Source organism: Thalia democratica, chromosome 6, assembly GCF_965202585.1.
Source record: "Thalia democratica chromosome 6, ktThaDemo2.hap1.1, whole genome shotgun sequence".
Classification (NCBI taxonomy): Eukaryota; Metazoa; Chordata; class Thaliacea; order Salpida; family Salpidae; genus Thalia; species Thalia democratica.
Genome location: NC_139170.1, coordinates 4,853,791 through 4,981,172, shown reverse-complemented (window position 1 = coordinate 4,981,172; position 127,382 = coordinate 4,853,791). Strand labels below are relative to the sequence as shown.

Below are 127,382 nucleotides of genomic sequence, written 5' to 3'. Positions count from 1 at the left end.
AGTGCAAATGTTTATTCACTCAAGCTATTTGTTTCAAAAGACAATAGTTGTTAATATCTTCAGGACTTAATAAAAACAATAAATACAAAAAAATTGTTCGTGTGTGAAAAGAGAAAATAATTTGAAATAAAAAAAGGAGAAAGATATTTCTCTCTTTTTTTACTTTTACAAAATCTATAACGCATTAAAAACAACATATGAATAAAAAAGGTAAAACTTAAACAGTACGCTAACTAACACAATTAAAATTAGAATTTTTTAATCTTAAAACCACCACATAAAGTCGGACTTGATTAAATTTTTACATATTTCATAAAAACCTTCTTTCGAAAAAATAGCGTTCAATGAAAATCCGAACTGCCACGCACGAAGCGCCTCCTCAATTTTCCCGCCCTCCCCATTCTCCGATTTTTCAACCAGGCATTGTTTCGAAGCGGCGAGCCGAAACAGAAACTCGCTTCCGCCTTTCTCCAAATACTCCCCGCACTCCTGGCAGGGCTCCAGCCGATACCAACCCCCGAGCACGACGACTATTTTGTACTTTCCCCTCGTCAGGTTTCCTCTCAACGCTCGTTTGCAACGAAGGTCGGTTTTGTCTGCGACGACTGAGCTGCTCGCCACCTCGCTCGATTCGTCGTCGTTTGTCACAATGAAAAGTTGCGGCGTTACATTCTCACTGGGCTTTGCAATCACGTTTACGAGAATTTCCGTGTCGTCCTCTTCAACCGTCAAATCGTAATCGACAAAAATTATTTCTTCGTCGCTTTCAGGCGCCGGCCAGTTGCTCGTCAGCTCAACGAGAGTTTTCAATTCAGCCATTCCGAAGATTTTACCGTCGAAATAACAAATTTCAAATTCGATTAGGTTTTTGAGAAAAGCGCTTTTCTCAAACGAAAAAACGTCACCGTTGGGATCGTAGAGCTTGACGTCATCGCCGACGTCATCGACCACCGCGTAGGCGTGCAGGTGGTTTCTCCCTGCGCGCGATTTCGTGGTGGCCACCATCGGGCAGTTTGTTTTCAAACCGTGCTCCATGACCGAGCTTATGCTTTTTGAGAAGGCGGGCAAGTCCTCGTAAAAGTCGTTGGACAAGCTCGGCAGGACCAGGCCGACGGAGACGCCTTCCGCCGACTCGTAGTTTCCGTCGAAGTGCAGCTGGACGAGCGCTTTTTCCAGCAGCGGCCCCACCAAGTTGCCGCTCGCGCTGCCGCAGTACACCAACCCGTTTTCGTCGGTCGGCAGGTTCTTGTCGACCTCCACCTCGTGAAGTTTTCCCAGCTTGTGGAGGCGGAACACGACGTTTGACGGCTCGTCTTTGTAAAAATTCTGACCTGCCGGCACGACTCTGTCGAACAGGTGTTTGTTGATTGCCAGCGTCGACATTGAAGATACCATGCCGCAATTTCCCAAATCACCCTGTATGAAGTTGTACACAGTCAATCGGTCGTTGACGTTTTTGTAGTTGACAAAGTTTGTAAAAAATTTGAAAACGTTGACAAGATGTTTGTCGAAATTTACTTTTGCATCAGCAGTTTTACCGTTAGGTTTCTCCAAAACCTTTTCAACGTTAACTCTTGAAAATAGATAAGTGTTTGGTTCAAGATATTTACTTTTCACGGTGCTTTTGTTGTGTTGGCAATATTCAAGGATTTTCAAGCAAAGACACCCAGCAATTACACTTTGACCGATTTTATACATTTTATATTGCACTGTTAAAATTGAATATTTTAAAATTTGTTTTATTGTTTACTTTTTTTCAAAAATAAACAGTTGTTGAGAACAATCTAATAATAAAATAAGTTAAAATAGAAAAATATATTTATCACACTTTAAGATTGGTCACCACTGTTATTTAAGAATAGTCGGGGTAAATAACACACAAAAATAAATATTTTTTTAAATATAACAAACTTTAATATATTTGGTACAATTTCTGAAAAACTTTTTGGTAAATTTTACGTTAAATCCGGATATACTAAAGTTAGTATTAATGTATGTCCTAGACAAGACATTAAAAGTTATCTTTGGTGACTCGACAACCGAAAGGTTTTACGTGAACAACGTCCTAGAACAAACTATTATTAGCGTTTTCTTATTGTTTTAAAAGCTAATAGTTCATTTAAAACTAGTAATATATAATACGAGTGTGAAGTTAGCTTGGTAACTTTTTCAAAAATTTTAAAAATATGCCCAAACTTTAAATCCAATTAATTTCCTTGTCTTAATAGCTAAATAAAAACTTTTTATTTTATTTTAGAGAATGGTCATTTGTCTTTAATATACAAAAAAATCTATTGGATTGGGGCTTGACTTTTAGAGTGGGGCCCCTTAGAAAAAGTGAGTTTTTTTATCAATTTTTACTTAGCTCGAATTTATAAAAAAATAAAAAACGAAACTATTTTTTTTCTTTTAATATTCATATTTATTAGTATATAAGTTCTGTACAACACTTTTTTCTTTCCAACTGTTAATATTTTTTACTATTTAGCTTATTCTAAATTTTTTAATTCCGAAATAAGGCCAAATAAAACAAAATATTAACAACTGAAAAAAAATTGTTTAACATTATTTACATATAAAAATAAAAAAATAATTTAACTCTTTTTTTGTTTTTAATTCGAGCTAAGTAAAAATCGATAACAAAACTCATATTTCGTACTGTTTGGCCTTATTCCGGAATAAGGAATTCTAGAATAAGGCTAAATAGTACAAAATATTAACAGTTAGAAAAAAAAAGTTTTGAAAAGAATTTATTTACTAATAAATATAAATATTAAAAGAAAAAAGATAATTTCGTTTTTTATTTTTTTAAATTCGAGCTAAGTAAAAATTGATAATTCTTAATAAAAAAACTCACTTTTTCTAAGGGGCCCCACCTTAAAAGTCAAACCCCAATCCAATAGATTTTTTTCGTATATTAAAGACAAATGACCATTCTATAAAATAAAATAAAACGTTTTTATTTAGCTATTAAGATAAGGAAAATACGTAGACTTAAAGTTTGGACATTTTTATTTAAACTCTTGAAAAACGTTACCAAGCTAACTTAACACTAGTATATATAATAACTATCCTCGACTTGCTTGAATTAAAGGTCCTTTTCAAAGCAACCTATTTCAAATGCTTTACCTTACATATTCGTTAGTTTTAACATCCTTCTCTGACAATTTCACAGTTGATGTAAAAACCATTGATACTAGTTTAACGGATAACGAGACAAATTCACAGTGGGTTCTTAATTTTATATTTAATCAAACAGGTTTGATAGTAATTTTTTTAACTAAGTTTTTAAATATTTTAGCCAAGGCACAACCAAAATTTCTTAGTATAGCTAATATTTACTACTGTATAACTTTGAAAAGCTTCTATGAAATTATCAGTAAACTCAAATTACAGATGATCAAACCAATGCGGCTTAGTGAGATGATCAATAGATTCTTGTGAAATCAACATATTTGAATCTTACAGATATTTAATTTTATTGTAGTCTAAGGTTCTACCTATTTAATTTTTCAAAACTAAACAAAAAATCCCTGATTAAACAAAAGTTATCAGCATTTAAATAGTAGCTCTTATAAGTTATGCTTTATGCACTTTTTAAGTTAAAATAAAAAAACATTTTTTCAATTATAAAAATATGGCAAATTAAACTTATAATTGATTTTATTTAACTTTTTAAAACATTTTAAGTACTCAGTAGATGCTGAAAACAAAGTTTAAACAGTAAAATAATTCAAAATACTAAAAATACTAGATAAAAGTTTTATGAGTATTTTGTATTGGGATATTTTTGGACAACACTTCAGCTAGTTCTTTCTAGAATGCTCCCTTCTTATTAAAAAACCACAGAAGTGAAACAAGTTTTGTTCGTTTTATTTTAATTTAATAAATCTGAGAATTTTAAAAATGTGTATATATATATATATACTTTTCATTCGTTCTGAAGTTTCTTAATTTAAAAAAAAACACAGAAAGTCTATTGAAAATTAAACAAAAACTAAATATATTTTTTTTGTTAATAAAAAAAAACTTTATTAAAAATACTTAATGGAATTACTAAATTAATCCTAAAAATAAAGTTTTTAAATTATGAAAAAAGTGATGAATACCTTTATGTTAAAGTAAAGGGTTTGTGCGCAAAATTATTTTCTTTTAGCCTGACTGAGACCAATTTTGCCTGACATTTTTTCAAATTAAGGAAAATCCCCTTTAAAAATCATTTAAGTTGTTGGGGGTCTTGATTAGTACTATTGTAGTCTCCGACGTCAACCTGCTTTATCTCAAAAATATTTTGAGCTTTGAAATTCTGCAAAAAGCAACTCATAGCTTAGTTGCAACTCAATAAAATAAGACTTAATTGTGAAAAAGGTGATTTACTCCCCTATGCCCATAACATAACAAATTCAATAATAAGTTTTAAAATAAGTGTTATATTTAATCTATTACCAGTGTAAAAATTTAATAGATATTACTAAACACAATTGTTCAATTTAATTAAGCACTAAGTAAAAACAATATAAACAGAGGTTTTATAATAAAACGAGTGCATTATCGTGCTTTATTAGAATTTTAATTGAAACGCTTACACAGGTATTAAAATAACTGAAAAACGTTTATTATAGTATTTTGACTAAAACTTAAAATTGGTACATAAATTTTATATAAATACAGTGATTGTTGATGTCTGATTAGATTTAAAAGCTTACACTTAAATAAAAAAAACCTTTAATCTTTTGTTGATGTAATGAAAAATGAATTGTACCTAAAATTTGTACTCCCACAAAACTTAATATTTATGTCTTAAAGATAAGTTTTAAAATTGTGAACATCTCTAATAACTTTAAACAAACAGTAAAATTTATGAATAAACTGCAAAGAGTTTAAATCTAAAAGGTATTTGGTATAAAGCCTTTAAACTAGAAATTAAAACAGTTCGACCAATTAAGCTATGAAAAACATAGCTGATGTAAACAAATTCAAACAAACAGCTAAGTTGTTGAACTAAACTGTAGTGTTTAAACTGTTTATTTTTTATAGTATTCATAATTATGACGTATATAATCTACTCAAAACAAAATAATAAAGATTCGTAATTTTTTTTTAGAGATTCAACAAAAGGTTTTGAGCATTTATTTTTACAAATACTGACTGATTTTTTTCTTTAATCACTAAATCTTTATTTAGAAATAAATTCACATCTTAATTTGATCTTAAAAATATTTCTCCATTTTTTTTAATCAAAAATTTTAAGCATTTGAAACACTGAGATTCTCTAATTCTAAATAAAAAAAACTAATTTAGCCTGACCATTTTTTAACTTTTTTCAAGTAACCGATTTAGCCTGACGCGAACAAACCCTGAAAGTAATTTTTACAATTTTTTTAATAGTTGAATTTTTATTATTAAAGACATCAACATTTGAACTAATCGAAATAAATCACCTTGTGCCAGCTGGCATAACTTTTGTTAAAATGAAGTTTTTAAATTGAGTTTGAAACACTAAATGAAATAGAGTCTTGGCTTTCTACCAACAAATTTAAAAAAACTAATTCCAATTTTTTTCGTTATTTTCATTTGCGGGTTTACTGTGGCGGGGGTAGGTGAAACAAACACTTTTTTTTTCAAGCTTAGTTTTATATTTACGTAATAAGAAAAGCTTCTTGTTACTTTTTACCGCTTGTTAAAATTCAAAGTAATATTTGACTTCGAAATAAGCAAGATAAATAGGTTCTTTATGGGAGGAAAAACTAAAAGTGCAAAAATACACTATTTAACTAAAAATCTATCTCCTCTTTTAGTTTTTTTTTTAATTTTCGGAGTAATAATTGATAAATTTAAAGAAACTTGTAGAAACAGATTCTTTAATTTTTGTAAAGAGTTTTTATTTTAAATTTTTGATTTTTTTTGGTCAAAATTCTTTTGTGGCTAACTTTTTCACAAACCTGCTTGTAGTATTGTCAAGTAAAATTTAAAAAAATTGAATCAAGTTGCTTTCAAAATGGAGGAGATAGATTTTTAGTAAATTTTTCAAAATCCCGTGAAAATTGCACTTGAAATTTTAGATTACATACGGTTATATCGGATTTTTTTTACAAAATTTGTTATACATTAAAAGTTAATGTATCTTTTTTGTTGTATAAAAAGTTTCTCAAGTATATACTCTAAGCTTTGAAACAAGAGATAATGTTAATTTGTGTAATAAAAAAATGTTGGGCCTCCCTATGCCCTTGATTATCAAAAAATAATGATTAAATATTAATCTTATAATGTTTTAATTTAAACTGTAATTAAATATAGTACTGCACGCAAATTAACTTTATTCAACTTTATAGATTATGATCTTATCCTTAATACAACTTTATTAAAAACTTAATAATGTTTTTTTTAATGTAGTAAAGCTTACAAAAACCCTATTTTACGCCAAGTTCAGATGTTAAGCCTTTCAAAAAGTTAAGTATAAAAAATTTACAAGATAGGAACTCTAAGCCACTCCTTGAGTCAAAAATACTGCTTCTGGTGAGTTTTATCTGCCCTGAGTCATCCTGAGTTTTGTTAAAAAAAAATGCCTCTGGCCCAAACTACTTATAGCTCATGTTCTATTTTTATAATTAAAAACAAAGTTATATGTATACCAGGGTTGCCACAGATCAAGCTGAGAAACATTTCCTAACTTTTTATTTAAATTTTCCAGACTTTTCTAAATCAAAGTCTTAGTTTACAGTTTATACTTATTTCTAAAGTATAAATCAAACACTTGAAGCTATTAGGGTTTTTTTTATATTTATTTAATTTTATTAGGTTAAAACAATAGTTTTTTTGCTAAATTTCAATTATCTGCACACATAAAATGTATTTGTTATGGTTTTTATGAAATATTTTGTCATTATTTTACGCCTGACTAACCCTTGTTTCTCATTAGCTGATTGGGGTGTTTTAAGAGTTAACTTCCATATGTGGTCATTGTTGTCTTGCTCTACTCATTCAGAGTTTAAAACTAATGAAACAAAAAGTAAAATGCAGTAGATTATTTAAAGGTTGCTTTTACTTATTTTTCAAATTTAAACAACTTTTAAAAAATTATAAAGAGGTTAAGTATACACATAAACTTGTTACATAAAATACTAATCTTAATGCTTAATTATAAACTTTAGCAAAAAATACTTTGATTCGAAAATTATACAAGAACTTTTGTTTATATATCACAGTTTAATTATGGAAGTGTCCTTGCCACAGATCATATATACTAAAAAGCACACAAAATCTTCTTGTTCGAGTAGGGTAGTTGTTTAATATGTTAGAAGAAAAATTTTATAAAGAGTATTTTATTGGATTTTACCAGATGAAAGTATTGGAAATTAAGTTGTTTTCTAAATTTCTACAAAATTTTTGCAATTTTAATCTAACTTTTAAGGATTTTAATCAATTGTTTACTAATTGAAGGTTACAATATAAGGAATTTTGTAATTTTGAACTGAAAAAATCTAACTTATTTTCGAATTTCGTGATTTTTTTCAAGACCCATGTTTTTCCTGACTTTTCTTAACTTTTGTAATTTTTTTGGCTTTTCCTTGATTTTCCTGATTTTTCTGACCTTGTGGCAGACCTCGTATGTGCCTCAGCATTAGAAGGCTAAAATTACTGTACATTAATTAACTAAGTTTTACTGACTAACTCATAGCTTAGTTGGTCGAACTGTTTTAATTTCTAGTTGAAAGGCTTTATACCAAATACCTTTTAGATTTAAACTCTTTGCAGTTTATTCATAAATTTTACTGTTTGTTTAAAGTTATTAGAGATGTTCACAATTTTAAAACTTATCTTTAAGATATAAGTATTAAGTTTTGTGAAAGTACAAATTTTAAGTACAATTAATTTTTCATTACATTAACGAAAGATTAAAAGTTTTTAATTTAAGTGTAAGCTTTTTAAATCTGATCAGACATCAACATTCACTGTATTTATATAAAGTTTAGGATTTATAATTATGTATCAATTTTAAGTTTTAGTCAAAATACTATAATAAACATTTTTAGTTATTTTAATACCAGTGTAAGCGTTTCATTTAAAATTCTAATAAAGCACGATAATGCACTCGTTTTATTATAAAACATTTTGTTTATATTGTTTTTACTTAGTGCTTAATCAAATTGAACAATTGTGTTTAGTAATATCTATTAATTTTTTACACTAGTAATAGATTAAATATAACACTTATTTTAAAACTTATCATTGAATTTGTTATGTTATGGGCATAGGGGAGTAAATCACCTTTTTCACAACTAAGTTTTATTTTATTGAGTTGTAACTAAGCTATGAGTTGCTTTTTGCAGATTTTCAAAGCTCAAAATATTTTTGAGATAAAGCAGGTTGACGTCGGAGACTACGATCGTACTAATCCAGACCCCCCAACACCTTTAATGATTTCTAAAGGGGATTTCCTTAATTTGAAAAAATCTTAGGCCAAATTGGTCTCAGTCAGACTAAATGAAAATAATTTTGCGCACAAACCCTTTACTTTAACATAAAGGTATTCATTACTTTTTTCATAGTTTAAAAATTTAATTTTCGGATTGTTTTAGTAATTCCATTAAGTAATTTTACTAATTTTTTTTTATTAACGAAAAAAAATATATTTAGCCTTTGTATAATTTTCAATAGATTTTCTGTGAATTTTTTTTTAAATTAAAAAACTTCAGAACGCATGAAAAGTATATATATACATATTTTTAAACTTCTCAGATTTATTAAATTAAAATAAAACTAACAAAACTTGTTTCACTTCTGTGGTTTTTTAATAAGAAGGGAGCATTCTAGAAAGAACTAGCCGATGTGTTTTCCGAAAACATCCTATACAAAATACCCATAAAACTTTTATCTAGTATTTTTAGTATTTTGAAATATTTTACTGTTTAAACTTTGTTTTCAGCATCTACTGAGTATGTAAAATGTTTTAAAAAGTTAAATAAAATCAATTATAAGTTTAATTTGCCATATTTTTATAATTGAAAAAATTTATTTATTTTAATTCAAAAAGTGCATAAAGCATAACTTATAAGAGCTACTAGTTAAATTCTGATAACTTTTGTTTAATCAGGGATTTTTTGTTTAGTTTTGAAAAATTAAATAGGTACAACCTTAGACTACAATAAGATTAAATATCTGTAAGATTCAAATATGTTGATTTCACAAGAATCTATTGATCATCTCACTAAGCCGCATTGGTTTGATCATTTGTAATTTGAGTTTACTGATAATTTCAAAGAAGCTTTTCAAAGTTATACAGTAGTAAATATTAGCTATACTAAGAAATTTTGGTTGTGCCTTGGCTAGAATATTTAAAAACTTAGTCAAAAAATTACTATCAAACCTGTTTGATGAAATATAAAATTAAGAACCCACTGTGAATTTGTCTCGTTATCCGTTAAACTAGTATCAATGGTTTTTACATCAACTGTGAAATTGTCAGAGAAGGATGTTAAAATTAACGAATATGTAAGGTGAAGCATTTGAATAGTTTGCTTTGAAAAGGACCTTTAATTCAAGCAAGTCGAGGGTAGTTATTATATATACTAGTGTTAAGTTAGCTTGGTAACGTTTTTCAAGAGTTTAAATAAAAATGTCCAAACTTTAGGTCTACGTATTATCCTTATTTTAATAGCTAAATAAAAACTTTTTATTTTATTTTATAAAATGGTCATTTGTCTTTAATATACGAAAAAAATCTATTGGATTAGGGTTTGACTTTTAGTGTGGGGCCCCTTAGAAAAAGTGAGTTTTGTTATCGATTTTTACTTAGCTCGAATTAAAAACAAAAAAAACGAGTTAAATTAATTTTTTATTTTTATATTTATATGTAAATAATGTTATACAATTTTTTTTTCAATTGTTAATATTTTGTTTTATTTGGCCTTATTTCGGAATTAAAAAATTTAGAATAAGCTAAGTAGTAAAAAATATTAACAGTTGGAAAGAAAAAAGTGTTGTACAGTACTTATTTACTAATAAATATGAATATTAAAAGAAAAAAAAATAGTTTCGTTTTTTATTTTTTTATAAATTCGAGCTAAGTAAAAATTGATAAAAAAACTCACTTTTTCTAAGGGGCCCCACTCTAAAAGTCAAGCCCAAATCCAATAGACTTTTTTTTGTATATTATTGACAAATGACCATTCTCTAAAGTAAAATAAAAAAATTTTATTTAGCTATTAAGATAAGGAAAATAATTGGATTTAAAGTTTGGGCATATTTTTAAAATTTTTGAAAAACGTTACCAAGCTAACTTCACACTCGTATTATATATTACTAGTTTTAAATGAACTATTAGCTTTTAAAACAGTAAGAAAACGCTAATAATAGTTTGTTCTAGGACGTTGTTCACGTAAAACCTTTCGGTTGTCGAGTCACCAAAGATAACTTTTAATGTCTTGTCTAGGACATACATTAATACTAACTTTAGTATATCCGGATTTAACGTAAAATTTACCAAAAAGTTTTTCAGAAATTGTACCAAATATATTAAAGTTTGTAATATTTAAAAAAATATTTATTTTTGTGTGTTATTTACCCCGACTATTCTTAAATAACAGTGGTGACTAATCTTAAAGTGTGATAATATATTTTTCTATTTTAACTTATTTTATTATCAGATTGTTCTCAACAACTGTTTATTTTTGAAAAAAAAGTAAACAATAAAATAAATTTTAAAATATTCAATTTTAACAGTGCAATATAAAATGTATAAAATCGGTCAAAGTGTAATTGCTGGGTCTCTTTGCTTGAAAATCCTTAAATATTGCCAACACAACAAAAGCATCGTGAAAAGTAAATATCTTCAACCAAAAACTTATCTATTTTCAAGAGTTAACGTTGAAAAGGTTTCGGAGAAACCAAACGGTAAAACTGCTGATGCAAAAGTAAATTTCGACAAACATCTTGTCGACGTTTTCAAATTTTTCACAAACTTTGTCAACTACAAAAACGTCAACGACCGATTGACTGTGTACAACTTCATACAGGGTGGATTGGGCAATTGCGGCATGGTATCTTCAATGTCGACGCTGGCAATCAACAAACACCTGTTCGACAAGGTCGTGCCGGCAGGCCAGAATTTTTACAAAGACGAGCCGTCAAACGTCGTGTTCCGCCTCCACAAGCTGGGGAAACTCCACGAGGTGGAGGTCGACAAGAACCTGCCGACCGACGAAAACGGGTTGGTGTACTGCGGCAGCGCTGACGGCAACTTGGTGGGGCCGCTGCTGGAAAAAGCGCTCGTCCAGCTGCACTTCGGCGGAAACTACGAGTCGGCGGAAGGCGTCTCCGTCGGCCTGGTCCTGCCGAGCTTGTCCAACGACTTTTACGAGGACTTGCCCGCCTTCTCGAAAAGCGTAAGTTCGGTCATGGAGCACGGTTTGAAAACAAACTGCCAGATGGTGGCCACCATGAAATCGGGCACAGGGGGAAACCACCTGCACGCCTACGCGGTGGTCGATGACGTCGGCGATGACGTCAAGCTCTACGATCCAAACGGTGACGTTTTTTCGTTCGAGAAAAGCGCTTTTCTCGAAAACCTGATCGAATTTGAAATTTGTTATTTCGACGGTAAAATCTTCGGAATGGCTGAATTGAAAACTCTCGATGAGCTGACGAGCAACTGGCCGGCGCCTGAAAGCGACGAAGAAATGATTTTTGTCGATTACGATTTGACGGTTGAAGAGGACGACACGGAAATTCTCGTAAACGTGATTGCAAAGCCCAGTGAGAATGTAACGCCGCAACTTTTTATTGTGACAAACGACGGCGAATCGAGCGGGGTGGCGAGCAGCTCAGTCGTCGCAGACAAAACCGACCTTCGTTGCAAACGAGCGTTGAGGGAAAACCTGGCGAGGGGAAAGTACAAAATAGTCGTCGTGCTCGGGGGTTGGTATCGGCTGGAGCCCTGCCAGGAGTGCGGGGAGTACTTGGAGAAAGGCGGAAGCGAGTTTCTGTTTCGGCTCGCCGCTTCGAAACAATGCCTGGTTGAAAAATCGGAGAATGGGGGAGGCGGGAAAATTGAGGAGGCGCTTCGTGCGTGGCAGTTCGGATTTTCATTGAACGCTATTTTTTCGAAAGAGGGTTTTTATGAAATATGTAAAAATTTAATCAAGTCCGACTTTATGTGGTGGTTTTAAGATAAAAAAATTCTAATTTTAATTGTGTTAGTTAGCGTGTTGTTTAAGTTTTACCTTATTTATTCATATGTTGTTTATATTGCGTTATAGATTTTTTAAAAGTAAAAAAAGATAGAAATATTGTACTAAATAATAGTCTATATAAACCACAGTTTTTACCTATTTAAATTTATATATATTAAAAAAAGTGTTTTTAGAAAAATCGATATTTCAAAGTTAAAAATTTAAGTGTTTATTAAAGTTCAAAACAGAAACTTTATTGCTCCGTCTTTTAAAATTTTTCAGTAGTTACAGAAATTTATATACGATTTAAAAGGTTGGATTATTTAAAAATTTACAGTGATAGTCATTAATAAAACCTTTAATTTTTAACAAACTCATAGTAAAACAAAAACACTAACTTTCTAACTTGATTGTGCTTAAAAAATATACAAAGTCCTACGAAAAGTATTCCAGCTAATACTCCCAGAACAATTCCTACAATATTAAGTTTGGAATCCGATGTTTTAGATGAAAATTCAGTTAGTGAGAATAAGTACGCTGGTGATTAAAACTAAACGCATTTAAAGCGTTTGAATACGCGTACTTTTTAATTTAAAAGTTTTTACAGATTTTATTTTACCATAAAAAATAATAAACAAAAATACAAAGCAATGTTTGTAATTAGTTTAACTTTTATAATGTTTTTTATCAACCAAACTTTGATGTATTTTTAAAACAGCTGATATTTATTATAATGCTGGTTAAAAATGATAGTGTAAAAGTTTATTAAAAATATATAACTACTGAAATTCTAAGCCTTATTAAATAGTTTCAATTACTTAAGAAAATAAAAAATACTTAATTAATATAATTAAAAATAAACTGAACACAAATAAACTGACTATATAACCTACTAAGAAACAAACATACATGTAACAAAACTATATAAACAGATTTTAAAAATTTCACGAATCTTAGAATTACTCAATATTTTTTTTTCGATATCGAGTTTTTAAACAGATAGTCGAAAATTTACATTTTAAAATTCTAGCTGACTAATCATCTCGTATAATACCAATGTTGTTAATTATATATAATTAAGTAAAAAGCTTTTCATTGAAAAAAAAGCGTTTTTATATAATATATTTTTAAGTAGTTTTTACTTGAATAATATATTCAGAAATTCAAGAAAGATTAAAGCTTTGTAACTTTAATTTCATCATTAAAAGCTAAATACTAAACCGTTAACTTCAAACTTTATCATCGCTAAATGTTTACTTCAAATCAACATTTGGCTAATTAAGAAACTTAATAGTGTTATCTACTCAGGCATAAATTGAAAGATGTACAATGAGTTCCTGATAACTAAACTTTTAATGTCATAAAAAACTACTAATAAACAAAAAAAAATATTTTCAAACGTGCATTAAAAACATTATAACATTTCGTTGCATCAAATCAACTGTAAAGTATAAAAACATTTATTTCATACTTTTGTGCTACTATATTTTATTTAATAACTTAGATAACTAGAATATGATTTCGAATTTTCTAATAAATTAAGGAGCTATGTTACAGATAGAACGATCATTTAAATAAAATAGATCACTAAAACAAAATAAAAGTTAATAACAATATTTAGCTTTCAATAATATCTTTATTAAAATTTCTATTTTTAAGTCCACATTTAAGCATCAAAAAAAGTTTTAAAACATTGAAACTTTTATAAAACCCATGAAAATATTTCAATGCTTATAAAGATAAAGCATTAATCAAGTTAGCCTTTTTAAAAAGTATTTATTTGTATACGATTTTACTATTTTATCAATTAGTTACCTAACAGTAACACAATTGTTTTCTGTTTTTTTTTGCTCAAAAATGTAAAAGATTTTAGTTCAGTTGTGACGTTTAAAAAGGTGAATAAATAGTTACAAAAAACAGTGGACAGATATTATTAAAAACAATTCAACTATGAGTATAGTTTGCTGAATTTTTAAGTTTAAGACAAGCCTACTTTTTGATATTAAAAGTATTAAATTAAAAAGAAATTAGGTAGCTACTACTTTAGTTTAATATAAATTTAGTTGATATAATCTAGGGCTACATTAGAGAAATAACTTTAAAAAGATTTTCAAGTAGGTTTATTTTATACAAAATTTCACTTTCTTTGTCAAGTTTAGCGCAACTTTGAGACTACTGTAAGGTGTCTTAATATCAAAAATTTTTTAAAATCTTTTTTAAAAAAAAAAACTATCAAAAAAATAAATGTAGTTTTTACCTTAAAAATTTATAATAAAAATAAATTACATAGCTTTAATAATTTTTTTTGTCTTGAAACTAATATTTCTTTACAATTGTACACAAGTAAACGTAACACGTTTGATAGGCGTAGTAAAATAATTTGTTTTGATTTATTAATAAAAGACTTATTAATTGACTTTTAAAAACTTCAATATGTGAAACAAGCCGTTTCAATATAAAAAATACTTTTATAGCAAATTTAATCTGAAGTTATTTTTTTAATAAAAAAATATATTATGATATATCAAATATATTACAGATATTAAACGAAACCATTGATTTATGTTAGATAGTACAGTGTAACACTGTTAAGATAAACAATTCTTAATAAAATAGTTACTTTAATACGTCAATTTAAAGGATGTAATTAAAAAGTTAAGAATATCTTTTAAAGCTATCTAAAGTTTGGTTTACATAAACAGTAAATCTTAAAATCATTAGCACAAAAACATCTCTTGAATATCAATTTTAAAACTAAATAAAATAAAAATTTAGTCAAACTTTAAAAAGTTTACTGTTATAGCGTTAGAATTCTATAAGTTTTAACAGTTTTTCTGTTTTAAGTTAGAATTGGTACATATTGCCAAACAACTCAGTTGCTTTAAAAAATTCTGATTTAAAAGCTTACATATCCATATTACTTATAATTAAAATTTTTATTAAATATTGCGATAACTGTATAATGCCTAGTTTTTTTTTTTTTGATGTTTTATAAGTTTTGGTAATTGGCTACTTTAAACACCATTTTCAAAAATAAACATTCATAAAAAGACTCATTGCTATTGGTTTTAGTTCACATTACACACTAATTGTTTGTGAACTATGTTCACACTTAAATTAGCAGCTTTAAACTCATGACTTTCTAGCTAATTAGTTTTTAATGTATTGTATTGTTATGAAAAACAATAATGAGCACAATCACACTCCTTTTTTTATACTTTTTCAAATAAAACACTGAAAAATACTTTTTTCACTTCATTCAAAGTAACTTCTTATACTTATTGCCAAAAGTTTGAAACTTGAATTTTTTGGAAGTAAGTTTTTAATTTAAAGGTTTTTACAGATTTTAATTTACCATAAAAAATAATAAACAAAAACACAAAGCAATGCTTATAATTAATTTAACTTTAATAATGTTTTTTATCGACCCAACTTTGATGTATTTTTTCAAAAACAGCTGATACTTATTATAATACTGGTTAAAGTTTAAAATGATAGTGTAAAAGTTTATTTAAAAAAAAATATAGCTACAGCAATTTGAAGCCTTATTAAATGATTTCATTTACTTGAGAAAATAAAAATACTTGATTAAATGATTAAAAACAAACTGACTATATGACCTACCAAGAAACAAACATACATGTAACAAAACTATATAAACAGATTTTCAAAATTTCACGAATCTTAAAATTACTCAATGTTTTTTTTCGATATCGAGTTTTTAAACAGATAGTCGAAAATTTAAATTTTAACATTCTAGCTGACTAATCATCTCGTACAATACCAATGTTGTTAATTATATATAATTAAGTAAAAAGCTTTTCATTAAAACAAAAAAAGCGTTTTTATTTAATATATTTTGAAGTATTTTTTACTTGAATAATATATTCAGAAACTCAAGAAAAAGTAAAGCTTTGTAATTTTATTTTCATCATTCAAAGCTTAATACTAAACTGTTAACTTTAAACTTTATCATCGCTAATTTTTTACTTCAAATCAACGTTTGACTAATTAAGAAACTTGATAGTGTTTATCTACTAAGGCATAAATTGAAAGATATACAATGAGTTCCTGATAACTAAACTTTTAATGTCATAAAAAACTACTAATAAAGAAAAAAAAAATTTAACCGTGCATTAAAAACATTATAACATGTCGTTACATCAAATCAACTGTAAAATAAAAAAAATTATTTCATACTTTTGTGCTACTATAAATTATTTAATAACTTAAATAACTAGAACATGATTTCGAATTTTCTAATAAATCAAGGAGCTATGTCACAGATAGAACGATCATTCAAATAAACACGTTTGATAGGCGTAGTAAAATAATTTGTTTTGATTTATTAATAAAAGACTTATTAATTGACTTTTAAAAACTTCAATATGTGAAACAAGCCGTTTCAATATAAAAAATACTTTTATAGCAAATTTAATCTGAAGTTATTTTTTTAATAAAAAAATATATTATGATATATCAAATATATTACAGATATTAAACGAAACCATTGATTTATGTTAGATAGTACAGTGTAACACTGTTAAGATAAACAATTCTTAATAAAATAGTTACTTTAATACGTCAATTTAAAGGATGTAATTAAAAAGTTAAGAATATCTTAAAAAGCTATCTAAAGTTTGGTTTACATGATCAGTAAATCTTAAAATCATTTGCACAAAAACATCTCTTGAATATCAATCTTACAAATAATAAACACTAAAATCTACTTAAACTTAAAAAAAAGTTTATTGTTATAGAGTTAGATTTCTATAAGTTTTAAAAGTTTTTCTGTAAAACGTTAGAATTGGTACATATTGCCAAACCACTCACTTGCTTTAAACAATTCTAATTTAAAAGCTTACATATCTTTATTTTGTATAATTAAAATTTTTATTAAACGTTGCGATAACTGTTCTGATCCCTAGTTTTATTTTTTTATTAGAGTTTTATAGTTTTTGGTAATTGGCTACTTTATACACCTTTTTCCAAAATAAACATTTATAAAAAGACTCGTCGCTATTAGTTTTAATTCACATTGCACACTAATTGTTTGTGAACTATGTACAGACTTAAACTAGCAGCTGTAAACTCATGACTTTCTAGCTAATTAGTTTTTAATGTAATTTAAATATGTACAGACTTTTAATTAACTGTATTGTATTGTTTTATGAAACAATAATGAGCACAATCACACTCCTTTTCTTTTTACTTTTTCATATAAAACACTGAAAAATATTTTGTTCACTTCATTTAAAGTAACTTTTTGTACTAAGTGCCAAAAATTTGAAACTTGAGTATTTTAGAAGTAAGTTTTAGCTTAAAGTATTTATGTTTTGTTAATATTTAAATTTATCGACTATCTGTTTGAAAACTCGATATCGAAAAAATATATTGAGTAATTTTAACCTTCGTAAACTTTTAAAAATATGTTTATAAAGTTTTGTTACATGTATGTTTGTTTCTAAGTAGGTTTTATAGTTAGTTTACTTGTGTTAAGTTTATTTTTATTTTCGTGAGTAATTAAAATCATTTTATAAGGCTTCAAACTGAAATAGTTATAATTTTTTTCTTATATACTTTTACACTATCATTTTTCAAGTAATAAATTTAAAGCCTAAATAACTTATGCTGAAAAAAGAATTATGGGAATTTTATATTTATTTAAAAGGGGAAATTTTTAAAAGTACACATAAGTTGCGAAACGCGAGGATTAATAGAGGGTGCGGAGCAACATAAATTGCATTGCATTCTGTTAACTCTCATAATTCAAATTTTAATTGCTTGTTTAAGATTTAACATGCTATATATTCCTTTTTTCGAAAGAAAACATTATCCTAGCCAGTTTAAACTGCTCTTTGCTCCCCAAGAAATCATCACGCATTTGTGTTTCGTTGTGTATTCTATTTTAATTATTTTGCAGCTCTGTAACTTGACACATCCCTCCAACGAAATGATGATAAAATCAATTTTAATTCTTCTGGTGGCAATTCATTTTTCACGGGCTGGAAGCATTAGAGGTTTTTTTAACTTTTTGTTGTTTAACGCTTGACTAAGGTATCTAAATCGGACCAAAAAATATTTATTTAAAGGTTTTTTATGTAATCTTTGTTGTATTAAGTATGTATAATCAACTAGTTAATTACAAAACTTACTTAAACTGCTATTCAAAACAAACTTGGGGTTTTATGCTAATTTACTTTATATTTCTATCTTTAAATGTTTAAATATCGATCAAATAATTACATATTAAAAAAACCGTAAAAAATATCTTAACACTAAAGTTTAGTAGATACTTGAAAAGTTTTTTTTTATGATGTTTTTATAAGTTTTATAACTTTTTTTTTGAAAAAGCTTATTTTAAGTCATCAGTAAAACTATTTTAAATTCATTTTTTTTAAAATAATAGATCTTTATATGGATTAAAACAACTATTCTGTAGTTAAAAAGAGCGAGAAAATAAACATATTTTGTTACTGAAATAAACGAAAAAAAATTTTGAAAAAATTGATTTAATATATATAATATAGTTCCGTGAGCACAATATTTTTTAAACTCGTATTTGAGTTGTTGTGACGTTTTTATCGAAAGTGTATAAACGTAAACTTTTATTTTTTTTTTGTATTCAAAAAAAAATTTTTTAACATAACCAAACAACTTTGAAAATTATATTAAGTTGTTCGTGTTTTGTTCTACTTACTTTACCTTTGAAACTTTATATATACGTTTCATATTAGTTAAATATTTAAATTAGATTTTATAATACTTTTATTTCAGTTTTGTCAAGTACGAAAAAGTTTTTATATTTTAGAAATAAGAAGTATATTTTCTAAATAAAAAATAAATTCTTACCATAGCATTATTACTTTTAGCAAACTACTTTACTTTACATATTTTATACTTTCAATTTTCCGTTAATTACTAAAGCTTTGATATAAAGTTTCTAAATAATTGTGCCATTAGAATAGTCAAATAAGCTAATTACATTATAATTGACATGACTTTACAGTTACTTTGAATTGTTTTTATATACAAAAAATCATTATATAAATTTTGAAATATTAAAAGTAATTCGTTTACAAATATTTTCTTGTTATTAAGCATTAGTTTGTGTAAAAGAACAGTTCAAAACAAAGTAACTGTAGCGTTATGTTAATTATAATGTAATTATTTTAATTGACTAATCTAACCGCACAAGTATTTAAAAACTTTATATAAATGTTAACTTTAAATCGCGTTTTATTTAAAAAAATGTATGTTTTTTTTAACGTTTTTGAGTTTTTAAAATAGGTTTTACATCAACGAAATATTGTTGATTTTCTAAACTAGTACACTCTATGCATATAGCACTAAAGTCTACGTAATATATATTAAAATGAAATAACGACAAATATCTTTAAAGAATAAATGTTTCTCATAAAATTAAATAAAAAAATTAAATCAAGTTAAGCCGTATTCGGGGTCGAAAATAAGTTCTATTATCTCCCGTTACTTCTTGGTTTATGCAAACAAATAACTGTTAACATTTATTGAACAAAAGAAGCAGGCAAGGACACCTGTGCTCTTTCCTCATGTATTAGAGGAGATTGTAAGACAACAGAGAATGATGGATTTGTGTGTGAGTGCCCACCTGGGTACAGTGGTGAACTTTGCAGCGACTGTAAGTTCTTAATTTTGAATTTTTTTTAATTTATAAAGTACATACATACAATTGCAAGTTTTAGAACTTACAAAATTTGCATTAAGAGTTTTTAAAGAGTTTGATTTAAAGCTAATGTCTTTTTAAAACCTAAGCATTTGAAGCAAATAAACTTTTGTTTTTTTATTTTTACATCTATGCATAAGTTTGCATTTAAAGCTCAGCTCAAAAGTTTGAATACAGCATTTGAAATTAATTTATTCTCGTTTTATTTACCATAAATATATAAGTTTTGATCAAAAAAAAGAAATGAAAATTTAAAGGTCTACTTCAGTTTAAACAACAAGTACAAATGTCTTGATTAGCCGACAGTAACGTTGTTTTTAAAATTATATAATTTGGAACTAAGTATCAAAATACTTTAACACAAAAAAGTAGTTTTGTCTTTCAAATGATTTCAAACTATAAAGTCTTATGTAACTTGAGTACAACATAAAATATATAATTAAAATATCAAAAAACTAAAAAGTGTTATAAACAATTTAAAAAAAAAAGCTGTTTTTAGACAAGGAAACGTGCTACAATTGTCATGGGTTCGACCGGTACTGTAGATGGTTCCTGGACACCACACAGAAGACCTGCGCAGTAGCTAACTTTGAAGGTAACTGAAAGTTGGCTCGACTTTCTTAATTGCAGCTTTGGCTTTGTGAGCAAGTCAAGCTGTTTTTGAAGCTAGAAGTTTAAGCAAGCTATTTAGATTAGTTCTAAAGCTAAAATTCAAGCTTATTTTAACAGCCTCTAAAGGACGTGCACTTTAAATGATTCAGTGCTTTTGCGTTGTTATATTTTATACTTATGTGACTAATTTGATACCAAAAAACAAAAAAAAAATTTACAGTAAATTATCAAAAATTTGTTTTAGTTGTGCTTATAAAAAAATACAGTGATGCATTTTTTTTCTGTTAAGTGTAGCTTTGACCCTAGAACTAATTATTATAACATTTTTTTCTTTAAAGACTCACTAGTAATAAAAAGTTTATCAAACAGGCGAATGCACAAAACAGTGCGAAACAAACCAACGTTGCGTAAGTGTCAAGTACATAAACTTCGTTGGTATGAATATCAATTATAACGTTTGTGCCAGGGTAAAAGAAGAATTGGCTGTATGTAAGTCAATTTAAAAAGTATATACATACAACTAATATTTAATAATAAGTTGGGGTAAAATTTTATTTTTAATAAACGTTTTAGTAATCTGTTTTTTTTTTTTTTTGTAAGTTTATCTGGTAATTAATACAGTAAAATTATAACTAAATCAATTATAATATAAATTAACGCATACTTTTTAACATACTTTTAAGGTAAACGGATATTTTAGTGTTTACACCTTTAAAACTGTGTTGTTTAATGGTGCATCATGAACAGTAAAATTTGTTCAAACACAGAAATTTGAAGTGTTTTTTGTTCTCAGTTTTTGTTAAGTTAATTTTATATTTTAACTTTCGTTTTTTAGATAAAACAAATCAAAATTTCTTGCAGTAAAAGTATAACAAATAGGTATTTTATTGAACAACTAATAAGCTAAAAATATGTTAATATAAACAAAGAAGTCTATTATTAAAACTGTTAAAACAACAGTTTTTAATTATTTTTAACATTTGGTGTTTTTTTTTAATTTAAGTTTAAAAGTTTTCATAGTTTTTTTCAATGATTAAAAAATAAATTATTTTTTCAGTCTTTTTTTTTTTTTGAAGTTAATGTCAAAATAAGTGCATGAATATTTAATTTAAAATTTGGTCCAGTTGTAACTACCTTAAATCAGTGTTTACAGATATTTACAGGTTTGGCCGATGACACTAAATAGAAGTATGTAGAACTCTTAAAAAAAAGGTTTAGTATGTATTTTTTTCGCTAGACATACTGTGCAAGGAAGGCAGTGTGGAGTGCGACAAGAACACTCATGATTGCATCCGGTCTACGTTCCAGTTGTCCAACCAGGAAATTGTGGACTTCAAGTGTGTCATGAAGGATCAGCCGAAGCGTGAGTGAAAAATAGTGTTTAAAAAAAATCAAAAGTAGACTGAACTTTATATTGTATAAAAAAATTATAGTTATACAATTGTTAATTAATTGATAAGTATTAGTTATTGTTCCTTTTTTTATTTGAATACAAAGTTAGTATAGAGAGATTACCCTTAATAATTATATAAATTAACAAAAAGCATTCAGCATTATAAGAAGTATCAGCTGTGCTGAGGGCTAAGACGGTAAGTATAAGTTGTGAAATAATGTAAGTTGCGTGACGTCATGGTAAGCAGTGACGTAAGCACGCAGTGGCGCGTGGTGACGTCATGGTAACTAAAACTGCGTTGAATGCTATTGGTTTACACTTGAAAACGTTTAGTTGCTCTATAGCTTCAGAAGCAAAATGGAGCGTACAAGTTAGTATGTGAGCTTTTAAGACTAACTCCCTTATGACGTCATCACGTGTCGTTGTTGTGAGAAACTAAGTGTAACTTACTTATTTGAATCCTGAGCTTTGTTTTTAATTTAGGCTTAAGCAAGATAATGGTAATAAAATAAAAAAAACCTAATGTAATAACTGTTGCTGTATGTGCACCTACCTTAATTAATAAATTGAAATGCAGTTATTATTTTCATTGTTTTGATCTATAAAATAACAGATTCAAGCAAACCAGTTGCTACAGCAAACGAAAGTAGCACCGACAAAAACCATGGAACCAACGGAGGTAAGGGAACAAGCGGAGATGAAGGAAATGATGGAGATAAAGGAAATAGTGGAGTTGAAGGAAATAATGGAAAAGATGGAAACGGCGGAAACGGTGGAAATGGTGATGGTGGTGATAAGCCTGACAACGCTCCAGACAACACTAACTTTTGATTTATATTTTCTGCAGATTTCTTTTTTTGCTTCAGTTCTATAAGGTGCCTACAGAACAAAACTTTAGCTTCTTTTTAAAGGTCACATGTGCTAATAAAACGTATAGAAATTAAGTCGATAGTTTTATAATTTTGTGACTTTATACTTCATAAGCTGGACGATTTCACTAACGCTGATTAAATTACAAAAAAAATCCAAAGCCTTAACAGTTTAAAGGCTAGCTAAAGTTTTTAGAATTTTTTTTGTTAAATTAAAAGAATTTATTCTTTTGATGACTAGTATGTTAACTATATTTTTGAAATGTTAAGTTATTCTATGGAAAGTCTTCAACTACAAAATTTCTACTTGCATTATTTATATTTCATTGTTAAACTACAATTGTAATTATATATAGCAGACGTTTTTTTAGGTCTTTAGGATACTTAAAAAAATCAGCAAAAGATTTGTAATAATTTTTAAACTATTTCAGTTTAAAGCCTTATAAAATGTTTCAATTACTTACGAAAATAAAAATACTTAATTAATATAAAATTAAGATAAACTGAATACAAATAAATTGACTATAAAACCTACTTAGAAACAAACATACATGTAGCAAAAAATAGTTATATTTTTAGAACATCTTTGTTCTAAAAAGACTTGTTTCCAAACGATATACTTGTAGGTTGTTCTAGTGTACGTTAAACGATCATTTCATTGTAGTAATTCTTTTGAAAATTCATTCTTTACTTATACTACAGCATTTTTAGTAAATTATGCGCCCTAAATAAGGTTACATGACAATTCAAATTCCGACAACTCAAATTCTTAAAGAAAAATGAAAAGGGCATGACTAAAAAAGTGTTATATGTTATAAAAAATGAAAAAAATAAGTATGTGGGTTGTATTAATATCAGCAAGCCATTTTTTCTTTTTGTAAAATTCTAAATATTTTTGAAGATTTTTAAAAGTTACTAGAAATAACTGCAATTTTAAACTTATTTTAATCATATCTCAAAAAAAGTTATAAGTTAAAAAAAATTGCTTAAGCATGTTAATAAGACCTAAATACTTATTTAATTTCGATAATATGTATTACTGCTTGAGTTTTACCCCGTTAATTTTTTCTTTATAATTAGAATTGTCGTAATTTTAACTGTCTTGCACCCCCTATATAACACAACTGTAAACATTTAGGCCCAGACCTGCGAAAGGATTTTTCAAGTAAATTTTGTTTTCTGTATAAAAAGTATGCTCATTCTTAGACTAAAATAAAACTTTTGTCTACTTTTGTAAAAGTTAGTAGCCATAACTTTACTAAAAGCACTTTAAAGTAAATTATATACAGAAAAAAGTTTATGTTTTCAAAAACATTTATAAATATAAGTTCAAATTCATAACTTACTGGTAGTTCAAGGAATTTTTTAAAATATTTCATAACTAATTAGTAAATTTTTTTTATTGGAGAAACTAAAAATTAAATGTCACTGTTGATAAATAACATATGTTCTTCTTATGAGTGGTCAGCATTCTTTTATTAGTAGTGGGCAGCAGTTGTTTACAATAACTGTTGCAATCACCATTGAAAGTTAGTTTAAATCTAAAGTATGATAAGATAACCAATATTAAAGCCTTAATAACTGTTTAAATAATAATTTAAAAGTGTTCTAGTAAGTTTAGACCTACAACAATTGTTTATAATATTTATAAAGAAGTGTTTTTAGCTGACAAGTACATAGCAGGCTCTCAATTTTCTACAGTTTTAAAGCAATGATTTTGCAGTTTTTATTCTAAATGTTATAGTTTTCTTATAAAAGTTTCTTTAGTAAATCAAATAAATTTTTACATTTTTATAAAATTCTGCTTTTTTAGTTCAAGAGACTCCATAACTAACTATCCATGAACTATAAAAGAAAAATTTAAAAAACTTTAAAGCTAATATAGATCAGACCTATTAAAATCATAGTATTTAATAATCTAAAAACTTGAACAATTTTCAATGAAATACAACACTATTCTTGCTGTTTGTAGTTACCAACTTTCAGCAGAGTACGCACTTTCGGGCTATAATTAAACTGAGCAAAAAAAGGGAGATTTTTTGTGTTGTTTTTTTCACTTTAAAAGAAGTTTTTTTAATTTGCTTTCTCTATTCTTGTACTTATTTTTTTTTACTTTTTTTTTCAGTATTATTAGAGCTCTCTTTAAAAAAGTTTAAAGGGTACATGTAGGCTTTTGAAATATCATGAAATATAGTGCTTTTTTTTAAACTCTTATTACCTTTTATCCGACACTAAATAATATTTTAACTTATCATTTGCATGTGAAATACTCTTGTGGTTTTTAACATTTTTAAATTATAATAATTAAAAGAAAAATTAATTAAATTTTTACTTAAAAACAAATTAAACTTGTTCAGTTGATATTTTGAATTACAAAAATTTTCATTTCTTAACTTTCATTTAAATTTAACATTGCAAAAAATACATTCAATTAAAAAAGATAATAGTTATAAACAAATTTTAGTAATCTATGTAGTTTAATGAAATAAAATTTGACTATAAGCATGCGCTTTAGGTCCAATTTAAACTGACAGGTTTTATACTTTTAAAAATCTACATTTACTATTATCAAAAAAAACTTGTCACCATTTTAAAGTTAAAAAACACGAGTTTTTGTAGTGTTCAGTGATCATTTGGCATAGCAACGCTTTATTTCAGGCAACACTTACTTATATACATACTTTTAGGATGTGTCGGAAGTTACAAACTAAGTTAATTGTGTAAATTAGCAACTTTTTTTATAATGTCTATTTAATAAGTTTTACATAAAGTTGCTTTATTTTCAAAACTAAAGTTAATGTAATAACTGTTTTAAATAGCTTATATTTTATCCTATACTAAACTTTTCTATTTTTTAAAAGTCAGTGTTCATTCGGCTGTTATTAAAAAAGTTAAGATTTAGATGAGACTATTTCTGCCCAAGGAGTCCTAATAAGGACGAAGGGTTGTCTCGGTAATATCTCACACTAAAATAATATGCCTTTTACAAATTTACAACTAGAAACTAAAACTAAACAAGTTTTTAAAGTTTATTTTGACCAGCGGTATTATAAAAAAGTAAACTATAAGCTACTAGTAGACATAAAGGTACATAATCGAAAGGTGATTAAATTAGTTAATATATTTCTGTAACATTAATTTTCAATACAATTAGTCTACATTGTTGAAAATTTCTTAACTAAACTTATTTAAAGCCTTTATTAACTTTTTTTAGCAATAAAATATTTATAAAAGTTAAAAAAAAAAACTTAAAATCAATAAATAAAAAAAAAAAGATCTTACGAACTAGTTTGTAACCAGTTAATTATAGAATAACTGGTTAAATGTTGTTAGAAGTACATTTTACTAACCTGTGTCAATAAAAAAATTTAAAGCCTTACCAAGTTCTAAAGATGATAAGTACGAAATCTTAACATACACTTAAATAAAAGTATGTTTAAAAAACAAAATACAATCCTTTTTAAATATGCAAAGTATATTAGAACAATCAACTCAATAAGCTGCTGAACTTCATCAAAAGAAAATCAAGTTAATTGAAAACTGCAGTTAATTTCTATAAATCTCTACCGCTAGTAGTGATTTAAAAAGTAAATAGTTACATTTAAAGTTAGCTTATAATTTTTTTTGGAAACATCTAAAACAACCAATGAAAAACAACAACGTTCAGTAGTAGTCGGCATCCTCGTAGTGAAACTTGTTTATGGGAACGAACGGGCCCCTACCTGCGCTCTCAGGAGCCATCCGGATCCTGCAACCCTCCTCGCTCCCACGCTTCTCCTCATCACTCCTCTCCAGCTTGGAGCACTCGTACAGGACGAACACGGAGACCACCAGCAGCGCCACCGCCGCCACCATCAGGATGGATATGAGGCCCCACCAGGAGGGCAGCTGGTCGGGTCGCAGGAGGAAGTAGGCGAGCTCGCCCGCGAAGCCCAGGAAGACCAGGAGGACGCCGATGAAGGACCACACGAGCACGCTCAGCTTGAACAGCCGGTCCGATTTGAACTTGAGGGCGGCGTGCATCAACCCGAGCTTGGACATTTTGTTTCGTTTTGGGGGGTTTTTGATAAAAGTCTGAAAGTTTGTTTGTTTTGTGAGAATTTTTTAGCGTTTTCGCAGGTTTGTTAAACACAGGCTAATTTATACAATTTATTTATGGTCAACATTCGTTTTTAAATAGAGGAAAGACACTTTTTACAAAAAAAAATTGGAAAAATCAGAACTTGGACATGGTTTTTGTTAAACTTTGTTTAGAAAAGTCTGAAAGCTTGTAAATTTTAGAAGATTTTTTAGCATTTAGTTTATTCTTTGAAAACTTTAATCAGTAGACCAAGTTTCGTTCAAAAACCTTTCTACTTGAATAAGGTTTTAAAGCAAGTACTGATGAGTTTTGGACCAAAATTTAGTTTACTGATTTTACTTTTAAAAAATAAAGCTACAAAAATTCAACTCTAAAAGAAGATATACCTGCATTTTTAAAAAAATCAAAACAAGTTTGTTTAACATACACTAAATTATAATTGCTGTTGTCAATATTCGTCACAACACTTCTGTAAAACAATTAATTGCTAAGTTTAACTTAAAGTCAGTTTACATATACGAAAACAAAACTTATATTTTACTTAGTATGTTGAGTTAAAGTTTTAAAACAAATTGGATTTGTAGGTAATATTTATACATAAAATAACCTCTACTAATGTTTTTTTTTAACTTTTGTTATACTTTTTGTTCTGCTTATAGTTATACTAAACTTAAAAGTGTAACTTATGTATTATAAACCAGGTAGCAGTGTACAGAAATAGCACATCTAACAGTTTCAAATACTAATTAACTGATTACTTTTACATTATAACTTTGCAGTCTAACAAAAAAAGCAAACTAATTAAAATTTGTTAGTACAAATTACAAAACAGAAACTTTTAAGCAAGTAAATAGTTATAAGTCACTACACATCTTTTAATTTACTTTTATTTAAGCCTTTTTTTACGCTAACTAATAAAATGTTAAACATAAATGTATGTTACATTACTGTGAAAATAATTCTTAAGTTAAATTAAAATTGAAAAACTATCTATATTTTATTATTTCTTTTCTATCACGGAAGTTGAAAATATTTTTCTATTAACTGGTAGTTTTTAACTGTTTCTACTGTTAAAAAAAGGAAGCTTTGAACTTAATGTTTTATTACAGGCGCGTACATAATATAATAACTAATTTTTTATATGTTCACTTATACAAATTTGTACATATTTAAAACAAAAAAACTGAATACACTACTATTATTGTAACGAAAACTTGGCATAATGTAAAAGAAACTTGGTAGAACTATTCATCAAAAGATAAAAAAATATGAATGATATCATAAAAAGCTAAGATTGATCGAAAATATGAATTATTTTCATTTTGATAAGAATTAGATGACGGTCTTAATATTTGAACCATCGTAATTAACTTTAGTACAAGTTAACCTAAAATAAAACTAAAAATTCATTAGTTTAAACCAAATTTACCAAAAATAACAAGCACAACTAAAATAAAAGTTGGTAAGTTTAAGCACTTAATGTAAAATAAATGTCCGTACAATGCATAAAGCGTTCTTCTTCTTTTAAGTTTGAAGTATCCGTAGTAAGTGTAAGAGAAGTTTTTCAACAAAGTGCTTGCCGCTAAGAAAGAAAGTAAAAAATAATGAATTTTTTGCGGTAATTGGGACACAAGCAAGATCAACTCATATTCAAGTAGTGACCACAGTGGCAATAAGACAAATGTGGTTACAGCCAATACTGCCGTTTGCTGTCGAGACAAACGAGCATATTATTATGGATATTCAAAGATCTGAAGATATCATAAAAAAGTATGTCCAACATAATAAAAAGAAAGTTTTGATGTTACTTTTTGAGTTATTATGTGAATTTGTATGCTTGTTAATTTATTTTTAACTTTAAAATCATGACAATTTAGATATTTAAGTTTGCCTTTTTTGCCGATAACTTCTCTGCAGTAAAAAGTTTGCGCTTAAGTTAAAACGTCAACTTAAATCAAAATGTTTTGTAGCTTTTACTTTCTTATCTCCTACTTCAAAATAAAAATACCAGTCTAATTTTATACAACTAATTTCTACAAATTAATAAGCTTTTTTCTTTTGTTCTATTATATAGTAAGGTATATGTTCTATTCATTTCATATACACACTGTAGTAAAAAATGTTATCCTTTATAATAAAAAACTAAATTGATAAGAATAAGTTCAAGATGGCACTATTAAAGTTTTGTTATTAGTTTAGTAATTGATAAAAACTATTTAAAGCTCTACTATAATCAGTAAAAAGTTATGTTAATCAAAAAAACTAATTAAAAATGGTTATTGCAAATTATACGACAGCAAAATTAAAATTATGCTAAGTAGCTATTTAAAAACTACAACAAAACTCTGATTAGTTAATTCACTTTTAATTTTAAGTTTAACAATTTATAAACTACTTTACAAATACGCCGGCTGTATTTTAATTAACTTATAATCTTGGTTGTAAAAAAATAGTTAGTAAACTACTAAGTGCAGTCTTGGCTACGAAATTAAATACGACGAACTTAAACCGTGATGAAACTTTATATACAATATTTAATTTTATAACTGTACAGACTTAAAAAGACTATATAAAAAAAGAAACTTTAAATATAAGGAGATACAGAGTTTGATAAGGCACAATTTTTTTTAACTTTAAAGTTGTTATTAAATTATTAATTGTTAATATTAAATTTTAGTAAATAATTTGGACAAAACAAATTTGTTGGAATATATATTTTTTAAAGAACGACAAAAAAACGCTCAAAATGTTTAGTTCTAAGACCTGGTGCACAAAAAAAAAACATTTCATCTATTGAATGGCACACCACTTGGATACCTTTTAACGTCTTGACCAGAACTGTATGATAATAACAACTTTAATTTATCAAAACTAACGACGTTTTAAATGCAATAAGTTAGTAAAATAGTCCAACAAAGTTTAAGCAAACTGTGTCTCATTAATCTGGATACGTTAAGTAACTTTACAACTTATTTTCAAACTATCTTTAACTTAGTTTAAACTATATTAAAGGCAAGTAACTTAAGTATAAAACTTTATTCAATGTGTTTAATTGAATATTTTAAATTTATTTTTAACTAGCTAGATAATCTAGTTTCCCCAAAAAACTTATTCGCGTTATAAACTTTACATAATATTTAACAAATGTTCAATAGGTAAACTTTGTAGATAACTTTGTTAAAAATATTTGATCGTGTAAAATATTTAAAACATTTAGATATAAAACAAAGATTCTATGTTTTTATTCATTAACAAGATAAAATGCTTATAAAGAGTTTATACTAAACCTATAAACACTAAAGTAAAAATTATCATCAACACTTCCTTTATAATAGTTTTGTTTATTAGGCAATTCAATGTTTATAGGTTTTTTATACTTTTTTAGCAGCTACATTTAAAATCGTCGCAAACAAAAATAACTATAAAACTCAGATGTTTCAGTGAAAATTTCTAAGTTTAATATTTGTTTCTTCAAAAAAAAAATCAATCACGAATACAATGAAAGAAAATAGTTTACAAATTTATACGTTTTAACCTTAATGTCCATTATAAATAACGTCATTCAATCAAATATGAAACAATATAGTAGAACAAATAAATAAATATTTGTGCATAGTTTCAGTTATACATAAATCTATTCTTTTGAAAAAACACTTATGGTTGGATAATATGCTTGTTATACAATTATAAAAGGTTAAATTCGTATTTTTACTACTACTACAACAAAAAAATAACTTTAGATACTAGATTAAATTTAATCTATTTCTTTTTTTTTAATGAATTTACAATTCTTTTTGTGCATTTCGCAACTGATTGCTTTTAAAAGTTTAGTTGTAAAAACTCAAGTGGTATATGCCTGTTTTAGTAATAATTTTTAACACTGCCATTCACAAATGTATGGAACATCATCTATTTAAAAGTTCAGTGTTGTCGTTTAAACTTTAAAAAGATCTTTTAACTAATCGTTCGGAAGAACGTTCTAGACTTTCTATCCGCTAATATGACGTCATAATGTGCAGCTGTCTGGCTTTTAAGTGTTGGAATATATTAGAAGCGAAGCAGAAGCTGTTACTCGCATACTGTTGAGTATACTGTTGCATGGCTAAATATTATTATCTTACTTTTTAGTTTAAAGAAGTAAGGTTTTGTATAGAAATAAAATTAAGTATTTTAGTTTCAAGAGACAAAATGTGTACTAAAAACTTGTTATAGCGAAGTTTTAGGTATTTATAAAAGAATTTTTTTTTTCATACTAAAGAATAAGATAAGTTATCCAGATTCAAAAAGAACTTTACTATTTTATTCAGAATATATGAATTTAAACAAATTTAATACAGTTAAAGAATTTACTTAGACTTAAAAGCGTAACAAGTTTTGAACAAACAATTTTAGTTTTTTTTTATAATTGCTTTTTAGTATTGTAAAAATAACACTTAAAACTTTTTTACAAAAATAGTTATAATTGGTTTTTAGGTTTATTTAATATTGTTATAAGTCTGCTATATTTTTTATACTTTAAGTACAGCTAAATCTAAGACTTTTTTGATAGTGTTTGTAATTTTTTATTTAAACTACCGAATATTTTATTAAACACAGTTTGCGCTAAAAAATCTAATTGAACAGAACTAACTGATTTATATAATTTTCATAGTAGCAGATTTATGTTATATTCTAAATCTAAATGCTTTGTAAGAAAATATTATTTTTGTTTTACATTTTTATCAATGTTTTTAAACTTTGTTATACTTATTTTGTAATGTTGATTTCTATAAAATTAAACAAAATTAGTTTTAGTGAGAATAGTTAAGGGACAAGTCTTATATTACATTAAATCTATAAACTTTTTGTTTTAGATCAAAAGTGATATTATAATAAAATAAAAACATTAAAGTAAACTTAATAACAATTATTGAAATTTATTTAGAAGTAAACAGTAGAATAATTACGATGGCTACAGCCGTAGGAATCGATTTGGGAACAACTTATTCTTGTGTTGGGGTTTTCCAACACGGAAAGGTTAGTATTTTTGTTAAAGTTTATAGTTAAGTAGTTAAAGTATACTGAAGTTGATATTTAGTTTGTTTGAAAAAGCTGATTACTAAATTGATGCGCGTTGTTTTTTTAGACGTTTTTACTGTTTTTGTGAAACATTTATTAGTGCTTAAAAGCGACAACTTAATTTGAAAAATTTCATTCACTCTAAAGCAAAAACTTAAATTGAACATAGTAAAAAGTTATCTAAATTAGAATTCAAAAACGGTGTTTGAAGAGAAACAAGTAACGATTGTAAAACATATTAAATGTTAGTTTTAAAGTTTTAGATTTAAATTATATGCAAAGTCTACAAGTTTATAATACTTCATATTTTTGTCGCTCATTTTAGAGTATCAGCCTTTTTACCAACCTTATACGTAACCAAAGCTTTTTGGTGTGTATTAGTTTAATAACTTAGTTGACAATAAGTATATATGAACTGCGCTTTATTAAGTATATTTAATGCAATGACGATTATAATTGAACTATACAAATATTCTTACAATAAAAACGCGTTTAAAATATAAACAAGCGTTTTTTTAACAAGAAGCTTAATTAATCTCTCGCTTTGTAAACATTAAATAATAAATCTAAACAACTTCCACGCTATTTAGGACTCCAAACTAAAACTTTTTCCGCTTTTATATATTATAATTACAGTTTACGTATACACATGCGAAAGTTTAATATATGAAAGTTCATCTATTGAAATTTATATGTTATGTAGGTTGAAATCATTGCTAACGACCAAGGTAACAGAACAACACCCAGCTACGTCGCTTTCACCGATACTGAGAGACTGATCGGAGATGCTGCTAAAAACCAGGTGGCTATGAACCCCGTCAACACCATATTTGGTGAGTTGAGAGTTTTAAGTTAAACTGAACTTATTAAAACTTTTTGTTTTGATACCGCATTTCTAATCTTATAAGTGTACCTTAACAGCCGTAAAAATATATATTAGTGTTTATATAACAAAGAATGTGTGTCAGTTAATAACTTCTATAATCTATGTTTTGTTATAAATGTTCTAATTCTAATTTGAGTTTTTAAAATGACAAACTTTAAATGAAAAGACGCAAAGAGGCTGATTGGAAGAAGCTACTCTGATCAAACAATACAAGACGACATGAAACACTGGCCATTTAAAGTCGTCAACGAAAGTTCAAAACCAAAAGTTCAAGTTGAATTCAAAGTGGGTTGCTTTGTAATTAAATACCTTTTAAAATTTATTTGTAGTAATCTAAATACAGGTTAAATGCAAAAAGTTTATAGTAACTCCATTAGATTGTAAAAAATGTCTGTTAAATCATAAAAAAATTATAGCAACAAGTTTAATAATTAATAGCAACAAAAAAGTCTTTGTAAGAGTACTGTATAAAGTATTATGAGTTTGAGATAAAGCCCATAACAGTAGCACCACAAGCTTGAATACCTTACTTAGACTGTAAAACATTTAGTTTAAAGTCAATTTTTTCAATATTTAAAAAATGTTCACGACTGTCCATCACATTGAAGGGAGAGAACAAGAAGTTCTTCCCGGAGGAGATCAGCTCCATGGTGCTGTTGAAGATGAAGGAGACCGCCGAGGCGTACCTTGGCAAGCAGATCAACGACGCCGTGGTCACCGTGCCCGCCTACTTCAACGACTCGCAGCGGCAGGCCACCAAGGACGCGGGAACCATATCAGGTTTCCGTTGTTGCGTCAAAATACGTTTTATACTGTTGTTCATGTAGCGCTGAAGTTGATAAGCTTAAACAGTAATGCATATGTTGTCTCTTCTTCTTCTCTAATCGAGAATTGACAACTCTAACGTATATGTTTCAATCAAAATAATGTTATACCAAGCAATGTTTAAACTTAATCTTGAAAATTTGTATTATAATTTTAATTAAAATAGTTCATTGAGAATATCACATTCAGTAAACTTAAATTAATTGTATATAATTTAAATGTTTTGATTTAATTTTTTTATATTTTATCAGGTCTGAACATTCTGAGGATCATAAATGAGCCAACTGCAGCCGCAATCGCCTACGGACTCGATAAAAAGGTGATTTGTTTTTTTTTTTAGTTGTTCTTAAATTTTTTCTACGATTTTTTATATAGAAAGTTAGCGCAACTGTTTCAATAACAAGGACACTTTGATATATTTTTCAATAACGCTTAAAGTTTTTTTCAAGTATTTCTTGTAGATATAATTTATCTGGCTTACAATTTGTTTTAGTTTAGTTATCTTTTATTGTTATGAAGGTATCAATAAATATAAATATAGTTGAACAACCTTAACTTTTTATGACTCAAAAATAAAACATAAATCACTAAGGAAAATTTTAATTAAAACAAACAGGTGGGTCAAGAGAAAAACGTGTTGATATTCGACTTGGGAGGTGGCACCTTTGACGTTTCAATTCTGACAATTGAAGACGGAATATTCGAAGTTAAATCGACTTCGGGTAATACCCATCTTGGAGGTTTGTATTTTAATCTTAAGCAAAATTTAAAACTCGTTTACGTCGATATTTACGTAGCTAAAGCAAATTTTTCTTATACTTTTTGCAAAATCGTTTTCAAAAAAAAATAAATACATTTTAAGTTATGTTAAAAAAAAACTTTTCTTGCAGCTGTTTTCAGTATATCTTAAATTAGTAATATATAATTCTATCTCATTAATAGTTATTTTTTGCTAAAAACCAACCAGTTAAGGTTTTTTAATCATGTATTAGCACTTACTTTTATTAACTCTGCAACCGGCTTTGCATATACTTGTTTTAATTATAAAAACCTATTGCTTAAAACGCTTTAATATTTTTTCTTGTTTATCATAACGCATTATAAAAATGTTAGAAAGAGCTAACATAATGACGTAACACAAGCAAGGATAATCAATGATTGATAAAACAACAATAAAATACCATGAAAGTATTATAAGTAGCTGGTTAGCTCGTTACCACGTTATGACGTAACACAGGCGAGGATTTCGACAACCGGCTGGTGGCGCACTTCATCAAGGAGTTCAAGAGGAAGCACAAGAAGGACATCTCGAACAACAAGAGGGCGCTGAGGAGGCTGAGGACGGCTTGCGAGAGAGCGAAGAGGACCGTTTCCTCCTCCGCGCAAGCCGCCATCGAGATCGACTCGCTCTTTGAAGGTTTGAAATTTTATTGAGTGTGAAATGTATTAATACCTATTTTTAAAAACTGATGAGGTAATTATTTAAGCGATTGTGTTTTTAGAACTTTTTTTTTTGTAAATTTTTGTAAAGCTGTCATGCAACCAACAAAGAAGTCCATGTCAACTCGTATGTTATGCTTGATAACAAGAAAGTTTTGAAATTTTATTCTGACAATTTTGTTGAACACAATATGCATTTCTGTTATATTGTACATAACAAAGCTTGCTAAGTTAAAAAGCTTAAGTACACAATGTGTTTTGTTTTGTTCATTTTTCATTTTTTAAAGTGGCTATTAAATTATTAACTTTACGCTCTTTTATTTTTCAAAGGTATCGATTTTTACACTTCAATCACTCGCGCAAGATTCGAAGAGCTCTGTGGAGACTTGTTCAAGACGACCATGGATCCGGTGGAAACCGCTCTCAAGGATGCCAAGTACAGCAAAGACCAGGTACAGTTTGTAGTTACTGTTTTATAATTTGTAAACATTTTTTTACTGCAAATTTTTCATTAGTCAAACCAAAATTTTTAAAGAAACAATTTTAAAAGCAGTACTTCAAAATAACTTTTTAATTTTAGTTGTAAGTACAGTTTTTTTAAGAAAACGTGTTCATTACAAACTTAAATCAGTGAGTACATGATTAAGCGAGCTAAGTAATCCTTCATATTTCTTGATTGCGGCCTACTTGAATATCTTAAATTTAATTTTAAATTAAAAAATTATAAAACACTAATAGAGACTATTTCCTTGTTGCGGACGACTTGAATTTGCCATACTAAAGTTTAGTCAAAATTTATAAAACTTTAGTATCACCCTCGTGCTATTCCTTTACAAAGAAACAAACCAACATCAATTCCAACAGATCAACGAAGTCGTGCTGGTCGGGGGCTCCACCCGCATCCCGAAGATCCAGTCCCTGCTTAGGGACTTTTTCAACGGCAAGGAGCTGAACAAGTCCATCAACCCGGATGAGGCGGTCGCGTACGGGGCTGCGGTCCAGGCGGCGATATTGTCGGGAAACACCGACGCTGCAGGTGGTGAAGTGCACAGAAGTTGCACAGAATTGTTTTAATTTTAAAGATTAAAAGGCAAAGAAAAGTTGCCATTAAAACATAGCTGTTCAACTGTTTGAAACAGTGGTCACTCACTATAATGTTTCCATATTTTTTTGGTGTTTTTATATAAAAAAATTGTTTTATATGAAAGTAAATAAGTTCATGCTTGCCAATTAATAAAAACACTTTAAAAGTTGTAACTGTATACGTAATCTTTGCTGTATCACCCACTCTTAAACACCCGTGAACATACTCTTGTACATACTTTTTTACTAGTAGTTCATTTAATGCTTGCATTTTTTTAGTTTCAGTATTTGCGCCACGTTTAAGTTTCACGCATTTTTAAACTTATAACAACTCGAAGTTCACTACAGCAAACTCTAATTTAAATCGAAAGCAATGTTATGATTTTGAGAAACAGCTTATTTTAAGCAAATACTTTTAAAAGTTTATTTAATATTTTTTCTTCAGTCGAAAGCCTCCTCCTTCTCGACGTGGCGCCCCTCTCGCTGGGAATCGAAACGGCGGGCGGGGTGATGACCGCCCTGATCAACAGGAACACCACCGTGCCCACCAAACAGTCCAGGACCTTCACCACCTACTCCGACAACCAGCCTGGTGTACTCATACAGGTTCGTTTCGTTTTATATTAAATAAAAGTGCCTTTTAGCTGTAAATATATTATATATATATTATATATATGTATGTTATTGTTATATATATTTGTTATAGTTATACTTATTATTATTTTATTTTCCAAGTTTTCAGTTATTTTAGCTGTGTGCCGATATTTTTAAAGTTTATGAATTTTACCAAACTTGTTTAGCCTTGGTATAATCATGAACGTTGAACAACTCATTTAAAAACTGGAAAATGTATCATTGTTTGTTCTTGCCTATTTTTTCTCTTAATTATTCAAACGGCATGTTTGTCAATAGCTGGCATGTATAAGAGGGCTTTACAAAAAATTTGTAACTAAAATCAATTTTTTAATAACAAACTATATTTTTAAATGGTAAATAAACACAAACGCTTGAATATTATTTTCCGAAGGTGTTTGAAGGAGAAAGGGCGATGACGAAGGACAACAACCACCTGGGAAAGTTCGAACTTTCGGGAATTCCCCCGGCTCCGAGGGGAGTCCCCCAAATCGACGTCACTTTCGACATCGACGCAAACGGAATACTGAACGTCACTGCAGCGGACAAGTCGACCGGAAAAGAAAACAAAATAACAATCACCAACGACAAAGGTATAAAAGTTTATAGTTAGATAAATCTGTAAACATTAACAAGTTTTTAATATATACACAACGATGTAATAATTGTTCTACAATCTGATAAACATAAACACTTTTTTTTAATAAAAAATTAATTCTAAATTACAAGAGTTAGGATATGCTTTTATGCTTTAAAAGAAAGGTGAAGTTTAACAAAACTTTTTTTATTAGGTAGAAAAAATCGGTTTTTTCAATAAAAAAGTATATTTTGTGGAATAACTTTATATTTAAAACGAATTTCACCACGTTATAGTGATTAAATGTTCAGTTCTAATGATTTGTTCTTAATGTCTATATTGTTTTACTTAATCTCATTCTGTACACTTTTACAAACATGTAAGGCTTTATCCATCGACAACAATCACGTGTAGTTTTTGCACAAAAATTTGAATAATAATCAGAAAAAATTTTTGCACCTGATCAACAATTTACTAAATAAATTCATTTTCAGGTCGATTGTCGAAGGACGACATCGAGCGGATGGTGAACGACGCGGAGAAGTACAAGGAGCAGGACGACAAGGAGCGGGAGCGGATCGGGAGCAAGAACGAGCTGGAGAGCTACGCGTTCAACCTGAAGCAATCGGTGGACGATGAACAGGTGAAGGACAAGATCAGCAATGAGGACAAGATGACAATCACCAACAAGGCTAAAGAGGTTTGATTGGATGTATTCGTTTTGCGTGTATATTTTAGCAATGAGGACAAGTTGACAATCACCAACAAGGCTAAAGAGGTTTGATTGGATGTATTTGTTTTGTGTGTATATTTTAGCAATGAGGACAAGCCGACAATCACCAACAAGGCTAAAGAGGTTTGATTGGATGTATTTGTTTTGTGTGTGGATTTTAGCAATGAGGACAAGCTGACAATCACCAACAAGGCTAAAGAGGTTTGATTGGATGTATTTGTTTTGTGTGCATATTTTAGCAATGAGGACAAGTTGACAATCACCAACAAGGCTAAAGAGGTTTGATTGGATGTATTTGTTTTGTGTGTATATTTTAGCAATGAGGACAAGCCGACAATCACCAACAAGGCTAAAGAGGTTTGATTGGATGTATTTGTTTTGTGTGCATATTTTAGCAATGAGGACAAGTTGACAATCACCAACAAGGCTAAAGAGGTTTGATTGGATGTATTTGTTTTGTGTGTATATTTTAGCAATGAGGACAAGCCGACAATCACCAACAAGGCTAAAGAGGTTTGATTGGATGTATTTGTTTTGTGTGTGGATTTTAGCAATGAGGGCAAGCTGGCAATCACCAACAAGGCTAAAGAGGTTTGATTGGATGTATTTGTTTTGTGTGTATATTTCAGCAATGAGGGCAAGCTGGCAATCACCAACAAGGCTAAAGAGGTTTGATTGGATGTATTTGTTTTGTGTGTATATTTTAGCAATGAGGACAAGCCGACAATCACCAACAAGGCTAAAGAGGTTTGATTGGATGTATTTGTTTTGTGTGCATATTTTAGCAATGAGGACAAGTTGACAATCACCAACAAGGCTAAAGAGGTTTGATTGGATGTATTTGTTTTGTGTGTATATTTTAGCAATGAGGACAAGCCGACAATCACCAACAAGGCTAAAGAGGTTTGATTGGATGTATTTGTTTTGTGTGTGGATTTTAGCAATGAGGGCAAGCTGGCAATCACCAACAAGGCTAAAGAGGTTTGATTGGATGTATTTGTTTTGTGTGTATATTTCAGCAATGAGGGCAAGCTGGCAATCACCAACAAGGCTAAAGAGGTTTGATTGGATGTATTTGTTTTGTGTGTATATTTCAGCAATGAGGACAAGCTGACAATCACCAACAAGGCTAAAGAGGTTTGATTGGATGTATTTGTTTTGTGTGCATATTTTAGCAATGAGGACAAGTTGACAATCACCAACAAGGCTAAAGAGGTTTGATTGGATGTATTTGTTTTGTGTGTATATTTTAGCAATGAGGACAAGCCGACAATCACCAACAAGGCTAAAGAGGTTTGATTGGATGTATTTGTTTTGTGTGTGGATTTTAGCAATGAGGGCAAGCTGGCAATCACCAACAAGGCTAAAGAGGTTTGATTGGATGTATTTGTTTTGTGTGTATATTTCAGCAATGAGGGCAAGCTGGCAATCACCAACAAGGCTAAAGAGGTTTGATTGGATGTATTTGTTTTGTGTGTATATTTTAGCAATGAGGACAAGCCGACAATCACCAACAAGGCTAAAGAGGTTTGATTGGATGTATTTGTTTTGTGTGTATATTTTAGCAATGAGGGCAAGCTGACAATCACCAACAAGGCCAAAGAGGTTTGATTGGATGTATTTGTTTTGTGTGTGTATTTCAGCAATGAGGACGAGCTGACAATCACCAACAAGGCTAAAGAGGTTTGATTGGATGTATTTGTTTTGTGTGCATATTTTAGCAATGAGGACAAGCCGACAATCACCAACAAGGCTAAAGAGGTTTGATTGAATGTATTTGTTTTGTGTGTATATTTCAGCAATGAGGACAAGCTGACAATCACCAACAAGGCTAAAGAGGTTTGATTGGATGTATTTGTTTTGTGTGTATATTTCAGCAATGAGGGCAAGCTGACAATCACCAACAAGGCTAAAGAGGTTTGATTGGATGTATTTGTTTTGTGTGTATATTTCAGCAATGAGGGCAAGCTGACAATCACCAACAAGGCTAAAGAGGTTTGATTGGATGTATTTGTTTTGTGTGTATATTTTAGCAATGAAGGCAAGCTGGCAATCACCAACAAGGCTAAAGAGGTTTGATTGGATGTATTTGTTTTGTGCATATATTTCAGCAATGAGGGCAAGCTGACAATCACCAACAAGGCTAAAGAGGTTTGATTGGATGTATTTGTTTTGTGCATATATTTTAGCAATGAGGACAAGCTGACAATCACCAACAAGGCTAAAGAGGTTTGATTGGATGTATTTGTTTAGTGTGTATATTTCAGCAATGTGGGCAAGCTGACAATCACCAACAAGGCTAAAGAGGTTTGATTGGATGTGTTTGTTTTGTGTGCATATTTTAGCAATGAGGAAAAGCTGGCAATCACCAACAAGGCTAAAGAGGTTTGATTGGATGTATTTGTTTAGTGTGTATATTTCAGCAATGTGGGCAAGCTGACAATCACCAACAAGGCTAAAGAGGTTTGATTGGATGTATTTGTTTAGTGTGTATATTTTAGCAATGAGGGCAAGCTGACAATCACCAACAAGGCTAAAGAGGTTTGATTGGATGTGTTTGTTTTGTGTGCATATTTTAGCAATGAGGAAAAGCTGGCAATCACCAACAAGGCTAAAGAGGTTTGATTGGATGTATTTGTTTTGTGTGCATATTTTAGCAATGAGGAAAAGCTGGCAATCACCAACAAGGCTAAAGAGGTTTGATTGGATGTATTTGTTTTGTGTGTATATTTTAACAATGAGGACAAGCTGGCAATCACCAACAAGGCCAAAGAGGTTTGATTGGATGTATTTGTTTTGTGTGTATATTTCAGCAATGAGGACAAGCTGACAATCACCAACAAGGCTAAAGAGGTTTGATTGGATGTATTTGTTTTGTGTGTATATTTTAGCAATGAGGGCAAGCTGACAATCACCAACAAGGCCAAAGAGGTTTGATTGGATGTATTTATTTATGTGCATAATTTAGCAATGAGGACAAGCTGACAATCACCAACAAGGCTAAAGAGGTTTGATTGGATGTATTTGTTTTGTGTGTATATTTTAGCAATGAGGGCAAGCTGACAATCACCAACAAGGCCAAAGAGGTTTGATTGGATGTATTTATTTATGTGCATAATTTAGCAATGAGGACAAGCTGACAATCACCAACAAGGCTAAAGAGGTTTGATTGGATGTATTTGTTTTGTGTGTATATTTTAGCAATGAGGGCAAGCTGACAATCACCAACAAGGCCAAAGAGGTTTGATTGGATGTATTTATTTATGTGCATAATTTAGCAATGAGGACAAGCTGGCAATCACCAACAAGGCTAAAGAGGTTTTATTGGATGTATTTGTTTTGTGTGCATATTTTAGCAATGAGGACAAGCTGACAATCACCAACAAGGCTAAAGAGGTTTGATTTGGTGTATTTGTTTTGTGTGTATATTTTAGCAATGAGGACAAGCTGACAATCACCAACAAGGCTAAAGAGGTTTGATTGGATGTATTTATTTATGTGCATAATTTAGCAATGAGGACAAGCTGACAATCACCAACAAGGCTAAAGAGGTTTGATTGGATGTATTTGTTTTGTGTGTATATTTTAGCAATGAGGGCAAGCTGACAATCACCAACAAGGCTAAAGAGGTTTGATTGGATGTATTTATTTATGTGCATAATTTAGCAATGAGGACAAGCTGACAATCACCAACAAGGCTAAAGAGGTTTGATTGGATGTATTTGTTTATGTGCATAATTTAGCAATGAGGACAAGCTGACAATCACCAACAAGGCTAAAGAGGTTTGATTGGATGTATTTGTTTTGTGTGTATATTTCAGCAATGAGGACAAGCTGACAATCACCAACAAGGCTAAAGAGGTTTGATTGGATGTATTTGTTTTGTGTGTATATTTTAGCAATGAGGAAAAGCTGGCAATCACCAACAAGGCTAAAGAGGTTTGATTGAATGTATTTGTTTTGTGTGTGTATTTCAGCAATGAGGACAAGCTGACAATCACCAACAAGGCTAAAGAGGTTTGATTGGATGTATTTGTTTTGTGTGCATAATTTAGCAATGAGGACAAGCTGACAATCACCAACAAGGCTAAAGAGGTTTGATTGGATGTATTTGTTTTGTGTGTATGTTTTAGCAATGAGGACAAGCTAACAATCACCAACAAGGCTAAAGAGGTTTGATTGGATGTATTTGTTTTGTGTGTATATTTCAGCAATGAGGGCAAGCTGACAATCACCAACAAGGCTAAAGAGGTTTGATTGGATGTATTTGTTTTGTGTGTATGTTTCAGCAATGAGGACAAGCTGGCAATCACCAACAAGGCTAAAGAGGTTTTTGTTATGAAAGACTTGTTTTAACTTATAATTGAAAGTTGTGTGTTTTTTTAAAGTTTTTACTAATAACTGCGAAGGTAAAGTAGTTCTTGCACATAAAATTCTGTTTATTTTGTTTTTTAAGTAAAGTTAACAATCACTAACAAGCTAAAAAGGTATGTTAAGATGTATTAAAGTTTTTATCTGTTTCGCTTCAAAACTTACTTACAAATTTCTACCGTTGTTTGACTCTAGAATGTTTTGAATCATATAAATATAAAAAGATTTACGGTATTTGAGGTTATTTACTTTTGAAGGTAAAGGTATTTTAACATCAAATGTTTGTTTAAACTTTTTTTTAATTGATTTGCATCACTAATAAGACTTAAGAGGTTTGATTCGATCATTGATGACGTATTTAGTTCATAATTTGTTAAGTTTTGTGGCTCAATTGCAAGCTTTAACCTTTTCCTGACCGTTCTGATTTGTTTTAATTTTTTTTAGAAATCAATTGACTTTTATCTATATTGTTTTAAACAACCGCTGCTAAGGCTAACGAGTATTTGTTTTGTGTGTATGTTTTACTTAAGTTTTTATTTAATCTGTTGTTTTTTAAATAAGCTTTTAGTTACAAAAGGTTAAAAAAAATTTACATCACAAATTTTAAATAATCTTATTTATCTTGTTGTTTGATTACACAGCTCTGAAGAAACTCTGTTTCAATTATCATTAGTTTTTGGTTAAAATAGCAAAAGCTGAAAAACGGTTTTATGTTGTGCAATTTGCTTTGATAAGTTGCAATGGTGACTGTATAATTTTAGTTACACCATGCCCATGCAAAAACTTATTGCAGCTTCCAAGAGACGTTTAAACTACTTTTAAACTCAGAAATCAAAAAGCTTCAGTTACAAACACACTTTCCCATGGTTTTAAACGTAATACAATTTCTAAAGATAATCGATTGGTTGGATGAGAACCAGCAAGCGGAGAAGGACGAGTACGAGGACAAGAGGAAGGAGCTGGAGCAGGTGGCGATGCCGATCATGTCGAAGCTCCATCAGGGAGCGAATCCGCCATCAGGAGGAGCGGGAGGTCAGCAATCGGCAGGTTGAAATATTATTTTCTCTTCAATGGTTTTTCTTAAAACGAATAAACTTTATTTTGTTTAACTTGTTACGGACTTTACATGCAACAGCAAAAGTTTTTAATTAGGCGCAAGCTTTGCTTAATTGAACTAAACTAAATCAATCAGCAGAACAAAAATTATAAAAAAGTGTTAATTTTTTAAACATTTTTTTGAAACTTTTTTTTTTTTATTTAACTGAAAATTTATTTTCTCTTTAATGGTCTTTCTTTGAACAAATAAACTTGATTTTTTTTGATTTGTTACGGACTTTACATGCAACAGCAAAAGTTTTTAATTAGGCGCAAGCTTTGCTTAATTTAACTAAATAAAATCAACCAGTAGGTTAGAAAAAAGTGAAAATTTTTGAAACTTTTTTTTTTGAAACTGTTAATACTTTATTTAACTTACTAACTTTAAATGTTCATAATTTTATTGAAAAAAACAAATGTAGCTACTCTTTTAGAGAAAATATCTTTGGTGTTTTTGATTTACTATTATCTTAATTTTCTTGTATATTTTGATTTATAGACTCTTATCTAAAAAGAGTTTCGGTTTTATTAAAAATTTATAACTAAAATCAATTAATATCTTTTACAAATAATAATTATTTTTTTCGTAAAACATTTTACTTGTCGTTAATATTCAAATGTTACTTACATACATTTATTAATTTCAGGTGGACCGACAATTGAAGAAGTCGACTAAATTTTGAAAATTGATTAAAATTAGTTACCTTAATTTAAATTTCAAGTTGCTCTTTATAAGTGTAAATATTTTAGTCGTTTAAATGTCTTTCATGTTTGAAAAATTTAATGTTATAAAGTTTATTTAAATTCTAACTAACTGCAAAAATTTTATCAAGTCAAACGCTTTTATTTACCTAAAGTTATAGTCAAGTGTTTTATTTTTGTAATAGTATAGCTTAAGTTTTCAAAGCAAAACACATATGCTTGTTTATCATTAAAAACGCTATAGTTTATATTAATAATTTTAAAGTGCACTGTTTTTAAAATAATAAACTTAAGAAGCTTGTATTGTTTGTAAACAGTTGTTTAAATAAAGTCTTGGTCAAGTTTATAACTAAATATATTTAATTTAAAATGTCAGAAAGTATTTACCTGTTAATACTCATTGCTTCTTCTGAAACAAAACTGTATAGGTATATGTGGTGCATTGTTTTATTTGATAAACACAAAATACAAACTTTTTATTTTTATGAAAGTTAGTGCAATAGTCTAATATTTTTCTTCAAAACTAAAAGTTTTCAAATTGATTTAAACTAAACAAAAATTTAGACAAACTAAAGTGTTTTTGAGGTTTTAATTAAACGAAGAGTATTTAAAACAACAAGCCACTTTCAAGATAAAGAAACACAAAACATTTTAAATCTATTTTAAAGCTCACTAAAAATTTTATTCTAATTTAATGATTAACAAAGAAAAACAAACTCATTCACATAAAATTTTTGAATATGTAATCTTTCACAAGGTTTTGCAACTTATTGGAAGATAAAAATCAAAGTTAAACAGCAAAATTGGTTTTCAAATCATGAATTTGTAGTTAATTTTAAAGGCTGTAGATGAATAATAATATATTTTTTATTAAGACCATCATCAAAACAATCGTAAAAACTTTTGAACTAAGTCAATTAATTAACAAATTTAAAAAAAAATGTTTCAATTATATACAACCTGCTACTTTACAACTTAGATTATTTTCATAAAAGCTTATGTAGCAATATTTTGAGAAAAATTAAACATTAATTTAGTTTTAAGTAATTATTTAACATTGAAAGTCATAGTCAGGTATTATTATCTGACTAAGCTACAGGGTGACACAAAATAAAAAACAGTCGTAACTTAAAGTTTCACAACTTCCAAAGTTAATCAATATTTTAACAAAAGTTCAGTGACGTCAGCTACTTCCTGTGTTGCAAACAGCTCGAGATTTTAAAGTACACAAAACTTCTTTGTTTCAGTGGCACTCACAAAATGTACTTGAATTTAGTTTTTCCGCAATGCAAGCATTTAGATCCGATAGACAAGCATTTCGGCAATTTCATCCGATTTTCTTCCGAGGATCTCACCTATTTCTGTTGTAACTGTAGCTCTTACATCAGAGACACTTTAGGGGTCGTTAGTATAGTCCAGGTTAAGGTAGCCCTACATATAAGACTCTTCAGCATAAAATGCTGGTAAGTACGGTGACCACAACTAATCAGTCTGTCAATAAAATTTATTAATTTGATGTTTGGGGGTCGCATAGTCCTGCTTAAACAGCTAACTACCTTTCTTTATTGACAATATGCTATTCGGAAATTGCTAAGCACATAACAAACACAACATACCGTTCGTTATTGATTGTCACTAGTCAAAGCTAATTTTTGTCATTGAACCAAAAAGATTAAATTATCTTATGGACTTTGCAAGAAGTTTTTCCCAAGAGTATGTTGTTTAATTTAACCAGACCAAAAAAATGTAAGTAGACTTCTGCCAACATGTGTCTTAAATTTTCCAATAGGTCATGCCATCTTAGAAGTCAAATCGTACCACTTTTTTGGCGTTTATACTTGTTTGACTGAATGTTAGAGCTGATTTACTAGTTGGAGCGTTATTCAACTTAAGCTGATGAATGTTTTTTTGGTGTCACCCTGTACCTTTTTACTTGCTGACTTTTCAATTATAGTTATTGAATTTATTTTGATTGTATCCAATAGGTACCTAAAACAATTGTTTAAAGTTTACTAATATGCTTATTTGTTATGAACTCAAAACTGCTTTAAACCAATATCTATTTTTAAATGGTTTTTAAGAGAATAATAGGATAAAATGATTATAATTTTTCTAGTTTTGTACATAAAAATACCTTTGTACCATAAAAACAAAACATTAAAAAAGTATAACAAGGCAGCATGCAGAGTATGTTTTTTGAGACAGTGTTTTTTATAAACGCAAGCTTGAAGCACCAACACAGTTTCTTAAATCGGAAAAGAGCCAAAAATAAAACTACTCATATAGAATTTTCTATTTTTTTTTTGTTACTGCTTTAAAACTTTCTTTTTTTTAACTCTGCCCGCTTTTCGAAACTGTCGAGTTGTCGCTTTTAACCGACTTGCTGTTAATCGACAGGGTAATAACCGGCGGCGAGTTCGCCCTCTTGTGGCTCTTATGCCTGAACCTGGCCGTCTTGGCCCTGCTGCAGCTGCCTTGCTCGACCCTACTTCTATCGTCCTTGTCACAGTCTACGTAAACCATGTTCAAAGATTTTCTGGTACTTACGCGCGATTGGTCCATCCTGGTGGGCGGCGCCGGCTGCGGAATGTTCCTCAGAAACTGACCTTGCAGTGGGGACGCGTTCTTGTTCTCGTATCCTCCGATGCTGGGCAGGCACTGCTGACCACTCTGGTCCATGTTCTTGCCCGGGTCCCCGTACGAAGGCGAGGGAAGGAGGAAATTGGACTGCAGTTGGTTGGCCGGCATCTGGACGTTCTGGTGGTAAATCTGCTTGCCGTGCAGGTAGTTCATCTGGTCCTGGCCGCCCCTGAACCTCTGATGCGGGTACTGGTTCACGGGTATGCTGGGCAGGTGCTGGCCGTAGGAGTTGTTCGCCCGCTGCTGGTTGAAGTACCCCTCGTGCTGGCTCGTCTGAAACGGTTCCTCCTTCCGGTGGTTCCCCTGGGTGAAGGTGCCCGTGGCGGGGTCGAAGGTGATGTGGGGGGCCTGGGCGGGCGGGTCTTCGTGCTTGAGCAGCTGGGAGTTGATGGACAGCAGGACCGGGTCGTTGGCCGCCTGCTGCTGGTTCTTGAACTTGCCCAGGTTCCTCTCCATCTGCTTGATCTGAGTCTCCAAGAACCTGCGAGAGGTTGTTTGTAAAAAACTTCCGGATAATTAAACATATTGAGATAATTGAGTCTCCAAGAACCTGCGAGAGATTATTGAGTTTACCTTACAACCCTGATTTCACAACTTTTTCATGTAATTTTAAATAATTTTCTTTGAGAAAAAATTTAAATATTTATAAATATTACAGCTAATATGTACACAACGTTTTTCGTTTATTCGTTTTACAAATATACTAACATTTGTCTAAAAGAGTTACTTTACTTAATTTTTAAAAGTAGCTTAATTCATTTTTGTTATGCTCTTACTTTAAGTATTTAGTTGCTTAACGTATGTTTTTAATTTGTTTGCGTTTTATAAGCATAATAATAGTGCTAAGTTATTTAAAGTTTGGTCAATATTTACGAAATGTTATAAACACAAGAACTTTTATTTATTAATTGTTATGAATTCTAAAAATTGTATACAATTAATCCACATCCAATTTCTATCTGTTCACTTTTGATGTAAAAAATCGTAGAACGGCGTTTATAATATATCAAGCTTAAAAAAAGCTTACTACTTATGCTTAGCTAGAGTAATCATAACTTGGATAAAAGTTAAAAAAAATGTATATTAATGATACGTTTGGGCTAGTAGATTTAAAGGTCAGTCTTATTTGCATATTTGCTGATTCAATAAAAAAGAAATCTTTTTTTTCATATTATTTTTAATTTTTATTCTTAAAATATATTTTTTGATTATTTTCTAACATTGGTGGGTACGGTGGGTTATAAAAAGTGGGTTTTAAAATAAAGGTATAAAAAAAAAGTTTTGAAAAAATATTGCTGACTTAGCAAATGTGTAAATCCAAGTGACCTTAAAGTATACTTTTTATATATTTGCACATATGATCTTTATAAAAACTAAGCTTTTGTTTAATTTAAAACTTTTAAATAAACACTTAATTAAGCAATGCAATTTGCATCTAATAAAAAATTGTTCAAAAATATTCAATATCAAAAAAAAAGTATAAAAGAAATAAAAGCTGAGTGGATGCTGTAAAAAATTTCAACACCTACGGCTAAGTATTAACATCATCGCTTAAAGTTGCATTCAAATAAAAATGCATTTTGTTCAATTTTTGTGATTTTTGTTATTAAACATTCTTTTTTAATAGTTCTTCAAAAAAGTCACTATTGTAACTTGAAATAATACTTTAATTGTTTAATAATTTAATTCAAATCATGAACCTAAGACTAATGTAAGTTTAAAAACTTAAGTACATATTTTTTTTTTGGTTTTACTGTGTTAGTTTTTTTCGAGAGGCTATTTATACAGAACTTAATTTACTTTGTAATAAAAGAACTATTAAGATTTTACACATAACTGTTTTTAAATCACTATCCGAATTTATTTTTATAAATTAATTAGCGTGCAAATTTTTTTTGTCAATAACATGAAAACTTTAATTCTTGTAAACTTATGAACCTTCTTACAATGAAGTTTTGTGCGACTGCAAAAAACCTTACAACAAACAACAAAACAACATTTATAAACTTCTTTTAATCAAAATAAATATTGTTCTCCTAATATGTAAAAAATTTATAATATGCACAAAAAACACCAGAAAAAGTTCACTAAAAAATCGCAGGAATTATTTCAGCAATGAGGACAAGCTGACAATCACCAACAAGGCTAAAGAGGTTTGATTGGATGTATTTGTTTTGTGTGCATATTTCAGCAATGAGGACAAGCTGACAATCACCAACAAGGCTAAAGAGGTTTGATTGGATGTATTTGTTTTGTGTGTATATTTTAGCAATGAGGACAAGCTGACAATCATCAACAAGGCTAAAGTGGTTTTATTGGATGTATTTGTTTTGTGTGTATATTTTAGCAATGAGGACAAGCTGACAATCACCAACAGGGGTAAAGGTGTTTTTGTTATGAAAGAATTGTATATTTTTAACTTATAATTGAAAGTTCTGTTTTGTTTTTATTAAGTTTTTGCAAATAACTGCGGAGGTAAAGAGGTTCTTACACATAAAACTCTATTTGTTTTGTTTTTTAAATAAAGTTAACAATCACTAACAAGCTAAAAAGGTATGGTTAGATGTATTAAAGTTTTATCTGTTTCGCTATAAAACTTACCTGCAAAATTCAACCGTTGTTTGACTCTAGAATGTTTTGAATTAAATAAAAAGGTTTACAGTATTTTAGGTTATTTACTGTTGAAGGTAAAGATATTTTAACATCAAATGTTCGTTTAAACTATTTTTTTAATTGATTTGCAATCACTAATAAGACTAAAGAGGTTTGTTTCGATCATTGATATCGTATTTATTTTATAATCTGTTTAGTTTTGTGGCTCAATTGCAAGCTTTAACCTTTGCCTGACCGTTCTGATTTGTTTTAATTTTTTTTAGAAATTAATTTGTACTTATCTATATTGTTTTAAACAACCTCTGCTAAGGATAAAGAGTTTTTGTTTTTTGTGTATGTTTTACTAAAGTTTTTTTTTAATCTGTTGTTATTTAAATAATCCTTTAGTTACAAAAGGTTTTAAAAATTTTACATCACATATTCAAAATAATCTTATTTATCTTGTTGTTAGATTATACAGCTGTAAAGAAGTCATGTTTCAATTTTAATTAGTTTTTGGTAGAATTATCAAAAGCTAAAAAACCATTTCAAGTTGTGCAGTTTGCTTTGATAAGTAGCCTTGGTGACTGTTTAATTTTAGTTACACCATTCCCATGCAAAAAGCTTCGATTAAACAACATTCTCTTCAACACAACAAATTCTTTAAAACTTACTTACATTTATACAAGGTCAGAAAATATTCTTAGCTCATAACAGACGTTTAAGTTACTTTCTAACTTACCACTTCAGTTATAAATAATTTTTTATAATTTTAAATTTTTAAAGATAATTGATTGGTTGGATGAGAACCAGCAAGCGGAGAAGGACGAGTACGAAGACAAGAGGAAGGAGCTGGAGCAGGTGGCGATGCCGATCATGTCGAAGCTTCATCAGGGAGCGAATCCACCAACAGGAGGAGGAGGTTCGAGTGGTCAACAGCAACAATCGGCAGGTTGTTAATTGTTTTCTCTTTAATGGTTTTTCTTTAAACGAATAAACTAGATTTTGATTGATTTGTTACGGACTTTACATGCAGCAGCAAAAGTTTTTAATTAGGCGCAAGCTTTGCTTATTTTGAATTAATTAAATCAATCAGCAGGTCGAAAACTATAAAAAAGTGGTAATTTTCTAAACATTTTTTTGAAACTTTTTTTTTTTTTTTTAACTTGTTACGAACATTTAACGTTCATAATTTTATAAAAAAAAATTAATGTAGCTACTCTTTTAGAGAAAACATCTTTGGTGTTTTTTGGTTTACTATTATCTTAGTTTTCTTGTGTTTTTTGATTTATATACTCTTATCTAAAAAGATTTTCGGTTTTATTCAATATTTATAATTAAGATAGGTTAGTATCTTTTAGAAATAATAATTAACTTTGTTGTAAAACATTTTACTTGTTGTTAATATTTAAATGTTACTTACATAAATTTATTAATTTCAGGTGGACCGACAATTGAAGAAGTCGACTAAATTTTAAGTATTGATTTGAATCAATTAAAATATTGATTAAAATCGTTAATTAAAGTTTCAAGTTGTTCTTTATAAGTTTAAATATTTTAGTTGTTTAAATGTCTTTCATATTTGAAAACTTTAATTTTATAAAGTTTATTTAAACTCTAACTAACTGCAAAAAATTTATCAAGTCAAACGCTTTTATTTACTTAAAGTTACAGTCAAGTGTTTTATTTTTGTAATAGTATAGCTTAAGTTTTCAAAACAAAACACATATGCTTAAAGTTTATCATTAAAAACTTTATAGTTTATGAATGATTTTAAAGAGCACTATTTTAAAACTAATAAACTTAAGAAGCTTGTACTTTTTGTAAACATTTGTTTAAATAAAGTCTTGGTCTAGTTTAAACTTATATATATTTAACTTAAAATGTCAGAAAGTATTTACCTGTTAACACTCAACTTGAAACAAAACTGTATACGCAAATGTGGTACATTTTTTTATTTAATTAACACAAAATACAAACTTTTTATTTTTATGAAATTTAGTACAATAGTCAAATTTTTTTTTTAAATTTAAAGTTTTCAAGTTGATACAAACTAAACAAAAATTTAGACAAACTAAAGTATTTTTGAGGTTTTAATTAAACGAAGAGTATTTTAAACAACAAGCCACTTTCAAGATAAAGAAACACAAAATATTCGAAATCTATCCAAAGCTCAACTAGAAATTGTATTTTCAATTAATGATTAACAAACAAAAATAAACTAATTTACATAAAGTTTTTGAATATGTAATTTTTCACAAGGTTTTGCAACTTATTGGAAGATAAAAGTCAAAGTTAAAATTGGTTTTCAAATCATAAATTTCTAGTTAATTTTAAAGGCTGCAGATAAATAAGAATATGTTTTTTATTAAGACCATCATCAAAACAATCGTAAAAACTTTTGAACTAAATCAATTAATTAACTAATTATAAAAAAAATGTTAAATTATATACAACCAGCTACTTTATAACTTAAATTGTTTTAATTATTTTCATAAAAACTTATGTAGCAATATTTTTAAAAAAATTATACATTGATTTAGTTTTAAGTATTTCGTAGAACATTGAAAATCATAGTCAGGTATTATTAACTGACTAAGCTACAGAGTGACACAAAATAAAAAAACAGTCGTAACTTAAAGTTTCACAACTTCCAAAGTTAATCAATATTTTAACAAAAGTTCAGTGACGTCAGCTACTTCCTGTGTTGCAAACAGCTCGAGATTTTAAAGTACACAAAACTTATTTGTTTCAGTGGCACTCACAAAATGTACTTGAATTTAGTTTTTCCGCAATGCAAGCATTTAGATCCGATAGACAAGCATTTCGGCAATTTCATCCGATTTTCTTCCTAGGATCACACCTATTTCTGTTGTAATTGTAGCTCTTACATCAGAGATACTTTAGGGGTCGTTAGTATAGTCCAGGTTAAGGTAGCCCTACATATAAGACTCTTCAGCATAAAATGCTGGTAAGTACGGTGACCACAACTAATCAGTCTGTCAATAAAATTTATTAATTTGATGTTTGGGGGTCGCGTAGTCCTGCTTAAACAGCTAACTACCTTTCTTTATTGACAATATGCTATTCGGAAATTGCTAAGCACATAACAAACACAACAAACCGTTCGTTATTGATTGTCACTAGTCAAAGCTAATTTTTGTCATTTAACCAAAAAGATTAAATTATCTTATGGACTTTGCAAGAAGTTTTTCCCAAGAGTATGTTGTTTAATTTAACCAGACCAAAAAAATGTAAGTAGACTTCTGCCAACAAGTTTCTTAAGTTTTCCAATAGGCCATGCCATCTCAGAAGCCAAATCATATCATTTTTATGGCGTTTATACTTGTTTGACTAGAACAGATTTACTATTTGGAGCGTTATTCAACTTTAGGTTATGAATTTTTATTTTTGTGTCACTCTGTACTTTTTTTACTTGCTGACTTTTCAATTATAGTTATTGAATTTATTTTGATTGTATCCAATAGGTACCTAAAACAATTGATTAAAATTTACTAATATATATAACTTTCATGAGCTCAAAACTGCTTTAAACTAATATCTGTTTTAAAATTTTTTTAAGACAAAAACATAATAAAATGATTATAATTGTTCTAGTAGCGAACATAAAAAACTTTTGTACCATAAAAACATAAAATTTAAAAATATAACAAGGCAGCATGCAGAGTATGTTTTTAGAGACAGTGTTTTTTATAAACGCAAGCTTGAAGCACCAACACAGTTTATTAAATCGGAAAAGAGCTAAAAATTAAACTACTCATATAAAATTTTCTATTTTTTTTTTGTTACTGCTTTAAAACTTTCTTTTTTTTTTAGCTTTGCCCGCTTTTCGAAACTGTCGAGTTGTCGCTTTTAACCGACTTGCTGTTAATCGAGAGGGTAATAACCGGGGGCGAGTTCGCCCTCTTGTGGCTCGTATGCCTGAACCTGGCCGTCTTGGCCCTGCTGCAGCTGCCTTGCTCGACCCTACCCGGATCGTCCTTGTCACAGTCTACGTAAACCATGTTCAAAGACTTTCTGGTACTTACGCGCGATTGGTCCATCCTGGTGGGCGGCGCCGGCTGCGGAATGTTCCTCAGAAACTGACCGTTCATGTGAGGCGGGGACGCGTTCTTGTTCTCGTACCCGATACTGGGCAGGCACTGCTGGTTGCTCTGGTCCATGTTCTTGCCCGGGTCCCCGTACGAATGCGAGGGCAGCAAGAAGTTGGACTGCAAGTGGTTGGCCGGCAACTGGACGTTGTGGTTGTAAAGCTGCTTGCCGTGCAGGTAGTTCAGCTGGTCCTGGCCGCCCCTGAACCTCTGATGCGGGTACTGGTTCACGGGTATGCTGGGCAGGTGCTGGCCGTAGGAGTTGTTCGCCCGCTGCTGGTTGAAGTAGCCCTCGTGCTGGCTCGTCTGAAACGGCTCCTCCTTGCGGTGGTTCCCCTGGGTGAAGGTGCCCGTGGCGGGGTCGAAGGTGATGTGGGGCGCTTGGGCGGGCGGGTCTTCGTGCTTGAGCAGCTGAGAGTTGATGGACAGCAGGACCGGGTCGTTGGCGGCCTGCTGCTGGTTCTTGAACTTGCCCAGGTTCCTCTCCATCTGCTTGATCTGAGTCTCCAAAAACCTGTCAGAGATATTATTTGTAAAAAATTACCGGTTAGATAATTAAACATATTGATTTTAATTTAGTCATATTGAAATGTGAGAGATTGTTGAGTTTACCATCCTGCTTTCACAACTTTTGCAGAGTTTTGCATACAGCTTTAAATAATGTTCTTTGAAAAAATTTTGATATTTATAATAATTACAGCAAATAACCTATGTAATGTACACAACGTTTTTTTAAAAGAATAGTTTTGCTTAATTTTTAAAAGTAGTTTAATTTAAAAGTTTTTGTTGTGATCTTACTTTAAGTATTTAGTTGCTTAACGTAGGTTTTTAATTTGTTTGTGCTTTACAAGCATTTTCATAATGCTATGTCATTTAAAGATTTGTCAATATTTACGAAATAATATAATCACAAGATTCCTTTTTAGTAGTTGTTATAAATTCTAAGAGTTGTATACAATTAATTTATTTCTAATTTTTAACTGTGCACTTTTGATGTAAAAAATCGTTTAATTGAGTTTAAAATATATCAAGCTTAAAAAAATACACTACATAAGCTAAAGTAATCATGACTTAGCTAAAAACATATGTTAGTATTATTTATATGTTATATAATATCTATTACGTTAATAATACGTTTGGGCTAGTATGTTTAAAGGTCATTCTTATTTGCATATTTGCTGATTCAGTAAAAAGAAAGCCTTTTTTCATGTTGTTTTTAATTTTAGTTCTTAAAATTTGTTTTTTAATTATTTTTTAATATTTGTGGGTAAGATGGGTTATAAAAAAAGGGTATAAAAAAATCTTTAAAGAAAAAAGCTAAATTAGCAAATGTGTAAATCCGACTGACCTTAAAGTATACTTTTTATACGTTTGTACATAGATCTTTATAAAAACTATGCCTTTGTTTAAGTTAAAAATTCAAATAAACACTTAGTTTAGCAATTTGCATCTAACAAAAAATTGTTAAAAATATTCAATATCAAGAAAGTTTATAAAAGAAATAAAAGCTGTGTGCATGCTGTAAACAATTTCAACACCTAAGACTAAGTATTAACATGATCGCTTAAAGTTGCATCTAAATAAAAATGCATTTTGTTCAACTTTCGTGATTTTTGTTATCAAACGTTCTTTTTTAATAGTTCTTCAAAAAATTCACAATTGTAACTTGATATCTAAAGCATGAACCTACAACTAATGTAAGTTTAAAAACTTAAGTACATAAACTTCTTTTTTGTTTTACTGTATTAGTTTTTTTCCAGAGGCTATTTATACAGAGCTTAATTTACGTTGCAATAAAAGAACTATTAAGGGTTTACACATAACTGTATTTAAATAACTATTCAAATTTATTTTTATAAATGAAGTAACTATATACTTTTTGTCAATAACATGAAAACTTTATTTTTGTAAGCTTATAAACCTTCTTACAACGAAGTTTTGTGCGACTACAAAACTTTACAACAAACAACAACAAAACAACATCTTTATATTTTTTTCTTCAAAATAAATATTGCTCTGCTAATATGTAAAAAATATTTTATGCACAAAAAACACCAGAGAAAGTTCACTAAAAACCTGCAGCAGATTGAAACGACGCTCTTGATCAGCAGGAACTTGGAGGCCTTGAGCACCTCCTGCAGAGTGTTGGGTTCCAGCTCGAGCCGGGACGTGTACATGAAGTCCAGGATGGCCTTGAAGCTCTCCGCCGACACGTGCCGCAGGAAGATGCCGTCGTTGTCCGTCAACAGCAGGTTCCTGAAGTAGGTGGAGTTGGCCGACAGGACGCACTTGTGCGCCTGAAACCGCCTGTGCTCGACGAGAACTGTGACGTCACAAAGCTTGCCTTCCAGCCGTTGTTTGTTCAGCTCCTACGTCAAAAAATGTTTTCAACATTATAAAGTATTTGGAATATAATATGAATGACAGAAGTTCTAACAAGTTTATGGCATTGTGTTTAAACTTTTCTATTTGAAACAAATTTACAATTAAAACTTATTTTTAAAAGCTTCATACCAGTAGACTAATACAAGATAGCAAGACATATGACAACAAAGTTATGTTTTTAACATCTAGTTATACTACTTTTGTTTTAGTTTGAAACATTAAGAAAAAAACAGACTTGTTCAAGAAATACTGCAGACACTGAATATTTCCTAAGTTTATCTGATGATATGAATATGGTACTTTTAATGTTATTAGGAATTTTATAATTAATTAACCATGCACACTCTTAAGCTAAAAATTAATGATATTTGTTTGCAGTAACTTACTAACAATTCAACTTTGAATGATCGCAAATCGACCCCTTGCTAATCGTTTAAGCACCCAAAATATCAAAGAATTATTGGATTTTTGTGACACCTAGTACTACTTAAAAATTTAGCATTGGGGTCAATTTTCGGTTACTTGAAGTTTGAAAAGAATCGATTTACGCCTACTTAAAACTATAATTAAATTAGTTGAAATTTTGAAAAAAACATGTTTGTGATGTTTTGCACGTATACAATTTTGTAATATTAAAAGTTCAAAAATTTTTTTTTATTAAACAAATTAAATTTAAAGAGAACTAGTTGGCAGACTATATAAAAATACCAACGATTTTTAATGTTCATATAACAACAACTTTATTTAAAAAGTGTGATGTAAAGGTATATATATATAGATATAAAATACCACAGGAAGCAATCACTTTATATCAATTGCACCAACTAAAAATAGTATTAATTGACGACAATAAAAATAATTTTAGGCCATAAAACTTATGAAATTTGCAAATTAAAAGCATAAATAATTTTTTTATATAAGATCCAAAAATCTACCTTATTCAAAAATTAAATAGCTAATATAACTGTAGCCAAAAATTTATCCCAACTTTAAACAATGCTGTAAAATTTTCTAGTCAGAACATAAACTGTCTTTTATTTTAATTTGTCTAAAGTATTTTTTTACAAGTTTTTTATTCAAAAACTGTTAATCTTGTTACATAATTTTTCTTTTTAGTTTTTTAATTAAGTTAGTATGAACAATTGATTATTTTAAACTTTAATTTTAATCAGAAAGGCTATAATATAGCTCATAAATAACTGTCTATTTTTAAAACACAAAGTTTAAAAAAAAAAGGTAAAACTACTAAATATACAAAAATAAAATAAAATAAGCTTTACCTATTAACACAAACAAAAAAAATTCAATATTAAACAACAAAAATTTCACTTAATACTTAAAATAATTTAATTTAGCTTATAAAAAATAATAAAAGTACTAATGTACATACAATAAAATTTATATAAATTTGATAAACTACAAAAAATGCATCATCTTACAAAATTTGTTTGGTTGATAAGTAAGGCTAAACTTATTTAATTTTAAAATTTGTATTGTATTTTTAACAGCTGTTTATTGCATTGAAAATGTCAAATAAATTGATGAAAATTTTGTAAATAGATAGTTTGGTTTATATTTCACTTGACAGTTATTTATGAGCTGTATTATAGCCTTTGTGATTTAAATTAAAGATTTATAAATAATTCGCAAATCAGTCCAGGACACAAGTCAATTGTTTTTAATAGTGATTTTTTCCCTGCATCAGTAGTTACAAAAAATAAATAAACGATGGTTTAAAAATCTACCAGTTTATTGCAACATTTTGTTCAAATTAATTTATACATTGATTTATATTTAAAGATGTATAAGTGTCTTAAGTAGTAGTAAATTGGCTTTTTTTCTGACCCCGGATACGGCTTACTTGATTTCCTAAACTTTAATTTAGAAATACTTTTCAAAATAAACCCTTTGAGTAGCTAAGTATTACGAAACTATAAAAATAGAACTTAATAAATATTTATTTAACGTTTTTCTTTATTTATACATCAGAACTACTTGAATTGTTTTCCATTTATGCTAAAATTATAAGAATTAAAAAGTGTATGAAAAATATTTTTTGAAATAAACCGTTTAGAAATAACAATAAGTGTTAAATAAATAACACATTTAACAAACTAGTACTACAAAAGAGTTTGTTTTTGCTTAAAACATTTGAAAAAAACTCAAATTTTGACAGCTTTAGCGATTACTTTATATAAGTGTATTCAGAAACATGTTTAATTATCTAACCGGAAATTTATAGATTGTTTTAAACTATATAACAGGTTTTGTTTAAATACTGAGCTCTGGTTGAAAAAAACTATATTAAAATAAAAGTATAAGCATTTTTTGTTCCAACGTTTGTTATTCGTAAGCTACAGCAGATTTTGTTGTCTTTTATAATCAAAAACTAAAACGCATAAAAAACTCTGAAAAAAGTCAGGATTATTATGTAAAATAAAATACAGTGGCACTCAAAATGTTTAGTTGCAGTTGGTTGTCTGATATATGCTTAGTTGCCTATCATGAAACTTTGAAAAAATTAAATGTTAACAAAAGCATTGTATAAAATTTTAATTTATTTTAAGTAAATTTTCTAACCTTTCACATTTAAAAAAAAATATTTTTTTATTTAACTATCATATTTTCTTTTGTTCAAAATTTGTATTTTACAGTTTGTCATCTTTTTAATACAGCTTTTTTTTAAATTGGTTGATATTAGTTTATCTAAATAATTTTGCAAAGTACTATAAAATATTTGCAAAAGTTTTCTAAAAAATTACCACAACTTTACGACTTGTTCAATTTTAAAATAATTCTATGTTTATCAAGACTTAACTCTGAAGCATAATTTAATCAAACACTTGTATTTTTATTTTATGTATGCTACACTCCTTTCTGGCTGTTTTACTTTTAGACTTTTGATAAATAGCTAGTTTAGTATCAGGTTGAAAAGTTACCAACTTTAATAAAAAACAATCTATTTTTCAATAATGCCTTAACAGAACTGTTTTTACTGGTGCACAAACAATAGGATTTTTTTCTACTGTTTAATAATTAAAAAATTATGCATTTACCTAAAAAACTTAACATATAAGCTCTTATATTTTAAAAATAAAAGCTTACTATTAAAAGATTTTTTACGAGTACTGATATTTTATATTTAAACAAATGTAATCAAGCTGCTTTAAGTAAATATTTAAATAAGTTTTTTTTCGTTCTTACTACTATGAAGCGATGTACAGTAAGTTTAATATAATTATTGTTGATAAAGCATAAAATAAACTTTAGTTTTGTAAATAATTGCAACTGATCGATAGTATTCTCTTAATAAACAGTTTTACTTAACTGAAATTACTTAAAGAAGGTTGTTTTCACAAGATGTTTTAATTTTGATACAAAAATTTGCTATGAATAATCTTACATACCTAAATAAGTATAATATTGTTATTTGTCTTTGTCGCTTTACACTAAAATATTTTAACACTGTATGTGTGCTTATAGTATAATTTCAACCAAAATTTGCTTTCACATTAGATTAATTTATAAAAACTTATGTGTCAAAAATCTTTATAAGTTCTCTTTTTTCAATCAAACTACAAATAACCTTTAAAACTCCATCAGCGTGAGAAGGTATTCTGAAAACTTTTTTGTTTTGAAGAGTTGATTTCAGCGAATTGGCACAATTTCCACTTTCCTTGCCGTTACTCGAGCTTTTCTTCGATTTGAAATTCTTACTCATTTTAGTTGTTACTGCATTGAAATACTATAAAACTGATTGGAAGTTGTGAAGTAAACACAAGCTAACGAGTGTTTTTCAATTATCGATTAATTTTCGAGTGCTTTCGATCAAAAACCAGCGAAGCCTAAAACTATTTCGTCACTAAAAAATTTTTTTGTGCAGAAATTTTTGTGCTTAATTTGCAACTTTCGTTTTTATAGCATCATCTAATTTAAACTTGCTCAGATGAGTAAACTAAAAATAAAAATAATTAATGTTAATGAACAAAACTGAAATAAGTATCTAAAATAAATATTTTTATGCAAAATTACCATTGATCCAGTATTTTTTCAAGTTCAGTTTGTGCGAGAAAAGCTTATTGAGTGGTAAATTGGTCTTGTTCTTTAAGTAATTTGTGTTTTTTATATACTTAAACTGTAAGAGTTTATTAGAACGCATTTTGTCCGCTAAAAAGGTGAAAAATAATTTTTACTGAAGTTTTTGTAGTTTTTATCTTCAAAAAAAGTTCATAAAGCAGTAACATAGTAATATATCATAATCTAATAACTTTTTTATTTACTTAGTTAAACGAAGCAAAGTAACAGCGTTTGCAACAAGTGCTAAATCACTTTTAATAATGAAACAACTTTTATTTTTAACATTTACAAATGTCACTTCCGAGATAAACTAGAAAAAAGCTATAAAAAAGAAAAGAATTAAGGTTGAATATCCAAAATAATACGCTTAAGGTACTAACAACATATGTTTGTAAATAAAAAAAAATCTAAATCTTTTTTAATAGTCCTGTTCGACAACCATCTCTTAAATTTTAGTAAATTGTACAAAACGTACAAAAAAGTAGCTAATAAAATATTGTTTTCCACACTATATCACTTAAAATATTTTTATCTTAATACGGCTGCACGACTTTTCAGATTCGGACAATTCAAGTTCCGACAATTCAAATTCTTGAAATAAATTGAAAAGGCCACTACTAAAACAGTAACGTATTTTTGTCAAATGTAAAAAATACATATGTAGGTCCTATTAATATCTACAAGCCATTTTTTTATTTATGCAAAACATTAAATGTATTTTGACATATGGCTTAAACAAAGTAAAAAAATAGTTATTTTTAGTAATTTTAAAATAGCTTGAAAAATATTTAAGATTTTGCAAAAATTAAAAAAGTGACTTGTAGATGACATTAAGATCTACGTATGTATTTTTATTTTTTTAAAGTTTTTATTACTTATTGAGATACAGTCTTTTAAATATTTTCTTAAGAATCTAAATTGTCGGAGTTTGAGTTGTCCGAATTTGAATTGTCATCTGACCCTTAATAAAACTACTAAATCATGTTTCTTGTCTGTTTAAATACAAAATACAATACAGCTTAGTTAGTTTCACAACAATTATATATTAAACGATAAAAGCGCTAAAAAGTTTGGTCCAATGACCTAATGTACAAAAAAACTTTCTGGCTGTCAAGTCGTACACCATGGGCACAGTTTAATGATCTTTCCAAGACCAATAGTTGCGAACAAAAACACATAGAGTAAAAATTAAATGTTTAAAGTTATTTCTCGCAAAAAAAAAAATCGATGCACAGTAAAGTGAATTCTATGTGGCTAACTGTGCACAGGTGCACATTAGGGTGCATCCGTTGCCCCAACCTTAGAGTTAAGCTTAGTTTAACTTTTTGTGAGTGGCAAATCACATAAAAAGCAACAGTAAAAAGTAGCTTTCTAGCTTTTACCATCGTTGCGCTAATTACATTTTTCTGAAAACAACCCCTATACAAATTGTATGGGACATTAAAAACTTGACCTTTTAGTTTTTGGTTAAAGTTTTTTTACATGTAGCAACCATCACAAAAACACATTCTACGCGTTTTAAGACGCTTTTAAGAAAATTTGATTGAGTAATTTCTTGATTTTTTGTGCTTTTTAATAATTTTTTGTAAAATTAAAGTGTTTTTTTAAAAAATCAAGAAGTTACTTCATAAAACTTTCTTAAAATCGTCTGAAAACGGGTAGAATATGTTTTTATGATGATTGGTACATGTACAAAAATTCAACCAAAAACTCCAAGGTCAAAGTTTTAATTTCCCATACAATTTACATACGGGTTTTTTTCAGAAAAAATGTAATTAGCGCGACGATGGTAAAAGCTAGGAAGCTAATTTTTCTCTGCAGTCTTTTTATGTGATTTGCCACGCACAAATAGTTAATTTAAGCTCTAATATGTTTTTTTTTTATTTATTAAGGGGCAACAGATGCACCCTAGTGCACAAACTTAGCCAATAATTTATTTCTATCGGCTAGTTTTAATTTCTAAATTATAAAACAACATATAAAAAAATCATTATAAAGCTTTAGAAGTAAATTATCGTTTGTAACTGCATTTATTTTAGCCTTGCTTTAACACTAAGTTCCTTTTAATTTTATCAGTTTAACATTTACTCAATTTAAGAAAAATTTATTTTTAGTTAAAACTGTTTGGTCTTTTTTCAAAAGAAAACATGTACACGTTTAGATTAAAAACTAAAAATAGAAAAATTTTTACTGAGATTGTATGTTTTTTGACTGCATAATTTCACAAAACACTCCTGCTTTACTGACTTTTTGTGGCTAATTTACTACTTACTTCAAATACAATAACTTCTTTGTCTGTCATCTGTTTATATTAAAATATATTTAAAATTTTATAAACCGTTAGTTCATTGGCAACGTAAACAACCTGCAGTTATAACTTTTTATTATAAAACTTTATAAGTTTGCAGCTTTTTAAATTTAGAATACAAATTGTAGAAGTAGAAAATACATCAACTCAATTATCTTCAAGTACAAAACAACAGAAGTTTGTAAAAGTTTTAATGTTGGATTAGCGAAAAATTTTACAGTTTTCTTGAGATAAAAATATATTATTATAGTTTATTGAACGACAAAATAAAAACACTCAAAATATTTGGTCCTACGAACTGGTGCACAAAGAACCTTTCGGTTAACACTTTTAAATATGTTTTGCTTGAAAACTAAACACGAAGACTATAGTGTCAAAAAGTATTTACCAAATACTTATTAAGAGTAGTGTTTATTGAAAGAAAATAAAAAAGTCGTTCAAAATATATAGTCCTAGGACTTGGTCACAAAGAACCTTTCGGTTATCAAGTCACACACAACTTGTATACCTTTTATTATCTTGTCCAGGACAATAGCACCGAATAAAAGATTATCTTATCACTAAAACTACTCAGCTGTTATAAGTTTTTGACATAAAAACAATTTGCTATCGTTTAATACAAATAAACATTTTACTTAGTCACTAGTTACAAGTTTTGTCTTACTTTTAAAATTTCCAATAACCTAAAAACAACTATTTTTCAATTTCTTTACAGCAAATAATATTATGAGATAACTAAACGTTCTAAAAAACTAGTTATTTGAATAAAAAAATAAACAAAAAAAAAGCTTGATTCAAATGCTTTGAAGTACTAAAAAAAATTTTTGTTAATAAATCTATTGATAGTTATTATGGAAAAAGCTCACAAAACAAAAATCTGCTGCTCGTACTTTTAGCTTAACACATACTTTTTAAAACAACTTAAAAAAGTTTTTGTGGTGAAAATTTATTAAAAGGCTCTTAATGTAATAACTAGTATTTAATAATGCTATAAAATACCAAATTTATAACTTTCTTTTGTCTAAAAAGTATAGATTATTGATAAATACAATAATTTAAAATAACTGCAACACATGGGAAGAGTTTTTTTATTGCAAGTGCGGCCCGCGAGCAACTGTTTTCAGGAAAAATGTCTTCCGGGAATATAAGATTCAGGAAAAACTGTCTTCCGGGAATATAAAATTCAGGAAAAATGTCTTCCGGAAATATAAAAGGTTTCCGGAACTTCCTACCATTGCAAAAGATAGATGTTAGACTGGTAAGGTATAAAAACCATTTATTAGCTTTATATGCATAATGATGAAAAACCAGTTCGATTTTTTCAACCAATATGTTTTGATTAAAAAACAAACTTTAAGCTATATTTGAAATTTTAAATGAGAACAGGTGTGAGCAACAAGCAGAAGGCATGCGATGTCTTTTACGCTTGAAAGCAACTTGTCCAAAGAAAATAAAACTGATTTTTTTATGTTGGTTTTAAATTATCTCCAGCTTTTTTTTCGTACAAATTAATGCTAATTAACCTACCATTTCATAAAAATTCTGATCTTCAAGAATTTTTTAATATTTCTATATAATAGTTTCCCAAAACTAATTTCAAAAAAGTCCGGTCCTCCAACTGAAAAGCTATCACAACTAAGTTTGTAAATTGTATTGAATTATCTGGTTTCGTACTAATATACAAAAACACAATTTATAGAAAGTTATAAAATAATATAAGTTTTATGTTTGTAATGAGCAATCAACTAATAACGTTATAGAAGTACTAAATATTTTTACTAAAAGATGTAAAATAGATATAAAAATCTAAATTAAACCAATATGTTCTTAAATTAACGAGCATAAAGTTAATTTTATAGACAAATTTATAAATTTTTCAAAAAACATAAAACTTTAAAGTCAATTATTTTTCTTATCTTAAAAGCTGTCTAAAAATTTTTTTTTTATCTTAGAGAACGCACCTTTGTCTTTAATTTAAGAAAAAAAAATTTGGTTTAGGGTTTGAATTATTTCATGGGGTCCCTCCAAAAATAAAGGGTTTTTTTTCTTTTTTTTTCATTCAAATTGCATTATAACCAAAAATAAATTCTTTTTTTAAATATTTTTTTTTGATTTCCCTTAGTTTGCATGTTATTTAAACTCTTAAATAGTTATTTTATAAATAATGTTAATGTCTTTTACGATTTGGCCCCAAAACAAAATGATGTATATTACACTATCATTTGCCTTGGCCGTTTCCTAGATAAAAAATTGATAAAAGGAAAAAAACGATAAATAAGAATGTAAATTACAACAAATTTAAATAAACTATAATAATTTAATTAAATTTGTTGTAATTCACATTCTTATTAATCGTTTTTTTCCTTTTATCAATTTTTTATCTAGGAAACGGCCAAGGCAAATGATAGTGTAATATACATCATTTTGTTTTGGGGCCAAATCGTAAAAGATATTAACATTATTTATAAAATAACTATTTAAGAGTTTAAATAACATGCAAACTAAGGGAAATCAAAAAAAAGATATTTAAAAAAAAAAATTATTTTTGGTTATAATGCAATTTGAATAAAAAAAAAGAAAAAAAACCCTTTATTTTTGAAGGGACCCCATGAAATAATTCAAACCCTAAACCAAAATTTTTTTTTCTTAAATTAAAGACAAAGGTGCGTTCTCTAAGATAAAAAAAAATTTTTTAGATAGCTTTTAAGATAAGGAAAATAATTGACATTAAAGTTTTATGTTTTTTGAAAAATTTATAAATTTGTCTATAAAATTAACTTTATGCTCGTCTTAAATTATTGTAAATTCTTAAATAACTTAGTTATCAACAGTAGTGCTAAATTAAAACTGTCATTTAGTAAAATACAAAATTTCAAGTTATTTCTAAAATATTAGCATATGCTATTAGTGTAAGAACTTTTGAAAAGTTTATTATATAAATGTAAACATTTTACTTTTTTTAACCCAAAATAGAACAGTATTTTTTTTTTTTTAAATAAACAAAAAGCTAGTGCGGAATTTTATTTGATAATTTCACTTAGAATTTTAGAAAGTTCAGTTAAAATAATATATACACCATTAAACCACTAAAGTAATCACCAAAAGGTAAACCATTTACTAGTATTTAATTATTTTTTCTTTTTATCTAGATGTTAAAAAAAAAACATAGTTCTTTTTTTCAAAGTGTAAAAAACTAAATGTTTAAAATTGTTTAATGATGACAGAAAAAATACCATTATATTTAAATCAGAATTATTCTTTTTACAATGGAATAAAATACGTTTGCAGTTTCAAGTTTTTCTCATTCAGTAGTAAAGTACTACTCATATTGAAAGTTAAAACTTAATTATTGAAGAAAGATAAGAAGTGTTTACATTTAAAGTATTATGTATGTATTTTTATAAGATGTTTCTAAGTTATAATTTTGTTTAAAAACTTTACAGTTTTAAATACTCTTAAAAATAGCTAATATTAAAATGTTGAGACCTTAGCTTAGCACAAAACATCATCAACATTTTGTTTATTAAACGACAAATAAACGCTCAAAGTGTTTGGTCCCAGGACCTGGTGCACGAAAAACTTTTTGGTTATCGAGTGCCACACCACTTAAATAACTTTATTATTATATCACGGGACATAATTTAACTTATTGTTTGTTTTAAAACTGTATTTAATCTGAAACTTTGTCAGCAAAGCTAAACTTATTTTTTCAAATTAATTTTAGAAAAAAGTGATTCAAAACCAGTAAAATGCATCTTTTTATTAAAAAAAAGTGTTTCATAGGCTATAAATGAGATAAACTTCTGTTTTATTAGTTTTATTTAATAGTAAATTCCATAAACAGACAAAGAACACAAAAAGTAAAAATTAAGTTAACCTTATAGACAATTTTTATGGAAACTTTTACCTTTATCAAGTTTCCAAACTATCATAATGTACTGGAAATAATTGTTTAAAAATGTGGATTACAAGTGTAATATACACCTATAGAGAATTAGAACTAATTGGCTGAGAGTCTTGATGTATTACTTACTTTTCATGCATGTATAATATCATTTACAAGTTATTAAGAAACATATTTTAATACTTTTCGCTGTATTGCACTTAAGTAAAACAGTTTAACAAATTTTTGTAAAGAATTATAACTATATTAATAAAAAGCAAACAAAATACTAATTAAATTAGTTAAAAAAAATTAAGAATAAAGCTACTTTTTTCTTATATATTTTTAAAAAATAAATATATTTTGCGAAACTTATAAAAATAATTACTGCTAATTCAATTAGACAGTTATAAGCAGCACTTTCAAATTTTAAGATTATATTTGAAAATAAAGTTTAAATACACTAGTTTAATTTGAAGGGAAAACAAGATTTATCAATTTAGTTCCATTTAAGTTAAATAGGTAGATAAAAAAAATTTTTTAATATAAAATGTTCTATTGTTTTAAGTAGTTTTATAACTTTAATCTAAAAGTAAAACACTTTTCTTGAGCTCTTGAAAAAAAAACGCCCACTAAAATACTTAAGTAACAGTCTAATAAGGCTTATAAGTTTAATTGTTATTACTGAAGTTGTCTACAAGTAAATTGATAAAGATTGTTAGCTTCAAAATTGAAACTATTGTATAGATGATTCTGTTCATGTAGTTTATTTATTTTTGAATTGTGTCTATAATTACTAAAAAAACTTTAGCACATATTCAATTTTTTAACTATTACTGATTATTTTCTTGGTTTTTTTCTTAAAGGATGCTAAATAGTTATTGTGTTATTTTTAGAAAGCCGATTAACATAAAAGACACATTAAAGAACTTTTAATGAACTAAGTATTTTGAAGTATGTATACACAATTTTTTTATTGAAAAAGTAAAACTATTTATTTATATATTTTTTTGATTAATAAGCGTGTAGAAGTCAATGTGTTTGTTTTTCTCCTGTAAAACCTGTAAAAAATAGAAAGTATTTCTATGCACTAATTTTATTTTTATTAGTGTGCGGTCAGTGGTGTATATATTCAAAGTAAATATTGTACGCGGAAAAATATTTCGCTTTGAGTATGAAAAAACTAAAACACTTTTAGAAATGTTATTGTTGTAGTTTGCTTTCACAATAGAAATTGAAATTTCAAAAAAAAGTTAATGCAAACTTTATATGTATGTGTAAACTACAACTAAATAGGTTGTAATGAATTAATAAAAATTTATTTTAGATTGTTAAAATATCTTTTCAACTAATATTGTATATTTTAACTAGAATTAAAGAATGGAACTACAGCTTACAAACGTGACTGGCCAGTGGCCATATACTTATAAATTTTATTTACTGTTTTTTCAACTTTTTTGATATCATTCATGGAAAAGTTTTGTGTTTGTTATATTTTTTTATAATATAGCTGTTCTACATAAACGTATCATTTATTTCTTAATGTTAAAATTGTAGTGCTTTGTAATCAGTTTTATGACTTAATTGTTTGTAAATGTAATTTTAGAAGTACCTTATTTAAAATCTCAAGTTTTTAAATCGCAGCTACAAGCTTAAATGCCTTTCTCAACAACTTGTAACTTGATCATGCTCTATGATGCGATGCGAGCATTGTCTCATTTCCTTTTCTTTTTAGACTGCTGTTTCAAAACAAGCAGAACTAACAAAGCTACAAATTCGCCCAATGACATTTATTTATTATTTTTCTACAATAAATTTTATAATTATTATAAAAGACTGTATAAAAAATAAGAAATATACAAACTCTTTGTAATATAGATAATTAACATATCATACTCAAAATTTATGAAGTGTTTTACTAACTTTCTGTACCACCTGAGCTCTTCTATAGACCTTAAACCAAAATAATTTTGGCGCCTGTGTTTGGTTTAGGTAAGTTAACAAAATTTTTGCTACCAATAAAAACTGAGTAAAACTATAAGTAACCAAAAAAAAAAATCCCAACCTATACTACTTAAAAATTTTAAAGTTAAAATTATTTAATTTTTAACTTATTTTTTCTTAATGGTTTTATACATTTTATTGTATTAAATTTATTGTAGTTTAAGATTGTTCACTTTCATTATATTTGAATATATGGTTTTGAAAACTATCTTAGTGAAACACTGCAAGATAAAAACCCATGGCTGACACATATACAAAAAGCTTTTGTAAAAATTTTCTATAGCAGTTTGTAATTTAATTCACAGGTATTAAAAAAATTAGTATTTAATGGATCAAATATATATAGACATTTTTTAAACTTTTTCAAACAACTATGGTATTTTTTAAAGTTAATAATCAATATGTGCATTAAATGTTAAAGATAAACTTGCAAAAAAAAAAAAAACTCATACTTAAGGTATCTAACTTTAACAAGTCTTTGTGTCTTTAAGACTTTTAAAGTTTACTAACTTTGAATTAAAAGTTATAGTTTGTTTTAAAAATTCTGGTATTTAAAAATTGTATTAAAATTATTGGGTTGAAGATCTTGCCTGAAATGAATATTTTGACCTGAAAACATTTTTATTAAAATTTGGATTCTAGTGCATAGTAAAGATTAATAAATGACTCTTACATTACAATTTACTCTAAAAAAGTTATTTTATACTCATTATATTATATACTCATATAAGTGAATTTTTAGAAACTATCTTTGCCTGCATAGACTTTATTTGTAAACCTTACCAGCATGAATACAATATTCCCACCCCTATATATTCAGATAAAAACAGATCATATCATTTCAACAAATTATGCTATATTGGCCACATCATTTTGTGTTTACATTACAAATTTTTCATTCAACTAAAAGTTTTAATTTTTTTTTAATTTAAATTATATTAGTTATTAAAAGAGTGTAATTTAGGGATGCCAAAAAACCTGGAATCCTGAAAAGCCTGGAATTTGACAATTTAGGCAAAAAAACTTGGAAAATCCTGAAATTTTGAACAAAAATAACCAAAAAAAAAACCTGGAATTTTTAAAGATTTTAATATGTTCAGTAGTAAAATTTCAATTTCACCCAAAAAAATCTATCATATAGATAAAAAAAAATTTGTCATCATCAAAAATTTTTTATTAAATAACACATTTAAAGTAGCTTTATAGTATATTTTGAATGTTTTTATACCATTTAACACAGTTTCTTATCTTAAACTTAACTATAAAAAAAATCTAAAAATGTTTACTTTTAAAAACCTGGAGGAAATTTTGAAACCCTGGAGAAAATTAAAAAAAGACATTTGGCAACCCTGATTAGTCTTACATTTAGATATAAATTTCAATTACAAAAGTTGAAATGACTCTATGATAATATCAAAGGCCTAACATTATTAGAGTATCTTTAAAACATATGATGAATGTATGTTAACTTTTAGTTAATATGACAATTTTTTAAAGGCACTTAATGGATTATTGTTAATAGTTGAAATGGTATGACTTATAATTAATTTCTTAAGTATAAAAACTGGAAACAGGGTATATTTGAATAAAAACAGATCATAGCATTCCAACTAATTAAGTTTCAACTATTAACCACATCAATTTAGGTTTAAATTCAGGGTTGCCAAAAATATGGAATCCTGGAAAACTTGATATTTGACAATTCAGACTAAAAAACCTGGTATTTGAGAAAATTTGAAAAAAAATCACAAAAAAACCTGGAATTATGAACAAAAATTGCTAAAATACCTGAAAAAACCTGGGATTTTAAACAACTTTTACATATTAAATTGTAAAATTTCAATTTGAAAAAAAAATTTATTGAATAGAAAAAGTTTATTGAAATTATCAAAAATTAAATTTATTAAAAAACACATATAAAGAAATTTAATATTTCTTTTCAATGTTGTTATACTATTTAACATAGTTTTTACCTTAAACCTAAACTAAAAATAGACCCTAAAACATATAACTTTAAAAACCTGGAAGGAATTTTGAAAACTTAAAGAAAAATTGCGAAAAATGTTTGGCAACCTTGTTACATTACAAATTTTTCATTAAACTAAAACCTTCAATTTTTTATATTTAAATGAATTTAGTTATTGAATAAGTGTTAGTAATAGTCTTAAATTTAATTGTAATTTAAATTACAAAAGTTGAAATGGCACTCTAAGAGTATTCAAGGATTTTAGTCTAGTAGTATTAGAGTATCTTTAAAATATAAAATGAAAATATATTACCTTTTAATTAATATGACAAGTTTTTAACAGCACTAAAGTGCTGTGGTTGATTCTTTATACTTGAAATGGTATGATTTATAATCAAGTATGAAAACTGGAAACAAAGTTGCCACACACTCAGGGCTACTTAAGATATTTTAAAATATCTGAAAAACTCAGGTTGATCAAGGCTAGGTCTTTTTTTGCAAAATCAGGCTGGTTAAGTTGTTATCCTATATCTCAGGCTAATTTTATGTCTTAAATTTTTTTTTATAAAAAATTCTTTTTTAAGGGCATTAGGAAAGTCCTACACTTTTTTTTACACAAATTGCTATTGATAGCAAGTATGAACTTTAAGTGAGTTTTTTACAATATTAAAGTTTTCATCATTTACTGAAATATGTTTTTGTAAAAATCTTTTTAAAAACTTACAATTTTACTAAATATTTCAAGCTAGAGACCTCAAGATTTTAGAAAGTGTTCCATGCAACATTTAAATACAAATAAAATACAAACTTTATGACCACAAAAAGAAATAAGGTTTATTTTTTGTAAAAAAATGGTTGAAAATTCCAACAGATTGATCTAAATTTTATAAAGATTATATTGTGAAATTTTTAAGAAATTGTTCAAAAATTACAGATGTAATACATATTTTTAGTGAAATTCACTTTTATGCCTTCTATAAAGGACCTATGAAACTCTCAAACTTAATTTGGTTATATCTTTAAGTTATTTTAAATTTAAAAAATGATATAATTAACTGGTATTTTTTTTATATGTGTCAACCTCAGGGCTTTGGTCTTGCCATATTCAACTCAGAGTTTTCAAAGCCATCATTAGGATCGCTACGCAATCAGGCCCCATTATTTATGTAAGAAAAAAGAGTAAAAAAGGATCAATTTTCCCTTATGTGACCTTTAGTATTTCTGTTACACTTATGCAGTGTTTTTTAAAGAATTAAAAAAATATATTTTAATGTATTTTTATATAACTATTCAAAATATAAATTTAAGCGTTTTTGTTGTTGTCCTGTTTAATAAACTTTAGCTTGAAGTTTACTTCCATCTTTAAAATAAAAACAGTAATATTTTAGTATATATTTAGTTTATCTAATAAAAAGATTAAGTTGCGTATCTTTAAGTAAACATTTTTATTGCATTACTTGCATAACTTGCAAAATTTAAACTCATGTGTTCTCAATTTAATCCAATCAGAAGTTTGAACTGTTTGTATAGTAAATATTTACGTTGAGTCTTGTGTGCCCTTGTGCTTTATGATGCACAAATTGTAGAGAGAAGGGTTAAAATAAACAGTATAGTGTTATTCATATTTATTATAAGAAAATCTGTGGAGCATGTGGTGTACATAATTAGTATAAGGATACAAAAAGTATTTTTTTCCACAAATTAAATGTTACAAATGATAAAGTTTATTTTAACTTTAAAACTTTTCTCATGCATTTTATGTGTTAAAATTATAATTTTATGTAGTATAAAGATTTTTATAAAACACAGGTGTATTAGAAATAATTGTAATAGAAATTAAAATAGGTTAGCTCTTTTTTTGTTTTACAAATATTTTTTCTCTAAACAAAGTTTGTAGCTGAAGCCTATTTATTCCAATTTTTTTAAACCTTGTATAAAGTACTTTAAATCCAGGTCAATTGGTTACAGGATGACTCAGGCTGATTTCTATCCAGAATCTCAGGCTAGTTTTTCAAACTTTAAGTATTTATTTTTTATTCAATTTGAAGTTTTTTTGTTGTTATATTTTTAAATATTTTAAGTCATCAAGTTTGTTTAACAGCATTTTTTTAGTTTCTGGCTTTTTTTTCATAAAACAAGACATTCTTAAGATTTGTTTAATTCTGGCTGGTTTTTTATCTCAAAGAGTGGCAACTCTGAAGTTAAAAAATCAAGGCAATAGGGTGTAAGTGAGGATAACATTTTTTTTTGTAATAATTGACATTGGTTCTTACATAAAAGCTTAAAAATGAACTAAAAATAGATATTTATAGAAAAATTGTTTTGAAGTTAGTTCAATTTTATTATATGTTATTATTACAATTGTCTATTCTATTATTTTTAATTTTTCTCAAAAACTTAGAAATCCTAAAAAATATCTATATACTCTCTTTTTTTGAGATAAGGACCTCAAATTTCCAATAAATTAAAAAAAGTTTAAAAAACAATTTCAGACTAAAAATGCAATAAAATAAATTTTTTCCTTATTTTTTTTCCTGTTGAAATAATTAGTTATTAACAATGAACTAACTGTAAAAGTTTGAAATAAGGTACTAAAACTATAAAAACTTAAATCAACTTGTAAAAAAGGTTGACCCTCATGACCTTAATCAATATCAGGCACATACACCTAATAATTTTTATTTATTTGCCTTATGTTTTATTTTTAAGAAGCTTTTATAGGGTTGCCTAACAGGTCAGTTTAGCCACTATTCAAAAAGTCTAAATTAGTTCTAAAATTTCTAAATTTTAATTTCTATAAATCTCTAAGCTGATGATTTTTATTTTGAAAGTCATCAGTTGAGTTAAAAAACTGCTGATATATATTTTAGCTTCTCTTAATTTGTATTTTATATGGATTAATGCAGGGTTGCCACTTTACCTGGAAAAACCTTGAAAAACCTGGAATTTGTTAATAAAAAAAAAACCTGGAAAAACCTGGAATTTGAGAAATTTAAAAAAAAACTGGAAAAACCTGAAATTTTGAACAGAAATCACTAAAAAAAAAATGGAAAAACCTGGAATTTTTCACGTGTTCAGTTGTAAAATTTTGATTTGACTCAAAAAATCTATTATATAAATAAAAAATTTTTGTCATCATCAAATATTTTTCTTAGTAAAAATCATATTTTAATTAGCTTTACAGTATCTTTTCAATGTTTTTATATTATTTAACACAGTTTCTTATCTAAACTTCAATTTCTTCCAAAACTGTTAAGTACAATTTTATGAGGTTAACAAAGTGTGTTAACAACAAATGGATCTTTCTGGATTTATTAAAATTTTTCCTTACAAAACTATTTATTTACACCAAACTTAATAGTTGCTTAATAGAAGCATGAGTTGAAAGTGGCAGTTTGTCAAAAAAAAAACGTAACAACGTTATTTTCTTCTTAACATTTTGATTTGAATTTGTGATATTTGATATTTGTGTGGGTGTTACTTAAGATATTTGCTAACCATAATAAACCAGTTGTATAGTAAATTGGTTTAGTGATTGTATAGTAATTGCAAGATCTATTTTTAGTATCTGGTTATAGCTTGTTTTGATGGTACACTTTTGCACTTCAAGTTTAAGAAAATTTTCCTCAATGACCAACAATCTAAAGTTGCAATGTATCGAGTTTATTATGTTTAAAGTATAGTATTTATTAAAAATATAGTTTATGTTGATACTGTATATATTTAGTCTTGTAAATTTTTAATAAATTAAAAAAAAACACATTGTGATTTTTTATATAATATCTCTTTTTAGCAAATACGTTTATCTTTTCTATCTTTTGAATATAATAGTTGACAATTTTTAAGCACATTTTTAAATTGGAGTAAAATTTTTGTAAACAATTAATAAACTTTTATTCTTACTATTTGTTAGTTTTCTGAAATGTTAGTCTTTATACTAAAAAGAAAACCTTTTCCTGATTTTGTTTAATAAGCTGAAAAATTTAGTGATAATTTGTTCTAAAGCTTAAACAATGTTTGCAATTTCAATAATTGGTGTAGAAAAATTAAACTTTGACTGTATTTTGAAAAGTTTTAAGCAAATTCTACTAAAATCAGGGTTGCCACTTTACCTGTAAACCTGGTAAAACCTGGAATTCAACAATTTATGAAAAAATAACCTGGAAAAACCTGGAATTGGAGAAATTTTGGAAAAAATATGAAAAAACCTAGAATTTTTAATAATATAAACATTTTGAGTAGAAAAATTTCGATTTGACACTAGAAATCTATCATATAGGTAAGATTTTTTGTCATCATCAAAAATTTTTTTTATTACTAAACACGTTTAAAGTAACTCTTAAGTATCTTTTCAATGTTTTTATACTATTTAACACAGTTTCTTATAAAGAAATAAACTTAAAACTAAAAATAGACCCAAAAATGTGTACTTTTGAAAACCTAGAAAAAAATTTGAAAAAATGAGTGGCAACCCTGTAAAATATATTATTCTAATAACTTTGCATGTGTTTTACAAAATTTTATAAACTCAAGTTGCCTTTGTTTATAAGTCTAAAAGTCACATTTTCTTTACTAGTTGTTTTTCAATTTATACAACTACTAAATGTCAAAGCTAAACATTTTTAACAGAGTTATAGATGTACGTTTTTAGAAGTGTGTTTATTACAAGCTGATTAGTGTTGTGAAATTGATTTTTGTTGTTGGATAGTTTTAACTGTTTTATAAAGTTAAAGAAATTAATAGTAAACAACAGTTGTACAAAATTTAGTTAAGAACGCTAAAAACTTACTACAATTAAATAAAATATTAAAGATAAGTTTTGTAGTAGATAAACAATAACAAACTGATTAATTAATATAAAGCTGGCATGTTTAATTTGTGTTTTCAAATTTATGTTAGTTTATAAACAGTGTAACACTAGTGTTTGTAAGTGTTCTTGATTAGTTATAATTCATTAGTTTTAACTGTTTTAAGTTTGCTACCATTTAAAAACAATTGTTTATATATTAAATAAAGTATTGCTTTATAAAAAACAGAACTCTTTAAATTGTTTTTAAATTGTTTTTTTTTTAAAGTGCATGTGTTTAGTTTTTTTATTTTTTTTGTTATTTTTTTAACTGAAGTTAAATGTTGCTTTTTAAATAATGCTCAAAAATTATACAAAATTGTTTGTATGATTTAGTTTGTGTGCACAAAAACTATTTTACTGTGCATTAAATTTTCAATTAGTAATAAACATATTTTTTACAAGCTAAATTTCAAGTTTTTTTAATTTTTGAAGGCTATTCTATCCAAATTTCTAAAGAAGTTCTGTACAATTTTTGAAATATGCTATATTAACACAGAAATAAAACCAAATAAAAAGTAGATTTTACAAGAAAAGAATTTTAATAAATTTTTTAATAGTCTAAGGGCACAAATTATTAAATTTTAGAAACAACTGTTATGAAAAAGTATCCTTTTTAGTTGAAAGAAATATTTATTGATTATAATTAAGCTATAAAAATAATCAAAAGTTATTTTAAAGAACATAAAAGCTTTTAATTATCAGAGAATAAGAATAGGAAGTATACTTATGATTGGAATGATAATTATGCAAAAAAATGTTAAATTTTTTTTTATGTAATCTATTGATTTTTTTTTTCCACTAATGTCGTCCATATTAATCGTAAGAGAAAAGTTTTATTTGTTTTAGTTAACAAAGGCAACTTTAAATAAATCTTATATTATGTTTTTAAATTAATGTCCCAAATTTTTGTGTGTGTTTTATTAAAGTTTTCTTGTATTGAATTTCTAATATAGGTCACATTCATTTACAATTTTTTATAAAAAAAAAGTTTCATTTAAACATTTGTTGATACAAGCTTCTGTTCAAAATTTGTTTTATTTCTATTGACAATTTTAAGCATGCTTTCAAATTGAAGAATAACTTTTATATTTTATGTGAACTTTTTTAGTTTTTTGAAATATTAGTCTTATATTTTGCAAAGTCAAAGTATTTAAAATAAAGTATATATAAGCTAATATAAAAATTCACAGACGAAAATTTAAGTAGTTGCATGTTGAAAATAGCTGATTTTTAAAATAAAAGTAAATTAAAATGTTATTTAATATTTCCTTAACAGTAATTTGATATGTTTTTAATTTTTTAAACCTTGCAGACATTAAACAAAGTATTGTTTTATTTTCAAGCACTTAAAGCTTCTGTATTGTTTAATTCAAAAGTTTACAGTTCTATAGCTATTTGTTTCGTTTAATAATGTTCAGTTTCAACCCAACTAAATTAAATATACCTTGTTCACATTTATCGAATACCAATAATGAAATTAGTTTTTCAACGTTTTCAAAAGTGAATGCTTCAAAGGTTTCGAGATATAGTCGTTCATTAAAATTTAAACTCAGTGTGCAGTTCTTAAAGTTTTATTAAATATTTCTCTAAAAATTAAGATAATAAACTACCATTGTCTGTATTATCTAAAATTAAAAACAGTTGAAAGTAGTTAAGAACAATTAAGTAATTTGATTATGTTCAGTTAGGTGTTTTATGCTGTACTCTCTACTGCTCGCAGCGGCACGATACTTCAAGTAGAAGAGAAGTTATGACTGCAAGCGAGTGGTATGATGCTGAAGTTGTTTTAGGCGTTCTATTCTCTTGCTTTTATCTTTGAACAGAAAAAGGCATTTTTTCCCTCTCTCAAATTCCAATTTCCTTTACAGACACTACTTTTTTAGACACGTTGAAAACCTCCAAAAGTTATCAAACATTAACTGCTTTTCGATTGATTTTAGTTTTTGTTCATATTTTTTTTTGTGTTAAGCTTTCTCTTATTTGTTTTGCATTTGTATAATGTTAATTTCATTTTTTTCAACTCGAATAAAGGTTATAATGTACAAATCACTAAAATGCTATAAAGCTTCGTAAATTTTTAGCATTGTTATGTTGAAGCTGTAAAAGTTTGCTTGATAAAAAATTAATGATATTGTTTTGTTCTTACACAGCTTTATCTTATAATTGACTATTTGATTATATTTTTCATCTATTACGCTTGAAGTTTTTTTTTTTAATTTAGTTTTTCTACATGTTTTTTTTTTATGGATAGAAAGATGTTGTTGATTAATGTTTATATAAAACTGTTTGTAAATAAAAAAGATGAACTATAAAAATTTACGTGTCTTACTTTAATCGAGTATAAATTTAAACAGTTAGCATAATTATAAAACGTTGATATGAAAACAGTTTGCAGTGTCAAAGTATACACTTTAAACAAAGTTGTTAAGACCATCCCTAATTCCCACAATTTCTTGCAGTTTTAATTAAAGTAATTCAAAATGGAACTAGAGACGACAGTAGAAGATTATTTCGACACGCTCGACCACAGCACGCCGGGCGGACACACGCCGATGTCGCCAATGCTGAGTACCGATGACCACTTGGACCCGAAGATGGTTTCAGATCACTGCATGCCCTCACTCTCAACCAGCATGGGCGAACAGAACAAGTTCTGGGGCTCGATGGGCGACGACATGGACTCTATAGGGTTCTCCTCGTTGCCATCTTCCAACGACATATTCAGCCCCTTCGACGACCCGATTAAAGAAGTGAGTATAAATTTGTATGCATTGAACATTTTATCTTAAAATTTAGGTTTTGTATACTTTTTAATTTGAAGTTGTGCTTGTTTGAACAACCATAATGTCAAAGATATTAGTTAGTTTGAATTTTAGTTTTGTATTTTTCTGTTTTTTTTTCAAATGCTCTAATTTTTTACGAGTTTCGAGTGAATTTTCTTTTACTCTAAGTATTTCCAACATATGCGTGATGGTAAATAATTTTTACGAAAATTATCAATATATATTTTTTCCATTAAAACATACGAAAGGTTGTGTATTGATTTAAAGTGTTTTGATTGATTTTGTTCTAAATTATTATTAATTTAATAAAACTAATTGTTTTGCAAATTTCTCAGTAACTATATGCTCATCATATCTTGTATTTCCAAGAACTTTGCTTATTTTGTTTAGTACAACTATCAAAAAATCATTTTCAACAAGGACCCTCTCATCTCCATGTGGAACCACGACGACGCTTACTGCCTGTGGAACATGCAAGCCTCGCAGGGGGCGTCCCCCGCCTCGCTAGGTACTTCCCCCGAATCGAACGAACCGTTGAGCTCATCACCTTCAACCAGCACCGATTCGGCTTTCAACGACGTCAGGGAAACTGAGGTTTCATTGTTTTTTTATTTTATTTACTTATTAACAACTTTTTGTGAGAGAATACATTTGATTTTTATTGTGTAAATATATAACAGAGATTTTCATACTTTTTGGTAGCTATTGTTATAATACTTAATAAAACTGATTTTAGTCTTGCTTTGTTTTTTATAATATGCTGAATCATTAGTTTTAAAGTTAAGTTTTTCTTATCATTCTTATCTGTAGTTATCTGATAATCAACTTCATATTTAAAATTTCTCACATATACTTACTAATAATTTAAATTTTTCATTTCAATTCTGATTAGTTATGTTCCATAACTATAAACAAATTTAAACACATATATACATATGTATAGTTGTACTGGTGTAACGCTTCAATTATTTTACAGCTCGCCAAGCAACTTACCAAACAAAAAACTTCATGGAAATCTTCAAAGTCCACAAAGGTTAGTTTTTCAACACAGGAAGTGTTATTGAAACAGACTCACACTGTCTTTATATACGTTGTTTAATAATAGAAATTATTATATTTAATGCTGTAAAAGATCAATAAAAAGTTTTAAAACTTGGTTATTATAATTTTAGAAGATATCCTACTAAAGTAGCTAAAAAGCAGATTATTTATTTCAATTATACAGTAATATGAGTTTTAATAATACATACTTTTCATTTTAACATTTATAAGGTTTAATCGTTAAAAACCGAACAGGCAAAGAAAAGCAAAACCGTGCGAGTGCGCAACAAAGAAGATTCTTCAGCGAAGAAGAGCCTCAAGTGCTTGGCGAAGCAGAACGACGCTTCTAAGGGGCAGGAACTGCAGAAACACCTGAAAAAAGCCAGCAAAACAATAACAAATAACAAGTTTGTTTATGCTGCACACTTTAACAAATATTTTTGTTTCAAACTAGATACTTAACAACAGCTTGTATAACTTGAGAAAAAACTAACACTTTTTTATACAGCTAAAATTTTAGAATTTTTTATAGTTTAATCTTTAGATATTGTAATGTATTACCAGCTATATTTTTTTTTATAAAAGCACATGAATGTTTGTTTTTAGTCGAACTCCGGTGGAGTTTTGTAGAGATGAGTAGATTTTTGTCTATATTTTTATAGCAATTCTTTTACAAAAGTGTAATAAATAATTAATTAAACTTATCATCTTAGCAACCATTTAAATAATAAAGTGATATTCATTAGGTCCACACAACGAAACACTGTAAATGCTTCCAGCCAGGAAAAAGACAGCAAAATAAAAGCATTTACAGTTAAATTCGGTAAGTTCAGTGATACGTGATGGTTTGTAACAGTAAAACTATTTTTAATATCATTAAACTTGCAGCTTATTTGTAAGTTTTAAAGTTTTAAATTATTTTGAGTAAAGCAACGTTTTTCAAAAAGTTTTTAAAAAAATCAATAGCTTTCATTTATTCTACTAACTTATCATGAGTTGTAATCATAAGACATCTATCAAAAAGGATTAAATAACTTTTCAGTGTGCGTATTGTTTGTAAAATCGTTTTATTTGTTAACTAGCTTCACTGTAAACATAAAAAAAAGTTTAAAAACCTCTGTCTGACTTCTAAGAAAAACTGAACATATTCTACCAGGTCAGAAAAACCCCAACCCCAGGAAAACGATACTTTTGGAGCACGTCCCGCCGACGACCGCCTTCTGCAAGAGCCCCTCCAAATCGAACAAAAACGCCAGGTCCTCGTCCCTCAACCTGGAAAAACCCCAAACCGCGACCACCAAAGTCAAAACGGAAAACGACCAGAAGGGCAGCAGGAACCCGCCGCAGGACCACGACTACTGCAAGCGGAACCTGTCGGACATCATAGAGAAGGACTACAAGGAGGCCGACAAGCAGCAGGTGTGCAAGAAGAAGGCGAAGGCGCCGAAGAAGCGCAAGATGACGCTGTCCGAGTACCTGCAGGACAAGAACATGGCCAAGTCGGCGCCCGTCACCCCGCAGCACGGCAGCCCCCGGGCGCAGAAGAACAACTACATGCTCAAGTCGGCGCTGACCATGGAGCCCAACGAGCTCTTCCTCAACCAGAAGGTCGCCAAGAAGCCGTCCGCCGCCAACTCCAAGTTCATCCAACTGCAGATGCCCAGCATCCAGAACCACCTGTCGAAGCTGAAACAGTTCGCCAGCGCCTCCCAGCAGAAGCAGGCGGGCAAGTTTGCGCGCGTGGTGCAGTGCAAGAACGTGAGCGGAGCAAACCAGAGGGTCATGATGAACAACAAGCCGCTGAAAGTGTTGAAGCCCTCGTCGAACTGCAACCAGCAGATAGTCCTGGTACCCGCCACCAACGGCGTGCCGGACAAGACCAGGAAGTTGATCTTGTCAGTAAACGACGAAGGCAAGACGGACTTGAAGGACTACCAGAAGGTGGGCCACAAGGGCAAGATAGTGGAGACGGTGAACAAGGGCAACATCCGAATCCCCCAGAACCTGAGGAAGATAATTCCGGCGCAGCAGAGGAAGAAGTACGTGCAGGGCCAGGTCAAGCAGCAGGTACCTGCCACGCGGTGCAGGCCGATATCGAAGGAGCTGACGTTGCAGCACGAGATACAGCAGACCAACAGGAGGATCGTCAGCGGCAGGAAGCTGACTCAGATCAGCAGAGCACCGGTCGCCTTCAGCAAGAAGCCCGGCTTGGCGATCCGTTCTTCGAGCGGCCAGCTTCAGAGGGTGATATCCTCGCAAGGCGCTTACAACTTGAAGGTGCAAGGCGCTAAGATCACAAAGGCGGGCGCGAGGAACAAGACCATAATAAACACCAACAACCTGAAGATAATGTCGGTCAAGAGCCTGGCCAACCTGGTGCCCCTGAAGGACCTCAACCTGTCCATAAAAACTTCCAACAAGATAAAAACGTCGAGCATCGTGAAGCAGCCTTCCGTGTTCGACCGGCAGCGGCAGATCAACCCGCAGAAGAAGCAGATAAAAATCGTGAAGCTGTCGGCGCAGGGGGGCGTGCTCAACCACAACGCCAAGATCCTGGTGCCGGCCAACTTCATCAAGGAGGAGCCGCGGGAGGAGCCGAGCGGCTTCCAGCCCAACCTCAACGTGCCCGAGGTGACCCGAGAGGCGTCGGAGGAGGTGAAGGAGGAGCCGCACGACCCGTCGTTCTGCCCGGCCGACCTGAAGGACTTCATGGAGCCGATGATGCTGGGCGAGCACGACCCGCTCAACATGATCAACCCGTTCTGCGACGACGAGATCTCGAAGCTGCTCGACGAGGACACGCTCATCGGTTCGCGCACGGAAGTTCACACCCCGGCTGAAAAAGGTTTGGTATTTGTATATTTATTTATATAAAGTTTTTTGCAGAAATAAGTTTTAGATTGTAATTTTATTTAGCTTTAAATGCAAACTAAGTATAAAGTAAAAAAAAATATTAACAAACTCACTATAAAAATAAACCAGCAAAAAATAATTTTTCTGTTTTAGTAGATTGATAGAAAAAAGGTTTGGTATTTACAATTTTATATATTTATGTGTGAGTTGTTATTTGTTGTTAAGTTTAATTATTTAGAAAAAGTTGAATTTGTATATGAATTTATTGTACACACTTCATATGTAAATTTTAAAGTAGCTCATTACAAAAAAAAATTATTCACAGACGCAGCCAATTTGTACTTTTCTATGCCCGGAAACAGTTCTGCAGTAACGTAAGTGAATTTTTTATTGTCACCAATAATTAGCTTTATTAATAAATAAGAAAATTAAGACTAAATATTTTAAATGCTGAAAAAAAGGAGCTTCATTTGAACAAATATTTAAGTCACTAATACAGTTTAAAAATAAAAATAATTTACACCACTATGCCTTAAGCACTTGTTGCAACTTTAATTCCTCGTGATGCTTGTAACCTCAGAATAATTCAACAGTTTGCAAAAGAAACTTGTATTACCTGCGAAACATGCTGTAAATTATTTATTTTATTACCAAACTGCAAAGTACCGCGTGTTACTTCAGCTACTGAAATATTTTACTTGTATTTTAAATATTTTTTAATAACACTGTTACATCGATAATTTATAAGTTGTTTTTGTTTTTCTCTCAAAAACATACCCTTAATTACTAATAAATTACAACAAAGGAAGTTATTAGAAATTATATTTTGTTATGATACAGCTAAACGCTTGTAAAATTTTCAAACAAGTAGACTAATAAACTTAATTTGTTACCTTTTAAACTTTAAAAAGCAAATTAGAGATTGTTTTGTTCCATACTACTTACTTATTTAATTTTAGAAGATACGATTTGAGAGATAAATAAAGTTTTGTTGTCGGTTCTTATTAAGTTTAATGAAAATCTAATAAATAATGAGCATAAACGTTTTTGTGCATAGTAAAGTTAAATATTAACTAGTTCCGAGAATTTAATTAATTTCGTTACAGTTTCGAAATTTCAGTCTGCTAGCAATCGATGCTTTAAACCCGTGATATTTTAAAAATTAATATTTGTAATATTGTTTTATATTATATCGCTTTTTTTTTATACTTGTCAAAATACTCCGTTTAAAATGTTTTACATAAATGTTTAACAAGAGTTTTCGCGCGTCACATAAATATTGTTTTTATAAAATGTTAAACTTTAATAAACAAAAAAAATTAATATTTGTTTCCGTTTCTACTAGATAAGTATTTTTACGTAAAAATAAACTATGTAAATATCAAAGTTTTAATGTTCTTTTAAAATTATTTTTTTTAAGTGTTAATGTTTTTGCCAAACTGCTGTAGTAAAGCTTGATTTTTATAAAAAACACATAAAGTCATTAATTTTATTTGTTTCATAATTTAGAAGCCCGAATTGGATAAAAAAACTATTAAATATTTTTTGTATTGCACAGTAAAACATCAAACTGTTGTTAACTTTTACAAACACGACTTCAAATGACTGAGTTGATAAAAATTATTAGAAAAATTAAGGTCTTAACTGAGGATTATAAAAAAGAAGGAAGAAATTATCATGATTCCAATTTAATAATAAACAAATTATACCAAACTGATTTTTTACAGCGCCGGCGGTAAACAATTAAGTAAATAAATTCATAAAAAAGACTTATGCAACGAGTTATAAAAAAATTTTAATATAAAAAATCAGGTCGTTTTTAATCAACTTTATTATTCCACAACTTTCATAACAAAAAGTATACGTAATAAAAAGTAGGTAAAAAAAGCTATATATATTTAAATTTTATTATTCCACAGCGTTATAATAAAAATTAAACATTATAAAATATATTTTTTAATCAATTTTATTATTCCACAGCGCGAAATTATCATGATTCTGAATTTAATAAATAAAATATCAATTATGCAAATAAATATCAAAATAAATTATTAATATAAAATAAAACAAACAGCGCCGGCAAGCCCCACTTTGATCAGGAGGAGTTGAACGACAAACTGATGGTGATCAAACAGGAGAAAGAGGACGCGCACCCGGATGCGAAATCCTCCTCGGAAGACGAGGACGCGAGGGTGAGGAGAAACAAGGCCGCCAGGGGGCGCAGCAACATCCGGAGTAGGAGGACGCCCTCAAGCGACGAGTCCTCCAGCCGCTCCAGGTTTTTATTATATATATATATATATAATTTTGACCCCACGAAGCAGTTTTTTGTTAAATTTTATTTATTTTAATTGAAGCTTGAACTTTAAGATAACTTTTTTGTAAACTCCCTTTAAATAACAAGCTTCAAAGGTTGAACTAACTGCTATTAAACTCATCTTTTCATAAGGTATAGGTTCCTTGATCTTCAATGCCTTGATTCAATAGTATTTCACGTTTGTAATTTTGAAATACTGAGATATAACAATAAAAGTGTGCATAGATTTTGTTACGTTCTATCAAAATATTAAAATGAGTGTGCATAGATTTATAAACATTCAGGTCTCCCATCAGGCGCGCCAGTCCATCCTACTCTCCCTACAAGGAAGAGAGGAACTCACCTGCCCCAACCAGGTTAGAAAAAAATTAGATTATTTTTTTCACATCTAAAAAGTACAACAAATTAACTTGATTGTTATTTCTAAACAAAATAATGTTTTCAGTCACACTTGACTTGTTTTAAAATTTTACTGTAAGTCATATTACCTGATATTGTTTCCGATTTTTCACACTTTGCTCTTCCCTGCTTACCACACACGAACACACAGGTGATTAAGCAGTAGAGAGACTTGTTAGAGGGTCGTGAAATTAAAAGGTTTCACGCGCTTGAGGCGCTGGTCTCTGCCCACGCGTTTTTAATAAAACGCAAACAACTGAGACTTAACACTGTGATAATTAAACGCGAGAGATACCAGAAGGCTGCTCGATGCAATGTGCTGCTCATTTCTGTTCTCAATTTCGCTTATATCTCGCTTTACTCTGTGATCTTTTACAACAAGGTCGGTTGCTCAGAAGCAAGTGTGAAACGTTTTGCTTTTTGAAAACCGACCGTAACTGGTCACACACCTTGCTCCAGCTACCTACTTGCTCTGTTCATAAACGTTCGGTTTCACCTGAAAAAGTTTAGTTCAGCAGTTCAGCGATTCAAATTTGAAATCCCAATCGACGTTTTGTGGCGGCTTGAAATCACACGCTTGTTTAAAAAGTGTTTAAAAAACTAATATTCTTTTTTAGAAACTTTAGGTCTTAAATTTTCTTTTGAATCATGTGTTATCTTTTTGACCTAAAGTAAAATTTAAAGTTTAATTTAGTTTTTGTTTCACAATTACAAACATTTAAGAGTTAAATGAAATTTTATCACATTTGAGTCTTTGCACCAATCCTTGATAAGTTTTTTTGATATCTAAGTATTTCAAGTTAACATTTAATGTTTTATTTTTTGCTGCAAAACGTCGATGTCCAGCCACTTTGCGATTTTAAACGCGGTTTTGCCAATGACGAGAAATCATAAAAATTCGGAGGCACAAGCCGACAAACCGCTTCCAAAGTGTTAAAGCTGCCAAAGTAGTCAAAGTAGCTCGCGAGCCCCGTTATGATATAAAGTCGTGAAACCTCATCATATATATTTGTACTTGTTCCAAAACGCAGGAGTGGATATTCTTCGTACGAAACATCTTCTTACCGCTCCAGAGGCTCCAGGTCCAGAAGCTCACTTAACTTCCACCGCAGGTAATTTGAAAAAAGAGTTTTTTTTTATGTGTAACAGGTATATATCAATGTTTGTTAAGTGTTTTTTGTTTTCCCCAAACGTTGCTGTATTGTGCAAAAAAAAGAAATCCGACAAAAACTTTACTGTGCTACTTAATCAAGTTTTTAAAGTTAAGTCAATTCTTAAAGTATGACTTCAATCAGAACTCAAGCTGTTAGATAAAATAATTATAAATTTATGTGCGGAAAGTTTTGGAATGGCATTGTGTATAACTAGCATAAATTAGTATTAAACTTATATAAATTAAGTATCATAAGTAGTTTAAACCTTTAAAAATTGGTTTTACGCTATCAACCTCAAAAAATGTAAATTTTTACGTAACTAAATGTTTTTCCAGAAATGATTAATCAATTATGTTCTTAAAGTAAAAACAAATTAGTAAAAACTAGGTCATAGTTTACACTTAAAAGTTATAACATGTTTAATACGGTCTCAAGATTACCCTTAAATCGATATTTTCAAGCTAAAGTTTCGAGGTCATTCTATCATATTTCATAAATAGTAAAGTTTTGTAGCAATTTAGTTTTCAAGTTGATACATCACGGTTTTGAACTGTTTGAAATATTTGCTAATAAAGAATGGTAATTTTTAAGCGGTTAAAAAACAAGGTGGGCGATTTTGTGTAATGTGGCGATATGGCCCGTGGGCTAACTAATGACAAGCATTAAATATAAACCAACCAGTCTGTCATAGTTTAGTGTTTTTATTAGTTTTGAAACACTTGATATAAAATAATATTTTTAAAATGCTCGTATAATTAAAACTAAGTGGCTTAACAAAAACTTTTATTAGTACTTTAACAGCTTTTAGATTTTAAGAGCCTTTTTTAACTTTCTTAACTACTGTATCTTTTAAAGATAACTTAATTTATATATATATATATATATATCATTTGTTTTTTAACATGTAATACTAGGTAAATGATAATGTATAAGAAGTATAAGTTTTATTTATTCTAGTAACGTTGTTTTAAACGTTCTCGTTACTAATTAGTAGTAAATTATTTGTAGAATATTGTTTTGTAGTAAACTTTATTTACAGCTTTTTGTTTTTCTCCTTGGAAAGCTCCTTTGTTTACGGTAGTAATTATTGATTCATAACGGCAAGATTTTATGCACTTAATTTTAAGCTAGACGTTTTGCACAGATATGTTTTTTGTGTTTAATAATTTAGAGCAGTTTCATAACACACATATGTTCCGTTTGAATTTAAACACAAACCTTTTTTTATTTTTAAAATAGTAAAGAAGCTGAAATGTAAATTTTAACAGTCCTAATTTTCATGGTTACGTAAAAAAAGTTTACATAACTTCCTGTTTAATCAATAACAGACCATTATTTATACCTGGTAAAATATACATTCTCATCCTTCTTTAAAAAAACCAATAAACAATAATAAAGTTATATTTAAAGTTTTTTTTTATTAAGCACTCGCCCGAAGCTTTCTACCGTTCCGCTTCACCACGCACGCTGCTAACTGCTCAACTTTTCTACCATAAAGCAATTAAACGCTGAATTCATTTTTTCTCAATCGCTTTCAAACGTTTGTTATTTTTGTTACGCAACGCCACAATGAGAGCAAAGTTTCCCAACTGCTGACTTGCGCGTTTTAAACTTAAAGAGTACATTTTTACCCGCGCTCTCAATAATTCTCTTCAATTATCCGAACTTGTGTGCTTACTGGGTGGCTGTGCGATGCGCGGTTTCCAATTCGTTCCTGTTTTATTAATTTTTCTACAAAAAATTAAAAAAATATACAAATTTCAACAGCGGTGGCAGAAAGCTATCGGGTCACTCGACCAGCGAAGGCCGCCGTCACGTCAACTTCGACCTGCCCAAGGAAATGGAGGTGAGTTCTAATGAGTAAAAATAATATTTAATAAATAAATGTAAAATACAATAAATGTAAGATATTCACACACACCATCACACTTGTGACCATTTGAACAGAGTGGCTTTTCGCTTAACGCTGGTGCTGTGAGATAAAAAGGCGGTTTTCGTGCGAGAGAGAAAAAGAGAGCAGAGCGTTGGCGTTGGACTTTGTAGAGTTTTTGTGCTGAAAAGCCTTTTAACTATTTTGTATGACTGTATGATGTTAGTTGGCTATGAGTTTGCGTGTACGGTTATTTAGTAAACTGTTGAGTGTTGGGGTGTTATGTAAAATTATTCTTACTTATGTAATATATTTTGGTTTTTTCAGTATTATGATAGCTTTAACAGATTTCTTACTTGGTCATATTAGGTAATTGAAAATAATTTGCAAATGTTGTTAATTATCCCAAACAACGTATTATTGTTGTTTTTTATTGTTAATAATTGGTATGAGCAGTAAAGTATATGTATTTAGCTAATTAATCTTTATTTTAATTTTTCTTAGTTGTAAAAGCTCTCAAAGCTTATTTCTTAATTAGATAAGCTGCAAAGCTTCTTTCTTTCATAAACTTCTTTATAATTTTTTCAATACAAGTTAATTCTTCCTTATAATTACTTTATAGATTATAATTAGTTATACTTCAGCTATAATTAAGTACCTGTGTGTGTTTGTGTGGATTATAACACTCAACTTATTGCAACAAGTTTTTGTAACGTTTGTAGGTTACGGATTAGCAATCAACAACTTGTTGTTTTAGTGTTGCCTATATATTTAAATAAACTATACTACGTATAACAACTATCAAACAGTGCCAACAAAAAAGTGAATAAATGTACTTGAATTTTTTTGCTTGCTTATAAAATTTTATTCTTGTTTGAATATTAATATTTGGCAGCAGTATAAAAATGTTAGTATTTGAGGTATTTATGTTCTACTCCCATAAGGCGTTACAAGTGCTTGAGAAAACCACTTTTCTGTCAAGTTTGATTAAAATACTTAGTGATATCTAATAAAATGTTTCACTAGCAGTTGAATAAAGTCTGGATATATGCTTGTTTGTTTAAATCTTGATTAATAACTACTAAACTAGTTTGCGCCTTTTTAGATCTTCAAAACACAGTATTTTCTTTATTTATATATATATATATATATATATATATTAAACAGTGTTTATTATGATTGATTCTCTTGTCATGGCTGAAAATTTTTTTTTGTTATAAAGTAAATATCAACACCAGCTATTAAAAATTTCAGCACACTGACTACGTTGCTTTTTGATGTTAAGTATCAAAACAATTAACATCAACCTATGCTTTTTTATTAAGTCAAGTTTCCTATTATTAATGATTCAGCATACACTAAGCAAAAACACAAAGTAGTGAGCCCCTGCAGCTTCTTCAAAGCACAATATCAATGTTATGGAAAAAGAAACATTATTGTTTAAATTTTGGTATGGAAAATAATAATTATTATTATTCGCAGGACTCAGCGCAGATAGAACGTCGCATATTGCACGTGTCAGGGTTCACTCCCATGTATTACGAATACAACAATTACGACTACTTGATGAAAAGGTTCTCCAAGTTCGGCAAGGTGGAACACATCAAAGTGTTCAACAGGCCTTCGTGAGTTATTGTTAAATTGAAATTAGTATTGATCTTTCTTCGAATAAACTGAATAGACATCAAATTTTAAAAAAATACCATAGTCTTTTGCTCATCTGAAATTTCAAAGCTCTTCAGTTTTTGTATGCACACCTTTAAAGGTACGCAATGATTCCGCAAGTATTTTGCTCTTATTAAATGCACTTGTCCAAAAATTTTTTGAAAGCTTTTAACACCAAACAAGTTATAACTTATACTTTTCACTTTTACTTGAACCAGTGGTTGGCACGCTACTTCGAATCCTAAAACCCTAAATCACAAAAATAAAATTAAAAAAAACACAAATTATCATTTAAATTTTACACTAAAACTTGTACTTCCAAATCCATCAGCCGAATCCACAATAACTTTTGTAAAATAATATTTCAAAATAGTCAACGTGTCAGCACTAAATGAATTTTTACATTGTATTTAGTTATAATATGATAATTTAAATTTACACTAAAATGCCTGTACTCCCAACATATACAGGCAGCCCGACAACAAGAACTTTTCGTTCGTCTACTTCGAGAAGAAGGCGGAAGCCAACAGGGCGCTGGACGAAGGCAACGAGGGGGAAATCCCCGTGCTGAGCCTCAACTTCGGCGGGAGGAGGGACTTCTGCAAGAGGCGATACGAAGACCTCGGTTAGAATTTTATTTTAGTGTGTGTTGGTAAGGTTGAAAAATAAGGTATTAAAGTTTTTTGGCTATTTGTATGTTTGGTAGGCTTATAAAAGTATATTTGGTAAGATAAGAGATAGACAATGATGTAAAAATTACATTTTTTAGTTTTGGTAAACTTACGAGAGCATATAAAGACTTCGAGTTAGTTAAGTTTTTGAAGTGCGTTTTTGGGGAGATTGTGTGTTATTTAAGGATGATTTTTTAGGATAAAAATTTTAAGCTTTTGTTTGTGAAATTTTAGCAAGCTTGTTGAAATTGCATAGTGGTCTTTGAACCTTGGTGAGATTACTTGTGGCTGTTCATTAAGCGTTTAATTTAAAGGTACTTTGAATTAAAATTTCTCAACACTATCTTTTTACACACATTTTCAACACCTTGGAAAACACTAATCTAAACTATTTTTATTTTAAATAATTAATATTATTTCTAACTGAATCTGCAGTGTTAAGTTTTGGTATTTAAAGTAACTAAATAAATATTAAAGTTATTTGTTCATTAACGAGACTAGTTATTTATGAAAAGTCATAATTATGTTTTGCTACCTAAACATACAACAAGATGGGTGGCTTGAGAATTGTGGAAATCATTCGCATAAAAGTAGCAAATAATATTTGCTGAGTCAGCAAAAAAGCTTTTTATAATGTTCTTTTAATTTTAACCATTAAAACTTTATATTTTAAATTTTTTTTGCTGACTCAGCAAATATGCAAACGGTTTGCTGCTTTATGCGAATATTCGCATAATTACGAAGCCACCCTGCCAAGGAGCAAATTAGTTTTTCAAAGTTGGTTATTCCCCGCACAGACGAGGAGCACCTTCACGACGCCACCCCCCGCCCCGACAACCCGGAAGAAGATTTCGACTACTGCCTGCAGCAGATGCAGAAATCCCACCACAAGAAGAAGGCGACGTCAGAGAGGGAGCTGACGCAGTACAACATGAGCGACGTGGAAGACCTCGATTTGTTCTGAGTACTTCTCAACAGCGCCGCAAAGTGTTCGAACACGCATCATTTATCCCTCTTGCCTGTGGTTTTCCTCGCGTTCAACCTTTTAACCATTAATTTACGACCCTCTCTAACAAGTCTCCGACTGCTTTTTTTTTTCCTTTTAGAGTTTTGACGCCTAGACACTTTCGTTTTTTTGGTTGTTTTTTTTTCACGATTACTCTCTTGATAGACGAATCTCTCTCACTTGTTTATTTTTGTTAGCTAATATTTTTGTGGGCAAGAATTTTGCTTTTTTCTCGTGTCATAGAAACTTGATTGCTTCGTAGTGAAAAGTTGCGACTTGCTAGTTGAATTACGTTGCAACCAGTAGAATTGTAATAGGAAATATTAATTTCGGTGACTATTTTGATATACATGAAATAGATTTAATTGTGCTATAATTTTTCATTAGGACTTTTTTATTTGTTTTTCATCGATGTGTTTATTTTACGTACCCCTAGAAGTATTGATGATCCAATACAAAAAAAGTTGAATATTTTTTTGCGACATTTAGAAAAAAATGCTGCATCAGCAAAAAAAAAAAAGTGCGCGAAATACGTAAATTCGTGTTTACCTAAAAAAAAAAGTTTTACAGCTAAAAGTTAATCACTAAATGAAAAGTTGCTAGTCAATTATCACTGCCTACTAGGATTTCAATTGGCTTGTGTTAAAACTTTTCAAATAAAAACTTTTAGGGGTAATTTTAAGGTCCAAAGTTGAACAGCTTTGGAATGAGAGCATGACGTTTTAGTTGTAATTATGAGTTGGTGATTGTAAGCTCGAGTGGAAATTTTCCACAAAATTTTTTCATTCAATTGTTCTCATTTTTGTTTTCGCAACTAATTGCTAGACTAATGTCGTTAGTTTATTTTGTAGGTTTTGCGCATGTAATTAAAAAAAGTAGAACATTAATGAAGTTGTGTATGAAATATAGTGTTGCTTAGTTGTAATTCGTTATTGTAATTTTAATTAGCTGAATGGGAGTAAATGAATTTGGTAGATCGTATGTACATAAAACGCGAAGTTATCTAATAATTCTGCATTAGACAAGTTGTGATCTATCATGTGTAGGTCTATTTCGTTCATTAGGTATTAATTGTACATATGTGTTCAAAATAAAGTTTCATTTGTTTCGTTTTTTTTTTGGTAATTTAGCACGTTCTAAGGTTGTATATTGGTATTAATTACTTTTTTGAAGTTTTTATTATTTCTTTGAAAATTAAGTTGTTACTTTTATTTTTTTAAGGTTTTCAGAGTCTGCAAAATAATGTAATTACTAACAGTTGCGACTTTATTATTGATTATTTTGATTATGTTATGCTATATTATTAAGAAAAAAGCTACTTTTTTTGTTAGAAAACTTCTGGTTTATTTTTCGTTCGATTATAAATAATAAACGTTAGAGCAATGCAAACAGTCTTATTATTCAATATAACATTTAAAAATTGTGTTAATATCAGGCTTGCCAAAAAATCTGGAGTTTTACAATTTAGGCTAGAAAAATCTGGAATTTGAGAAATTTTTTAAAAAACCTGGAATTTTGAACAAAAATCACTAAAAAACCTGGAAGTTTAAACAACTTCTACATTTATAATAGTTTAATTTCGATTTGACTCAAAAACTAAATCATAAAGATAAAAAAAAAATCCTCATCAAAATTCTGTTTTATAAAAAATAATATTTAAAGAAGTTTTATAATATCTTTGCAACGTCATTATACTATTTAATTAACACAGCTTTTTACCTTAAACTTCATTTTAAACAAAAAATAGGCCTTAAAACGTTAATTTTAAAAACCTGGAAGAAATTTTTAAAATCTGCAAATTGCCAAAAACATTTGGAAATCCTGTAAAAGACACATTTAAATAATAATTTCAAGTAACCTGTAGAGGTTGGAAATAAACTATTTTTTAGGAAGTTTAGTATTATTAAAATTCGGTATGAACGTGTGACATTAAAGTTCAACATTTGTCTTAATTTAGTTAAAAAACGCAAGTCATAGTTACATATACCATTGTTGAAACTTATATAAAAAACCTGGTTAGTTATATACATTTGTACACAAAAATGAGGCTGATTTTAAATGGAACTTCAATACATATTTTGGCTAAAAATAGTTAAGTTGACATTTTTAAATGTTTTATTGAAGCAACTAACAGTAAAAACTAAGTTGTGAAACGTTGTTAATAAAATTTTTGTGGTATGTATATTTTTACGAACGGTGTACAGTTTTAAGAGCTCAAACGGGTTTTATTACATTAAGTACATCAAAAATATGTACACTTTTACGTATGTCTTTTGACTTTTTCAAAGGAAAGTTAATGGACACAGTAATATGTTTTACTACATTGCTTCATTGATTGAGTTGTAACAAATATGTATTCACAAATGTTTTGGGTAAAAAAGTTTTGACTATCAAGTAATAATAGGCTTTGTTAAATAACTCGGTTATAGTCTACGACAGTTTTAGATTTGAACTTATGTGTACTAAAAATATTTTTAAATTTACGCTTTTATAAAAAAATCTTAATGTTTGTTTTAGAGATACTCAGTTTCTAAAAGAAATATGCAAAAATTTATTTTCTAGACATTAACCGAAAAACTGTTGGCCTAAAAATAAGGTTTAAAACAAATCTCTTCGATGAAACTTTTTTCGTATCTTAAAAAGAGGAACATTAATTAAATTATTTTATTTTGTTAACTGCTGAACCATAAGAAAATTTTAAGTCAAATTTTTAATCAACTAAAATTGAATTAAGAATATTTGTCACAAATTAATTATTAACCTAGAAAAAATGCTTCATAATTTTTTATGTTAAAAATTTCTTATATGTGTTAAACATGTTTATTCAGATAATTAACTTTTTACAAAATATCTTTGCAAAACAGTTAAAATGTATTAAATAAAAATAATCAAAGTAAATAAATACCTATGTTGAAGAGAATAACATTACATTTATAAGTCCTTGAAAAATTAGTTTAGTGTAGAATGTTAATGTTTCCTTCAACTATAAAAAGATTACTGTAAAATTTTTTAGATACTTTTTTAAAGAGTTCACTATAAGTTATTGAGAGTCACAAAATTGGCTTGTGACAAAAAACTACTGAAAAAATTCACGTCTAAAATTATTAACAAGCAGTGTTTAAACTCAAGTAATTACTAAATATTTTTTATTTATTTTAATGAATGCTCTACACAATCTAAAAGACTAAAACCATTTTATAGATATCTTTAGTCTTTTAGGAAGGTTTAAGTAAAATTGTTTAAAATCAATGCGGTATATACATAATGCACACTAACAAAAAAACTTTGAAAACTAAGTTGTTCAAAAATGCATCGAAATCAAGTTGAAAACAGTAACAGTATTAAAACTAACATTTAAATTTTAATATAAAGGTATGATCAAACATTTTTGTTTACTTGAGCCCACGCACAAATAAATGCAGGCTTAGTTCTTATAGAATTTCGCCAAAATTTTCTTTTGTTTAATTATATTTGGTATAAATACAACATAATACTTTATTAAGTTACGTTTTTGTGAGGAAAGAATACAGTTTGTAAAATCTAGTTTTTTAGGCCTATAAAATTTGCGTTCTTGACTGTATTGAAAGCCATAGGAGCTTTAATTTTTTTAAAAGAAAGTTTTTGGAAAAATAGATAGATTCCTTGTTATTCTAAAAACAATACAATGTTTTTTTTTTGTGTGATATGTAAATAAATAGCAGTTAAAACTTTTTAACTTTTTATTAGCATTTTTTTTTAAATAATAAGTGTAGCATGTATATTTAAAAAAAGTTGTTATTTTTAAACTAGCTTACAATTAAAAAACATAAAAGAATAGCTTAAGAAAGTTAAAAATATGTCAAAAAGAAGTGTTGTACTTATAAAAACTTTCTTATATGGATTTTAAAACTAATGTTTTAAGATCTTTTTTTATACTGTTTTGTTGGTCTAATTTCAGTTGTGTTTTTAAAAAACTACCAGAAAAGCTTTAAGTATGCATTAAAGCTGTGGTTCCCAAATTTTATGTTTGTGCACAATACTTTTTTATTGTGCTAATTGAATTGATTGATTAACAAAAAAATGACTTTTAGGGTTTTATTATGCTCAAAATTTGTTCTATGTTTATGTTTACTCTTTAACAAGACAAAATATTTTTATATCTATCAAACCATAATGTCGTTTTTTTACAGTATACAATTTTTTAAAATACTTTTATGCACAGTGAATTTTTTATTTGAAAACATACTGAGCACAGTTTTTATAAGGTAAAAAATTATATGTTTCTTTCGAAACAGAACTTGAGTATTTGTCTTAAATAAAACTATTGTAGAAAAGTATTATTATTAGACCAAGAAGCAATTACTTTACTTAAGAAGAGTTTCTTACACTTTTATACTGTTTTTTCAAGATTGTTGGAAATTTTGTTTGTATAAAGAATTAAATGCGCAATATTGAACAAATGGTCTGGTATCAAAGGTTGAAAATACTTTTCATTAAAACAGTTGTTCTGCATTGAGTATATTTAAAACAACTGAGATATTGCAACATGTATACTTATAAAAGGATTTTTTTATAAGCATTCACATACCTCATTGACAAAGTTTAATACAGTTTATACAAATTTTTATGCAATACATTGTTTTGGATATTGTGGTAAAAAACAACCGCAAATATTTTATCAGCAGTTTAAAGTTCCAATATTGGTGTTTTTTCTCCTTAACTTTGTAAGGAAGGCTTATCGGTGTGTTTACTAAAGAGGCAGCAGTAAACATTTTTGTGGCTTTGAACTGGCTTTGAATGTTAAAATTAAGTAGTTGTAGAAATAAAGAAAAGTATTAAAATTTCATAAATATCACTTTATAATAACATTAATAATATATAGTAAATGGTTTTACATCATGTAAAGACGACAATAATAAAACGTTTCACAGTTAACACTTATACCGACTTTACCAATTGTATCATTAGATTTTGTTTTACAGAAAATGAAAATGATAAGAAATAGAAAACACATAAAAAACTAATTCTTATTGTTTTTTTAAAGTTCTCAAGTGTAAAGTAAGCAAAGTGAAACAATTTGCTAGAAATTAAAAAACTAAAAAAAAAACATGCTTTAAATGAAAATTTTGTTGTTAAGATTTCGCGAGAATATTAATCTAAAAAGTAATACTTTTATATTTTCAGATTAACAATGATGAAAACATTTATTTGTTCTTTATAACAAAGTTAATGTTCTAAAAACTTACTTTAAATCCATATGGACAAAAAATCTCACCTTTCAATCTTGTACATTTTCTGTTTTTAAATCCTTTATTTTTAGTTCAAGTACCCTTAATTTGTTAGCAAAAGAGGTTTTAAATTACAAAACTACTTCTATTTATCTCTAATCAAAAATAATAAGATAAATACTTTCTCCAATTACTGATATCAAACAAAAATTTACTTTGTTTTTGAAAACAACCAAATAACTTATTTTAGAATGACCGTATACCAAAAATTGTCTTATATAGTATACAAAAAAATTGTTTGTTTAAAAAAGTACCAGAACTAGTTTACAACTTTGAGTTATTATAACTGCTGAGAAAAGACTTAAAAATCTCTTTTTTTTTTTCTTCAATTAACTTACACGCTGGTTTTTGATTCAAAAAAAAAGACTTAGACGAGCACAGATGAAATACCGGATTAATAATTTATCCAAGTTCACTTTTAAACATCATTGCTACATCATTTATTCATATTGTTTATTGAACGACAAAAAAAAAACGCTCAAAAATTTTGGTCAAAGGAGCTGGTGTACGAAAAACTTTTCGGTTATCGGGTCGTATACCACTTGGATACAGTTTTGCGTCTTTTCTAGGACATTGAGAAGGTTTTTTAACCATATTCGCTTATTATTAGCATAATAAAACGGGTAATTCTTATAATAAAGTATACAAACTTAGTTATCTAACATAATATTATACCTTTTTCAATTTAAAATTTCATTTATAATAATTAATGACTCAACTCCAAGTTCTATTAATAATGGGTAATGTAAAACTAAAAAAGGTTACTGCTGCAAAAGGTGTAGGAAAAAGCTCTTGAACGGCTATTCGTATTAATGAAGTCAGTGGTTATAAAAACGATTTATTAAAAACTTGTTATTGAAACAGACACAAAAAATGCTTCTTAATGTTTTTATGTAAAACTTAGTGAAACGTCATCAAGTAATTTAACTAAGAAATAAATATCCCTAATTTGTGCTTTTAGTTTTTGCAAACCGATATAAGTTAATATTCATTAAGTCTACTAATATTTTCAGAAGTCAGTTCTACCTGATTGTGCAATTGAAAAATAGATAATAAAATATTCGATAGTTATTGTCATTTCAAAATTATCTTTCAACTACATCTTAATTTGAAACTACTAAATTCTTTTTACCAAATATTAAAACAAAGGGAAAATTTAAAAAGAATTAACATCTTTGATTATTAAATTAGTCTATAATATCCAGTGAGATAAACATATAGTCTACTTAAACAAACTACTTAACTTTAGCATGATAAATAGGAAATACTGTAACTGTTTGATTAGAAACTTAGAGCAAATGTAAGTCAAAAGTTTCAAGTTAAATGTATTTCAAAGTTAAATGATGTCCGTTAATCCAAAGATAAATATTTAAGTAAGGCAGTCTATGATGTGAGACTAGTTTGCATGGATTATATAGTTCTGCTTTTCAGAATTTCAAAATTAGATAGTTCTGCAATCTAATTGTTTAACAAAAGTTCCGTTTAACGCCTTCTAAATTTAAACTAAAAGCTTTTTACTTTTTTTTTTTTAATATTTGGTTTTTTAAAGAAGTAAAAGCTGTACAGTTTTTAAAACAAAATTTTTAACAGAAAATGAAATGTTTTTAAAGTTTTTAAAACACAATTTTATTTGTCTACTTTTTTTGAGATATTTTAAAAAATACTTTAAAAATATAGTTTTAAAAACTATCCTAGAAAAGATCATTAATATATTATTTTAAATGACTCTTGCTTACTAAATGTTTTAACATACAATGGTTATCAAAAAGAAAGTATCAGTTGTTTTATTAAGTTACTTTAGCATTAACATTTACAAAGTAGTTTTATACCAACCGACTTAGGAGATGATTAACTATATTAATATCTAAAATTCTTACTTCAAAAACAAATTATTACATACACTATCATACAAGCATTTTTAATTAACTTGTATTTACTAGAAAAAACGTTTATTTTTTTCGTTTACAGCTTTTATAAAACTTAAAAAATGATAATGATTGTTAAAGACCTAAATTAATATTAAAACAATTTACTCTTTAGTTTAAAAGCTCATTAAACTCTAAAAGGCTTTTAAATGTATAAAGCACAGGTAATATTTTTATATAATAATTCTCTGTACTTTATAGGATTTACTTAAGTTTCATGTTTTAACTTGATTGTAAATAAAAAGCTATATTGCTCCTTATTTACATTGTGTTATGCAATTAATACTAATAACTTGAAACAGTCAAAAGACTAAATTTAGCTTATTATTGAACTTCTTTGTACAGTGACGTAATTAAACAAATGTTTATTCTTTTGCGTTGTTTCATCTTTTTTACTGTATTGTTCTTATAAAATTAAAAGAGTACACATTAAAAAAGTTGAACAAGTAGTTTATTACTTTTCAAAATTTGAGCTACTTGTTTAGTTGTTACCATAAACGATAGAACGATATTTTATATTTGAAAAACAAGTTGTACAACCTTTAATATAAAAATATTTAAGTTAAGTAACTTTTTGTTCTTTTAAAGTTTAAAGCTATTTTCTTAGCTTAAAAAAAACTTTTAGTGATTGTTTCTTTTTTGCATACAATTCAAGTAAAATGTACTTTTATATTAAATCTCTACAAATCTTTATGTATGCATAAATCAGGAAAAAAAAGAAAGCATAAAATAAGTATAAAAACAAAAATTAATTTTTGAAAAAATTGTTTCTTTAGTTTAAACACAATACACTAATCAGAGCTACAGGTCGCTAAAAACGAAACTTTTGAATGTCAGTAAACAATAATTAGAGCTTGTTTCAATCAATGAAAAAATTAAATAAATAAAATTGACTAAATTCAACAGGTTTCTTTGTTGATAAATGCTGTTGGAAATTTCACTCAGGTGTTTCATTGGACTGTCTGTAAAGAAAATAGTATTTGTAGTTAGCATTAACGTTTGAAACAGTTTTTAAATTGTAGTAGCTAAAATTGTATGTACACTAAGTTTTAATTTTTTAAATAAAAGTTTCATAATATATACACTAAGTTCTTTAAAAGAAATATTTTGACTACAAAACGACTAACATTGAACTAAAAAGATAGGTAAACAATAAACACTCTATGAAAAAATTAAGAAGATTTTAGCATTAGATAAAGTTGAATATGGTAATATTCTTCCAGTTTTTTAATATACTTAAAGTTTATCTTTAGGTTATTGGTTTATAACTTTAAAAATTTATAAAAGCATCAGACAAACAGATAACTTTAAATATATTATTGATAAAAGTTGTAATAATAAAAATAAAAAATCGTTTACACTTGATTTTTGATGTAATTTAAATCGTATATACAGTATTACTGTGAAAAAAAACGGAGAATAATTCAATAAATAGTTAGAGAAACAATTGACAACAAACACTTATTTAAGATGTATACCATGAAGAAACTAGTATTTTAAAAACTTTATAAATAGTTTCAAAGTTATTATGCAGAATATTTTTTAAACAGACTCTTTTTATTAATAAAAAAAAACAATCATTTTTCTTTTAAAAATATGTTTTACTTATCTGTTTAAAGAACTGCAACTTAGTTCTTTGCAACTTAGTTCAGAGTTTTATTTTAAATCTAAAATTTATAAAAAACGTTTCGACTAAAACTTTTTAGAAGAAATTTAACTTTGTGTACACCTACATAGTTTATAAAATGTTTTAAATTTGTTAACAAAATCAATGAAATTGGTAAATATAATTTTTACTATCAGAATTTATTCAGTTAAACATTTTACAGTAATGTTTCTTTAAGCCGTTTTTATCTTTAGATTTTAAAAATTGTAGTCATACTTGTACGCTATAAATATAACAAGGATGATAGAAATATTTTTTTTGTAAACTTTACAAAGTAAATTTCATTGTTTAAACTTTTAGGTTGTTAATTTAAATATTAAAAAAAACGTAAGTAAGTTACTGCTATATTTTTCAAGTTTAGAATTATTAACAGTTTCTTTTTTTTTTAATTTTTGTTTTAATTAAACAAACATTTTAACATAAACTTTTAACATAAATTTTAACTAGTATAAAACAAGTACAAAATAAGGCGTGCCTTAAGTTTTTTATTACTTGCGTTTGACTGTTTTGGTTTTCAAAAACAAAGTTTACGATGTTTTATCACCACAACGTAAAAATTTTCAATGTTTAACTTTCTCAACGTTAAAATTAAACGTAGAAAATCAATTAAAAGTGTAACTTATAAAAAAAAAAGCGAAACATATAAAATAAATATTATAATAGTTACTGCCATAATTACACGAAGAAAATAAGAAGTTTTCTTTAAATGTCTAATAAGTTAACTGTTTCAAGTAAAAAGAGTTAACCAAAAAAATTAATACTTAAAAGTACATACCACTAAAAGGTTTCCGTTTTTCGCCTTTTTAATGCTGGAAACAGGTCCATGGGCGAATTCAATTTGACCGTCTTTACTGCTGTCCACTTTGTGAACGATTCTGTACATGGAAATAAAAATTAAAAAAATTATCAAAAACATTGGTCTGAAAAAATTAAAAAAATTTCATGAATGCAAAAATTGTTACTGGCATTTAACTGGTTGAATTAAACTGGTTGAATTAAAAAACAAGCAATAACAAACAAAACTATTACAACATTGGTTTTCTTACCTGTCATTGTTCGAAATTATCTTGACTTTCTCCACCGCATTCGCTTCCATGGCAACCTTCGTGATGCTCTCGATGCACATCGTGCTCGCAACTATGACGTCACCTTTGCTGTTCTTGTCCTCATTGTCGAAGTTCCGGTGCAGGACGAACAAATTGTCGCTCAAGTTACTGCACGAAACGCCAGTTAGTTCGGAGTGCGGAATGTGGTCCTTCACTTTGTTGGCTTTGGAATCGAACAAATAGGTGGCGGATTTCGTCACCGCTAGGGTGCGCTCGCGCTCCTTGTAGCCGTGTCGGTCGTACTTGGTGACGAGGCACGCGTATGAAGGCTTTTCTCCGTTGAGCAGAGAAGCGATCTGCCTGCCGTCGACTAATTTGTCTGCGCAGACAGAAAAGTGGTTTTAGTGATTTAGAAAAAAGAGAACTTTCTCACTGACTGTGATATGATGATAAGATAGCATTAAATTAGCTTTATATGAGAAACTTAAAAAATATGCGCGTAATTACTAGTTAAAAAAAAGCATCAAAATAAGTTTGTTAAGTAAAAAAAAAGTCGTAAGTTACTTTCTAAAAAATAAAAAAGTTACGCAGAAAAAAAAATAATTAGCTGCTTAGCACAAATTTCAAGCAACGCGCACACGTGTTTACGTTTTTAAAAAAATAAGAAAAAGTTTCCATAAAAGGAGCGCGAATTGTTTGCACGCATCGCGCATGGGTGTGTCGTAATATACTCGAGCTTGAAATGAAAAAAACACAAGTTAATGTTTAAACAGCATTCAGCATCTTCCTACCGGAACCGCTCATGAAGGGTTTTGAAACGGAGCTTTCGTAGCTTTCCTTCCTTCCCTTGAATATCTGGCTGGCGGTGAACTTCTCTTCCATCTCGAACTTTTTCTTGGCGGTCATTTTTTTCACGTATTTCAACGTGAGGTTTTTCATGTTGAGATTCATCAGTAGGCTCTTGGTCTGAAATAATTTATATTGCCAGTTTATTAAAAGTTATTTATTAAAAGTATTATACTATTTGTATCTAAAGATCAAAATAAAAGGTTATTTAAAATTGAAACGTTAAAATTTTTGTTTACAAAAAGTTTACGCTTGTAAAGGTTGTTTACGATGACAACAAAAATTTAAACCTTAATGTTCTTTTTCTGCAAACGAAAAACGAGCAGCTATTAACTTTTGAAAGCATTTTGATAAGAAAACAGTTCTGACAGTTAAAAAAGCTTTTATTTGTAATAAGTACAAACTTAAAAAAACACAGTATTAAAAAAAACTTGTATAAAAATTCGATAAAATAATAAATACAATATAGTACAGAGATGTTAAATTTTGCATAATTTTCATAATTTAAAGTCAACTCACTTCTTCCAACGATGGGGGCGCCTGTGGCCACGATTTATCGAGGACACTGGTCGGCAGGACTTCCCTGCACCTGTTCAAATACTTGAATCGAACGAAATCGAGAAATTGCGCGTTCAACTCCGACCTCGGTTGGTTGCGGTGCTGGAAGCCGACTATGAACCTGAAAATTAAATTCAAGAAAGTTTACTTTTTGTTAACCTTATATATTTAAGTTGATGAAAATACTTTGGTCAACGTTTTTCAGATTGACTTTAACTTCTATAAAAGTTTATCCAGCGTAAAATTAAAATTTTTGTGTCATAAATTTTTAGCAAAATGTTTTATTTGTAAACCTTTAACTTATTTAACAGTACTTTACTAAATAAAAGCGTGCAAAATATGAATTTACTTTCTGATGTCGAGGGCGGCTTTTTTGCGCCTCGCTTTCAACCTGATGGCCAGCACTCGCCTCCAGTGGGCGCTTATGACGGTCACTGCTGCCCTCATTTTCTGATACTTTACCCTTGTGACGTAACCTTTGTAAACAGACTGGATCGAAGTGGCAAGCTCGTGCTTCCTTTGCTGTTAATACAATGTTTGTTAAAATTTTGTTTTTTTTTGAAACATTAATATTGTTGTTGTCAAAAATTCATACTTTAGAGTTGGGTAGTAATTTTGTGAGTCTTGTAGATTTTTAAAAGCTGAAACATATTTTTTTTTGATATAAAAGTATGAAGCTTGTGAAAACTTTTTTTTAAGTTTTGCAGTTGATTATTATGTTAGTTTTTATGTTAACAAATCATTCCGTTCAAACTAGTTTATAAAAAATGTTTTATAAGTTCAACTTTTTCATGATATAAAAGTTTTCAAAATACGTAAAATAGTTTGCAAAATTATAAAATTAGTAAGGTAAAAACTTTGGAATGTGTAAACTAATTTAACAACTATTTTATACATTTTCTTCCAGACAAATAATAAAAACGAATTTAATAACAGTATAATAGATATACTAAAACATTATAAATCTTTAATTTGCTATAGAAACTTTTTTATGAAAAACTTAAACAGCTATTCTTTAAGGTATTAAGCTAAGATAAGCCAAATACAAGTACAAAGTCTAAGCATAGAAAATCTTGTACAAAAACATTGATGTTAAGCATCTACTTACACAAACTTATCTATGCAAATTTTCAAATGCTCTTTTTTATCTTGTTAGTAATTTCTTGTATGTACTTGTAGTATTTTAAACATTTTTTCTCACGCTTATCGAAATTTAAACATTTTTTCTTACGTTTATCGAATTTTAAACATTTTTTCGAAAGTTAAGAAAAACTTGAAATAAAAAAAGCAAACGTGAAAGATTAACTCAGTGCGGAAGTTAATAAATATAATTTTTTTCTTGCGTTTATTAAATTACTTACATTTTTACCCAAAAGTTCCATACAAGTGTTTTTACAACGCAAGTTAAAACTTTATTCTTTTCTATTCAAAACGGCTTAACGAAAACTTATATAATAAAACGCAAAATTACCTGAAACAGTTCTTCGGTGCGGAAAAGTGTCTGGGGCCTCCTGATGAAGATCTTGGTGACTCCCAACCTGTAGTCTTCTTCTCCGTACTCCAGGTGATCACACAACTTCTCCACCGCCTCCTTCGCGCCTCCTCCCTCGTAATGAGGCCATGTGGCGTGGCACAAACTTTTGTATCTGAAAAATTTTATTGATGATGTTGAAAATCTACATAAAATTTTATTTTCATATAACAACGGTGTTGGTTTTGTAATTTTCGTTTTGTTTTTATTGACTTCGATTGGATAACTAACTCCCGCAGACCCGTTCCTTAGACTTGTCTGATACTACTCTTAACTTAAGCCATTAGAGTTGTGTCAAATAGTTTTTACAAACATTATGTTCTTTCAATTGTTGGTCTTTTGTTTCGTTGTTATTTATTGTTAATCAATTTACTTTTTAATAACTTTGTTTTTAAAGGTGAAATCAAAAAAAAAGTATTAAAAAAGTAAAGCAGCGCATAAACGATTATGTTATTTAAATCGAGCCTGGTAAACTGCAGCTCTAAGCTTTTGTTTTAAAACGCTGACATATATTGATGAATAGGTACTTTTCGTGAGTAAAAGTTCCTATCGTTTACAATTACAATGTTTAAATAATTAAACAAAAGCTTTCACAAAGTCGCGGAATTTAAAGTTCTTTGTGCACGAAGCATTACGTGTATAAATCATGAAAAACTTAGTTTAATATTTACAAAAACAACAAAAATTAAAAGCTATTGTTCAATGCTAAGCAGTCTAGTTTCAACTAAAACCGTTTAACCCTTTAAATATTATAGTTATATGTAAGTTGTTAATTAAATTGTGAATACTTTTTGTGTCATTGAATTTTTTTATCAGTAGGTGAAATTCTATACAAATGCATTAAAGAGAACTACTTTGTGTGTTTTGTATCAATGGAAAGATAATTTTGTTATGAGAAAAGTAGCTTATTTTGAATTTTAAGACTGGTTGCAGCCAGTGTTTTTATAATATCTTATAAGTAAATAGAAACAGAAAACACCACTTTGTATTACTAACTAATAAATTCAAGTTTTCAAGTTTTATTAACAAAACAATGTTTCACTCGTTTGAACTAAATCAAACGTGATCATCAGTTGAAAAAATCTCATTCAAATAGAATGAAAATTAATGGTTCAATTGACTTAATCATTTATTTTCATTTTTTTTGAATGAGATTTTTTCAACTGATGATCATGTTAGATTTAGTTCAAACGAGTGAAACATTATTTTGTTAATAAAATTAAAAAAATTGAACTGATCATACTCCTTAACATTTACTAGATAACTATTATTGTGATCTATGGAGGTAAAGTAAAAAGTGAACTAACTAATAAATAACAAAAGAAGAATCAAAAGTGTATTGTTAGAATGAGAAACTAATTAAACATTTATGCATTTTAAAATTAAAAATACCTCTTGTAAAAATTTTCATAAACCCTCCTATACGCGAAACCAGCCCTTCTGACGCGAAGATTTTCCATCAAACCCAAATATTTCACTTGGTGTTGCACCAGTTTGTCGTCGAAAAATCCTGAAAATAAAATAAAATAAATATGAATTAAACTCAAATAAATATGTGTATACTTTTTGAAAATTTTGTAACAAAAACCGTTGATGAATTTAATTTGAGGCGTGCTAATGTTAAAAACTTGAGTTTAAATTTCATGAAAATAATTTGAAAGAAATTTAATACTTTTTTTTAAATTTAGACTTGTCACTTAAACGATTTTAAAGATCAAAAGCGTGGATAAAGCATGATTAAACAGCAGATGAAAAGTTGAAGTAAGTTATTAATAGTTAGGTGTTTTTGTTTTAAATTTAATCTACATGTTTCTGTACTTAATAAAAATCTTTAAAGGAAAATAAATGACACAAATTAAAATGAAAAAAATGTGTAACATTCGTTTTATGTTGTATAAACTACTTTAAAATTTTTATAGTTGTAATAAAAAAGAACCAAATTAAAAAAAGTAAAAGGTTTATTAATGTAAAACAACTTTTGAAAAGTACATTTTGAATTTTGTTTGAAGATATAAAATTAAGTTCCAGTTTATTATACTTGGTTTTATTATTAGGTCGAAAATACATAAGTAGTCATGAAGTTTCTGTTTATATTTAACTTTATAAAGCTAAACAGCAATTGGAAAGGTGAAACAATAATCAAACTTTAATAAATTTTACAATTAAGTTAAAATAAAACATAAATAATACTTTAACAATAATCAAAAAGAGAACTATGTTAAACTTAAACTTAAAAACACTTTATAAGTAATATTACTTAATTAAGTAAAATGACAATTTCCTGCTGCTTGAAAAAACAGTTTAAAGGTAAAATGAGTTTATAATTAGTTCACTAAATTTATATTTTTTAAGTATTATAAAAAAATTAAACTAGTTTAATAACATAATTTTGTCTTACATGTATTGTTATAGAAATAAAGTTGAGTTCTTTAAAAACAAATGAGTAACATTTTTTTATTTTAAACAGCTTAGAAATAAATGTTTTGTTTAAAAAAATAAAGTGGTACACTATTTTTTTTATAAATAGTTTGATAATCTGTTTGTGCTTACTTGTAATCGTTTTTACATAAAATTACGATTTCTTATAAATTATTTATAGTTTTATCAACAGCTTTGCCGCGTAAAGCTGTACTCTTTAGTCATTTACAAAAAGTTGTTTTAGAATAAAAACATTTGAATAAAATAAAAAAATATCAAGTTTTTAATATGAAATTTAACAGTACGTTAAACACATTTTTAAACAATTAAAGTTTCGTTGTATCTTAAGTAAAAGTATAAGTTGTATATAAATAAATCATATTACTTAAAATTAGTGTGAGAACACTTTTTTAGGCACTTATAATAATTATGAAACTCGACACATTTGAATCCTTTTAAATATCAAATGAAATAATTATGTTAGGAGTATTGTGTAAGCTTTTTTTTCAAGTTTAATGTATGCCTTTTCAATACAATATTTTATAAGAATAAAATTATTCAAAAATTAACGTTTAAAGTATACAGTTGCAAGTAACTTTAACAAAAAGAAAGTCTGTTTTTTTACATATCATGAAAGAAAAACAAAACAACTAGATATCATTTTTGACATACCAATGTTTTTAGTAGTAAAACTCTATATTATTTTACTTTAAACAATAAAAAAACTTAGAATTTAGTTTGTCAGACGAAATTTTTAAATTTATTATAAACTGTTTTTAATTAATTACTTGTTAATTTTCAGCAGTAAGCAGTTTTTTATTACACTCAGTAAAAATTGTTTAAACAAACAGTTTTAATTTTAAAAAATGTTTATTAAACATAAAATGATTAATCATACAATTGCAATATTGCATTTGTATGCTTTACTTCTGAACCTTTAGCTAGAATAACGGTATTTTGCATAGTAATGTAGTTTTCATTGTATTCATACAAAGTATTACATCAAACAACATCTCACTTGAAGATTTTGTGTTGTTAGGTTTTATGCATCTCACATAAGAAGGCTCCTTGGACATCAGTATCTTCATCAGATCGTTCAGGGATCTTCTGAACTGGGTTCCCACCGTCTCTGGCCTCTTCTTTCTGAAAATACATTCTTTATTTTATACATGTTATACTTAACTATACGCTTTAAAAACATTAAAAAAACGTCATAGCTTTAATGACAATAAAATCCTTTAAACATGCTTAGAAAAAACATAATGTAATTTAAATTTTTTCTCTTTTTTCTGTTAGTTTAAATTAAAAAATAAAAAAATCAAACAGTGTATTTAAAAAAACTTTATTGGTAGTTATATTCTTAAAATATGCATAAAAATGCTTAATTTAAATAATACGATAAATGCTGCATTTTATAATTGCAATGCCACTTGTGGTTTTTGCAGCCGGTACTCTTACCTTTGAAGTTCTTCCAAAGTGAACATTTCGTTGACAATTTTGTTGTTGGATTTCGTCAGCATTTCTTTCAAATTTCTGTACAGCAAGTCGTTGTTTTTGTCGAGAAATTCTGTTAAATAAATGTTTTTAGATTGAATGAAATTAACACTTTTTAATGCACAAAAATGTTGTTGAAATTCTTAATAAACGTATTGTAACATTTTAACTAGTTATGTATAAAGTTATTTTAGCTTTATTAACAATAAAAAAAGGTTAGTTTTAAAATTTATATTGATTTTTTAATTATCATTATTTTATTTAAATACAAGCAACAGAATCAAAATTTTTATCAATTAAAAAAAAAGCTGTGTTTTAAAACTATTTCGCTTATGCTAAAGCAAGTTAAAACTTTTAAATTTCAACAGTATTTACACTTCTTATTTTTTACATTAAGCTATAAATATAATTTAAATACGAACAGTAATTTTACACTTTATACCGTATGTTTCAAATGATGAAAAAAGCAAACTTAGGTTTTAGAAAACTTTTTAGTAATCATTAATATTTAATTCTGACGCCTAACTGTATATCTTACTATGACAGTAAAAAAAAATTAAGTAAAAAATGTTTATAAATATATTTATACGGTATTTCATCATAGTTTAAAAATCAAAAAGTATTTATAAACAAAGCTTTGCTTAAAAAAGATTGCAGATGTTTCAGCTTTTTTTATGTTTTCATAACAAACAAAAAGATTTTAAACATGTTTAAAGTAATTAGCTTAAAAAATATTGTTTTAAACAAACTTTTAAAGTTCAAAAAGTCAAGAACATATAAAAATGTAAAGCCAAAGTTTGGCTCAAATCAACTTTAAATAAGTGAGCAAAGTGTGAAATTTTATTCATAAAAACTTCGAAGCGCTCGACCACTTATGACGTAACAATCGACTTACTAGTTACGTTGTACGTCACGTTTCCCGCGTAATGCTGCAGCCTGAACTCGTCGTATTTGAGAGTTTTGCGAACTTTCGCGTCCGCAAGTTTATGGCTGTGGAATAAATTTAATGTTATTAAATTCTTACAAAATATATTACCAACTATTCGTTAAAGTTTTTTGTTATAAAATTTTACAGAACGAAAGTTGCTTCCATTCAAATTAACCTTTTTTAATACTAATACTTGTTGCAAGTTTTAATGTACAAGAAAAAATTAAATAAATTATAAAAAAACTACCTTATATTTTATTTTTATCTCATTTTTGTAATTTAAAACACTTTAATCGTTACACCAAAAAAACAAACTTATCTAAATTTTTGGTTGATTTTTGAGACCAATATTTTAATTATCTTTAAACTTAACACACAAGTTTCAAACTAACGACAGTGTAAACAAACAAAAAAAAAATAACAAACATCTTTCAACAAACCAACAAGAATTTTCTAATAAATTTTTACTCACGTGACAAATCTACATGAATTTTTACTCACGTGACAAATCTACATAAATTTTACTAACGTGACAAATCTCTCGTTGGCGCCGATGGTGGCTGAGAGCTTGTTGAGAAAAGTGGAGTCTGTCGCGTCACCGGGACGCAAGCACTCCTCATCCAGGATGTCGATTATCCCCTTGTGACGTTGCTCGATCAGGTCGCATATCACCTTGTTGTTGAAGTACTTCACTGGCTCCCACTGAAATTCATTTGTTATTATTTAAATGGCTGTGGAATGTATAATGGAAAAATAATTTTTTTAATTTCATTCTTGAATTAAATCTAATTTCTAGTATTTTAAGAGTTTTTTTCAAAACAATGCTTAATTAAAAAAGAGATCTTCAGTTAACAACAAAATGCTTTAAAAACTATACAAGTTTTTGATTTGAAAATTATATATGAGAAGAAAAAATTAGATAAAAAAATTGTCAAATAAAAAAATATCAAAAAATTAAATTATAACTTTAAAACACATCAACTAATATAAAATCAATCACAAACTTGTATGTTTTCGTTGAAGTATTCCTCTTGTTCCTGCTTGAGTGTCAATTCTATGAAGAGTTGCTGCAACTTTTCATTGCAGTAGTTGATGCTCAGCTGCTCGAAACTGTTCGTGTCGAATATTTCGAATCCGTAGATGTCCAGTAACCCGATCAAGTTGCTCCTTGGACCTTTTTTCTATTAATAAATAAAAGTTAGTTCCTGGGAAAAAGTTACTCGGTTGTTTTTAAAGTATTATATGATTCATTTAAAACTCAAATAACCACACAAGTTAGCTTAATCAAAACTTTAAGATGAATTAAGTACATGGTTTAGTAATTCTATTTTAGGCTTATAACTACATAAAAACCAATTGTTCAACATCTTATATGTTTTTTACTGCATTTTTCCACAAATATGAAATGAAAAATAACTTACCTTCTTCGCGAAATTAATAAATAAAAGTTAGTCTGAGAAAAATTTACTCGGTTGTACTTGAAAAACTATGGGATTCATTTAAAACTCAAATAACCACACAAGTTAGCCTAATAGAAAACTTCAAAATGAATTAAGTCATGGTCTAGTAATTCTATTTTATGCTTCTAACTACATAAAATCCAACTGTTTAACATCTTACATGTTTTTTACAACACTATTTCACAAATATGAAATAAACAACTCACCTTCTTCGCGAAACCCTTGTTGAGCTGCACGACCAGCCAATCGAACAGCCTCCCGTAGATGGCCTTCGAGAGCGCGTCCCTCGCGTACAGGGCCTGCTCCCTGCTCAGCGGGGAGCTCACCGTCTCGTTCCTCGTCACTATGGACCGGTGCGTGACCGACTGGGGCAGCTCGTCCGCGTGACAGCCGATGAGCTGTGATGTTCGTAAAAAAAATAACTTCAGAAACGCACGAACAGTTATGAGACACAAAAGATTTTTTTTTTACATAAAGTTTTATTTTCGTTTGCAAAATTTTACATACAAATTAAAATGTATTAAAAGTTGTCTAAACTACTTTGGAAAGATCTTCGGCCTGGTTTGCGTCTTCGACTTGCACGGATCCGTTTTCGTCTTCAACAAAGTTGATGTTTCCCAGACGTAAGATGAATGCGAGAACGGTGAATAAATCCTTTAAATGTAAGTACTTTTTAAACAAATATTCAAAATAAAAAAACAAGTATTCAAAAATAAAAAAACAAGTATTCAAAAATAAAAGGCAAGTATTCAAAAATAAAAAAACAAGTACTCAAAAATAAAAAAACAAGTATTCAAAAATAAAAAAACAAGTATTCAAAAATAAAAAAATAGTAAGTATTAAAAAATAAAGAAACAAGTATTCAAAAATAAAAAAAAAAGTATTCAAAAATAAAGAGTACTAGGTTACTCACTTTCATTGTGTCGCTTTCGAATTTGAACACCTTCAACGCTTTTTTGATGGCTTTGAAATCTTTTGCGTCGTTTGAAGAATTCTCTTGTGCGCACTTACCCTTGAAAATAAAAAAATAGATAACTTTATTTATTCTTACATGTAATTTTTTATTATAATTTTAGTTTATTTGATGAGTCCGTAAATAACGAAACACTTATGTACAGTAACAACCTTTAATTGAATAGTTATATATATGTTTATTTAAAATACAAATTTTTAATACTTGCGAGGTGTAGTAGTAATAGTCGCAGTCGCGGGTAAGCCCCAAACTAGATAACACGGAGTCCTCCGCGCCCTGGAGGAACTGGTAGAAGATGTGGAAGTTTCTTTCTCCCTTCGCTTGATGCACCTAGAAAAGAACGAAAATTGTAAAATAAATTTAAACTAGCAGAGATAGTCCAATTTTTGTAGTTAGAGCGAGAGAAAAGTTAAAATATCAATCCAACAAAAGATCATTAGAAATTTTAAAATATTCTTTCAACTTATGTTTGTACATGTATTTTAAGGTATAAGTGCAAAGTTTTGTAGTTTTGGTTTCGTATAGTAAACATTAAGATGAAAAACAAATAAATCGATGATTTCGGTCAATTTAAACGCAAAGCAAAGAAAATAAAAGTGTAAGTTGTTCTACTAACCACTCTTGATTTTTCAAGCAAATAGTTGAGTATGTTGCCACCGATAGGAGAACCTTTAAAATCGAATCTGACGTCCATATACTTTCCAAACCTTGACGAATTGTCATTACGGTGTGTTTTTGCGTTTCCAAATGCCTTTGAAAATATAAACTGATTAAAAAATCTGAATGTTGTTACTTAAGATAAAACTTTTTTATAGCAAAGTTAAATTTTACAGCAAGTTTTAAAAAATTATAAAAGTGTTTAATAAAACTTATTTCTTGTACTTAACAAACTTAATTTTTTAAGTTAGTCGTTTTAAAAAATAAAACTAGGTTATTTTAATAAACGATTACTATCTCAAGTGTTATGTTCAATTTTAAACAAATAGTAAAGATAAAAGCTATGATTGAGTTTAAAGTATGCATGCAACACACAAGAAATAAAACGAAAGTTTTTTATAGTAAAAAAAATTCTCGGTAGTTTTACTCACAACTTCAAGTTTTCAATGAATAAATTTCAAACCAAACTCTAGTATGGGAGACGGTTATAATTAAAAAAAAGAAACCATTTCAGTTTAATTATACTTTTAAACAAATGAAATGCTATTTTTAAGGTTGTTTAAATTAAAAAAAAAAGTTAGTAGTTAGTTTTTTAATAAATCGAAACCTCGAGTATACATTCACAATATATATAAAAATATATAAAAATATTAAAATAATGTTTATATAAAACTATATAAAACAATATAAAACTAATAAAAGTTATATCAAAAAAAAATATATGTATGAAATTTTTTTCATGTTATTTTTAGAAATATTTTCAAACCTCGAGTATGGGGTTCGACTGGACGAGCTGCTGGTTGATGACGCGGGACTCGTCACCGGAGGTCGCGCTCGAGCAGGCCGACAGGTGGCGCAGTATGTACTTGGAAGCCTCGGTCTTCCCGGATCCGGACTCCCCCGAGATGAGGATGCAGTGATCCCGGTTCTCGTCCTGCATCGCCCTGAACACCGTGTCCGATATCGCGAAGCTGTTGGGGGATTTTAAAATAAAATGAAAATTGAATTAAATAAAAATTAAAAAAACGCCAGAATCGTTGTTTTGTTCAAAACATTTTTACAACTACTGGTTAGGCTTTACGCAAAAAGTATACAGAAGTAGTTGAAATTGAAGTATACCAAATTTTTTGGAAGTCGCAAAACTATTTAGTAAATAAAATGAAAACGCCTGAATTGCCACTTTGCCGAAAGCTTTTTTATAACCGCCAGTAAGACTTTACAAAAACGTTACAGGATAAAATGTATTCGTTTAAACCAAAAGTTGCTAGTTTTTTAGGAGTTTGAAAATTGTTAAGTCATTTTTCTAAAACACTGTGTCCGATATCGCGAAGCTGTTGGGGGATTTTAAATAAAAAAAACGCCAGAATTGCCACTTTTATAACCGCCAGTAAGACTTTTCGAAAAAGTAAACAGAATGAATTAAAATTTAAGAAAATCGGTCGAGTTTGAAAGCTGCTACATATTTTTTTAAGTTGGAAAATTATCAAATCGTTCTTATGATGCACCGTGTCCGAAATCGCGAAGATGTCGTAAAAGTTTGCGAGAGATTTTTTTTAACTATATTTACAACCACTGCTAAAACTGTACACAAAAGTATGCAGAAATGGTTGAGTTTGAAACATACCAAATGTTTTAAAAGTTGCAAAACTGTTTAATATTTTTCGAAAATTTAAACAAGATTGTTAATTTTTCACTAATTGAAACCTAAAAGAATACTGGTTTTGAAAACTGTTAAACCACTAATAAATAAAGAGTGGCGTTGAAACTAGTGACATTTTGAAAGCGTTTAATATCATGTATATGAGATAATTTCAAAATATTGATTTTTAACACCATGGACTTGAATTAAACAAACATGAAATAGATTAGAAACTGTCAAGCTCGAGTAATTTTATTCAAAAAACAAACAAAAAATTGTCATAATGTAGAAGATACTAAGTTGCCATTAAAACAAACAACTCACACATGGGGTGGATTTTCGTACAAAGTGCACCCTTGATACTGTTTGATGTCTTCATCACTGTATATTTTCAGGTTTTTGTACGGATTCACCGATATCAGCACGGAACCGATGTAAGTCTGTGAGTTTATATTTTCAACATTTATTGTGAATTTGATAATAAAAAAAACTGTTGTTTTATGAGCATTAACTTGTATTTTGTATTAACTGAGAAACATTTAAATACACTTAAAATTAAAAATTACAAGGCTAATCTGAGTAATAAATTTAACATGACTGTAGTAGCTAACAAAATAAATAATTTTAAACAAAAAGAAAAGGCATCATGTGTAACCTTTAAGTTTTATGTGGCTCTTAACCTTTCAGCAAATTTCTAAGAAAAATCAATAAAAATGAAAGTTTAGTTTTAAAAATAAGATTAATTCAAAAATTGTGCATTTTAATTAGCGAACAAGTATAAATATACAACAGGAAGAAATACAACTTTTTTTAAACAAAATGTAAATGTTTTTGGAGCACGTTATATGACTAATGTAAACAGTTTATGTTTACATAACAAACATATAATAATCACGCAAAACTAAAAATATACTACTCAATATGTTCAAAATCTCAGTTTTGCCCAACATTTAAAGTTTGTAAGTTAGTTTTTTGTAACTTAAATTGCTTTAAATAATAATTTAATTTAAAAGTTGTTTAGCCGCTTTTTATAATGTTTTTTTGTTTTAAAACCAACTCTGAGTTAAAAATACTTAAGTAAGCAGAAGTAAACATATAAGAAATATTATTTAAATAAATAGAAAAGCTACAAAGAGTTGTAAACCGAAAGCTGTTGGTTATAACTTATGATAATAAAATTTAGTTGTTTAATAATAAACTCCTCATATTTATCATTTTTCTGATTAAAACTCTTGATTGAACCTACCGAATGTATAAATAAAAATTATTATAAAGTTTATTGCTTAAATAGTACATGATAAATGTTTTTAAACTTTTCAACTTTATAAAAAAATCAAATAAAGCTGCATAGAATTGTAAAACGAAAGCTGCTTGTTAAAACTTGTGATATAATAAATTTTAATTGTACAACAGTGAGCTAATCATAGTTATAATGTTTTTTGACTATAAACATCAATTAAACTTATCAAAAGTATAAATAAAAAAATTAAAACATATTTTACAGCTAGTTTAACAAATAGTAATTATATTCAAACTTTTCTACTTTAAAGAAAAACTCACATAAGGCCGCACAAGGTTGTAAATTAAAAGCTGTTAACATTTTAACTTGTGATCATAACTTTTACTGTTTAATAATAACTAACGTATATAATATTTTCGTGGTATCGTTTCTTAAGGTTGTCCATGAACTCCTGTTCCGATTTGAAATTTTCCAGCAAAACCGCATCCTGCACCCCGACCCTATCACGTGACAAAAGCGAACTTTCCATTTGTTTTGTTAAATTAGTTAAATGAAATTTTATGGTATAATCTAAACGGAAATGAATATTTTGTTATTTTTTTCTTTTAATATAAATGGAAATAAACGCCTAAGAAAACATATAAACGTTTTTAATGCGTTGTGTTTTATTGCTCAAGATAGCACATTAGCATGAAATATGCTTTATAACCTAATATGGTAATCTTAACTTCGTTTTTAAAAACAATGCTTTTGCTAAGGTGCAATGCTCTAGAAATAATTCAAATACCATTTTAGTAGATTTTCCAATGAACTAGGAATGTTTTATGACGTTTTTCCGGCACATTTTAAATATTGTAACATATCACGTGCAAAAACTAAACAATTTTTGTTTTAATAAAAAAAAATAAAAATCTCATCAAATAACAAAAACAAATAAATTGTCAAAACAATATAAACAAACATTAGCTTTTTAAACAGTAAAGACAGCTCAATATAAACAGTAAAGACAGCTTACAACGCTTGTTGTCTTTAACTGCACTAATTCTCACTACTGAATTTCATTTTTACGTGATTGCCGAATATAAAGCCGACTAAAACAGAATGTAAACATAGCAATGGCGCTTCAAGCGGATATAAAATTTTAAGCTGTAAACCGTACACTTATGTTGATTGATTACAGTAAGTTCTATGAAAAGAATTTTTAAAATTTTACTCAAAATTTATAACATGAAATATGAAACAATGTATGTACCAGAAATCCTTTCATGAAATTTTTACAATATTCTATAAAAAAGCTTTATTAGTAGCAGTCCATCACTTAAAAAACAGTTTAAATAAAAGTTTTACTTATTATTTTGAATTTGATTATTGTAACACCTAAGAAGTTAATTCATATCACTCTATATTAAAATTTATTAATATTATGCATATGTTTATAATAGTTTATACTCAAAGTTTTTTTAGACAGTAGTTTATTGCAAGTTTTAAATTTTTTATTTATCTGTTGAAGATTAAAAGGATTTTTAAAATATTATAAAATCTGGTATGTTTAATAGATACAGTAATTGAAAACAAAACAGATTTATTTAAAGATATTACTATATTGAAGAAAATCTAATTTACCTAATTAGGTATCTTTCAATTACTATATAAAGTTTAAGGAAACACACTACTAATATCAAAGTTTATAACGTTATATGACTAATTACATTTTATTAAAAGCTATTTCTTTAAAAAACTATTTTACTAAAGTAAAATTAGCACAAGTTAAAAAAGAAACTTTATTTTTATGCTGGTTGCTTAGAATTAAAAAAAAAACGAAGTTATTGGTTTATGAAATATTTTTTGAAAACTTGTAAATTCAATTAAATATTATAACTAAGCTGTTTTTACAGCCTTGTAAGAAGACTATTTAGTTATTAAAACAAACCAGGTAAAAGTTTATTAGTGTCTTTGAGTTACGTATACTAAAATAAAATTATAAACATTTTATTTAAAAAAAATCTGAAAACTCCTGGTAATAGTAGTTAAATTTTCAAACATTTAGAACAAAAGATCTACAAGCAGTTTTACGAAAAAAATTTAAAACAAATTAATTAATTTTACATTGCTTTACATTGGACATTGCTTCTCTGGATAAAAAATCAAGTTTGAATTTATTTAAATTTTTTAACTAAAAGGGTTAGACAAAAATACAAGTCATTTAAATGTAAATAGTTTTATTTTTACGTTGTATCAATAAAAATAATTTTAATGCTGACAAGAAATTGATTAATACTAAGTGAGTTTAAATATTTTTGAGGTTTTTTACAATCTAGATAAATTCAAACTGATAACTTTACCAAATAAATTTAACACAAACTTATAAACTAGAAAGTTTGAGTAATAAAATGAATTAATCAAAACCAGTAAAACTAGCTTCATATTAGCCGTTTAATACTAATGAGGCTTATATATAACAAGTTTTTTATATGTTTTTACATAACTATAACTTTCTAATAATCTTTGTACTAATAAAAAACACTTATATGTGCTAAAACAAAGTTATTAATTTAGTTGCTTACTATTAATTGTAAAAATTAGTTATCAATTTAATCACTTTAGAGTCCTTTGTTTCTTGTATCTTAAAAACAATTAAAACAAGTATGATTGCGTAATATAAATTCTAATCAAATAACTTTATCAATTTATTAGTTTGAAAATGTGTAAAATAGTTTGAGTAAAATGTTTTACTAGCCTATTTTCAAATTAAGTATAACTATATTTTTTGCTCATTTTATTTTATAGAAAACTAGTTATGTCAAAAGTAAAGTGTCTACATAATTAAAACAAGATGGTTTAAAAACCTTAAAAAACATTTTATGTTCTTATACAATTGAAATTAAAACTTAAACTTCATGAATATTTGCCTCTTGCATAACTGTATAGGTTTAATTATCTTTAAAAAGTTAATTGTAGATACTTCATATTAAAAGTTTTTATAATTTTTTTTATAATCTTATTTAAATTTGTAATTTAAAACATATTCTTACACAAAACAACAAAAGAAGTTTAATTTAAGGGATACAAAACCTTAAAAAAATAACTTTGTTATAGATTTATTTTTAAATGCAAAAAACATTGTTAAACTTGTATTTGTATTTTTTAATTTTTATAAAAGTATAAACATTAAAAAAATGTAAACATATTTGTATATATTGTCACATACCGGTAAGTTTTCAACTGATTACTTGTACACACTTTATAACATATTAATTACGATAATCATCTCTTACGTCAGCAAAGTAAGACCCGCGGTTCAGACGTTAAAAAAAGAAGAAACACCCGACCTGTAAAAATATTTAGCTACAAACAAATTTTACAAAATATCTGAAGTTAGGATTTAATTTTGCAACACTGATTTTAATCTAATTGCCGTTAAAAAAAGATACTTTTTTAACAACTACTTAGTTAGTCCTGGACAAGACGTTAAAAGGTATTCGTGGTGTGCGACTCGATAACCGAAAGGATTTTCGTGCACCAGCTCCTAGGAATGAAAATTTTGAGCGTTTTTATTTTGTCGCTTTTTAAACAATTATAATTACGACGTCTTTTTATTGTTTTTTTAGTAAACTATTCAAAATAGTGGCGTTTAAAAAAACTTCCCACAAAGTTCGACCAGTAAAAGACTTTTTCTAGTCAAAACTGTTCTCAAAAAAAAAGACCGCAGACTCTTGGCTCACAGAAAGCCAATATTTAATAACAAAGTAACTTACGGGCAGTTACTTTTTTTCTATACTTAAAAGTTAATTCTTTTTTTTCAATATCCAAACTTACAATAATATGGTTACAAAAAAATTAAATTGGCATATGAAAAAAAAACAAACAGTATGCTTGTGTAATTCAATTTTCCTAATGTAAGTGGTATTTCATAAAAACTTTTTATTTTAAAAGATTTCACATAAGTGTTAAAAAAGCTAAATTAAAAAGGCCGCATATTTAAGCTTGACTAACCCTCATGTAAAAAATTGTTGGAAAATCGTTATAACATTTAATTACAGCCTGCTAGGTTAGATATATTGACGTACGCTAAAAGCATAACAATTAATTTTTGATTAAACCAGCCATAAAATACAACTTTTAAAGGTTAACATGTAAAAATTTTATCCAATATCTTTCAGCAATTATTAAACCTGTTGTTTGTAATATTTCTAAAGCTTTAAACTGGGTTTCTCGAAGTAAGCAATATTACCCCAGTATGGCCGAAATGTAATAAATTGATTAAATAGTAAAGGGCAGTATCCAACAAAAGTAGCAAACATTTTTCAAACTTCTGCCATGTAGGCGATTATGAAATAGTTTTTGTTTTAGATTAGAGCTATGACGGAACTTGTTGTTATTTTTTTTTTTAAACAAAGTGTTTTTCTACAGTGCATATAAATATTTTAAGCTAAAGCATTATTTACCACCTTATTAAACACTATAACTTCTCAAACTTGATTTTCAAAATCTAAAAAGACCTAAAAGTTTAAATCTATGTGATGAAGTTTGAAAACTATTTCTTTTGTGGAAGTTTTATTTTATATAAGGATTTACTGTTTTCAGAAAGTCCGTAAAAATTAAAAACTTTCAACAAAAACGCTTACAATTAATTTTGGTTGATTTCAAAAGTATAACTAATTTTATCTGAACAGTTATCTTTTCACGAACTATCAGAAAACATGTGATAATTTCAACTTTCTCATTCAGTAAAGTCGTCACCATTTTAAGTTTCAAAGCAGCTAGATTAAGGGGGCCGGTCAAAGCGCCCAGCTAAATGATTTAAACAGTGGTCTAATAACAAAATATAAAGCAACAGATTTTTCGTAAATCTTTAAAAGTTATCTTAAAACTTTGGTTTTATTAAATTAAACTTAAGTTCGATCGGTGGTTTATCGCAAAAATTAAACACACGCATGATTTTACAAAACTTTATGTATAAACTTAAATAAATTAAATGTTTTTATAAATTTTTTTCAAAACTGTTTTTTAAAGTGTTTAATTTAAACATACTTAAATAACTTACAATATATTAAGGATCGGCTTAACAACAAAACTTCAATTGTACGTTTCGTTTCATGGCAAATAATATGGAAAATCAAATGAAGTCACTGTAGTAGCTTGCACCCTTTTTGTACAAAAGAAAAACTTTTCAGAGAGAGAAAAGCGAAAACAAAGAAAACAATAGGGATAAGGCTCTAGTAACAATACAGCTACAACTTTCACATTGAGCATGTTTAAAGCTGTTAATTTGCAATGAGATTAAATCTAAAACAGAACAAATTAGTTTAGTTAAAATTTTAAAAATTATTTCAAATTAATTAATTAACTTAAGTATTCAAAATGAGTGAAGATTTGTTAGCCAGGCTGAAAGGTAGAAGCTTATTTGACGATAATGTTGAAAAGTCGAAAGTCATTCGAATGTTTGTTAGCTCGACTTTTACAGGTAGTTTTTAGTGATGAAATCAAAACTTTCAACATAAGTTGTAATTTGAGTTGAAAAACTGCTTATTAAAAGTATAAAAACTATTAATTTTCGTGTAAATATTATTAAGTTTTTTTAATTTATAGTAATCATAAAAAATGTGCCAGTGTTTTAAGAAAGGTTTGCTTTCATCAAGATAAATAGAGTTATGTTAGTTTTGGATTTAAACATTTCTATCTAATTAAACGTTATTAGACATGAAACTAGAAAGAGATTATCTAATGGAAAGAGCTTACCCAGAAATAAGAAGATTCTGCCAAATGAGGGAAATTGACTTTAAGGTAACATAATATTCTTAACTAACTTAAAAAATTACTAGTTAACTAAAATCTTACAAGTTTAAAACAATAATTTTAAAAAGTTTGAACTTATTAGTTACAATTAAATTAGTTGATATTTATATCAAACAAAATATTTTATTTGTTTGATAGTGTAAAAATTTTGTTTTTGTAAAATATTTAGTAATAATTAAAACTCTTAATTAACTTCTATACTTATTCAAAATTTTTAAACAAAAAAGTTTATTTTTTACTTAATACTTCACTGCATTTATGTTTAGTTGCTAAATTTTCATAAACTTTTATTTCTTTTTCTGGTTTTAAACACATGCTTGTTTTATTATCATATGTTTAAATATTTCAATTGTATAAGTAGTTTATTGTAAAGCATTTTTACTGAAAAAACATGTGTTGTTTTTTTATAAGTACTATAAAATGTTAAGCTGGCGTATATATATATATATATATTAAAGGTTTTATACAAAGTTCTGATCGATAGTGCTCGACAAATCAAATTGGAGCTTAATATTTATTTATTTAATTATATAAAAACTATAATTCATACAGCTGTTTCACACATTGAAATGTAAAATTTCATGTGATCTTCAGTGAGTTGTAGTTTATTAATATAAGTTTATAATAAACTACAACTCACTGAAGATCACATGAAATTTTACATTTCAATGTGTGAAACAGCTGTATGAATTATAGTTTTTATATAATTAAATAAATAAATAAATATATATATATACGCCAGCTTAATAAAATTTATAATTTTTAATTGACCGTTCTCCTTTTATTTAAGTTGAGAACTTTGGTTGCCACCTTCAAGCTGGCGTATCACGGAAAAATTAATTAAAATACAGATTAACTAATTTGTAAACAAACTACTTGGGAAATAAATCAAAATAAACTTAAAATTTTGATATTTTTTCTTACCACAGGTAGTAGACATGAGATGGGGAATACAAGATTCGGCGTCCGTGGATCATTCAACTAGCGAGCTGTGTCTGAACGAGATCAAGACTTGCGAGAGAGTCTCCATGGGACTCTTCTTTGTTGTGAGGATTTTTTAGTTTTTAGATAGTTTTGATGAAAAACCATATTAGAAAACTGACCTACGTTTAATGCTATCTATTTAATGCGGTTTTTTTTTTGAGTACTTTGGTTATAAACAGTTTTATTAGAAATTGTTAAATAAATTACAAATTTTTGATACTATTTTCAAATTATTTCACAAAAGATTTTACTGAGTGTAGCTCTGTTTTGTTTTACAGGTGTAAATTGATATTAATTTTTCAGGCATTGGTTGGAAACAAGTACGGATATAGGCCTTTGCCGAGAGAAATTTTGTACAAAGACTTCAACATACTTTTTCAAAACTTTAAAGTTGATGAAAAGACAGAAGAAATCTTAAATACATGGTTTGTATCACTTTTTTTTTGCTATTTGTAATAGTTAAAATAAACCTTTACGAAACAAATTATAGAAAAATTTTATATTGTTTACGATAATAAAATTAGATTAAAGTTATTTGTAACTTTATAAACTACAATAAAGTTTTTCGTTAAATACGTTTAAGATTAGTATAACTATAATAAGAGCCTTTCCAAATTATAAAGGTTTTTTAACTGTTTATTACATTAAGAAAAAATACCGCGCAAAACCTGTCTCTATATTTTGTTTTAAAGTCCAAAGCAAAGTGTCTAAGATATATTCAGGTAAACAAGTGGACTTTTTACCAGTATTAAAGAAATATAAAGTTTATTTACGTACAAAATCACGTAGTATACCAGCTTAAAATCAAGTATTTAAAAAAAAAAGATGAAACTTTTTTTTCAACTTTTAAGTACATCATAAGCCAATGTATATGCTTTTAACTGTAACAGCTTACGATAATACGCATGTTTAGATAATTAACTGTGTATTTTAATTGATAATTTTCAGCAGTATTTAATAACTGAAGTAAATAGGTATATCCTTGACGAAAACTCACTTCCACACAAGTATCTGCTGCAACCGATTGATAAAATTTTAACTTATTTTGACGACAAAAACCCTCAAAACAATTCGTCACGGTTGAAAGACAGAGAAAAATGGAATGAGGTCACGGCAGTTCTCGAAAATGCGCTCCGGTCAGCGGCAAAACACGCTCAAAGTAACGGTTCCATCTCAGAGGAAAAAGCGGAAAACTTTTTTAAATCAGGTTTTTGTTCGTTAGATTTAAAATAAGATAAATTTAATTGATTTATTTTTGATTTTGGTTTATAACTACTGTTTCTAAGTATGTGTGATAAAGTAAGTATACTACAATTGATTTAAATTATATATATTTTTTTTAAGTTTAATTTTAAACGTAAAGCATTTAAAGTTAAAAAAAAAACTATAAGTATGTTTTTTCAAGTTATTTTTCAAGCACAAACATACTTATGTAAACTTTTAAATTAAAACATTTTGAACAAAAAAAAAATCATTACAGGTCTTTTGTAGTATTTTTTAATAATTAAATAACTTTACAGTCACTGAGCTTGAAATAAGAGAGGGGTTCATGAAAAAACCCGATTTGTCTATTCTGTACCATCGAAATATTAAAAATATCGACGAAATATGCGCCGATTTACAAACTTTTGAAAATGTTTCGAACTTCGTCGACACAAAACAGGGACATGTCGACGTTCAAGCTCAGGTAAACAAAAAATAAACATTCAGTAGAAATTACAAACAAGTATAGACAGTTTAAACAATAATCAGAACTCTCTGCAAAACTTGAAAGGAGACCTGGAAGAAGTGAAGAGAAACAAGTCTTATGACGTCACATACTCTCAAGAATCAGGTTTGAACTTTTACAAGCTTTAACAGCGCTAACTTACTTTGTTTTTATCGAAAAGAAAACTTTTACACATTAAAAATAAGATTCTATATCATAATTACGAAACTTACTTTATGAAAATTAGGTTATAAGTAAAACAATTGTTCTAAAATATGTACATTTATATATCAATTATTATCGTTAAACACTAACACTAATATATTATATGAAATATACTTAACTGCTTTATAAAAATTTTTCAAATCAGGTATATCGACGGAAAACTACACAGAATATTTTGAAAACTTCTGTAACGAGTTCATTCAAGACACGAAAACGGCGATTATGGAAAAGCTGTCAAGCGTCATGGTAAAGAAAAGTAGTGTTGATAGTGAAAAGAGTTCGAACTATGAAGAAATTTTTCACCATCTGAGGTTCGCAGAACACAAAAGCTCTACGTTTTTCGGAAGAGAAGAAGTAATAGGTTACTGACTTAACTTATACCATCTTATGCTCAAGTTTTCAAAACTTTACAAAACATTTTTTTTTCAAACCATTTTTGTATGAAAGGTGAAAATAATTTATGTTTTTTGTCGTTTATATTAGATTTATATTGCTATATGGTACATATTGTCAAAAAATGTATGGTATATGCTAATATTTATATTTGTATAAAGGTAGGATATTATCCAAAATATCGGAAGATACGAAAAAAATACTTGTTTTACATGGGAAATCTGGAAGCGGTAAAACAGCCATAATGGCGAAAATAAAAGAAGAACTTGTAAAGGACAAACAAGCGATCGTCATAATAAGATTCTTCGGAACTTCGCCTAATTCGTCGACTATACACTCAATACTAAAAGTGACTTCTTATAGTTATTTTAATGAGTTAAGCTTCAAAAAAGCTCTAATTTAATTATTTTTCAAAATATTAAATGTGAATCAAACGACCCTTAACCCATCTATTTTATAGCTTATTCAAAAAAATTCAAAGTAGTACTATTTATACTAAACTCGATAACGGTTATGCTTTTAACTATTTTCTAATATTGATACAAACTACAGACGCTGATATTTCAAATTTCGCAAATATTCAAAATGGACATGCCCCCATCGCACGTTTTGGAGGATTACGTTGAAGTTGTGCAGCATTTCGGGCATCTGCTGGGCGTGGCATCGGGTGTTTTGGAGAAGAATGACGAACGTTTGTACCTCTTGCTCGACTCGCTCGATCAACTTTCGCCAATGAACAATGCACTAAAGTATTATGTTAATTGTATTATAAATAACATGACAAAACGATTATATAAAGTCATTTAAATATAAATTTGACTTGCATTTAGATTTTTTTTCAAACAACTTAAAATTTTCACCACACTATAAGTTACCTATTAAGTAAATTGTAAAAACTTACTCACGTAGTGTGTTACACATTAGTTTTTTTATGTTAACTTTTACACATAACTACTTTATATAAAACATCGTTAAATTCAGTAAAAATTTCCAACTACTTAATTGGTTTGTAATTAGAAATGTACTAAATAAGTAAAAAGCTACACGATACTACAAATTACCTATTAAATGGATTGTTTTAGCTTAACAATATAAAAATCGTTGTGAAAAATATTTGAAATCTCTATTCAAAACTTTTAAGGTTAAACTGGCTGCCGAAGAAAGCTTTCAACCGAGTTCGAATCGTCGTGTCCACATTACCCGACGAAACTTTCGGTTGCTTGCAAGTACTGCGCCGCTTCGTCAAAAACGAAAACATCATGGAAGTTCCCACCATGAGCTTGGACACGGGCAGGACAATTTTGACCAGTTTGCTGGAGAAGACCAGCAGAAGTCTGACAAAGTTTCAGGAGGGCGTGGTACTGAGGGCTTTCAGCGAATGCCCGACACCGCTGTTTCTCAAGGTTGAACAGTTGTGTGTTGAATTAGTTTAATCTTAAAGAGAGGGGCTGTTATAACAATGTTTTAGTTATCTATACTTCAGAAATCTCATAGCAGCTTTTAATAAAAAACATGTCTAAATTGATTTTTAGTCTGAATTTTCTGAGCTTATAGTAAAGTTCAGTTAAGATGACTATAATTTTTAAAAAGGTTTTATATTCTTTTTGAATTTCAATTAATGTATGTACACGCTACTCCTAAAATTTAAAGAAGTCCAAAGTTTTAATATCCTTAAGTGACTACAATCTAGTTGTTTAGTTTTATTAAACGTCAAAGTTTAGTAAAAAAACCTATTGAGTTAAATTAATTCTTTTTTTTATAGCTCGCAGTTGATGAAGCTAAACTATGGAGATCTTATTCGGATGTACAAGACACAGTTTTGCCATTCAGCACAACCGAACTGATAAACATATTTTTCGACAAGCTTGAAAAAAAGCACAGCTTCACCTTTGTTTCCAAATCCATAGGATACATTGTTGCTGCAAAGTAAGTTTACATCATTATTTTGTTGTAAAAAACTAAAGAAAATTTATAAAAGCTCAACTTTATAGCCCAATGCAATTTTTGTAGTAATTACAAATCTAAAAAGCTGGCTTAACCAAGTAGAAATGCTTTTATAAAATACTTTCTAGTATGTAATAATTTGAAAAGCTTTACGCTGTAATTGGAGTTTAAACTTTATGCCTAACTAATTTACAATAATATTTTATGATTTACTTACCAAATATTTATTAAGTTTAATATTTGTTTATAAAAAGGGACTTAAGTTGCAACACTTTGATTAAAAACAAATCAAAAATTTAATAAATTTTTTATTAAGAAACGGACTGATGGAAACGGAGCTTGACGATCTGCTCTCCCTTGACGACGAGGTCCTTGACAACGCGTACCAGTACTGGCCCCCGCCGAACAACACCACGGTGCGGGTCCCCGGTCTTTTGTGGGCCAGAATGAGGCACGATTTGGGGGAAAACCTGGTCGAAAGGCAGTCGAACGGCAAAACCGTCCTGGCGTTTTACCACAGGTAGCAAATGTTTTAATAAATTCTAATTATTTTTTAGGTATTTGCTAATTGTTCTCCTGTTTTTTTAGCTGGTTTGTTTTATAGTGATAGAGGACCTGAAGGCTCATTATTTATATAAACTAAGTATTACTAAAAAAAGCTAATCTTGCTAATACATTCTAAGTAGTATCTGTTTGTGATATTGACCTAAGTATTGTTCAAAAGGTTTTACAATTTATTACACAATACAATATATACAAAGTAAATTCACACTATAAAGAATACATAAACATTATAGTCCATTAAACAATAACCAGCTTAAAAAAGAGTTAAGAGGTGACTTTGGCTCACCACTCTACCAAAAGTCAAGTATATTGAAAGTTATCACATTTAAGCATTGAGAAATTAATCTTTTTTTGCAATCTCTTCTCATATATAATTTAGAAATCAGTGAAGCATGCGACATTGCTATAGTCTGTTTTACAAAAAATATAAGTAATGTAAGCAGATCTTATAAGTTACCTAAAACTTAGTTAGCATGTAGTTTTTTTTTTAGTATAGCAAAGCCTCTGTTGGTTTAAAATTTTTAAGGTTCCCTATTTATTTTAAACACAAAAATAACTAAACATGTTTTTCATGAATAAAAAATTATCATATAAAGTTTATTTAAAAGTGAAAATAAAAAGAAGAATACAAAAAAAAAAGTTATTAAAATTTGCAATAATTACGATTAGCATTTATTTATTTAAGTTCAAACTTAAAGACAAATTGTCACAACCAGTGTTTATTATTTCATTTATAAAACTACAGACAGTTTATCGAAGTTGCTCGGAAAAGATACTTGGACGAAAGTAAAAAGAAGAACATTCACAGCTTGCTGTCTTTATATTTTCTGGGAACTTACGCAGAAGGTAAGAAGAAATCTCTGGCTTTGAAGATTTGGGGAAATGAATCTGTTGCTGTTGACCGCAAAGTTGCTTCACAGGTTTAAAATTTATAATAAACAAAAAAGACTAGTTGAAAACTGTTTGTGTCTTTAAGACGTACTCGTAGATAGTTTTAATTACAAATTAGTACTACTTATACTTTTCGGCTTAATATTTTTCTACTTCTTAAAAGCGAAGCACATAAGATTTATTTCTTTTTTAAAAGAATAATTATAACTGCTAAACCAAATATCGTAGTATAAATGCTTAGGTTATAAATTAGTATTATATATGATAATTTCTTAATAGATAAATTCTCTTTCAGCCATTAAAGATCTCAAAAGGCGTGTACAACCACCGCCTTCTAGACGAGCTTCCTTATCATCTGCTTCACGCCAGTGGATCCGACGTATGCTTGCTTAACAGCTTCGCGGGGAGAGTATTGTGCGAG

The 127,382-nt window shown here is 28.2% G+C and overlaps 5 protein-coding genes across 10 annotated transcripts in view; 3 read left to right on the top strand and 2 right to left on the bottom strand.

The window, feature by feature from the left end:
* Positions 1 to 31,758: 31,758 nt before the first annotated feature.
* Positions 31,759 to 44,534, top strand: LOC145837908 (heat shock cognate 71 kDa protein-like). Its single transcript, XM_082945396.1, has 14 exons — positions 31,759 to 31,846; positions 32,592 to 32,721; positions 32,941 to 33,059; positions 33,383 to 33,554; positions 33,851 to 33,918; positions 34,216 to 34,339; positions 34,837 to 35,016; positions 35,370 to 35,491; positions 35,904 to 36,075; positions 36,568 to 36,728; positions 37,150 to 37,348; positions 37,827 to 38,032; positions 43,330 to 43,483; positions 44,179 to 44,534. Exons 1-14 carry the CDS (start codon positions 31,778 to 31,780, stop codon positions 44,205 to 44,207), a joined length of 1,905 nt encoding a protein of 634 aa, XP_082801522.1. The 5' UTR covers positions 31,759 to 31,777; the 3' UTR covers positions 44,208 to 44,534.
* Positions 44,535 to 51,816: 7,282 nt separating this feature from the next.
* LOC145838176 (uncharacterized) lies at positions 51,817 to 59,683 on the bottom strand. 2 transcript variants are annotated; one of them, XM_082945733.1, is made up of 4 exons: positions 59,549 to 59,683; positions 55,654 to 55,946; positions 53,515 to 54,091; positions 51,817 to 52,957 (listed from the first exon to the last, which is right to left on the bottom strand). In XM_082945733.1, the coding sequence occupies exons 1-4, from the start codon at positions 59,681 to 59,683 to the stop codon at positions 52,913 to 52,915; spliced, it is 1,050 nt and encodes a 349-aa protein (XP_082801859.1). In that variant the 3' UTR covers positions 51,817 to 52,912. The 2 variants fall into 2 exon arrangements, with proteins under 2 accessions (XP_082801859.1, XP_082801858.1); XM_082945732.1 differs by having other exon boundaries at positions 51,817 to 54,091.
* A 17,830-nt stretch (positions 59,684 to 77,513) lies between these two features.
* On the top strand, positions 77,514 to 92,197 carry LOC145837868 (uncharacterized). Of its 5 annotated transcripts, XM_082945343.1 has the most exons (14): positions 77,514 to 77,799; positions 78,253 to 78,426; positions 78,809 to 78,865; positions 79,129 to 79,280; positions 79,620 to 79,696; positions 80,030 to 81,718; positions 82,052 to 82,100; positions 83,801 to 84,004; positions 84,328 to 84,399; positions 85,474 to 85,554; positions 87,364 to 87,442; positions 88,949 to 89,091; positions 89,602 to 89,756; positions 90,600 to 92,197. In XM_082945343.1, exons 1-14 carry the CDS (start codon positions 77,530 to 77,532, stop codon positions 90,764 to 90,766), a joined length of 3,369 nt encoding a protein of 1,122 aa, XP_082801469.1. In that variant the 5' UTR covers positions 77,514 to 77,529; the 3' UTR covers positions 90,767 to 92,197. The 5 variants fall into 5 exon arrangements, 4 of the variants coding, with proteins under 4 accessions (XP_082801469.1, XP_082801470.1, XP_082801471.1 ...); XM_082945344.1 differs by lacking the exon at positions 85,474 to 85,554; XM_082945345.1 differs by lacking the exons at positions 88,949 to 89,091; positions 89,602 to 89,756; positions 90,600 to 92,197 and adding an exon at positions 87,544 to 87,682.
* A 6,385-nt stretch (positions 92,198 to 98,582) lies between these two features.
* On the bottom strand, positions 98,583 to 115,017 carry LOC145838514 (unconventional myosin-Ic-like). Its single transcript, XM_082946124.1, has 21 exons — positions 114,860 to 115,017; positions 113,541 to 113,656; positions 112,344 to 112,548; positions 111,537 to 111,671; positions 111,125 to 111,250; positions 110,861 to 110,959; positions 110,488 to 110,601; positions 110,154 to 110,345; positions 109,492 to 109,668; positions 109,017 to 109,189; positions 108,455 to 108,549; positions 107,524 to 107,632; positions 107,084 to 107,208; positions 105,040 to 105,157; positions 103,588 to 103,762; positions 102,466 to 102,638; positions 102,078 to 102,237; positions 101,504 to 101,678; positions 100,713 to 101,091; positions 100,442 to 100,541; positions 98,583 to 98,962 (listed from the first exon to the last, which is right to left on the bottom strand). The coding sequence occupies exons 1-21, from the start codon at positions 114,983 to 114,985 to the stop codon at positions 98,951 to 98,953; spliced, it is 3,084 nt and encodes a 1,027-aa protein (XP_082802250.1). The 5' UTR covers positions 114,986 to 115,017; the 3' UTR covers positions 98,583 to 98,950.
* A 4,800-nt stretch (positions 115,018 to 119,817) lies between these two features.
* LOC145838154 (NACHT domain- and WD repeat-containing protein 1-like) overlaps positions 119,818 to 127,382 on the top strand; it is a 13,169-nt gene continuing 5,604 nt past the window's right edge. The window contains exons 1-15 of the mRNA XM_082945707.1: positions 119,818 to 119,920; positions 120,155 to 120,240; positions 121,182 to 121,298; positions 121,540 to 121,661; positions 122,211 to 122,443; positions 122,757 to 122,923; positions 122,989 to 123,070; positions 123,315 to 123,530; positions 123,724 to 123,911; positions 124,115 to 124,311; positions 124,704 to 124,965; positions 125,325 to 125,488; positions 125,823 to 126,026; positions 126,816 to 126,990; positions 127,257 to 127,382. The exon at positions 127,257 to 127,382 is cut by the window's right edge and continues 58 nt beyond it. Coding sequence (XP_082801833.1) covers positions 119,818 to 119,920; positions 120,155 to 120,240; positions 121,182 to 121,298; positions 121,540 to 121,661; positions 122,211 to 122,443; positions 122,757 to 122,923; positions 122,989 to 123,070; positions 123,315 to 123,530; positions 123,724 to 123,911; positions 124,115 to 124,311; positions 124,704 to 124,965; positions 125,325 to 125,488; positions 125,823 to 126,026; positions 126,816 to 126,990; positions 127,257 to 127,382 — 2,442 coding nt within the window. The remainder of the gene's footprint in view (positions 119,921 to 120,154; positions 120,241 to 121,181; positions 121,299 to 121,539; positions 121,662 to 122,210; positions 122,444 to 122,756; positions 122,924 to 122,988; positions 123,071 to 123,314; positions 123,531 to 123,723; positions 123,912 to 124,114; positions 124,312 to 124,703; positions 124,966 to 125,324; positions 125,489 to 125,822; positions 126,027 to 126,815; positions 126,991 to 127,256) is intronic.

Excerpts from the sequence above, each read along its gene's own strand:
- LOC145837908 (XM_082945396.1), top strand. The coding sequence starts at position 31,778 with ATGGCTACAGCCGTAGGAATCGATTTGGGAACAACTTATTCTTGTGTT. Across the intron at positions 31,847-32,591 it reads GGGTTTTCCAACACGGAAAG|GTTGAAATCATTGCTAACGA; the intron begins GTTAGTATTTTT and ends TATGTTATGTAG. Across the intron at positions 33,060-33,382 it reads AAGTTCAAGTTGAATTCAAA|GGAGAGAACAAGAAGTTCTT; the intron begins GTGGGTTGCTTT and ends ATCACATTGAAG.
- LOC145838176 (XM_082945732.1), bottom strand. The coding sequence starts at position 59,683 with ATGAGTAAGAATTTCAAATCGAAGAAAAGCTCGAGTAACGGCAAGGAA. Across the intron at positions 55,947-59,548 it reads ACGCTGATGGAGTTTTAAAG|GAGCTGAACAAACAACGGCT; the intron begins GTTATTTGTAGT and ends TTTTTGACGTAG. Across the intron at positions 54,092-55,653 it reads GTCGTTTCAATCTGCTGCAG|GTTTTTGGAGACTCAGATCA; the intron begins GTTTTTAGTGAA and ends TATCTCTGACAG.
- LOC145837868 (XM_082945343.1), top strand. The coding sequence starts at position 77,530 with ATGGAACTAGAGACGACAGTAGAAGATTATTTCGACACGCTCGACCAC. Across the intron at positions 77,800-78,252 it reads TCGACGACCCGATTAAAGAA|GACCCTCTCATCTCCATGTG; the intron begins GTGAGTATAAAT and ends ATTTTCAACAAG. Across the intron at positions 85,555-87,363 it reads TCACTTAACTTCCACCGCAG|CGGTGGCAGAAAGCTATCGG; the intron begins GTAATTTGAAAA and ends AAATTTCAACAG.
- LOC145838514 (XM_082946124.1), bottom strand. The coding sequence starts at position 114,985 with ATGGAAAGTTCGCTTTTGTCACGTGATAGGGTCGGGGTGCAGGATGCG. Across the intron at positions 109,190-109,491 it reads ACTTCAACGAAAACATACAA|TGGGAGCCAGTGAAGTACTT; the intron begins GTTTGTGATTGA and ends AATGAATTTCAG. Across the intron at positions 105,158-107,083 it reads TAACAACACAAAATCTTCAA|GATTTTTCGACGACAAACTG; the intron begins GTGAGATGTTGT and ends TTTTATTTTCAG.